This window comes from Eumetopias jubatus, unplaced genomic scaffold, assembly GCF_037043125.1.
Source record: "Eumetopias jubatus isolate StellerSeaLion01/CBP00866 unplaced genomic scaffold, mEumJub1_p1.0 scaffold_16, whole genome shotgun sequence".
In the NCBI taxonomy this organism is placed as follows: Eukaryota; Metazoa; Chordata; class Mammalia; order Carnivora; family Otariidae; genus Eumetopias; species Eumetopias jubatus.
Window position 1 is genome coordinate 76626493 of NW_028274822.1, and position 117319 is coordinate 76743811.

The following is a 117319-nucleotide window of genomic DNA, read 5'->3' on the forward strand; positions in this document are numbered from 1 at the left end:
TCATTTCCCTTTCCAGCCAGTACCATCTCTGCTCCCAGTCAATGCCTATCCTGACCTCCAGCGTCGTGGATTAGTTGTGTCTTCCCCAGAGTTTCCCATAGATGGAATCATCCAGTTGGTGTCTGGCTTCTTCCAGGAGCATTCTTCGTTTTTTGAGATTCATCTGCGTTGTCGCATGTATTAATCATTTGTTCATTTTTATGGTTGAGTAGTGTCCCGTTGAATATGAATATGCCACCATTTCTTTATCCATTCCCCTGCTGAAGGACATCTGGGATGTCTTCAGTCTCTGTCTGGTATAAACAGAGCCGCTACAAACGTTTGCGTACCAGTCTTCATGTGGACGTGTTTTTCTATTTCTTGAGTATATACCGAAGAGAGCGACGGCTGCACCTTAGAGGAAGTGCTTGATTAGTTTGATAAGAAACAGACCAATATTTTCGCAAAGTGGTTGTACCATTCTCACAACTCCCAGCAGGAGTGGATAAGAGTTCCAGTCATCGCACGTCCTCACTAACACTTGGCATTGTCAGCCTGCTCCGCTTTAGCCATTCTGGCGGGTAGGCCACGTTCTTTCATTGTGGTTTTATTGGTGTGCGGCTAATGCTGTTGAGCATCTTTCACGTGTTCGTTGGCCCTTTGTCCATTCTCTTTTGTGGTATCTTTTCCATTCCACCTGCAGCCCACGCAACTCTGCTCCCCTGAGGGAGATCTTCCTCCCAGACTTGGGAGCTGGCAGGTGCAGTCTGGAGGTGTGAGAGAGTTAATACCCCAGGGACACCCCTCAAACAAGGGAGATGGAATCAAGTAGATAAATGACATAGCTTCTTATTCGTTCCTCCAGTGCGTTCACTCTGAGGTAAGTTTCCCAAGGATTCTCAGAGAAGCTCCAGTGGTACTGAGCCCAGCTGCCCGTCAAGGTCATTCACACACCCTTTCTTAGCTTGTATCCCTTCCCCATCTCTCTTCCCCACTCCCTCCCCTACTTGTTTTCTGGGACCACCTCCCAAATAAACTGCGTACACCTCAGTCTTTGTTTCAGGATCTGCCTTGAGGGTAACCCAAACAAAGACAGGAGATACCCCAGAGATTAGCAAGAGCAGGAAGCTGCTATCTCCCCTGGAGCTGGAGAAACAAGGGAGGGTGTGGTGTTATGAGCACCCGAGGCCTGGGGGCATCTGGCAGGAGTTGGAATTAAGTGGGTTTATTCAGGAGAAACTGATGCCATCAAGGAGTCCAGCACTGTCAGACTCACACCCAAATCAGGGGACAGGGGAGAAATGCCCTGGCTCCTCCCTTTGCCCCACATCTGCAAATCTCCTGCCCAAGCTCTCATTGGTGGCATCCAGACAGAATCCAGCTGACCCAGAAGCCTGAGAAACATAACCCCTGAGACGCAGAGCTGAGGCAGGGAAGGAAGAGGCACCGTTAGGAGGACAGACAGGCCCAGTGGGAAGCAAGACAGCAGGAGGTTCTTCCCAGGTGCCTAGGGATGACCCACCCTCCTTCTCCAGTGGGCAAACAGACGGGATCCAGGAACTGTCCTCTCTGCTTCTGCTGCTCCCCACCCCCCAGAGGCTCTGTGCGGGATGCTGTGTCTCTCGGTCACTTGGATCCTGAGCATGACAGCCCCTTTGTGCCCAGGCACAGAGCATAGCCCTCAGCCCCTTCTTCCTGGGCCACTTTGAGCTTTTGTTTTCCCCAGGGTGGTGGGATGCTTAGATATCTGTTGTCTGCAAGATTAAAACCCACCCAGGTGGAAAATGGCAGGTGGAATGCCAAGCAAAAGGATTCCTTCCCACCATAGCGGGGAGGCAGCCCTTTGAGCTGGTGCCAGAGATGCCAGATGTCTCTGGCTGGCAAGCCTCCTCCCGGCAGATGGAATTTACAGACCTGTGTGCCCTGCAAGGGAATAGTTAACACAGGGTAAAGAGATCCAGACTGGGGCCTGCGTGCTCATTCCAGCGCATCCACTAACAGGTCAAGTGACCTTGGACAAATTGTCTCCACGTCCCCAGCCTCTGCTTGGCCATCTGTGAAATGGGATTCTGATACTGTTTTTAACTTTTTTTTATGGGGTGTTGAGTAGATTCATGTACAAAGAATCTGTTAACAGGACAAAGGTAAAAAACTTAAAGATTTGCCCCTTGTGTCTTCTCCTGCTCAGAAAAGGCGACACTGAGGAGGTGGACCAGAAAGTCCAGTTTGTCTTTAGGACAGTCCCATGGGTGGACCCCAGTGATTATTGACCAGTTAAGTAGGTACTTAATAAATGTTTGTTAAACGCATGACTGTATCAACATCAGCCTCTTACCACTTCTTAAATCAGATCTAATATGGTAGTCAAAACTCTTACATCCTGTCCCAGCCCTGCTCACCTAATCTCCTTTCCCACCGCTCTCCAAGATGCAGCTTACACCCTACTGATGTCTGTCTGCTTGTTGTTCTGCTGGGTGGTGGCTCGGCCAGCAGCAGGACTGTTCCACAGTCCACTCTGAGGTCTGTGACCAGTTCCCCCACACCCCTGGCTTCTTCAGGTCTTGCCCAGGCCAATTCATGCCTCTGATTCTCTATATCCCAACCTCGGTGCCTGATCACTGGGTGGGATTTGGCTAAGCGGAAAGATTGAAGGGAGCATTCTAGAAAGGGGGCTCAGCACGAGCGAGGGCCCACGGGTGGGGGTGAGTCGGGCCTAAACAGAGAGCAGGGAGAAAATAAACCTGATTTAGGGTAGGCTGGCGTAGGTTCCTAAGACCTGTTCTGTGCCTGGCAACGTGGTAAGCTCATTGCACACAGTCTCATTTAAGCTGCTTATGTGGTTATAACGGCTCCCGAGTTACAGTAGCTAAGATCCTCGGCTCTGGAGTCAGACAGCCTGGGCTCAGATCCTAGCTCTTCCAAGTCCTGGGAGAGTGACCTCTTGAGAACTTAATCTCGTTGTGCCTCGGTGTCTCCAGAGAGAAAAAAGTTGATATAATACCTCCTCGTGGAGTTCTTACACAAAACTAGGAGTTAACAATACATGGATGTGGTTAGGATAGGGCCTGCCACATAGTCATTGCTCCATGAATGTTAGTTATCAGGGTTTTTAGACTTGTGATCTCCAATATGGCAGCCAACTAGCCATGTGCCACTATGTGAATGTAAATGAACTCAAATCCAGCAAAACCCAGAATTTAGTTCTTCATCCCATTAACCACATTTCAAGTGCTCCGTAAGCCAGGGTTTTGGAGATCACAGGTGTGAAATGTCTCCATCATTGGAAAGTTCCATTTGGGCTGCTGGAGAGGGATGCATAAGGAACTGGTAAGAGTGGTTACATCTGGGGAGGAGAATGTGGAAGATGGTGAGGACAGGGCTTTGAGAAAGGCTTTCCTCTTCTGTGTGTTTGGAACTTTTTTTTTTTTTTAAATCATGAGCATTTATGACTTAGCAGAACATGAAAACAAGCACACCTTGCTTGACATTTTTATAGAGGAGAAACAGGCTTAGAGAAGGTCCAAGGTCATAGTGCTGGAAACTGGGGGGGCCTGAAGCTGAAACCTCCTGCCTGACCCGGAGTTTGAGCTCTCCACCACCGGGCAGCTGAGACAGGGGCTCGAATGGGAATGGGGAGCCCCAAAGGCAGCGAATGTTTCAAAGGGTTCAGGCCCTGGAGACTCCCAAGGCCTACTTTCCTCATTTAGAGTCGACCACGGACCATCTTGTACCTCCCCTAAGGAAGGGGCAGTCAGGTTCGTGGAGCACCTATTATGGGGACTGTGGTGAAGAGTTCAGGCTCTGGTGTCAGACAGTGCTGGTTCAAGTCCAGGCTTCTCCACTAAATTGCTATGGGATCTCGTGCCTCAGCTTTCTCATCTGCAAAATGGGGATAATAACCGTTCCATGCTCCTAGGGCTGATGCCAAGATGAAGTGAGATGAGTGAAGGGTTTGGCTCTTAGGGAGCCCCCAATATAGGTGACTTAAGGTATTATTATTATTATTAATTTATTAAATCTTTAAAGCTGGTCTCTGAAGAAATTGACCTGTGGCCCCCCTGAAGTATCTTCTCTTCCCACATCCCTGGGAAGGACAAATGGAGAGGGGGGAGGGAGGAGACTGAAATTCCTCTTAACTCTACAATCGGGCCTATCCACTGGCCTGTTCCCCTTGGCCTTGCAAAGCACGGGCAGGAAAATACTGCATTCTGATCACAAAAGGTGTAGCACAAGGCAGGAGTGACCTCGAGGAATATTTATAGGACTGTCACACAGGTGTCTCCAGATTTCCCTGACTGTCCCAAGGTGAAGAAGCAATTTTGTATTTGCCATTAATCTTACAAATAAATGCACAGAGTGGCCCCAGCTGGGAGTTTTCCTCTTAACTGATGGAGGCCTCAGAACTGAATTGAGAGCTCATTAGGCAGGGCTGGGAGCCGTGGACCCACTGTGCTGGTTTTGTGGTGGTGGTCATCTTGTGGCACGCGTAGCCTGCTGCGCCTGGCCTGATGATGGGGGATGCTCGGGGCTCCCCACTGGCACCTGGATGGGCATCCGGAACCCCAAGGGGAGAGAGAAGGAGCTGTGGGGCTGGAGAAGGGCAGGCTGCGGAGGACCCATTATGGTTCCAATACCTGAGCGATCTTGGAGCTGTAAAAGAGTGTGGTGCTTGTCCTTGGGGGGCAGGGTTCAAGTCTGGGCCCCCCACTCTCCACCTGTTGGAACTTAGGTCACTGCCCCTCTCTGAGTCTCAGGTTCTTCATCTTTGAAATGGAGATTATAGTGATGCTTAGGATGGAAGTTTACCATGAAGGTTACATGACCTATAGCATTATCTTTCGTTTGAGTAAGTGCTGTTCATGAGATGTGACCACCGAGTCCTAGAAGAATCTTTCCTTCCAATCCCAATGCCATCTGCTGTAGGATGGCTGAAATACTCTCATGAATGCTCCTTCTCTCAAAAATATATATATTCAAACACACTGAGCTGTTACCCATCACCGACACCGCAGGGTAGTAAAGGATTGAAGAGCAGGGTTGCTTGGGGGTAAAGCTGTGGAGGGGGTGGAGGAAACCAGGGGGCACTGGGAGCCCTGAGAGAGTGGAAGGGGCCCGCTGACCTGTGTACTGGGCTTTATAGTTTATATAGGACACTCATATTCATTGGCTCAGTCGCTCACCTCCCAGGTCAAGAAGTGGACGAACCAGCTCTGGAGACAGCAACTTTGCTACTTTTACAGAGGTCTGTGAGTGCATCTCGCTCTTCCCTCCATGTCTTGCCATCTGCTTGGTGCCTTTTCCATCAGATGTGTGCCTCATGTCTCAGAGCCTTCTCCAAAGCACTACTGTAGGCAATGACTAATGCAACCACTCACTCATTTGTTCAACCAGCGTGTTAAGAAACAATGAACCATGTAATTGACTAGCAAGCCAGTCAGTGAACCGGCCATCCAACTAGCCAACTAACCACTCAGTCAAGTAACTGAATACCAACTAACCATGAACCAACCGACTAACCAACTAATAATCCCAACTAGCCAGCTCATCTACTACCCAATCGACCAGCCAACTAACTACTCAACCATTCAGTGAGCAACTAATAAATCACCCAGCCAAAACACAGACCAACTAACCAATCAAATAACCGCTAATTAACAAAGCAACCGAAATACACTGGTTTGGAGCAAGTCCACAGAAGCAGATTCTGACTTGGCTGAGGGAAAGGGCTGTGTCTGCCTCCTGTTTGGGCTTTCAGCAGCCTTCCTGGAAGGGCCTCACCCTTGCACTATGTCCTTGTGTAACCCTGGCCATGCATTTTCCCTTCTGGGCCCATTTCCCCATCTGACTAAGCAGTGGTTTGCCAACTGGGTTCCTTGGGGCCCAGGGTTCTGTGGCAGGCCCTGGGGCTGCCTTGGGAGGCAGGAGGCAGACAGGTGGATATGGACTGGGATCGTCATCAACTGTGTTCTCCCTTTATCTATTCTGCATAATTGGGAATTTGAGTAAGATTTTGTTTGAAGAAAGGCTTTGATGTCTTAAAAACCATTTTTAAATACTGAAAATCCATCACACTGGGTCATCTTTTTAGCTCTAAGGACCAATGATTTTGCCCTTATGGGAGGCATGAAGGAGACCCTGGGCTCTGGGCAGAGTGTTGTGAAAGCTCAGAGGTGGCCATCTGTGTCTCCTAGGACATGGGACCCCTGACTTCTGAGGCAGAGCGGTCGGGAGCCTAATAGGCTTAGAAGCTCTCAGAGACCCCACGTCAGTGAAAGGCCCAGTATGAGTAGTCCCTAACTGCAGTTCCTCACCTCTGTCCAAGCAGAGCCTGCTTCCCATGACCCAGGGTGGGCTAGAATTTCCCAACAGCTCCTGGCAGGGTGTGGGTTGTCCTTGGACATGGTACCCACTAGAAACTGACTCCAAAGGATCTTCAGCCTGGCCTGGGGCTGACCACCTGCTTGTTTCTCAGAGTTGCCAAAGGGGATGGAATGCAGAGCCTGGGGGTGTGTAGGAAGACCACGGGCCTCACACCGTCCCACTGCCACTGGCTCTCAGAGGCACCCAGATGTGGGGTGCAGCGGGGCTCTCCTTGTGGGTTTCAGCTCCCCAAAGTGGAAAGGCAGCCAGATAGGACCCAGGGTTCCCACTACAGGGAAGAAGGCCCAGAGTTGGGGGATGAGGCCTTGGACTGAACCCCTATTCTCTACAAGACCTCTCAGGCAAGTCACTTCACTGTTTTGAGCCTATTTCCTTTTCTGTATGAAATGGGGCCAGAAAAGGAAGTAGGGTCCAAAAAGTGCAAGGTCAAGAGTCGGACATGTGGGGGCACCTGGCTGGCCCAGCTGGTTAAGCATCTGACTCTGACCTCGGCTCAGGTCTTGATCCCAGGGTCATGAGTTCAAGCCCTGCATTACTGAGCTCCATGCTGGACATAGAGCTTACTTTAAAAAAAAAGGGAGTAGGGCATGTCCCGATTTACTGGGATCCCCATTTTATAGATGGGAAAACTGGCCAAGCAGGGGATTTTCAAAAGAGCAGGGATTCTTTTTTAAAGATTTTTTTTCTACTTGACACAGAGAGAGAGAGGCAGCAAGAGAGAGAACACAAACAGAGGGAGAAGCAGGCTTCCTGCCAAGCAGAGAGCCCACAGAGAGCCCGATGTGGGGCTCGATCCCAGGACCCCGGGATCATGACATTAGCCAAAGGCAGACGCTTAACCACTGAGCCACCCAGGCACCCCTAAAAGAACAGGGATTCTAATTGAGGTTTGGCATCTCTTTCTTTAACCCTGGGACATCTTTTCTTCCCTCCCTCTGGAGAATGTTTTCCTTTCAGGCAAGTCAGAGCCAGCCCTAACTGGAAAGGCTAAGGTCTGGTTCTGCCCAAACACCCAGGGGTGACTCTGGGGGCTTCTTGATCTCACCACGCTCCCTGTCCTCTCTGCAATGTCTCCCCACCCAAGCACGATGCGGGTTTAAACCTCTCCCAAGACAACTTCAACATCCTCAGCCCGCCTGCCAACCGATCTGAGGGACCACCGTTTATTCAGAGGCATCACTGAGAGCTTCTGATTTATTGGTGATGGGTCAGCTATGTTCTCTAGGCAGCTTCTGGTCATGCCACTAAATTTGCAGAGATTAAGAGCATGATGGGGAGGGTAAATGGAGTGATTCTGGAAATCCTGGGGGAGCAGCTCCCGGGAGGTGCCCCATAGCCTTCCATGCTCACCTGGCAAGAAGCGAGCTCCTCTCTGCTGCTTTGTGCCATGGAAAGCATCCCAGAAGGAGGAGATTTGCCCCCAGAACGGGAGGATGTCCATTCCTGGAGTCACAGGCTATTCTCATGCTGGAATCATAGAATAGAATATGTGAACTGGAGAGTCACAGAGTTTAGACAGGTCTTGAAATCCTGCAGAGCAGCCCTCTCAACCTCCCGACCAAGAAATTAGGCCCAGAGAAATGACCTCATCAGGGGCACTCAGCCCAAGGCCACATCCTGACTCTCTTTCCAGTGCTCATTTTGTGGCTCCAGGATGCCTTTCTTTCTCTCTCTCATTTTTTTTAAAGATTTTATTTATGTATTTGAGAGAGAGAGTGGGGCTGGGGGAGAGAGCACAAAGTGGGGGAGGAGCAGAGGGAGAGGGAGAAGCAGACTCAACTGAGCAGGGAGCCCGACGCGGGGCTCTATCCCAGGACCCTGGGATCAAGACCTGAGCTGCAGGCAGACGCTTAACCGACTGAGCCACCCAGGAGCCCCATCCAGGATGCCTTTCAGCTAGAGGTGGGGATTAGGACTTCGCAGGGGATCTTGCATCTTCATACAAGAGAAAGAGGTTGAGGTTCAGAGAGGACACCTGACCTCCTGACGGTCCCACAGGGATTTCACAGGGACCCCTCAGCTTTGTGCTGATTCTCTGGCACCCATGTCAGTGTTGAGAACATAACACATGCAATACATATTTGTCGAATGAATGAATGAATGTTTATCAGCAGATCTGGAGCTCAAACCAGGTGACTTCAAGCCGGCATTTGGCTCAGCCGCCAGTTTCCGCTGTTAGCAAAACTGGCTGCTGAGCCTGTCCCGTTTCGTGAGCTTCCCACAGGGTAACAAGGAGCTGGTGGGAACTGGAATTCCCACAGGGTAATGAGTTCTGCCTTCCAGACAGTGGGAATTTTCTTCTAGGGGCTTTACAAGTCCCAGGACGGGGAAAGGTTAAACAGTCCCCCACAGGGCTTAGCTTTGGGGGGATAACCCCGTCCTCCCCTTCCAGGTGCACCGCATTGCAGGAGACGGTCCTCTGAGGGCTGTAACACTAAGACAGGTTCTGAAATAGGTCCCAGGAGGGACGCATGAGCCGGAGAGCTGGGCAAGGACAGAAGGCAACCAGACAGACAAAAGCCGGAAGCTGCAGAGTCCCGGGAGGAAGGGGAGCAGGGGCTGGGGGCTCCTTCTCTTTGCAGACAGTGCCTGGGTGATTTAGCATTGAACACGATGATGAGGACATTACCTGGGTGAGGATGCAGCCCCAGCAGAAACCATGAGCCAGTTCTTGAAAGAACACCCCAAATCGGTTGAAATCATAGCATCAGATTCTAGTGGATCTAATTCACAGAGGCTTTGTTTCAACATAGCAGACATTTCTGGAGCACCTGCTCTGTGCCGAGCTCTGTGAAAGGCATTGTGGGAATTAAGAGAGGCAGGTCTGTATGCAATGAAGAGAATGGGTTCTGGAGCCAGACTGCCCAGGTCAGTTTCCTCATCTGTAAAACGGGGGTCATAGGGTAATAGTAACACCCCACAGGGTTGTTGCAAGGATTAAATGAGTTAATACACATAAAGTACTTAGCACCGTACCAGCATATAGTACATGCTCAATAAGGGCTATTAAGATGTAATTGGAGTGAATGCCTCTGGCATTATATACATGGGGCTTCAGGGACACACACACTGTCAGCCTCTACTTGTAGAACCTACTCCCCTTTTAATATCTTCCCTTGGGATTTCCGGAGGGCTTCAGGGACACCTCCCTTGTGTTTAGGAAGTTGTCTACCCATGTTCTCCTCCTCTAGGCCCCTGAGGAAGTCCCTGCCCACAGGCCATTTAATTTTCCAGGTCATTCCTCCAGTCCAGTCTCTATTTCAGACCTCACAGATTGGCAGCCTGCACTGCATACGTGGTTCTCAGACAGATTTTAATGGATGGCATGGTGTTTCAAAACAATTTGAGCTGACTTCTGTAAGCCAGGAGATGTCATATTTAAAGAAATCATATCTTCAGGCATTTCCAAGCTTTGTTTGTTTGGAGCACGAGTTGGAGGGGCAGAGGGAGATGGGGAGAGAATCTCAAGCGGACTCTCTGCTGAGCATAGAGCTCAATCTCACCACCCTGAGGTCACTATCCCAAGATCACCACCTGAGCCGAAACCAAGATTTGGATGCCCAACCAACTGTGCCATCGAGGCACCCCCTTTTCAGGCAAAACAAAAGGGAAGATCTGGCAAATCTTCCAGAAATGCAGAAACAAGTCTGCATTTCTGCTGGACAGTGAGGGAGTAGGAGTGAGGAGTCGCCACCCTATGGGGTCAGAGCACACAGTCTCCATTTGGTCCCAGTCCCCCAGGCTTCCTCTGCTAACCCCCAGCCCGCTCATCAGTTCCTGTGAGCAGCCTGGCCTCTGCAAGCATTTGTGTCTCCTGATCTGTTCTCTTCCTGGCCCTGGTGAACAGGTCAGGGCTGGCCTTAGTGTCCCCTCCCCAAGAATTCACCGCCCTGAGCGTCAGCTCCAAAGACTTTCTTGCCTCCAACTGCCACCCTCTCCCTTGCCCTTGGAGCATAGATTTTAACACAGGTGTAATTGATTTGCCAAGGACGCGTGATTAATTAGAAGTGAAGACTCGCTGCAGGAGGGCCTCAGAGGCCTTTTTGATCTCTGATGCCTCTTGAATTTTGCTGCCTTTGTTCTGGCCCCAGATGGGGGACTCCTTAGGCAGCGGGGACGTGCAGATGGTTTGCTATTTATGACAACCACCTACCCAGCACCCCATCTTCCATCCCAGCCCCTTCGCTTTCTTCCTGAGATCTGCTCCATGCTCTATCGGTGTGTGTAGGGTGGGAACAGGGGGCCCTGCCCTGGGGCTTTGGAGCCTGGGGGAAACACAGGTGCACACCTGGCTGGCTGCCAGGGTGCATTTTGTTCTCTCCTTACACTTTGTTATCACCTGCAGGCGATGCTCGGGACTGTAAGAGGGGTGGGGAAACGGTGGGAAGGAGAAGCCCTGGTCTGAGAGGCTTCCTGCAGTACTTTGCCATCCACATGCAAATCTTGGCCCTGCACTGACACTGAGAGCTCATTAGAAATGCAGACTCTTGAGCATCCATCCAGACCTGCTGAGATCCCCCAGGCAATTCACGGGACCATAGCACTTTTCATCTTTACCTGGGCTCCAATACATTCATTGAGAGCGGGTGCAGCCTTCTGTAGTGATTCTTAAATGATGGTGGGGTCTTAGGCTCACCACACCTGCCCCCAGCCTGCTGCCTGGCGCAGAGTAGGTGCTCAGTAAGTTTTTGTAGACTTGAATATTCCACCAGGGTTAGACTCCTTATGTAGTTCCCAGCCTTGGCCATACATTGCACTCCTCTGAGGAGCTTTAAACATGACTAGTCACCAGCCCCACCTCCAGAGAGCCTAACTTGATGGTTGGTTGTGGTCTTGGTGCAGCCTGGACATTGAGGCTCGAAAGCTCCCCAGAGTCCTAAGTGTGGTCCCTGGCTGAGGACCTCTATGTTGGTGCCTATGACAAAAGCTAATGGTCAAAATCAGTCTTTCAAATCCCACGGGAGGCTGATGTTGGAGACTCACCCACCATCTGTTTTCCCTCAGTGTTGGGACTGGATAGCTGTATATCCATTGAAGAATGGATACCCGTGCTGGCTTGCATTTAGGGACCAAGACATATGAAATATGTAGTTTTGAACGCAAAGATCACACTTGGGTGGTGGCACCAGGGTGGCTCACTTTATGAGAGGTGCACGAGACGTGAGAGCCCATCTACCTAGGTGGATGTCCCTGCCTTTTTACCTCCTCTGCTTAATTCATTTTATTAATTTAGCTCTCAAACTTGATGGTCACTTCCTCCGGGAAGCTTTCTCTGACCACCCCCAGGTAGGCAGGTTGCTTTGTTAGGAGTTTTCAAAGAATGGTGCTTTTCCCAGAGCCCAGTTGGCAGGCAATTGGCCATGAGGTTGGGCATGATGTCTGGCGCCCCCTTCTGGACTGGTGGCCGCCGGAGTCCATTGTATTTCCAGTGCACGTGGGTGACCGTGTTCCATAAAATAAACATCGGAATGATTGAATGTGTGAACGGATGAATATATGCAATTCTGCATTCACATGTGGTTGAGGGTGCCACAGGTGGGGAAAGGTTCTTCCTGTCCACACCTCTTCTGTGTAGACGTGGTTTAAATCCCATTACCGTGAGGTGTTCTGTCAGCCCTGTAGTGTGCACTGAGGCATAGCTGTATTTCTTAGGTTTGTAATTTTCCAATAATTAGACCTTCAGGCACGTTTGTCTTGTGGTTCAAATATGATTCAGTTATATCTCTGTTGCTAAAGTAACTGCATACGTAAACCCTCAAAAATGCGCTTTAATAGTGATGGTCGACTGTGAATGTGTGCTATTTAGGTAACTTGCAATATACTTCCAGAACAATATAATTACATGGCTGGGTTATTTTTAATTTCATCGGGCAGCATTTCTCAAGGCTTGGTCATTCCAGCGCCACTTTTTTTTTTTTTTTTTTTTTGCCCTGCTTATATACCACCTCTATGGTGTCATGAATTTAACATTTTTCTTGAAATCTACTCATTAAAAATGTCAGTAAATGTACTCCTTAAATATCAGTAAATGTAGCTCAAAAGGAAAATTTACATGACCACAGTAAATAGGAAATCAGTTTTCACTTTCCTCAAATAGAATATACCCACCAAACGCCACTCCCAATAAGCAATGAAAATAAACAATTTATTAAATATTAGCCACATGCTGTTAGCTAAATACTGAGGCTCTGAGCCTGATGCTTGCTCTTTCTTTGTTATAAAGGAAGATCTGCAAATATTGGAGAACGTGGTAAAGATCTGTTAGCACCAAATCAAGACCTTTTCTTGGGTGAAATTAGAAGGATTGGGAAAAAAATTGAAAAGAGAATAATTTTCTCATGTTGTGACTCATTACATATACAGTGTCTTGTCCATATTAAAGGGTATTATTTTATATAAATTCATTTGTATGAGCTCATCAACTTCCTTGCAAAACAAGTTGGCTCGTCATGTACATTTCTTTTTTTTTTTTTAAGATTTTATTTTTTTATTTGAGAGAGAGAGGGAGCATAGAGGGAGAGTGAGAAGGAGAAGCAGACTGAGCACTGAGCCCGATATGGGGCTTGCTCTTATAAAGTCAACGTCAAGTCTGATGTTTCAGTATCAAGTTTACAACAACTGAATTTTGTTTTTCTACAGTTCTTTCTTACAGACAAATCAAAAAGGGTAGAAATTGGGTGGATCTTGAGGTCTTTTGTTGTGTCTAAACTGTAAAGTTAAGAACCACTGACAAATCACAGGTGACTTGGAAGAGTCACTGATGGGGGCTGGAATCCCGATTTTACCACTTGTTTGCTCTGTGACCTTGGGTAGCTACTTCTCTTAGTCTACAATTTCTCAGCTGTAAAAGGTGAATAATGGCATCAGCCTTAAAGTACTGATGTGTGGCTTATAAAAAAGTAATGTAGGGGCGCCTGGGTGGCTCAGTTGGTTAAGCATCTGCCTTCGGCTCAGGTCATGATCCCGCGGTCCTGGGATCAAGCCCCGTGTCAGGCGGGAAGACTGCTTCTCCCTCTCCCTCTGCCACATACCCCACTCGTGCGTGCTCTCTCGCTCTCTCTGAAATAAATAAACAAAATCTTTTTTAAAAAAAAGTAGTGTATGTGAATTCCCCTGTCAAACAGGACAGGTGGTCTGTATTAGTAGTTATTGTTGATCCCGTAAGCTCCGAGAAAGCAGGACAGTGTATTACTTGTACCACGATATGAGTGGCTGGTCCCTGGTCAGTGCTCAGTAAATATTCTCACGCTCGACCAGGTTCAGGAGTGCAGAGGTTGGGAATGCTGTTTGCTCACACTGCCTTCTTCAGAAAGTCTTCTCTGATTAGGTGGGTCGAAAAGTGTCGCATGTCAATTTCGACATTACTTTTGGGCAGAATGGCTGTGTTGGCGGTCAGTATGAAGAGCTACAAACTGTTACATGGATGGTGGAAACAAAGGCAGCAGATGTGAGATCACAGAATCAAAAACCATCAGAAATAGAAGGACTGGGTACCCTCATTTCGGAGGGGGAAGCTAAGGCCTGAGAAAGGGTGTGATTTGACTAAGGTCATCCTGCTGGCTTGGGAGCAAAGCAGAGGCTTGAGCCCACGTCTCCTGATGTCCACCCAGTCCAGAGCCCTATCCCCCATGTCATATCCAGTTCTTATTCGCTGTTGTCATATAGTGATGATCCGCTTGTCTTTCTTCCTGCAACTTTGCCAAGCCTCTGGCCTCATCACCCCTCTGGGGATAAATCTACATTCTCCACCAGCACCCACAGAAAGCAGGGGATGCTGGGAGCCTCCGTGTGTGCACATGGCCTTCCACTTAGGGCCCAGCTGTGATCCCAGGGACGTGAGCATGCTCACACCACAGGGAAGGCCGCGCTAAGTTATCTCCAGAAAAACACTGCCCAATATCTTCCCTCCTGGCTCTCCTCTGTTGGACCAAAAAATGTTTATTCTTTAATATTATGCAACATTCTTTAAAAATATGGAAAAGGAAAAAAAGCATCGAGAAGTTAAAAAATCACAATCCCACAACCTAAAGATAACCACTGATAATCTCTTGGCATATAACCCTTTAGTCTTTTTGCTCTGCGTATATATGTTATTTCCTTTCCTTGCCCCCACCCCCTGGTAGACTCACATCCTGCAAACAGAGCTTTATACCTGCTTATCATTATGTTATATCCACTTACTATTATGTTATGGCCATTTCCCCAAGTTAGTAAATATTTTTTTTCTTTTTTCTTCTTTTTTCTTAGAGCATCAATTTAATTCATGGATTTGGAGAAATAAACCTTTTTATATTAAAATTAACATGGCCCTATTTTGAAATGGAAGGCAAAATGTGCCCGAGTTTTGTAACTAAAGCATGAAGCTTCAGAGAAAAATGTCATTCATGGTTTAGTCTCCATCCCAGACCCTCAGAGTTACGCATTCATTCTTTACCATTTAGTGGGTAGGTATGAGAAGTATTAGTCTGTTCTGAGAGATTTTTAAAATATAATACTCATTGGGCATCATTTATTATATAGATCTATTATATATAACATATATGACAGTATATATGCACAATATATGTAACATGTTACACATATTTATACTTAATATATACATATATTATGTATTTATATATAATATACTTATATAACATTTGTTCTATAATAATATATATATAATAGCTTTTTGACATATAATTTACACCATACAATTCACCTATTTAAAGTGTACATTTCCCTGGCTTTTAATATGTCCTCAAAAGTGTGCAACTATCAGCACAACCAATTTTAGAGCATTTTCTTTGCCTCAAAAATAAATCCCGTACGCATCAGCAGCCACTCTTCGTTTCCTTCCAATCCCGGACAACCACGAATCTATTTTTCTGTCTCTGTAGATTTGCTGCTTCTTGATCTTCCATATAAATGGAATTATACAATATGTGGTCTTTTGTGTCTGGCTTCTCTCAGCATCGTGTTTTCAAGGTTCACCCTCGTTGGAGTTTGTGTCAGTACTTCTTTTCTTTTTTTTTTTTTTAAGATTTTATATATTTATTTGAGAAAGAGTGAGAGAGAGCGAGAGAGAGAGAGAGAGAGAGAGAGCGCACAAACTGGGGGAGGGGCAGAGGGAGAGGGAGAAGCAGGCTTCCCACTGAGCAGGGAGCCTGATGTGGAGCTCGATTCCACGACCCCGAGATCATGACCTGAGCCGAAGGCAAATGCTTAACTGACTGAGCCACCCAGGCGCCCTTCTTTTCTTTTCTATAGCCAGATAATCTGTTACATGACTGTACCAAATTTTGTTTATTCTACTTCTCGGCCACTCTGAGTAATGGTGCTGTGAACATTGGCGTATACGTTTTTGCGTGGACATGTATTTTCATTTCTCTCGGGTGTGTACTCAGAGTGGAATGCTGGGTCGTATGGTAACTCTGTTTGCTTCTTTTGAGGAACTGCCAGACTGTTTTTCCAGAGTGGCTGCGTCATTTTACATTCCTGCCAGCAGTGTGTAAGGGCTCTTATTGCTCCACATCCTCTCTGACACTTGCTATTACAGCCGTCCTAGTGGGTGTGAAGTGTATTTCACTGTGGTTTTGATTTGCATTTCCCTAATGACAAATGATGTTGAGCATCTTTTCATGTGCTTACTGGCCATGTGTATATCTTCTTTGGAGAAATGTCTGTTTAGATCATTTGCCTGCTTTAAATTTTTTTTTAAAGCTTTATTTATTTATTTGAGAGAGAGAGAAAGAGAGCATGAGCAGGGGGAGGGGCGGAGGGAGAGGGAGAGAGAATACTCAAGTAGACTCCCCATGGAGCACGGAGCCCAGCATGGGGCTCGATCCCAGGACCCTGAGATCATGACCTGAGCCAAAATCTAGAGTCAGATGCTTAACCAACTGAGCCACCGCGGTGCCCCTCATTTGCCCACCTTTTTTTTTTTTTGTCATTTGCCTACTTTTAAATGAGTTATTGAATTGCTTTTTTTATATTGAGTTACACAAGTTCTTTTTATATTCTAGATACAAGCCCCTCATCAGAGATGTGACTTGCAAATCTTTTCTCCCATTCTGTGGGTTGTCTTTTCACTTTCTTGACGATACCCTTTGAAGCACAAACTTTTTAAAATGTTTATGAAGTTTCAAGACTATCTGCAAGGAATGATTTTATGGTATGATTTAATGTTTCATATGGGTGTGCCATGAGTTTCTTACCTAATACCTGTTGTTGAACCCTCGAATTGTTTTCAGCTTCTTTGCTATTATCCATCATGTGAAGCTATATATCTGTAGGAATAAATCTTTGTGCACAATTCTTGTGGTCTCCTTAGGACAGACTTCTAGAAGTGTAACTACTCTGCACAAGTGAGTGCTTTTATGACTCTTGGGCAGTTTGCTTTCCAAAAACTCCTGCCCCCCTTGTGCCCTCCTCTCCCCACCACCCTCCCCAAAGTGCATTTAAGTGCCTGTTCACTGTGTCCTCTGGTGCTGTTATTTACGAAGGAAAACTCCTTTATTGAAGTCACCGAATGTCACTGAATTGTGAGATGTGTGTGTTTTCTAGCTGGTCTGGGCTCTGCTCTGCTTGTCTGGGGAGAGCATTTTAAGGTCTGTGAGCAGGAAGTCCAGGTAGAAGGAATCCCAGAATATCTTCCAGGAAAAGCAGTTTCAGTCCTTTTGGGTCCAGACAACAGCGGAATGGGAGAAGAAAACCTCTCCTCCGTGCGGTTCCTTGGGGAGGCTGCTTCAGTGCCCACAGCAGGAAAGGCCACTGCTGGCCACCGTGGATACCCTCCACGGCTGGTGGCCGCTCATTCTTGTTTGTACCATTCATGTACCACTCCCTTCCTGCTGACAGAAAAAAAAAAGAATCCATTCACATTATCCCCAAATTCCAGATGAGTGCGTTTCAGCCGTCCAGGAAAGCTGATCATCAGGCAGCTTGGCGGTTTGTAGCTTCAAATTCAGTGACCGATTCATCCAGCAAACCTTTCTTGAGAACCTCTCACGTACCCACCATTGTACTAGGCACTGGGGACACAGATAGGGATCAGATTTGGGGTCTCATGTTTAGAAACCATTTGAGGTTCTGGAGGTCGTTTGGAAATCTGATGAAAATGTTGGACCCCCTCCCCAGAAAACCTTGTGCGCTCACATGTATAATGTCCTGTGTTTATAGCTTGCTCACAGACCATCAGTGGATTTCCTGGGGGCGGGGGGCTCAGAATCATTGCATATGCTAACAAATGAAAGATGCCATCCTCATGTTCGCGTCATTACAATTTCATAACACCTTGGAGCTCGACTCCTAACAGGATTTCCTTCCTCCCACAGCTGCATTTGTAGACTTTGACGTTTGCGCATCACTTCCTATGTGTGGGCTGTTTGGAGATTTGCAGGTTCAGCAGAGAGCCTGACAGTCCTGGTCTCAGCCCTCATGGAGCTTGCAATCCAGGGAGGAACTCCTGTCCTCACCTGATCCGGCCTGGATCTCCCTGACGGCATGTCGGGAAGAAACAAGAGTGAACGAACTGAAGAGACAGGGCAGGCGATGGTGATATTAGGGTCCCTGGACGTCACCAGTCAAGACAGGGACTGTGGGTGGCTGAGTCCAGCCTGGTCTTTTAGGGGACGTCAAGGCCCAATTTGGGTTTTGGGAACCAATACTCCTGGAATAGTGGAAACCATGGGACAAAGCCAAGGAGCGTGGCCACCAGGATCCTTAGGATCTGGGAGGTCCACAAATACCTTTCTGTGTTGTGTTGTGTCCCCACAACCCAAATCCCATTAGGCCAATAAGCCAGCGCAGATTCTCCTGCCAAAGGAGGGAGAGGACCAGATGGGAAGACATCTTTCTGGGGTGAATAATTCACACGTTTCCCTTGCTGAATTCCCGATAAGCTCTTGGGCACACCCCTACCCCCATGGCCTTTCTCTCTCCCCAACATCACACAAAAAGAATGTGAAGCGTCCCGCACGGGGAGGCAGCCAGCTGCTAGGCCTGGGTGCTAAAGCAGCATGGAGAGAAAGCTCATCAATGACCCCTCGGTGTCTGGGGGCCCTGGAGTGGGACTGTCTGAGAGAACCAGCAAGCCCAGGAAAACGGCAGAGGGCACTGATTTGGGTGTAGGCCTGCTCCTCCAGGGTTTATGTTCCTGCGCTTGTGGACTTCTCATGGGTCCCGGGTGCCTCTGGGAAGCCAAGGAAGGCTACAGACCCCCTCTCTGCACACTATTATCATGAATCATTTGAGGAAGCTTTGGGACCATTGGAGCTCAACTGTGGGTTGCTAGGGCTTCCTGGAAAGCAAATCTTAACTTGTGTGGCCTCCTGAGGGAGATGAAATGTCTCTGTACTGCAATTATTGCCATTAAAAGGTCAAAATGATAAAAACCAGGCAAACTTTCTCTTAAACGGCCAGATAGTCAATATTTTAGGCTTTGTGAGCCGCACAGTGACTCATCAAAACTCCTCAGCCCTGCCGCTGTAGCAAGAAAGCAGTCACAGCCAATACGTAAATGAATGGGCATGGCTGTGTTCCAATAAAACTTTATATACAAAAACAAGCAGTGGGCCAGATTTGGCTCATGGGCTATCGTTTTCCTACCCCTGGTAATAATAACAGTCAGTGTTTAGGAACACTTACCACGAGCCCGGAGCTGAGCTATGTGTCTGTATTATTATCCTCATTTTACAGATGAGAAATCAGCATTAGGGACGTTTTGTGACTTGCCCAAGGTTACTCAGCTGGTAATTGATGGAACCTGGATTCCGATTTCATTGTTTTGATCACATAAGATGGTCACCAAAAGTGTTACGAAGGACTGGGGATAGGAGATGATGATAAACCTTTATTGAGATTCTGCTCTGGGCCAGGGACTATGAGAAGTGCCTCATATGGGTTAACACTAGTCATGCCCACCACAACTCATGGTTACTAATAATACTTATGATAGGGAGCTGAGGCACAGAAAGGTTAAGGCGCTTGCCTTAGGTCACACAGCTGGTAAGTGGTGGGGCAGGATTCGAACCCACACTGTGCTCTCAAAACCACCCCCACCACAGCCACCTCCAGTTGCTATGTTGAAGCCCATGGGCTGCGGTAATATCGCCTTTATCATCTGACAGGACGTCCCTGATTAGGAAACAGTCCTGAATCAGACTCCTGGGTCCCCTACTTGTCGGTTGTTACCCCGTTAGCCCCTGGATCATGGCATGGTCCTAGGAGAGAGTCTTGTTTAGTTGGGGTTTACCAGCTGGTTAGATATTTACTGGGCTGGTCTGAGTGCCCCAGCTAGGCCCCTGTAAGGTGGGGCTGTCCTGAAGAGGCATGTCGGGTGGGAATATGTGGGTGAACACAGAGTGGGTGGCCCGTGTGGTGACCAGAAACGCCAGGGGCACCAGGGTGCCTGGAGGACATTTCAGTTGAGGGGGATCAGAAGCTTGGGACCCTTGTGCGTCACCCGCCCTCGCCTGGGGTCATGACCCCCACGCCTCCCGTCTCTCTTCAGGGGCGGCTGACTGAGTTCTGGGCTCGCCTCTGAGTCAGAGGCCCCAGCAGGAAAATAAACTTTCTGTACTAAGAGAGAGCAGCTCACTTTTCAAAAATAGGAGAGGCAGCTCTGTTGCTATGACGAATTTCTTGTGTTGCTTCGTGTTTTTGAAATTTTTTACATTTTTTTTATGACCCACATAAAAAGGTACATACAGCCTCCTTATAAAAATACATGGAAAAATCTCCATCTTATGCCTGATCTGAGTGAGATTCAAGGGACTTTGGGGCCAAGAGAGCTCGTCGTAAAGCCTTTGAAGGCTCCGGGATCTCTGACATTTGGGGGACCCCACCCACATCGTTGCAAACCTCAAAATGTCCCAACAGATCCCATTACACATATGCATTTCTTATAAAAATATCTGAAAAGGTTTTAAAAGAATCCATACAACCAGGGTTTTTTTGTTTTTTTTTTTTTAAGAATAAATTATTCAGCGTGTTCTTGTGATTTGGGCTTTTCTATTTCTAAACACACGAGCACTGTGGACTAGCAGCTGACTCACCAGTGTACTGTAGACAGTTCATCAGACACTTATTTATTTTGAGTTTTCAGCTGCCTTTCCGTGTTCTGGGGTCGGTTTGCTTGCGATTTCAGGTTCCAAATATCTCCGGAGGCCTTTGACGAGCTTGTGGACTACAGGTTCTGGGCCTCAGTTTTCCTGTAGGCAAAATGGGAGCCGTTTAGGAAGAAGCATGCAGAAAGGGGAGGGGCGGAGAGGAAAGGATGATAGAGCAAATGGGACAAAATAGCAATAATCAGTGACTTTGGGTGACAGTTTAAGAAGTTCCTTGTCCTATGGTTGCTACCTTTCTGTGAGTTTAAAATGATATCAAAATGAAAAAAGAAAACGTTCTCCCTCCATCTAAGGTGGTGGTGGTGGTGGGTGAGGGGTCAGTGGATTAATGGGAAGTTTGCAGAGCCTGGGAGGGCAGCAGGTGCACCAGGGGCTTAAGGGGTGTGGCATCGTGTTCCCTCATCCTCTCTAGATGAGCAGGTGTTTTTTCATATGCCTTTATATTTTGGGGATCCCTACAGATCCTGCTGGAAGAAATGGGTCTTCTAAAAAGGAAGCTAAAGACACGTGGTCATGGAATCTAAAGACTCCCAAGTCCATTGATCTTGGAGGCCTTGGGTTTTTCTAACAGCGAAGGCAAAAGAGGCCAAGTCCCTGGTTGTAAATTGGTGGGTGGGGCAGGAGCGGGAGGTGGGCAGTGGGAGGAGAAAGAGGGTGGAGGAAGAAGTGTCCCAGATGGCGAATTGGAGTCTTCCGATGAGCGCCTTGCAAGCCAGCACTCAGCATTTGCCCCCTGCTGCCCTCGGAGCTTTACAAGCACAAACGCTAATTCTATGATACCCTGCTGGGCAGGTACTGTTGCTATCTGCTTGCTACAGAGGAAGAAACGGAAACTCAGAGAAGTGAAGTCGCTTTCTCAGAGGTCACACAGCCAGCACAGTGGCAGAGCTGGGATGCCCATCTGGGCACCTGGGGCTTAACTTACTTCATGTTAACAACGCAGCCAGAACAGGGACATCGGTGAATGATGCACGGCCAGAGCCAGGAGGCAGGGTGGGGAGCCATGGGCTTTCAGAAATGACCCACAGAGTTAGGGCAACACCGTATATTAAGCACTTACTCTGAGCCTTGTGTCATACACCCTACATGCATCATCTCAGAGAATCCTGCAAAGCAGCTCTGCAAGGTTGAAATTAGCATCTCCAGGGTGCCTGGGTGGCTCAGTTGGTTAAGCGACTGCCTCCGGCTCAGGTCATGATCCTGGAGTCCCAGGATCGCGTCCCACATCGGGCTCCCTGCTGAGCGGGGAGTCTGCTTCTCCCTCTGACCCTCCCCCCTCTCATGCTCTCTCTCTCCATCTCATTCTCTCTCTCAAATAAATAAATAAAATATTTTTAAAAAATGAAATTAGCATCTCCATTTTGCAGAAAGGGTAAGGGAAGCCCAGAGAGGGCAAGTATCTTACTCAAGGTCACACAGCAAGAAAGTGGCAGGGCTGGGATTCAAACCCAAGTTTTTCTGACCTTGAAAGTCTGTGTTGTTGTTGTTGTTTTAAGATTTTATTTATTTATTTGAGTGAGAGAGAGAGAGCACACGAGCCAGGAAAAATGGGCAGAGGGAGAGGGAGAAGCAGACTCCCCGCTGAGCAGGGAGCCCAACACAGGGCTCGATCCCAGGACCCAGGGATCATGACCTGAGCCAAAGGCGGATGCAAAAGTCTGTGTTCTTGACCATTAGACTACACTGCCCTAAAATGCAACGGCTTTGGTGCTTCTGATCTGTTTCCAGGAGTTCACAGTAACAGCTGGCCCTGGGAAGGGAGGTGCAGGCATGGAGGCTGGCTCAGTTCATCCAACTTTTCCAGTACGGGTCAGGTCCAGTGCTGGTAGCTGGTACAACAGCAGTCCAGGGGTGGAGACAGATGTGTATGTGACAAAATGAAGAGGCAGTGTGATTTGAGAAAGGATGAATGTGTTGGCCAAGTACAGACCCCCCCAGGCAGATCAACCTTCCCAGGTAGGTGGAAAGAGGACAGGCAGCCCTAGAAGGCTCACTGCACTGAATACATCTGTGTGTGTGTGTGTGTGTGTGTGTGTGTGTGTGTGTGTGTGTGTGTGTGTGTGTGTGTGTGTGTGTGTGTGTGTGTTGTGTGTGGTCTCCGGGAACCGGAAGGATTGACTGCTCAGGACTTGCTGTGTGGCTTTGAGCAGCTGCTAACCCTCTCTGGGCCTCTGTTCTGGACCATGGAAGCTTTCCCAGACCCAGGAACAGCCAGCTTGGGTTTGAGAAGGGGTCTCAAACATGCTCCAAGCTCCTCCCATCCCCATCCTGGAACAATAGGCCGGAGCAACCCTGCTGGTACCCCCACTCCTCTCAGGCATCCAGGGTGGTCTCCCCCTACCCCTGCAAATCTCTCTGTTCCAGTGGGAGGAGCTGGGCTGGATGGGCAGGGTTCTGCTCACGGGGGCCTGGGGGGGGGGTGGGGGAGCAATGCGCCTCATCCACCCCCACCAGGAAGTCCTGTCGGTCTCGCCCTCCCAACCCTCCCTCTCAGTGCTGTTAACCCTTCCCAGCCGGGACCAGAGCCCAGGGGCCTGGATTCTTGCCAAGCAGACAAAATCGACTGGGCTGTCAGCACCCTCCTACCTCCTACCTCCTCCTTCTCAGTCCTCAAAAGTCGACTTCTCACCTCTGTACTCCTTCCCTCCACCTCAGAATCCCCCTTCCCCTCCCTCCCTGAGCCTGGTCTACGGGACGGTGCTGGGAGGGTGGGGGGAATTAAGTCTCACCGCTACCTGAACACATACCTCACAGACACACATCATGTTTCCAATAACATTTTTGGCTGCAGGAGTTACAAGTGTCTGATGACGCTTGGCACAGTGTTCCATTCTCCCATCTTGGTAACCCTGCAGGCCTCTCCGTGGCGAAGAGTGAGAACTTGGCCATCAGGAAGAAGTCTTTGGGAACATGGCCCAGCTGGTCCAAGGAGGTTGGTCATCCATCTGTTCATCCATTTAACAAATATTTATGGAACAGGTACTATGGGCCTAGCAGCAATCCCGACCCCCGGGGAGCTTTATGTGTGGATACGGGGATGGATGGTATATTCACAATATGAATGATCATTGCATTACAAATGAGGTCAGTGCTATAGCGCAGGAAGGGGTGCCACGGGGATGAATGATAGGGGCACTGACCTAGCTTGGGAGTGCAAAGAAAGTGACATTTCAATCAACCTGGGAAGGTTTGGGTCCTCCAGCCCCTCTTTCAGCTTTGCCATCCCTTTAATTTTTTCCTTCCTGGCAGATGAGGTTATGTACTAGGGAGCCATGGAATGTTGTTGAGCAGTGGTGTCACCTTGAACACAATGGAACATCAGGAAGGTGCCTCTAGTAGTGCCCCAGGGATGGTTAGAGGGCCTGCATTGGGGAATGCCAAACTTTTAATGCCCCACAGGACAGGAAAGTGATCCAACGTTCATTGAGTGCAGTGTGCCAGACTCTGTTCCGAGCACGTTGTGGTTGTCAACTTCTTTCATCTTTCCAACAATGGTTTGAGGTAGGTCTTCTGTTACTGTTGTGCGCAGAGGAGAAAGAAAGTCTCCCTCTCTGAGACTCAGAGAGGTTAGGAAATTCTGCAAGGTTACACAGCTAGCAGGTGGAGCAGGGACTCAAACCCAGATCTGTCTGCCACCAAGGTCAGTGTTCTGGTCTCTAGAACAGCCCTTGTGTTAATTTCCTACTTCTGCTCTACAAATCACAAATATTGTGGCTTAAAACAATACATATTTACAGTCCTACAGTTCTGGAGCTGAGAAGTCCAAAATGAGTCTGAAGGGGCTAACATCAGGACGTCGTCGGCAAGGCTGGTTCCTGCTGGAGGCTTCAGGGAGAATCCATTCCTTGCACCTTCCAAGGGTGGAGGCTGTTTGTCTTCCTTCACTTATGGCCACATCACAAATGTCTGCTTCCTTCCTCATCCTACTGCCTTCTGCCCCCACCGCCCCCAAGTCCTTGCCTTCCCCTTCTGAGGACCCTTGGGTTATCCTGGGCTCACCTGGATAATCCGGGATAATTTCCCCATCTCAAGAGGCACAATTTCATCACATCCATAACTTAATCACATGAGCATCGAATGAACCAGAGATGAGAAATGACTTGCCCAAGGCCGCACAGCCGGTCAGCGGCTGAAATGAAGCTCTCATTCCAGTGCAGTCTGTCCACATCTTAAACCAAGTCCGAAGTGGGCACAGTTTGGATTTATAGGGAATCCTTCATGTCACAGAAAGTCTCTTCCCAGGCTTCCTGTGGTTTAAGAGCCTCTCTGGTGAACCTAGTTTCGCAACTGATAATCAGGGAGAATGAGGGAACCATTTGCTTTAACTAGAGTGTTGGGGATCCGTAAACACTGATGTACCATATATATACCATATATATCCAGACATATACCAAGGGGTGTGGGAGTTAAGATATAAATTTATGTACACTAGCGTTGGCCAATCCATGGTACAGGATGAAGCAGAGCTGGCACCGGCCCCCCAGCCTCCTAGGCCAATGGGTTGGACTTTTGTTGGAGGACAGAGTGGAATGAGAGAGGCAAGCCTCCTCCTTTAGGTCCAAGGCAGGCATTGCTCATGGGTCGCTGTGCTCTTTCCAGCCCGACCTGGATGCGGCCTCAGATTTCCTTCAACACAGAGCTCCAGGGTTCCAGAGCCAACCAGCTAGATTTGGGTATAAGAGAAAGCTTGATTCGCCATCTTGGAACTACATAGCATTCTCGAGGGAATAAACAGAGTCTTCTCTGCCACCACCTCTCTTGCAGGTCCCCGTACTCCAGTGTTTGGCCTCAGGTTTCAGAATCCTATTTGAAAACAACAACAAACAACTTCCCCACCCCACCTGCAAGCCTTTTATTCCAAGGAAGAAAAAGCCAAACTTCTCAGCCATGTTCAGAATGGTGACCAAAGACCTCTGGCTTTTGATTGGCCGGGGCAGCCGGATTCTTGCTCTTCCTCACTGGGGGCCCAGGTGGGGCTGTGTGCTCTGACCTCGACCTTGGGCAATCCAGGGGCCCTGCTGGCCTGGGGCCTGGAGTCCTCACTCTGTCAGATCTCCTAGCTGATAAAACCCAGACCTCATTACAGTCTTGGGTTGGCTTTGGAGGCTGGGAGTGGGGTGGGGGGCCTCCAGGAGACCTGCATTAATGGTATCCAACATCCAATGAAGGAGGAAGAGGAAATCTCCGTAAGTCCATCTAGACGCTGGATTTACCTCGCTAGTCTCCCCTTCCGGGATATCCCGAGTGTGCAAGACCTTCCTCAGAGCTTACCTCTCTGTCTCCCGTCCCTCCTCCCCTCCTCTTCCTTCCCCCTCCTCCCCTCCCCCCTCCTCCCTCCCTCTTCTCTCCCCCTCCCCCACTACAGTCCCCCTCAGTCCCTGGCAGACAAGGAAACTGGCTCAGTGAGGCGGGAGGACTTGCCTCAGTCACACAGCTCACAGTAGCGGAGACAGGGATTCGGTCAAATCGACTCTGTCTGATGTCAGAGCCCCCAGCTCTTGACCACTATTCCGTGGACTGACAAGGCAATTTGTTCCAGGATCCAGGATTTATTCCTAATGGAAATGTCTGTATCTGTGGCTTTCAAACTTGAGCGAGCATCAGAATGCCCTGGCGACTTTTGAACACACAGCTCACCGGGCCCCGCCTGCAGAGGTCTGGTTCCCAAGGTCTGTAGACGGACCTGGCTTAAGAGCTTGAATTTCTAAGAAGCTCCCCAGCAAGGTGTCAGCGGCTGGTCCAGAACCCGCACTTTGAGAACCACTGGTCTCAGTTAATGACAGACATTTAGATGGTGATGTTCATGATGCACAGGGTTTCTATCGCATTGTGGAAATATCCTCACCTTTGGACCAGGATGCTCTGGGGCTGCTGTCCGGCTGCTAACGGTGCCCTGGGATGTCCCTTGCCTTCTCTGGGTCCAGTGTTCCCATCTGTACAGTAAGGGCATGGATGAGATGCTCTTGGTCCCCTGGGCAAGCCTGGCAGAGTGGGGAGGAGAGGGCTTTAGAGTCAGGCTGGGTATGACTTCTGACTCTAGGGAGCCGTGTGACCTCGGACAGTGACTTAACCTCTCTGTGCTTCCAGTTAGTATCTAGGAAATGAAAGAGATGATAGTTTCTAAGTGTCCATCTCACTGGACTAACAGTTGAGGATGGTGGGGAAAAGAAGGAGAGGTTCTAAGGCTGGTCAGATGGTGAAGGACATGTTCCCACACCCACCCAAGCCCTTAGGTCTAAAGAAGAGCAAGTGACCCTCCCCCCATCCCCCCTCCATTTTCTCTTCTCCCTTCGCCCACCCTCCTCTCTCCCCTTCTCTCTCTCTCTCTCTCTCTCCTTCGCCCTCACCTTCTTCACCCCCCCCCTTCCTTTCTACACAAGCTAGTGTGGGCAGCCTTAGCTTTGGAATGAGCCAGACCTGGGTTCAGTCGGGCCTCTGTCGGCCCCATCTGGGTGCCCTTGGCAAAAGAACGTCTCCCCTCATCTGTAGAACAGATGAAGGACACCTCCTCTGATGTGGGGGAGGATCACGTGACTCATTCCGTGGGAAGCCCCCCACCCCTGGCACGGGGCGATGCACACAGTGGGCCCTTCAGTTAGTTCTTCAGTCTGGAGGCCGAGGGCCAGGCTCTGGAGCCCGATAGTCTGGGTGGAATCCCAGCCCTCCTGCCTATGGGCTGTGTGGCCCACGGCAAGTGACCTGACCTTTCTGGGTCCCAATTTCCTCATTGGTACAATGAGGGCAGAAATAGTACTGGCTTTGCAGAAATAGTACCTCCTGAGGATGAAGGAGCAAGTGGCCGGCCGGCACCCTGTCTGGGTGTCCGCTCTTGTGTTTATTCTGCCGGTGATGCAATCGCACGGACAGCGAGCCTGGCACCGTGCTTCGCCCCGGGGCCAGAGCAGGGGACAGAGTACAGTCCCTTCCCCAGCTGAGTTTCCAGGGTAAGGGAGTGAGAGAGACTCTAACAGGAAGGGGCACCCCTGCCGCTGTGATGGTAGGGGAACCCCGGTGGGGAACCGAGAGCAGGGCCCCCCCTCCAGTGGCAGGGGGTGGGGAAGGCTTCTGGGGAGGTGGTCCCCAAGCTGAGACTTGAAAAGGGAGCAGGCAATCCTCTGAATAATAAAACATATGTTCATAGGAATTTTGTATAAGAAAGTAATTGGATGAGCGTGAAATGGGGTGTTTATTATAGTCAAAAAGTTGAAAAGAACTTAACCAGTCACCCAGAAAGTGTCGATTCAATAAACCAGTCCTTGGTGCCTATGTAAGTAATAAACTGCATCCATTAGGGAAACAGAAGTTCAATAAATAATTAAATAAATAAATAAACAAACCAGTGCATCAATTCAATGAAATAATGAGCAGCTGTTAAAACAGGGTAAGGTGTGTGTACACACACACACGCACACACCCCCATCACTGAAGGAGAAAGCAGGTTACAGGATGGGATGCGGAGTATGACTGAGCCATTTTCCATTTAGCTATAGAATATATGTGTGTATGTTCATACCAAAGTGTTAATGATATTTCTCTCTGGGGAGCAGGGTTTGGGATGAAAGCAGGATTTATATTTAAGCAACACAGGGCCTGAATGTAGTTAAAGGTTTTGATGTATTTTGTCAGCTCTCCAGAAATGGTCTATCAATGTATATTCCAATTATGCAGAAGATTTTTGCTTCCCGGTGACATTTACTAAAACCAAACATTATGAAACATTTTCATCTTTGTTCATTTGATACTTTATTAAAAAAATCTCATTGCTGTTTTAATTTGCAAAAAAATAAAATCAGGAAAAGGGAGCACAACTAGGGGGCCAGGACGGGCACCCCGGTGGAGAGAGGTGGCCCAGGCTGGTGGGATACCCGGCAGCTCCTGAGGCCCTTGCAGGGAGCGGCCACCTTTGCCACGGCTGCCTGGGGCTCGCACGTGCTCCTGGTTTGCGCTCAGTGGGGGTGGGCACCACTCCCAGCTGGGCTCCGGCCGCCAGAGGGGCGGGTCGTCCCCAGCGGGCCTTGCCACCAGCCACCACCCACAAGCTGGGTCCCTGGCTGGCAGGCAGGGGTAGCCTCCTCTGGCGGCCCCCGCTCCACGCAGCTGGCCGCCCCCGCCCTTGGCCAGCCCAGTTTCCTGCCCCTCCCTTCCCCCCTTCCCCCCCCCCGCCCTCTCTCTCTCTCTCTCTCTCTCTCTCCTCCCTCATGCTCTCTCCTCCCTCCAGCTGTTTCTCTGGCAGAGTTCTGTCCCATTCAGGACAGCAGCCCCAGCGAGTGAGGAGCTCAGGACAGCCCGAGGTCTCCCGAAGAGCCTCCTGAGGGCTGAGGCTGTTCTTGGGGGGGAGGCTGCAATCCGACGGGTTCCGGAGCATCTTGAATGAATGGACGGACTGCCTTCTGGGCACACAGCCACAGCCAGAGCACAGTGTGGCCGAGAGAAAGAAGTGGGGCCACACGGGTCCCCTGCACAGCCTCCAGTGGCCTGAAGGACTGAAGGACTCCCCAGAAGTCCAGGGGAACCCTTGGGAAGACCCAGGCAGAGACCAGCCACAAGGTATTGCGCTTGGCTTTGACATCGTCTGGAGGGGCCAGGAAAGGGGGATACTCGTAGAGAGAGGAGGCCTGTGCTTCCGTGTAACATTTAATGTTGGTCAAAATGAAAACATGATTTTTCAGATTTCCGAAGTAATGCATGGTAATTGTAAAAAACAGCAGGGTCACCCTATTTTTAAAAGCAGCGAGCTCCGTGTTTTCCTTCATGACTCCACCCACGCTCACAGCTACGAGGCAGGTTGTTTCCCTCTCCCAGGTGTCCTCGTTTTACAGGGGAGTGAACCAGGGCTCAGAGAGGGCAAGGCAATAGCTCGGAGCTGCAGAGACAGTAAGCCGGGGGGTGTGGGGGGTGGCGGTGAGGGGAGGTTGAGATTGGAACGAAGCCCACAGCCCACTGCTTTGGCCCCTGGGCTGTATCTCTGTACAGAGACTCAGGGGGAGGTCCTCACCCAGAGGTGGCCTTTTGGGGGGCTCTCTCCGTCGCCCCCACACTTGCTCGCCCACCAGTTTATCTCTGATGTTTCTTGAGTGCCTACAGATGGAGAAGACACATCTAAGTATGTAGGTGTGGACTCACGCTTCCAACATCTTGTTTGGCAGCCTCCCTTGTCTTGCGCTGCAGACTGTGGACTCCCATCTCTGTTCCTCCTGGATACGTTTTAATAGCTGCATGGAAAGGCTATCTTGGGATTTATGTAACCATTCCTCATTGTGGTTGCCACCTTCTTCTTCTTCTTCTTCCTTTTTTTTCCCCCCATGATTACAAATGTGCTGTGACGAACCGCTCTTACACAGTATCTTTGCATGTCTGACCTATGGATACTTTTCCAAAGGCCAAATCGCGGAGTCAAAAGTGTGCCTGTTCTTAAGGTTTGTGAGGCGTCTGGCTGTTTCCCTCTACATTTCTTTATTAATGCTGATCATCCCTTGCAAACTCGTTGTTCATTTTTCTTTTATGATTCTACTGTTCAAATCCACTCCCACGTTTTTTTCTGTTGGTATGTTTATCTTTTGTTGATTTTTAAGAGTTCTTTATATAGGAAGGATGGGAGCCCTTTGGCAGTGCTAGCTGTTGAACATACCCCGCACTCCCTTCTGCTTCCGGCTAGCACCTGGGCACTGTCCTACCGTTTAAATGAGTACACCGTAAAGGCTAGCCTTGAGCGCAGTTATACACAGCACATCATAATCCAGTAACTGCTGCTTTAGATAAGTGTGATCACTCAGACCAGCTTGTGGTTCAGATAGGCCAGTGAGGAGGTGGCCAGGTTTGCGGTCTGTCTTCTTTTTCCAGTAAGAGGCCTGATCCCCAGCCTCCCTATTGGCAGCCCCTGCTTCCTTTCGAAGAGTGATCTTCCCTGTGGTTCTTGCTGTCTCTCTTCCTTCCTCCAAACTCCAGTGGCGGGAGGAGGGTTACTTGGCATTTTCTCAAGAAAGAAGGCTTAACTTAACCAGGGATGCTCAGGCGGTGGGGTGTCAGGCACTGAGAAGCCCACGGGAGGAGTTCTTTCTTGGTACCCAGGGACCTTCTCTGGACTCTGCCAAAACTTCAGGGAATAGGTAAAGTTGACTTCGGGCAAGTCACGCCCCTCTCTGGCTTGACCCCTTCTGAGAGGTCCCTGTCTCCGTTCCCAGTCACATCTGTCTCTCCTGCTGGCCTGGGAGCTCCTTGAGGCCGGACTTGGGGTACTTACTCTCCTCTCTGTATCCTCAGTGGGTGCTTGGTAAATGTTCACTGAATAAATAATCAGGCCTTGGTTTTGCCATCTGTAAAATGGGATGGGTGAGTCGGACAAAGTCTCATCCCTTAGATGTTTCCTTAATTAACTCCTCTCAGTTGGCAAACCACTTTACTGCCATGATTTTCTTGAATCCTCACCATGGCTGCATGATAGAGATATTATTAACATGCCCATTTTACAGATGAGGAGACTGAGGCCTGGGGAGGGGTTCCGAAGTTAGACGTCCACGAGAGGCACTAGACCATCGTGGCTGCAGAGTGAGTTCGTTTGGGTAAGTTTGAACCTGGTCTGCCCCCTGCCAGTTGAGTGACATGGAACAAGGTATCTGTATGCTCCAGTTTCCTCACCTGTAAAATGGGAATATCATAAAGACTAAATGAGATCACGCACGTGGAACACTTAGCAGAGGGCCTGTCATGTCGTAAGGAGCTCCAGAAACATTAGCTGTGATTCTCTGATCGTTTCTATACCACCTGCCATCTATACCTTTGGCACCCATCCGAGCCAAATAGAAATTATTATTGATTTCTTTACCAGTGGGTTATTAACGCTCAGGTTCCCAGCAGGGTACAAAAAAACCCCTCAACGCCTGTCTCACTCGCTTTGAGCTACACTGCATGAGCGTGGTTATTACTGCCAGTAATCCCTGCCAGTTTCAAGGCTGCAGAGTAGACTCGGGGCTTCTCAAAGTGCTATCGTGGGAATGCTGGCATCGGAACCATCATGAATAATATCATTCATGCCGAATAATCATGAGTATTTCCTAAGGCTTCAGTTTGTGCCATCAGAATCCCCGAGGGCGAGGCGTGCGAGTCTGCATGTGGCGCCAGCTCCCCAGATGGTTCGGATGCACCCCAAAACTTGAGGGCCGCTGAGCTAGAGGATGTGAACATCTTTTCTGTTTGCCTTTTGTCCAGGTTTCTGGGTTGCTTATTGCACACAGAGGTTGATTTTTTTCCTTTCTAAGCAAATATCTATGTACTTCTGTGAGTCTGCATGTCCTGTGTCAGCAGTTGAGGCCAGGAGGCCTGGTGCAGAAGTGAAACTTTATCTTGTAGCACCACAGAAATTCAGAGTGTGCTAGCCGTCACCCAGTGTGTGGGCTTTGGAATTATTTTAAGAAGCAGAACTCTTTTGTCCGATGAAAATATAGGGAGGATGGCGACTGGAAAATGGATACAAGGCATGTTGTTCTAGTTGAAACAGAGGTGGAGGACTCTGGGCCGCCGTTCACAGAACCTCACTCTTAGAGCTCGGTGGGGCAAGTTGAAAATGGCAGATCTACTCCAGACTGATAAGAGACCAAACTTTTGGAGCTTTGTGGAATTTGCTACGTGAGCTTAGGCAAGGTGTTCTCACTCTGTGGCCATAAACATCTCATTTGTGAACAAGGAGGTTGAAGGTTGTATTAGTCAGGGTAGTAGCTGCAGTAACAAATAGCCCCAAACGTGTATAATGGCTCAAACAAAACACTCGTTTAGGAGAAGGCAGGTGTTTCTGCATGGGGGGAGGTGCTCTTCCATGTGTGTCCCTACTGTCCCCTTGGACATCGCTCCTAATGAAAGAAAGCATGGAAGTGTGGCACGTTTGCTTCTTCACTGCCTTCTGCCACATGGGAGAACTAGTCCTGTGGCCAGTCTAGTCGCAAAGGAGGCTGAGAAATGGAGTTCTTGGCCGGCTGGCTCTCTCCCAATGTCTGCTATATGCTGCGGAAGGGGAGAATGGATTTTTGTGGACAGCTAGTTGTCTCTGCCACAAATTTGGTGTCCTCTTGGGTCTCCCTTTCTCATGATTTTAAGTCTAAATTCTCATTAACATGGTGTTAACAAGGTGATGTTGGATCCACAAATACTTTCCTCACCTCAAGATAATCCCCATCAGATATACTGAGTAAATGCCCATGCTCCAGACCCATCACCATGGGTTTCCCTGGAACTTAGGCAACTGCCATTCTCTTTCCCTCCTGGAACAAGCATAACAGTTTTATTGAGCACAGCACACTTCCTGAGCCCAAGGCTTTCATATCCAGTATCGCCCTACAGCCCTACCTAGAAAGGCTCCATGATTATCATCCCCATTTCATAGATGAAGAGAATGAGGATCAGAGAGGTAAAGGGACTTGCCCAAGGTCACATATCTCATAAGCAAAAGAGCTGGGATTTGAACTCAGAAAATCCTAGTCCTGTCTTAGGGTGGCATCGCACGTTGGATGTGTGTGTGTAAGCCCATATGCGTGCATGTGTGTGCATGCGTGCGTGCGTGCGCGCGCATGTGGGTGGTTAGGGTAGGGGGTTTCCTTGGGCGGTATTCCCCCAGGGCTGGGCATGAGGAAGGTAGAGGTGCAGGAATCAGTGTCCATACCCTTAGCGTGGGCCGAGCTTGCCGGTCATAAGGCAGTTGGGTGGTTGTCCTAGCCTGGGGGAGCTCGGTATATCCAAGTATGACAGCCACTGACCAGAAGAAAGGGGGGGGGTAAGGACCTGGGCTCCTAGGTCTCATTCCAGAACTCATCCTTGTTCCCCTGGACCAGGTCTGGGAGGCAGGGAGGGCGCCCGCTGAGTTGGCTGTCACTTTGTGCTGCCTGTGGACATTGGGACAGGCTGGTTTCCGGTAAAATTAGGAAACCCGTTAATTTGCTTCTCTTTTGGAACTTCTGGAGTTTTGCAGTGATGGGCACAACAGGATCGAGAAAGTAGAATTTCTTGCCCTGCTGGGTGGAATGGAGAGGTGGTAATTCTACCCAGTGCTATCCAAGAAGGAAAGATATACGTGGTCACAGACTCCACAGCCGCTTGCTCTAGCGTTTGGAGCCCATCTCTGCCCCCGAATCTCCTGTCACCTCATGTCCTCCTCTGTAAGGTGGGTGCGCTCTTAATGCCTCCTTCCTGGCATCATTAGGGAATAACGTGAGTTAATATACATAAAGCATGGCACGGCACATGGTCAGCCCAGTGAAGACATTTCTAATTTTATTCTTAGGAAAGCAGGCATGGAAGTCTGCCTTTGCGCATCTGGGTCCCTATGGCAGTCTGGCACCCCATGATTTTGGGTCCCCAGGCGGGAAAAAGTCATTTTGGCGCGTCTCTTGGCTTCATGCTTCGCCCCGTGGAGAGTCCTGGGCTGGGGGTGGTGGGGGAGGCTCAGGCCTTGTCCCATCCCTCGTGGCCACTCTGCAAGCATGGAAGTACCAGCAGCTGACTCAGCAGGGGGGTTAGTGGCTACGCAGGCAGCATGTCAGAATCAGTTCTGCTTTCTTAAGGTTCATGACTCGGGTCCTCTGATCCCAGCCCTGAGGACGGATCTTATGCAAGGAGATGGTTGGGTAGGGCAAATGGGGCAAGAGACCATGGCTAGCATGTTCAGGTTTTCCCTCTGGGAGCCTGGGGCCGGAAGACAAGAGAGCTGGGTTTGGCGCCAGCCACCTGGGTGAGCTCAGGTCAGCCCATACCTCTCGAGCCTCAGTTGCTCCCTGTCTCAGCGTTGTGGAGAGCCCATCTGCAGCACTCAGGAAATGATCAGGGGTGACGATGAAGGGCAGGGGAACGTTCAGCACACACCCATCCCTTGTTGTCCGGATTTGTTTGAACGGTTGTCAGAATCTACGAATTCTTGAGTATGAGCCTCCTTTCAGAGGCTCCAGGGGAGAACCCACCCCCTCGCCTTTTCCAGCTTCAAAAGGCTGTTCAGGGGCACCTGGGTGGCTTAGTCGTTAAGCGTCTGCCTTCAGCTCAGATCATAATCCCAGGGTCCTGGGATCGAGCCCCGCATCGGGCTCCCTGCTCAACGGGAAACCTACTTCTCCCTCTCCCACTCCCCCTGCTTGTGTTCTCTCTCTTGCTGTGTCTCTCTCTGTCAAATAAATAAATAAAATCTGGGAAAAAAAAAAAAAAAGACTGTTCACACTGCTGGATCCACGGTCCCTTTCTCCATCTCCAAAGCCAGCAGCAGTGGGATGAGTCCTCACATGGGATCGCTCTGACTTTCCTGGTTTCCTCTTTCATTGACAAGGACCCATGTGAGGATGCCGGGCCCACCTGGATAATCTCAAGACCCTTGACTCAATCCCAGCTGCAGAGTCCGTTTTGCCATGTCAGGTAACGTATTCTCAGGTTCTGGGGGTTAGGACATGGGCAGGCATTATTCTGCCTACCACAGTAGGAGACATCTCGAACACTGATCTGTGTCTGTTTCCTGAGTTTAGAAATTGAGAGTTCAGATGGCTGCCATCGTAGTGACAGCTGGCTCAGCAGGGCATTGACCAGTCAGAACCAATGTGAGTGTGAGCCGCCCACGAGGCTGTCCTGGGGTGTATGGGTGACCATCAAGCCTGACCGAGTCTCTGGGCTTTGGCGTCATTCAGGCTGCATTCAAATTCCTGCTCCACTACCCACAAACCCTGTGGCTCTGAGCAAGTGAGTCTTCTCATCTGTGAAATGGGATGGCAATCTGCCTTTGATAAGGGTGGTGGTTAGGAAGAAATGAAGGTGCCCAAGTTGAGTGTAGAGCATGGTGTCTAGAACCTGGTAAAGGACTCAACATGAACTAGTGATCCTCCTGGTGGTTGGGCCTCTACATCAGGCCCTGGTGATTTTTAGACAGGAGAACCCTTCTGTTTCTGCCCCGTGCTGGGGAGAAGTGCTAGCCCGGCTCATGGGCTGTGGGTACCCTCAAAGAAAGGGGGTTCATTGTTGGGAATGTGTGTGCCAACTCACACTTGAGTTGTGGGAGGGTGGTACCAGATGCCCAGCCAGGCTTGTGTTCAACTAGAAGGTTCTCAGGCTCTGAGATGGCTCCAGGGAGGGGCTATCTCATCCCCTTGCTGCAAGACCCTGCAGCTCCCTGTTCTGCTGTTCTACCCATGGGGCTGTTTCCTCCAATTCTGTCTCCTTCTGAGTTTCTGTTTCTAGCTCTGCTCCTGATTGCTCCACCCTCTCTGAGTTGTCTTTTGAAACAGCCCAAGTGGGCCCACTGGATTCATTTAGTCCCAGTGGGGTTCTGCTTTCTTCTGATAGATTAATCCCCTCTCAGTCTGGTACCTTCCTATCCAGTAGACCCAAGAAAAATCTTGAATTGACATTGAATCGAATTGACATTGAACTTGACATTGTCTAGTCCAGGGATGGAGCTCCAACACTCCTCACTCACAAGCCACGGCAGACAGGAATCTGTTTCAAATATTTATCTCTGTGGTTCAAACCACTCCAAAATGTGGTGGCTTGAAATGACTTCTTTGTTCACATTTCTGTAGCCGGGCAGAGTTCTGCAGAGATGGTCCATGTTTGTTCCACGTGGTATCCGTCAGATCACTCATGGGCTGCATTCAGCAAGGAGCTTGACCAGGGCGGGGCCAGTTAAGATGGCCTCATGTCTTGCTGGAACGCATGCTGCCTCTCCCCACGTGGCAGCACTCCCTGGACTTCTCTCCCTGGAGGCCCAGGGCTCTGGGAGAGTGACCAGGCCTCTTGAGATCTAGGCCTGGGGTTAGCAAGCATCACTTCTGCCACATTCCGTTGGTCACAGCATGTCACCAGCCCAGCCCAGACTCAAAGGAAAAAGCAAGAGAGTCCACCTCTTGATGGGGGGAGTGACGTGCATCTGTGGGAAGGAGGTGATATTAGGGCCCATCAGTGATGACAAGCTATCGACCACATTTGACCTTAAAATTCAATGGATGACAATGGTCATCTGAGATAATCATGTGTCATTCCCGAGTGTCTTAGTCTGTTGGGGCTGCTCTCACAAACTACCAGAGACTGGGTGGCTTGTAAATGGCAGAAACTCCTCATTCATAGTTCTGGAGGCTGGAAGTCCAGGGTCAGGGTGCAGACATGTTCAGGTTCTTCTGGGCTGCAGATGGCTGACCTCTCGCTGTGTCTTCACAACAGTGGAAGGGGTTAGGGAGCTCTCTTGGGTCTCTTCTATTATTTATTTATTTATTTATTTTTTAAAGGTGTTATTTATTTATTTGACAGAGAGAGACAGTGAGAGCAGGAACACAAGCAGGGGGAGTGAGAGAGGGAGAATCAGGCTTCCCGCGGAGCAGGGAGCCTGATGCGAGGCTCGATCCCAGGACCCTGGGATCATGACCTGAGCCGAAGGCAGACGCTTAACGACGAGCCACCCAGGCGCCCTTGGGTCTCTTTTATAAGAGCACTAATTCCACTCGTGAAGGCTCCACCCTCATGACCTCACCTCCCAAAGACCCCGCCTCCCAACACTGTCACATTGGGAATTAGGACATCAACATATGAATTGGGGTGCAGGGGGGGCACAAACATTCAGACCATAGCCCTGAGTATGGGTTAGTCCACCCTTTCACTTCTCAGATGGAGAAACAAGCTTGAGAAAGGGAGAGGGACTTGTCTAAAGGAGCCCATGAAGGTAGTGAGAGAGTCAAGACAGAGCCTCCGTGCCCCCCCACCAGGAATTACTGAGCACCTACTGTGTGCCAGGAGTGTGGGATCCAGGGAGAGACCAGCCCTGCCCTCAGGGGGCTCCCAGTCACGTGGGAAGACAAGTGTGTCAACAGAGTGGGGGTCCCTCTAGCTGGAAAGTTGGCTTTAATGGCCAGGCACACAGGCCCAATTGCTTCTGGGTCATGATCACTCAAGACATTTTCCTCCATCATCCGTTCGTTACAGTAGGTGAACCCTGGCCGTTTGATTGAAAGCATATTGTCGGGGCTTTTTTGTTTTTTTTGTGTTTTTACAAATTTTATTTATTTATCTTTTTGAGAGAGAGCACTAATGGGGAGAGGAACAGAGAGAGAGGGACAAGCAGACTCTGCGCTGAGCACGGAGCCTGACTTGGGGCTCAATCCCACAATCTGAACCGATACCAAGAGTTGAGCACTCAACCAACTGAGCCACCCAGGGGCCCTGAAAGTGTATCGTTAAATACATTCAGTGTGCAAAGTACTACAGGGGTAAAGAGCTTTGCTGGGGAAGTCCGGAAATAGCACCTCGAGAAGAAAGTGTGGATTTGAGCTGGCTCCAAGGATGAGTTGGCTTTGGACAAGGCCTCTAGTTGGCTGGAGCAGAAGTTGGCCAGAAATAAAAGATATTTCAGGTGGCGAGAGCAGCATGAGCAGAGATTTGGAGGCTTGATGAGCCAGGGGTGTCTGGTGTGGTGGGCGGAAGCGGGGAGTGGCCGGAGGGAGTCTGGACGCTCTGCAGGGTCTTGAAGATCCCACCCAATTTTCTGGGTGGTCCAAGGCTGCCCTGTTTCACCAGAGCAGCATCCTGTTGTCCTGAGGCTCACTCTCTCCAAACTCAGTTGCTTTAAGCTCGAACATTAGAACAATTGAAGATTCCAGACAATCCCAAGCTAATTGAGTTTGAGATTCCAGCTTGGCAGAGGGCCTGTCGGTTTGTGGCTCTAATCTCCTGGGTTGTCTGGTCCAGAAACCAGCTCGGAGAAGAGAGTATTTCTTTGCACTGGTGGCTTTTGGGACTGAATGACGGATACCCTCTCCTCCCGTGCCTAGGACTTGCTGACGATGTTAGGCGCAGAGCTTGGGGAGAACGAGGTGTTTCCTCCAGGGCTGAAGAAAGTTGATTTAGGCTGGCACCTGTGGTCAGCCTGGGACTTGTTTACTGCAGGGAGACTTTGCCAATGCCCCGTTGGAGCCAGACTGAGCCGGGCTGGGCACTGAGGAGTCCACAGGCCTCCCAGCAGTAGGGGAGGTTGAGCTGAGTGGCGTCAAGAGAGAGTCTTCGGGGAGTGCCGGCAATTTGCAGCCTCTTTTATGGCAGAATTGACTCACAGGGGGCTTCTCCAACTGTCAGGGATTTGGGTCACGAAGAAAAAGGGCGTCCCTTGAGTCAGAATGGGATGGCCACCTGATGGGTAGAAGCAGAAACTCTGCCCGCTCACAGACCTGTTTTGAAACCCATTTCTGCTGCTCACTGGCTGTGAAACCCAGAAAAGATCACGTAACTGCTCTGTGCCTCAGTTTCCCCCACTGTAAAGTGGGGCTCACCAGGGTGTTACACGGCTTACGTGAGATCATGTGTGGCCCAGAGGTGGGGCTGAAAAGCACTGTGGCCTCTGCATGAGGGGGCTTGGCTCCAGTGGCGCAGAATGGTGGGGGGTGGGGGGACCAGAAGTCCCGAGCCAGGAGGGGCTGGGAAGTGCCAAGTGTGGACCATGCCAGGGTCATGCTTTGCCCCACGCTTTCCCCTCCGCTTTCTGCCTTGGCCCAAAAACATGGCAGGACTGGATGGGGACCTTGAATTGTCAGCCTCTCTTCTCCTGGGGGATGCGGGGCCTGTCTGGCCTCAATGGGCCTTTCTTTTTCTGGTACCCCCGCACCACCACCACCCGTGAAAAACCTCAGCCATGAAGGAAATCAGGAACAGGGCTCTGGGGAAGGGCAGGGCGGCTGCCCGGAGCCTGGCTGGGCGATGCTTCTCACCTCGCCCTCACCGATTCCTGGCGGGCCTGACGGTGAGGCCGCTGCACCGGCTGGGGCCCCCGGCCTCCTCCCCATCCAGCCCGGCTGGCCCCAGCTCCATGCTCTCTGTTCGCTCCACGTTCTCAGCCCTCTCCCAGAGCTGGCATCTCGCGTTTGCCGGGAAGCCAACATCACGCAAAGTTCCTTCTAAGAGTTTCTTGGGCTGTGTCCCCTGCCCTGGGGGACAGGTGGCTTCCACTGGCTGAGTCCCTGCTCGGCTTCTGCCCTGTCCCACTTCCCGTCTTTCAGATTGTCTTCTGGGGCCAGTAGGCAAACCCCAGCCTGTTTGCAGCCATACTTTCCTGTCCAGGGTGAGGCTCAGAGAGGTTGGTCGGCTGCCCAAGGTCACACAGCTGCTAGCCAAGGGAGACGGGCCCCTGACACCAACTCCTCTACCTGCCTGCGCCCGTGACTGCACCCCGCATGGCTCTTCCTATTTTCCTGGCCCCTTTGTCCAGAGTCTACATACCCTCCTCCTTTGTGATTTCTAGGCCTTTCTGCCTTACCTCTGCCTCAGACCCTCCCTATTCCAATTAGGTCTATCTCTTATCTCTTCTTCCTTTTTTTTCTTTTTTAATCAAATGCCCCGTTCCATCAGAAGCCGGTTTTCGTCCAAATGTCCAGTTGAAAACCAAAGCAATCAACTCTTTCACACTGAGGTATTTGCAGCTGATGACAGCTCGCGGGAGCAGGGCTTTGTGAGCACAATGGCTTAAATCAGCAGAGAATGTCTGTGCTGGTGGACATCCAGGCGCTGTGGACACAAGGTGAGGGGAGCTTCTCGGCCAGGGATCTTCCCAGAGGCAAGCCAGCGGCAGGCCCGTCCTGCTCCAGAGACCCGAGGACAGGCGGTTAGAGTCAATTCCATAGAAGTGTGTATTTCTAACTTCCTCACACCTCCACCAGAGAGGGCTTCTCTGTTCTTTTTCTTGTAGATGGAGGGGTTGGAATTGAGTTGCTTTTTTTTTTTCTTTCTTAATGTGACGAAGCTACGCTTTAGCATAGCTTGGAGAAACAGGGCTGGCCTGGGACAAGCGTCGCAATCTTGGCACACCCCATATCTACCAGAGCCTGGGGGCAGAGGTGCTTGCCATGGCCGTGTCCTGGCTCCTGGATGAGGAGTCTGGTGTCCCTGTCACCCTTCACTGAACTAGGAAAACTGTCTTCCCCTGTGCGGGCATTGGCGGGGAGCAGGGAGCGGGGAGAGGCCGGGCGGTGCCGGCTGGGCCAGGGTGGGGCGAAGCCCGTGTGGTCCAGATGTGTCTGGAGAGGCAGAGGGGCCTGGCCGGTGGCATTTCTGGAATCCCACTGCCTGATTTCACATTCCTTGACTTCCTAGCTATGCGGCCTTGATTTCCTTATCTGTAAAATGGGGGCGAGGATGACACTGCCTCATAGGGTTTTTGGGGTGGGGAGATGGATGTAGGGGAGGACACTTTTGTGTTTTATCTTTTTTTTTTTTTTTTTTTTTTTGGTATTTGCCACAGGCAGCTGTTTAAAGGCAAGAATCCGGAATGGGGCGTCCACACACTGGGTGCACACAGATCTGGGGCCTGGTGCTCAATACATGCACAAGTGTTTGCAGTTTTGCCACTAGCGGGCTGGCCCGGTCCAGTCTGTGTCCCTAGTGATGGGGGGCTTTGGTAGGAAGCTCTGCCCCGTTCTGTTTTCTTGCGGAGGGGCTTTGGGCAAGTTGCTTCACCTCGTTGAAAGCCATGTTCTCAAAAACTCGGGGTGCATTGAAAGGGGCGTTGAGAGGGTGCAGGGGTGAAGTTGAAAGAGCTCCTGGCTCCAGGGCAGCGATATGCTTCTGGAACCATCTGAAACCATCTCTCTGGGGATCATCTGGCTCCTCCAGATGTGGTGGGGGCTGGCTAGTTTCTCTCCTCGGTGTCATATGGAAATGCTGCAGGCATCTCGGGACATTCCAGTTCCTGAGGGGGCTCTGAAACTCGTGGGGTTCTGGGCTCTGTCCCCAGACGTGGGGTGCAGAGCCAGGCCACTGTGAGGAGCTGGGGCAAGTCTGGCTGGCCCCTGTCTTCTCAGTGTATAGCCCTTCCCACTCTCCCTCCTCCCCTCTCTCTCCTTTCTTCTGTAGCCAGTGTTCTAAGTCTTCCAGAGGTTGAGTGGAGCCTCTTTGAGCAAAAGCAAGCACTTACCTCGAGGTGAGAGAGGGTCCCCCAGGCTCCAGGTGCTGTCTGGGCTCTCTCGGTGGCTTCTTCTCTCTGGGAGTTGGCTGAGATAGGATGCCATGATAAAAAGGTGTGGGCCTCAGTTGTCCAGGAAACCTGCCCCGGGCACCCCACAACCTTGCGCCCTGCACATCGTGGGCAACCCACAGCTCTTAGTGAGGGGATGCCCAGGTGAGCCCCAACAGCAGAGGGGCACGCCCACACACTCTGGAGACCAGGATCTGGAGCATCTCCTGAAGATCCCTTCCTTCCCTTCGGGAAAACCAAATCCTCACTGACGTTATTTTGAGGTTGTGTGCCTATTTTTAAAACGTAAAATTATTTTGAGGGCGTACGCTTTGTTTAAAAAAGAAAAAAAGCATGGGAATTTTGCATTCAGCGCCATAATATTCCCCTGCATTTAAAGACAGAAATTGCGGCCCTCAGAAATCTTTGGGTCAGCTCCGCGGAGGGGACCTTCATCTGTGTTCTGGCTTTCTGTCTCTGTGGCTCATTCAGAGAAATTTGGGATAGGAAATGCATGGATTGTCAGGTTTGAGGGGGACACTGACAATTGAGTCTTCTTCCCTAGCCCCCCATCTCTCCACTGTGTATTGAAGAAATAGGCACAGAGAGGTTAAGTGACCTGCTCAGAGTCACACAGCTGGTAAGCAGCAGAGCTGGAGTTTGAAGCCAGAAGCCAGACAGCTTTAACCGCAACACTTGCAAAGATGCCACTTGGGTGAGTCCTGTTCCCCTCTACCCTGCTGCCTAGCTGGGGCTGGGCAGCTGGAGCAGTTTCCTGGACAACTGAGACCCACTTCCTTCCAGGGCATCGCCTCTGGTCACAGTCAGCTCCCAGACGGAAGAACCACTAAGAACCCAGCTAGCACCTGGGCCGCGAGGACCCTCCCACCGGGCACAGGGAAGGTTTTGCACAAAGATGCAAACTTTAGGATTCCCCAGCTGGAGTCCTGGACCTCTGGTCTGGGCTGGGTCCCTCTAGAGGAAATAGCCTGTGTGCCTTTCGTCTGAGGCACTTGGCCAGCCTCTCTCTCCAGGTGGTTTGGCTTTTGCCAAGTGTCTAGCCCTTGGCTCCGGTGCCACTCTCTGTGAGCCAACTGTGAGTTGGCAAGGATCTGAGAACTCATTTCCAGAAGAGGAAACTGAGGCCCAAACATGGTGTCAGAGAAAGAAGCCTGGTGTCTGGTCCTGTTTCTCCAGCCGTGTTGGCTCATTTGCACAGGCAGGGCCTATGCCCTGAACCCAGCTTGGGCTGAGTCTTCCCTGCTGGACCAGAGGGTGCCTTCTAGCTCAGGGTCGCCTGGAAGATCCACACGCTCGTGGCTCAGAGAAGGAAAGAGATTTGTGTAGGTTCTAAGAAAATTAGGAGCAGAGTGGGTCTGGAAGCCATGTCGCCTACCTCCCACAGCACCTTGTTCATTCCTCAGTTTCCCCAAGGCAACATTCAAGGCTCAGGGTTTGGACGGGAAAGACAGAGCGGCTCTTTGAAAGGTCTCAGTTTCCCCTGATGTCAAACAGAGAGACTGACGACCCTAGCCCACTGGAACCTGTACGTGGTCAAAATTTTTGTTTTTGTTTTTAAAGATTTATTTGAGAGAGAGAGGTAGGCACAGGTGTGGCTGAGGAGGCCACACGATTGGAAAAGACTGGGCCCTGGGCATGGAGGGGAAGGTTGCAGCAGCTAGAGCCAGAGCGGGACTGCAGAGCAGCGAATGCACCTGGCACATTGTAGTTGCCCATGATCGTTCAGCACACAACAACTCAGAGTCAGGGCAGTGGGCGGGGAGAGAGAAGACTGGGTTCTGAGTTGGATATCTGTTTCCCCAAAGCAGAGCCTGAGGCAAGGATTTAGGTAAATGTGAGGTACTGAGTAAGTTCTCTCAGGCAGGGTTGAGCTTAGGGGGAGGTGAGTGAGACAGAGTCATGCAAGTTCAAAGTTGGGGTCCATCTTTGTTTAAAACTGTGATATTTTGTTCATCGTGCATTTTATGCATTAGTTTCGATTTTTAAAAAAATACGGAACTAGGCACACCTGGGTGGCTCAGTCGGTTAAGCGTCTGACGTTTGGTTTTGGCTCAGGTCACGATCACGGGATTTTGAGATGGAGCCCTGCTTCCAGCTCTGAGCTGAGCTGGGTGTGGAGCCTGCTTGGGATTTTCTCTCTCCTCTCCCTCTGCCCGCCCCCACCCCACCCCCCGACCCCGCCACTCGCATGCCTTCTCTCTCTCCCTCTAAAATAAACAAATTTTAAGAATATGGAACTAAAATATTATTTATTTTGATTAGTGAATTTGGGAGCACAATCTGAAATTTGCGTTCAAGGACAGAGCAGGGGAGGAACTCAGCAAGGAGGTGGTCTCAGGTGGAGACTAGTTTCAGCCTGGTCCCATGGGGGGCTCTGGAGCCTGAATTGTACTCCATGTCAGCTGGGGAGAGGCAGCCCCTGCTTAGCTCTGGGCAGTTCTCAGAAAGGACCAGCTGTGAGCATCTGGTATTGTTTGTAGCTGTGGGACGGGTGCCCTCAGCCAGGAAAGGGGATCTGAGCCGGGCACCAACATCTACCACAATAGTCTGTTTTTCTTTGAGGGATGGCAGTAAAAAAAAAAAAAATTGAATCATTTATAAGTGCTTTTGGCTGTTGGACTGTGTTTCTTTGGCTATGAGTATGCTGAAGCTTCCAGGACCCAGTTCTATTCCTGTTACAGACTGGATGAATGTGTGAATGCTCTGGAGCGGGAAGGGCATCCTGGGTTGGGGACGGGAAGGTGGGTGGAGCTGGTGTGGATGTGGGCATGGCCCATCTCAGATGCTGGCTCCTTTCCTGGGAGGGGGGGAGCAGGGAACGGGAAAGCCCAAGCGGGTTAAGTGTCTGTGATTCTGGCTAAGGAAGGAAAAGCAGAGGGAGGAGGAAGAAGAAAGGAGGAAGGAGAGGGCTTTGCCCCCGGGTAGGCAGGCATGTAGTGAGGGTCCTGGGAGGTGGCCTGGCTCTTCCTAAACTGGAAAGCTGAAGGAATGGTAGGCTCTCCAGGCCTGGGATATTTAGTCCTGAGTCCCAGGGCCCTGGAGACAGCTGGGCTTCTTGGTGGAACTCAGGAGAAAGTGCCACCAACCAAGTGTGACATGCATCCCAGGCCTCGGGGGGAGAGGCACGGGGTTGGCTCCCTGACCACACCTTCCCTTTGGGATTTTTAAGGTGACACCAGGGTCCATATGTTCTTGCTCAAATTCGGCTTCTGCTGCACACAGTGCCTGCGTGTACACCGTCAAAGTTTTAAATCTGAACTCAATCTGTACCCGCCTACTCCAGCTGTGTTCCTTGGACGTGCAGAACTCTTGTCCCGCTGAGCCTTGACATCTGCTCTGCTTCGGCCAACCTCACTCGTCCTTCCAGTTTCTCTTCTCCCAGGTAGCCTTGCCTGACTTGGCAGCTGCAGTGGGAGACATGCCCGCGTGTTCTGCCAGCACGCGGGGCTCTCTGCCTCGTGCTTCCCTCACTGTGTGCCTCCCCTGCCTGGCTTCTCGGGTTTCTGAGGAGTGGAAACTGTATCTTTGTATCCCTAGCTCTTTGCCTGGTGCCTGGCGGATCAAACGTGCTCAGTAAGGTTTGTTGAATGTATAAAAGAGAAATGTGTCGTCTGTCCTCAGATATTTATACCTTAGCGTGAAAGAAGCTCTGGGAGGAGTTTTGTTTTGTTTTGTTTTGTTATCATCAGACTCCCTTATGACTATACCACGTTCAGATCTGGGGCAGTATAATCATATGTCATGTAATCATAAGATCATAATCCTATTCAATAACATACTCCTCTTATTTAATCCTCATACCACCACTATGAGGTATGCACTGTTACTGCTCCATTTTACAGATAGGAAAAGTGAGGCACGGGCCATTTAAGCCACGAAGAGTTCTCATGTGGTGAGTGGCAGAGCTGGAATTTGAACTCAGGTGTTCTGGCTGCAGAGCCCGCTCCCTTCCCCGTGGTGTGTGGAGCATGGGTTTGGGTTCAAGTCCTGGCTCCTCCATATTGTAGCTGCGTGACCTTAGGCGAGTTGCTTGGCCCCTCTGAGCTTCTGTTCCCTCAACTGTGAGATGGGGGTGGGAATCAGGGCCGTTGGAAGGCTGGAACAAAGTAAAGGATGGGAAGGATCCTGAGGGCTGACTGGTGGTTCCCACGGCTTGCTTGTAGCTACGCCCTGCGGGGGCCCTTGGAAACCGGCACCGGTGGAGACATTGCCAGGGTTCTTGGTCGACGGGTGAGGAAGCAAGGAGCAGGGAGACCAAGACCCCTCTGTCAGCCACTTGGGGCCCTCCCTCTGGGAGGTGAGTTGGGAAGAAGTGAGAGCTCCACAGAGGGAGATAAGGACTCCAGCCTGGAAGTGGGACGGGTACCATGTTGCCTGCCAGGATTTGTTTGTTGTTCATGAGCAATGGGTGGAAAATCACCCTGGATTCTCTCCTGAGGGGACAGGAAGGCTAGGGCCAGTCCACGGAGGGGAGAGGTTTCTCTGCACCCCGGGAAGGTGATCACTGATTTATTTCAAAATGGAATAAAAACAGAAAACAACTTTCAGTAGATCGTGGCTTGGGGCTGCTCATGGCTGCCCAGCCAGGTCCAGAACATGACTCCTCAGGAGCTCAGGCGCCAGCCTCTGAGATGGAGACAGCTCTGGAAAAAGTGCCAGTTGGGCCCGTCACTGCCCGGTTCTCTGGGGAACCTGCCTCCTCCAGCCTGACTGGCTCCTTCTCTGGGAACCCACAGGGTCCAGATCGACCCTCTGGAGCTGGCAAGGGGGCTTTGGGCACATATCTGTCTCTTTCATACCGTAGAGGGTTTCATACAGCTGCCGACCCGTTCCCCATCCCTGACCCCCATGATGGCCCTGTGCATGACTGCTCTCTCCCTCTGATAAATCTGGAAACTGAGGACCAGAAGCTTGAACAGCTGGGACGGTTGGGATAAAAACGGAGACTCTCCGACGTCCTGTGACACCTCCTACCCCAGACATGGCTTGGGCTCTCTGCGGACTGACAGTCTGAGTGGCTCTGAAGCATCTTCTGGACGGATTAAAACACAGCCCAGCCAGTGCAAAGGGAGGGCTGAAGTCTTGTTTGCTCATCATAAAAGAGCCCCAGACAGTATTAGGAACAAGTAGGAAACGATACACACACAACATGATTGATTACAATATTGCAACACACATACAATAATGAACTATAGTAGTAGGAGACTAGAAACAAGTCAAATGCTCAAGCCTGGGAGACTGAATCAGTAAATAACGGTAAATCCCCAAATGGAATACTATGCAGCCATCAAAAAAGGATAGGTACTTTTTCTACGTACTGATGTGAAATTATCTCCAAGGTGTATTGTCGGGTAAGAAAGACAAATTGCAAAGTAGCGTGTGTAGTATACTACCTTTCACGCGAAACGGGAGAGAAATTAGAATATACCTTCGTATTGACCCAAAGAAACCGTGGAAGGGGATAGGAGAAACAAAAGTAAAGCTGATAGGTACAGAGGGGACCGGGCAGGGTGGGAGCAAGGATGTGCATCCCAACTTTTTAATAATTTCAGAGGGTTTTGAACGGCACCAATTAGATGGGAGTTGTGTTGCCAAGTCAAAAATTCGAGTTACAGAAGCCAAGTGAGAATCGTGCACAAATGCCCGTTAGACTAATAATAAGAGTTATTATGAAGTATTATTGAAACTGTAATGCTGGTGACTTTTTACCACCATTACCCCCTTGACCATCATATGAACACATTTGGGGTCTTAAACCTAGCTTTACCTGACTCCAGCTTCCTCAGTGTCCCAAGGAGAGGGTTCTTCTGGCTCACTTTGAACCTAGCCTGAGAGGGTCCTATTTGGGTTTTATGCAGGGCCCACCCTTCCCTCTAACGTCCACGTCATCTTGGTGGCCCCCTGTGGCCGTGGGTGGTCGAGTCAGGAGACTTGCTTGTCTCATTCCAAGAGAACCCTTGAACTCTTAAACCCTTGGTGAAATGTTTATAGGAAAAAAAATGTGTCCTTGTGGGCCCTCCCTGATGCTAATATCCAATGGACAGAGAGACTCTCTAGAGAAGATAATGACTGAAAACCCCTATACTCAGTTGAGAAAACAACCTGATAGGGCTTTTAGCCAGTCTCTGCCAGGACCTCCCCAAACACTGCTCCCACCCCACCACCAAACAGCCTGTGTGTTAAATGGTACTTGCTGTTTCCTGGTAAAATTAGCCGAAGACACGGACGAGCTCCCATTGCATATTCTGATCAGCATGTGGTCCCCGGTTCCAAGTGGCTCCAGCTTTCCGTCCCACAGCAGAGGCCCCTCACGTTTCTATGGGGCTCACACCTTGCTCCTAGCTCTCTGATCTTTGGGAATTTTGGAAATAGCCCAAGGCTGCCTTATTATACTCCTAAGCATGTGCCTAAATACAACAGAATACGCCCGCGTGCCCTCTACTCTCCGAGCTGCTTTGGACCACCCCCCAGAAGGATGGCTGTTCGTGGGGCCCCTCCTCAGCCCACTCTGGGCGGGGGGGCGGGGGGGCGGGGGGGGGTCTGTAGGGCCTTCCTGGACCTTCTCAGGAGTTGGGCAGAGAGGTGGCTTTCAGCCTTTTCCCCTTTTGTCTGACTCTGAATCTCTGTATTTGCCCTTAGTCTTTCTCCCTGCTCTCACCTTTTAGCGGCTTCCATTGCCCTCTCTGCCGACTCTGTCTCCCCATTCCTGTCTCTCCCTGTCCCTCTCCCCCCTGTTCACCTGTGTCTTCTTCCCTCTGGGTTTACTTGGCTGCCCTGCCCTCCTCCCATCTCCTGTGTCCACCACGGTATCATCCCCTGCTCCCTCCTCCCCGCTGGGATTGCCGGGGGGGGGGGGGGGGGGGGTGGCCACAAAAGCCCCGCCCTGCTGGGCCTGCAGTGGAGAGGACTCTTCTCGCACTCCTGCCCCCCAGAGCAGCAGGGCAGGGCCAGCTTCATGGGTGGGCCACCAGGGCAGCCACACGGGCCTCGGAAGGGCCTGAGCTTGGTTTAACACCCCGAAGTTGCCATCTTAAAATCCTTAGTCCTTTCTGAATAAGGGGCCTGCGTGCTCACTTTGCACAGGGCCCCGCAAGGTACGTGGCCTGGGCTGAGGGGCGTGGCCTTCCTGGGAGGGTCCAGTTTCTGGGCGAGCCACTGCTCCTCATCCGCCCACCAGTAACCACACCCGGCCGTGCCCCCAGCTTCCAGGGCGCTCCCTCCAAGCGGTTGTCCTGCAACAACAGAAGGTAGTTGCCAGATTCCTTCCCATTTTGCAGAGGAGATAAGCCAGGGCTCAGAGAGGCCAAGTCCCTTGCCCCAGGGCCCACAGCTTGCGAGCCTGGACTAAAGAGAGCGGCCTCTCAAATCCAGGCTTTCAGGCTGAGACTGCAGGGCCCCCAGCAGGCCCCCTTCTGTCTCTGAGCCAAGCCTCAGTCTCTACGTCTGTGGAGGTGATGGGAGTAGCCATTCCTGTGCAGAGCCAATGGGTACCTTAAACCCCGGAATATTCTGGGTACAGGCGCCTGGCACGTACCTTTTTACATGGTAGCCCCAGCCTCTCCGAACCTCTGTTTTCTTGTCTGCCAAGTGGGGGTCATGGGACTGTGAGGACCCAGGTAAGTGCACAGGGCCCAGCACAGGTGGGCAGGCAAGGTCAGCCCTCAGAAGCTTCTGGTCCTCCTCCCTCTGGGGCAGGGGTGGGGGGGGGGTGATTTGTGAGTAGGAAATCCACATTGTCCAAACTGGGGCACCTTGAGAGTAAAAGCAGCACTCTTCATAAGCCTGTTGAGGTAAGAGGCACAAGCCAGGATGTAGGGACACTACGTAGGCTTCGCGAGTGTCCTTGTCAGCATCCTGGGCATGGTCACAGGCAAGCAAGCAGCGGAGAGTGAGCAGAGTCATACCCCGGGCCTGCCTCCAGCTGGTAGGGAGCATGGTTGGGGTCTAGCATTTTCTCCCTGGGAGAAACAGGATCAGAGAGGATGCTCTGAAGGCCACCCAGTTCAGGCCCGCTCCCAAATATTCTAGAAATGTCTTCAGAGGAAGCCAGCAATGCATAAACCTGGATGTCTAGACGCTCCTTCCCAGGCCCGGCTGGGGAAAGGGGCTCTTACCGAACTGCACTTTGGGGCAAGGCCACCAGCTTAGAGGGAAGGGTGCCGTATTCAGGCCGTAAGCATTTGGATGCCTGTCCTAAAATGCACAGAACCTCGAGGCTGTGTCCACAGTCAGGGCGTCCATGAGGACAGTGATCACCACATCACACCTTGTCCTCTCTGCAGGTACCTCTGGAGAAAGTCCTTCTGCCCCCTGGCCACAGGAAGGCTTGCCATCCCCTGGAGGGGGTTTGTTAGCCAGGGGCACGTGACCGCTGGGACCAGTTTTCCTTTCCGAGACTGTAAGTCTGGGAGTCCGTGGTACGGCCCACCCAAGCTCAGCATGTAGGACATTACTTATCGTCTGCATTTTTCCCCTCAGCCCTGGCTCTGCTTTCTGTCTCCACCCACGTTCCCTTCCTCCTTACACTCTCACTTTTTAATTTATGTTCCCCTGTATACGTGAGTCTTTTGAGATTTTTTTTTTTTTCCCTCCCTTCTGGACCAAGTCAAAATATAAGCAAATGAACAGACAAACCTGCGAGCAAAAACATCCTGTAGCACTCTTCCTTCTGCCTGGAGAGAGAACAGTCCCAGCTGGTGGGGGCCAGAAGGCAAGGGGTTAAGAACGATGCAGAGGAAGTACTGGCCCACATTAGAAGTGAGGAAGTGGCCCTTGTTGGGGGGGGGTGGGAAGGAGGTGGCCGCTTATCCTGTGTGACCCTGGAGGGCTGAACCAGGCTTGAGGTGAATATGGCAGATTGTTCAGAGTTCAGTTTAGTCAAAAAAGGCAATTTTCTAATGACTCCATGGGTTTTTCTAGAAGGTCTGCCAGGGGGTGGGGGTGGGGAGGAGAGAGAGGAGTGACCCGCTCTGGAACATGGCAGAACCCAGGGCGGGTTTATTTCTGATTCTCTTATTCCTGAGCGTGGACCTGAGGGCCCAGGGAACGTCCGAGGGAAGGTCAACGCTAAGACTCAGGCAACGTGACCAGCCGCAGGGCACTCCTGCACGACATTGCCTGTGCGCTGGTTCCTTCTGCCCCTCTCGTAGCCCCGCAAGGTGAGCTCTGCCAGACACGAGTCTTTGCGCCCCATGCTCTCTGCGGCATTCCCACACCTAGCCCGGCGCCCGGCACACCGCAGAGATTTGTCACAGTAATCGAATGAAGAAAATGGCTTCTGGTGGTGGGGCTAGAATTCCAACTCAGTATTATCTGCCTCCAGAAGTAGCTCTCTGTAAACAGAACAGCCCAGGGGCACGTGTGTTGGAGCCAGGATCTTTACCTACGGAGGCAGACCGACCCATCCCGATTTGCCTGGAATGTTTTGGAAGTCCCGCCTCACAGGACACCCCCAAACTGGATGACTGGGCCCCTCTACACCCTGCACTGGGGATCCCACGTAGTTTTTGCATCGACAGACCTTGCAGAGGAGGAGATGGCTCCGTGGCCGGAGGTTGCAGGGCGGGCGCGGGGCCAGGCTGGCCTGGGCATCTGGCTTTGCTGCCCCCTTCCCCCCCAACCCCCCCCCCCGTGGGGCTTAAGCTGTAACCTGAGGGTGGCAGACCCCTCCATCTTAAAGCCTCTCCAGCAACGGCTTTGGAGAGCCTGGAATTTCCTCTGGGCTTCAACCAGCTGTTTTTTCCGTTGAGGGTGGAGGGGCAGTTTTTCCAGCAAGACCCTTCCTTAGGGCAAGGCTTGAGCTTTGCCTTGGGAAAGGTGACAGCGCAGTGACGGGGTCGAGGGGGAGGGCAGCCCATTCCTCCTCCCCCCACGCCTGGGAACAGGGTGGGATCTCATACTCCACCGTCCTGGCTGCCGGCAGCGGCGCCCGGCTCTTTGGTCAGCCGCCTGGGCTGGAGCCAGGGAATTCCAAGGGGCCAGAACCTGCCTAGATGCCCCAGGGCCCCTGTGTCTGGGGCTGGCAGCCTGGGCAGAGTGCCGCTGGGTGGCTCAGGGCTCCGGGATCTCAGAGGGCGCCAGTCAGCTGGATGGGCCTCTCCAGCCCCTGCCTGCCCAGGAACCTGGTGAGTGGCGACTGTTGTCCAGAGGTGGGTGAGTACTGTCACCGAGGGCTCTTGGAGGTGGGGTTGGGGACGTGTGAGATGCGGTGACCCTGCCAGCCCCGGGCCCGGATGCAGGTCAGCAGGCATAAGAACACAGGGCTCTGTGCTCAGAGGAGTCTCCAACAGGCAAGTCACAGAACAGCAGGGACAGTCACAGGGACCCGAAATGTGAGCCTCGTGTCAGGGCAGCCCAAGTTCAAACCCCATCTCTGTCCCTTCCTCGCTACGGGATCTTGGGTGAGTGGTCTTGCTTCTTTGTGCCTCAGTTTTTCATATCTGCAAGATGGGAATGAAAAAGCCCACCCGGACGGGTTGTTCTGAGTGGAGGCACTGGGTACCCAGTTGGCACCTGAGACGTGGGAGTTAATGGTGTCACGCCAGCCTCTCGGTTTCTGTTACTCTTGGCCCAGGGCTGTGCCCCGAGCACGGGAGACAGGAGAGGGCTTCTGAGTCCCCGCGGAGAAGCTTGCTAGTGAGACACGAGGCAAGTCGGACGGACAGGAAGGGCTCGTCACAGCCCTGCAGTGGAAGGGCCGTCTGCCCCTCCGCATGCTTGGACGTGCTGTGACAGGACAGAGGGACATGTTAGCCAGCCTTGTGGATTGCCGCTGGGGTCCGCTAGAACAGACCTGAGTTTCAGGCGCAGCTGGTGATCCCGATCCGGTTCCTTCCAGAGTCCCCGTTTCAACACCTGTTAAGTGGGGATAGTAGTCCCCCCGCCCCTCTGGGGGCCTTGTCTGGAGACGGGGAGATAAGGAAGGCCAGGCCCAGCCAGACGCCTGGCCGTCCCAGCATGAGTGTTCTCTTTCTTCTCCTTATCACTGCTGGCTGTTCTTCCCGGATTCCTACACAGTGCCCAGTGGGGCTGGGAGGAGCAGGAGGAACGAGACAGGGCCACCCCAGGCAGAGGGATCCACCTGGGTAAGGGCCCCAGAGGCCTTGGACACCATGCCAGGGGGCACTGGGCTCCCAGTGCACAAGGGAGCAGGTGGGTTTGGAAGGACCTGGGCTCCGCCCGCGATCCCTCCCCACTCTCCCGGTGGCCCTCCTTGACCCTGGGCCCTGCAGCCCTGTCCTGGGTCAGTGGCCCTCGGTTGCTGACATTGCCCAGGCTGGCCAAGGGGAACAGATACCGGTCGCACATTCAGGGACCCCCTCTTCCTCTCTTTGTGGCTTTTCTGCACCTGGTCTCCTGTTCTGTGCTGCCTGGCCCCGCTCGGCGCCCCCTCCCCGGAGCTTTGTCAGGTCAGCACTCCCTGCCTGCGGAGCTCCCACATCTCCCTGGGTCCCACCTCCCTGCCTTCCCTCCTGCTGTCCCCTGGAATGCCCTCTGCGATTTCCCCCTCAGCTGGAAGTGCTCCATACAGATGTCTGCCGCAAGCCCTGTAAGGTCCAAACTGCCCTCATTCTAATCCCCTTTCTGCAGCTTCCTGGCTGGGCAGCCTCGGGCAAGTCACTTAACCTCACTGAGCTTCTCCTTCTTCATCTGTAAATGGGGCTAATAATAGTTCTAACCTCCCGAGACTGACGTGGAGACTGAGCTAATAACAGGTAAAGGCCACACACATAAGAAGCTTTCACATTTATTGAACAAATTTTTTATGGAGCGCCCACCGTTTGTCGCACACAATTCAAGGGGTTGGGGTGCAGCAGTGACCAGAACAGGCCACAGCCTCCGCCCTCAGTAAATGTCAGCTCTGATTTAGGGATCTATTGGCATGACTGCTTTTCCCGCCTCCCCGCAAGGATGGGGATGGTGTCTAATTCATCTACGCGTCAGACAGCCAACTCAGGTTCAACTCAGCCAACTCTTGCTGGTGAAGGGAAGGGCAGCTCTCCGATTTGGGGATTCCCTTGGCGGTCCTGATTTCCCTGCAGAGTTTATTGCACCTGAGGGAGCCCCTTCCTTCAGCAGTGGACCTTGTAAGGTCAGGCAAGCAAGTCTGGGGGCCTCAGCCTCCCTCTCTCTCTCCCAAGCTGCTGCCATTTTGGACGGCCCCGAGCACTGTTGCAGTGAGGTCCCTCCTCAACGTGGGGATATCAGAGCTGGAACAGCTCCGTGTGAGGCAGGGTTCCCTCAGTTGCAGGGGACATGATCCCTACTCAAACTGGCTAAAGCAGGAAAGGAAATTCATTGGCTGGGGGGAACTCATCTGTCCAGCAAGGGCTTCAGGCATGGCTGGTCTCGCTCCATCTCTGAGGTCTGCTTCCTTCCTGTTGGTCTCATTCTCTGTTAGAATCTGCCCAAGTGGTGGCAGGAGTCTCAGGGAAGGCTCTCATTGGCCCACTTCAGGCCCCTGTGCCCAATTCCTGAAGCGGTCATCGGTGGCCAGGGGGATGGGGTATTTTCATTGGCCAGGCTCAGAGCAGGGGCGAGGTCATCTCCTTCTAAGCCCCGCAGCCTGACGAGGGTGGGGAGGGTTGGCTTTCCACAAAGAAGAGATGTTCAGGCCACTCCCCGGAGGGACACATGAATGCACCCCACCTGGGAGCAAGTGGAAGTCCAGAAGGTGTCTCTGGATTCCAGGGGCTGCTCATGGAAAGCTTGGGGTTTGCGGAAGGCTACCAGGAAGGGGTGCTTCTGGAGAGAAGGCCAGCATTTCTGTTGTTAAGGGAGTGATTTATATTTGGATTCCTTTCTGGGATCATACACCAGGAAGGAAGAAGGGAACAGACGTTGCTGGGCCCCTATTCTGTGCCACACGCTGGGCTAAGCTCTGTGTGCTTCATGACGCCGGAAGCAAGCATGGGTTTTGGAAGGAAACTCCGAGAGGTAAGCAAGGAGGAAGAGAGTGGATGCCCACATCCCAATCCCGTTCCGCCCCTTCCTAACTACGTGGCCTCAGGCAGCTTGCTTGACCTCTCTGTGCCTCAGCTTCTTCATCTTAAAATGGGAGCAGTAATACCCACTGCGCTGTTACGGTCTAGATTATATGAGCTAACGGGTTGAAGTATTTAGAACAACATCTGGTGCATTGTAAACTTCCAGTGAATGGTAGTCATTGTTTCAGTCTGTCTTGGTGGCTATAACAAAAATATAAACTGGTGGCTTATAAACAACAGAAGTTGACTTCTCGCAGTTCTGGAGGCTGGGAAGTCCAAGATCAGGGTGCTGGCAGATGTGGTGGCTGGTGAGGGCCTGCTGCCTGGTTCATCGATGGCTGTCTTCTCGTCATGTGTCTGCAGACGGTGGAGCTGGGGATCTCTCTGTGGGTTCTCTTATGAAAGCACTCATCCCATTCCTGGGGCTCCACCCTCAAGACCTACTAATCACTTCCCGAAGGCCCCGCTTTCTCATACATTCACATTAGGAATGAGGCTCCAACATAGGAATTTGAGGGGGGGACACAGTTCACGCCACTCGTTATCATTACTACTTTTACTGCAATTAATTGGGGGAAGGGGATAGAAAGTAGAACTCTTACGGTGGAATTCAAGGCATAGCAGCAGGGTTTACCAGGCATCAGTTTGGGGAGGTTAGAGGATGCCTTTCTGGAATCCAAAAATCAGACCCAGAGGCGGCTCCTTTAGCTGCATCCCTGCTCATCTCCTGGGGGTCTTCAGACTTACCTGCCTTGCACACCTGTCCTAGGATGTGCATATTCTATAAGTTGCTGGTTCTGGTTGCCCCTTGGCCTTGCCTCTCTCTCTCTCTCTCTCTCTCTCTCTCTCTCTCTCTCTCTCTCTCCCCCCTGCCCCCCATGCTGAAAGGCCCCAGGTCAGTGAGACCCAGAGATGAGGAATCAGCATCGTCATGGCAACCAGACTTCATCTGTGGCTTCAGGGGCTCTGGGAGCAGTAGATGAGTCTCAGTCCCTGGCACTGGCCAGTATGGCCCCTCTCCGTGACCTGGCTTCTCCCATGAAGCCTCATCTGGGTATCTCTGGTCCCCACTTGTCTGCCCATCTGAGACCTCTCTTAGAGCATTGGCAGTTGCCATAGAAACAGCTCTTGAGGCAAAATGGCCCACTTGGGCTGCGGAAAAATTCCTCAAGAAAATGGGGAGATTGCCAGATTCCCCAGCTTGCTGAGGGGGCCCCAATTCCTGGAGCCTCCAAAGACTGCTGCTTCTGAATGGACCTGGAACCGGCAGATGGATCCTCACCCAGCTCACATGGCCCCTTGCCCGTCTCCTGCCTTCAGTCTCTCCTCCAACACAGCCCCCATATCAGCCGTATGAGTTAGAACTGGGGTCATTTCAGAAAGATGGACACCCCTCTGCTCAAAACCCACCCGTGGCTCCCTATTGCCCCCAGAGGAAAGTCGGTGCCTTGCGGGAGTCTTCTTCTTACAGCCCTGTCTCCTGCCATCCCATTCCACACACACTTTCACCACACTTGATCAAGCCTCTGTGCCTTGGCACACAGTTCTCTCTGCATGGATGCCTCCTCCTTCCATGGCTCCACTTAGCAAAGGCTTTGCACCCTCCAAGGCTCAGCCCAAATGTCACCTCCACCAAGAAGATGCCCCTGATTTCTCCAACCAGCTTCTCTTTGCTTTGTACAGAGCCAGGGTCACAAACTCGGCTGCCAGTGGCCAGGAAGGGGACACAGTGAGTAATGTAGGGACTGTGTCGTCACTTCTGCAAAGAGATCTGCACTCTCTCGTTACAGCTAAAAGTGAGAATGACTTGGCCCATCTTTCTCACCAGATCGCTCTGATTTCTACACCAGCAGGACCTAGGGCACGCTCTGTGGTGAACTGCCCCTGACTCATGGCCGCACAGTCCGGGGACTATTAGGGAGAGGTGGAGACGGCAGATAACCCCATCCTGTTTGTAATGCAGGCCCGTATGGCTGGTTCGCTGGAAGTCTGGACTTCAGGTGCTCTGAGGAGCATCGACCATGCCCCGGCACCCGCCTCCCCTACATAAGGGCAGAGCCTGGGCCATCTCACACCCACAGCTTCTAGCAGGGAGTGTGGCACTTAGAAGGTGTTTGCTAGTGGCGTTCTGAATAGATGTTTGAAGGCACAGGTCTGTGCTGTTCCCTGAACCTGTCAAACGTGCTCCTGCCACAGGGCCTTTGCACTTGCTCTCCGTACTGCCTTCAGTCAGATAGTCACGTGTCTCCCTCTTGCCTGCTGAAAGGTCACCTTCTCAGAGAGGCCTTCTCTGGGCACTCAACCTAAAATAAGACCCCCTCCCCCATCTCTATGCCCCGTTCCTCTTTATATTTTACCTGTGGCACATCCCACCACCTGCCACTGTAATCATTTTATTTTCCCAGCATTTACATAGTGCTTCCAATGAACCAGGCATGCTTCTAAAACATCAGCAATGTGAACTCATTTGATCCTTCAAACCGCCCTGTGAGGGAGGAGCTACTGTCCCTGCTATTTTTCAGATGAGGAAGCTGAAGCACAAAGAGGTGTGGTGACTTGCCTGAGGTCACACGTCTGGTGAGTGGCAGCGCAGGGACTCAAACCCAGGCTGTCTGGCTCCAGGGGTGATGGCCTTATTCCTCTCGCCTTTCTTTACGCCTTTCTTTATCTGTTTGTTCCTATCTTCCCCCACCCCTGGAGAATGCCAGCCCCCTCAGTTCCCAGATCCAGACCTGGGGCCTAATAGATGTTTAATAAATATTTCTTGGAAGGGTAGAGCAAAGGAGATGGGAGGATCAGAGAACTGGAGGGAATCCCTGGCCTTCAGAGCTTTCCGTTAGCCCAATGTCAAGGCCATCTTGCCGGAAGTTTCTCAGCCTCCCTGAGGGTTTGAGTCAGCCTGTCTGGGAGAGGCCCCGGCCCAGCCTCTCTCACCCTCCCTCGCCCTCCCTCACCCTCCAATAGGGCCTCTGTTTTCTGACCTCTCCCAGGCAAAGGTGCCAAACCGTACTCCTGGAACCCCAGGCCCATGCTGAGCACACTTCCTCCTGTGACGAGACCACGGGGGAGAACGTTCCAGGCCGGAGGCAGGAAGTCTCGGAAACAAGGTGGCCTGGAGAGAACGGGGCTGTTGGGCGGCCAGGGAGGGGCCGGGCAGGGTTGTCCTCAGCCAGATGTGCTGAGAGCCTCAGCGTGGCTCAGGGGGACAAGCAGACAGGACATGAGGAGAAGGCCGGAGAGGGGCCCGGCTTCTGACGCTGTGGCCTGCCGGTGTCTCCAATGTGGCCACACTCCCCGTCATCTGACCCTGTACTGAGGGGTTCCAGAGAAGGCCCGCGCCCTGCCAACTCCGTGGACCCTCAAATAGTAGCTCTGCCGAAGGAGCAGTGGGAATGCATTTCCCAGGTTCTCCCCCTTGACGGTAATATCCGTAAGTCCTCGTGGTTGTGACAGGCACTCTGCCCAGGGCTGCGTCAACCGTGTTGCACTGAACGCTCACAGCCCCGGGAGGCAGATGCTAGGGATGAGGAGCCTGAGGCTCAGAGAGGTGAAGTAACCCGTACCAGGTCCCGCAGCCTGCAAGTGCCGGAGCTGGGATTCAATCCTAGCTCTAAGTGGTAGGGAACCGCGTTCTGGGAAAAATCAGAAGAGAAGGCGAATTCTACCCTTGGCTCACTGGTGGGGGTAACCTGGGGAAAGATCATGAAACTGGTTTGAATTTCAGTTTCCCCATCTGTCAAGTGGGAATAAGGGGGAATTGGCATCGCGTGAGACCCTTTGAGAGGCTGGCCGTTTTGCTAGGCACATCCAGTCGGTCCTTCTTGATCTTCATAGCCCGCTGGGCGATCCCCACATCCCAGAAGCAAAAATGGAGGGCCAGAGATGTGGGGAGTGGGTCCAAGCCCTGACAGCCGGGGCCACCTCCTGGTGACACCGTGCGGCTCTGTGTGGATGGAGGCGGGGCCACAGCCTGAGTTCAGCTGAGGGATTTCACTAAGTGGAAAACTGCTTTGCAAAGGCTCCTGCAGAGGACGTGGGGATGCGGGAAGGGAGGTGGGGCCAAGCTGAGGGCGGGGATGGCCGTGGCCAGGGCAGCGTCTGGTCTGGGGGGAGGAGGCTCAGAGGAACCCCTGGCTGCGGCCTGGCTTCCATCCCTCCTCTGCCCCCAGACACATTCCAGGCTCGTCTTCGAGTTCCGTTGGTTTCTTTGCTTTGGTTCAGAATCTGCTAGCTGGATGCCCCCCAGCTTTCTCCTCACCCGGGGACAGGGATGCTGCTGGTTCTCCCAGATAAGTCACCATCAACGTTTGCTGAGCACCTACTGTGCGGGGGGCACTGTGCCCGCCCACGTCATTGCTTCGTGACTCGCTCATGAGAACCGTAGGAGGGAGGTCGTAATATCAGCCCCATTTTACAGATGGGAACACTGAGCCTTGGAAAAGAGAGAATTTGTTCCTGGTTGCTTAACTAGGAAGGGCCTTTGAACCTGGTGGCTTAGCCACTGGGTAGCTCGGGAGACCACCTTGTCACAGTGAAGAAGGACCCCAGACTTGCTCACGGGTTGTGGGGTGAGAGGCCTTCAATCCCTGGGCCAGAAATCTGAGAACTGCAAGGGGTCCCAAGAGATCACTTTATCCAGACGCCCTGATTTTCTGAAGGGTAGGTTTTATTTTATTTTTGTTTTTAAGATTTATTTATTTGAGCGAGACAATGTGGTGGGGAGGGGCAGAGGGAGAGAGAGAGAGAGTCTTAAGCAGACTCCATGCTGAGCGCAGAGCCAGACACGGGGCTCAGTCCCACAACCCTGAGATCAGGACCTGAACCGAAGCGAAGTCAGACACTTAACCGACTGCACCACCCAGGCACCCCTGAAGGGAAGGTTTTAGTATTGCCATTTCATAGGCACCTCAAGCACGGCTCCTCAGAGAGGTAAAGCGATTTGCTCAGGGTCACACAGCATGGAGCTGAGCCACACTGTCTTTTTGCCGGTACAGGATTGGCAATAGACAGACACATGGCCCATTCAACTATGGCATTTTTTTTTTTAAAGTTGGAAGGGAGGCTTTGACCCCATCAACTCCAGCCTCCTTGTTTTACAGATGGGGAAACTAAGGCCCCCAAAGTGTCCGGGATTTATCCAAGGACATGTGCCACGCAGAGCCTGTGAAAGTATAAAGACCTCTGCCTCTCAGTAGCCCTGTGACCTTGGGTAAGACTCAACCTCGCTGGGCCTCTGCTTCTTCAACTTTAAAATGGCCATAATAATGCCTGCCATCCCATGGGGTTTGTGTGAGGGGATGTACGTAAGTGCCTCTCAGCATCCTGGCACACATAGTAGGTGCTCAATAAAATATTGTTATTTTGATGATTATTAATACTATTTAATAATAGCCCTGATGTTCTGGGCTCCAGAGCTCCTTACCGGGATGGTCTGCTTGGTCTCAGATACCCAGCCTGGGGCCCTGGTGTGAGTTTCAGGGGCCTGGTAAGGTCCAGTTCTCATGCATCCAATGGAGCTCTAAAGAAGGAAGGAGGGACCAGAGCCTGGGGGTTGAAAACAAGGGCTCCAGAGGCAGGAGCCTGGGGCTCATCTTGCTTGTTCTTCTCTCCCACAGCAGGTTGGGGCCCTGCTGATGGAGAAAGTTCCTTTGGCTGCCAGCTCCCAGGGGTCTCAAGGAGGCGGGGGAGAAGCTACGCTTGGGGCTGATGCAGTCTGGCTCTCGGGGCTGAAGCTGAGCTGTGCTGGCCTGGACGAGGGGCAGGGGGTGAGGGGCAGGGGCTGAGATGATGACTTCTTGAGGAGCACCCAAGAGCCCCTGGGAGTCTAGGCTCCAAGCCCACGCTGTGAGCAGGACGACCCTGAGCACATGTCACCGGCCGGCGCCTGGCCTGGGGAGATGGCTACCACCATTGGCAGCCCTCTCAGACCACATCCTGAGCAGCTCCTGTCAACGCCCCCAGAGCCTGAGGCCTTCCGGATAAGCTATGTACATAGCTCGGGGATTGCTTGCATGAGCGGACTCAAGCCTGACTCTAAAGTCAGGGATTAGGTGGGTCGGGTGCTGGGCCTCGTAATCTCGGGGGACCTAGGCAGGGGGGAATTTGTTTACAGGCCACCTCCAGGGGCTGGAGCAGTATTTATGGGAAGAGGCGCAGGCTATCTGCCTGGGGGCTTTGGACACGAGCTGAGTGCTTGGGAGGACATGCAGTGTTTGTGCATCGAACCCACTAATGGGGCCAGAGTGGCTTCTGAGCTTGGAAGGAGGGACGTCCATCCAAACACTGTCACTAGGGGCCTTCTGCGGCCAGGCACCGCTGCTGGGTCTGCCATCCAAGAGTGGAGACCGGGTTTGCAAGGAAGTGTCCGTGCTCTCCCTGGGCCCCAGAACCTGATAACCAAGTCAGGCTCTCATCTGGGGCTGGGGATCCAGCCCAGGCTCAGTCCTAGGGTAGGCAGGGGCCTGGGGGACTTCCGGGAAGTACTTGGTGCTGCTTTTAAGGCGGGCTTTTAAGCAGAGTGTTGCGACATGGTTTGAGTTTTGAAGAGCTCTCCCTGGCCACCAGGTAGAAAACGAAATCACAGTTGAAACAAGAGGCTGGTTAGGCAGTGGCCACGCTTCATCATCCGGCCAGGGCAGCGTCTGGTGGGCAGAAGTCATGGGCAGATTCGGGAGCTGTTCGGGAGCAAAATGGGTAGGATCTGACAGACGTGGGAGGCAGGCCGGGAGAGTCTGGTTAGGGTCGTAGCAGGAAACGGATGACCAGCTCAAACAGGGAAGACTGAGGACAGCCTGGGCAGGGAGGGCGCGGGGGGTGCGTCGGGGGACAGTATAAGGGACATGCAGCAGACCAAGGTGCAGCCCTGCCAGGGGACCTCGTTGCCCCAGGCCGGGGGTCAGAGGAGGGATCTGTACTTCCATCCAGGTTGTATAACTGTGGCTGACTCAGGAGACACTGCAGGGAGGGAGGCTGACCCCCTCTTCCCTCTTCCCTCAGCTGGGTCTCTTGTGGCTCAAACTCAACTAGAGGTCCGAGGGCAAAGAGCCTTGTGATGTCATGGGGGACCCTAGGACACAGAGCGGGGGGTTGGGGGGAGTGGATCTGGGGACAGACAGAGCACACTGGGGAAGAAAGGGGGCACTCCAGTGGGGGGGATACCAGGCAGTGGGGTGGATATTTTGGGGGTCTCCTGCTTCTGGGCCCTCATCACTGTTGGAGGTTTCCTGGGGCCTCTGGTCTCTGAGCAAGGGGCTCATCCAGGTCCAGGGCTGTAAGCTCCACGCTGTGGCCCGCCCCTACAGGGTCCTAAGCTCAAACAGGGCGCCATCCAAACCAAAAGAAAATGGGACAGGCTGTTAGGCAGCCAGCACTTTCTAGCTTCACTGCAGTGACTCAGCGTGAGCTCCTAAGTGTGGGCGTGGGACCAGGGAGGAAATTCTCTCCCGACACAGAGCTAATTCTGTCCCGGGGCTGGCGGGCCAGCCTGCGGTGGGAATATCTGCAGTGCGGTGTGGTTTCGAGGTTCCTGAGTCCCTCTGAGCTGTAACCCCTAAGGTGTCTCTTGGAGACCGATCTGTTGGGAGGTGGGCAACTGGCGGCGGGCGGGGCGGGTGCAGCCAGGGAACTCTGCAGCAGACAGACGTCAGAACCTACAGAGGCTGTCGGAGCCGATGGGAGGCGAGGGTGCAGCTGAGGAGGGCCTTTTGTGAAGGAGTGGTGCGTGGAAGGCCTCATTACACTTCAGCTGCGGGCCAAGGCTGTGATCTTGGGCAAGGAGAAATAGCAAAGATTTGGGGGTCAGAGCATCCTCGGTTCAAATCCTAGGCTGAGGCTTAAAGGCCACGGGAGCCCCGCTCGGCCACTTCACCTCTCTGAGTGAGCCTCCGTTTGCAGATCTCTGCAGGGAGGCTCCAGAGGGGTGAGGCGTGAGGGGCTTGTGATGGGCCAGGCAGAGTTCTGGGCTCCGGGGACACGCTACACACAGGACAGACTGAGCCCCTCTTCTTCCCTGTGGCTTAGGGAGGGTCACTTGCTCGGTCTGGACCCCAGTTTCTCCAGCCACGAAACGGGGTGCCCGCTGAGGGAGAGGCATCCCCCTTCCCAAGGTTGCAGGGAGCTGGAGGAGAGGCCTCCAGGGCTGCCCGTCTGGCCCGTCAGGGTGGGCCGTGGGGGAGGTGGCAGAGGAGGACGTCAGCCAGGCCAGACCTTCCCCTCCAAGGGAAGCGCTTCCTGCCTTGGGCCCGTGGCCAGGAGGTTAGTGGCAGGCCGGCTGTGGCTGGAGAGGCAGTGGGGTGGGAGAGCGAGGGGCCGCTGGTTAGTGGGGGGCCGGGTCGGGGCAGAGGTGAGTGGGGGCCGGCTGAGCCTCTCACGGGGGAGGGACGGGGGCCGGCGGGGGTAGACAGAAGACAGGGAGACTACACGGAGGAGAGAGAGACCAGGAGAGAGAGACACGGAGACGCACACGCACAGCTGAGGAGAAAGAGAGAGGGGCTGAAGGACGAGCAAGCAGGGGGAGACCCCGACCGACGGACACAGACGGAAAGGGAGCTGAGTCCTTTGCAGGCTTAGGGCGCCCGTTTAGCCGAGGGGCATGAACAAAGACACAGAGGGGAAGCTGAAGGCACACGGCTGCTGCCCAGATGCCTCCCGGCTCTGCTGTCCCCTGAGCCCGTGGTGACACAGGCCAGCAGGCAGTAGCTGGAGAAGGTGGGGCCTTGGACTCAGACGGACCAGATTCAAATCCCTGCGCTGCCGCTCGCCAGATGTGTGACTTCAGGCAGGCAACCCCACCCCCACCCCCTCTGGCCTCAGCCGTCCCCTTGAGAAAGCAGGATTGGTGACAGCCACCCTTGCAGTGTTAGGGGGAGGTCCAGGTGGGGAAAGGCCTCAGTGGGGCATCCCAGCCTCCAAGCCCGGGCCGGGGGCAGCAGCCTCCACACATACCTGCAGGATGGATGCACGAATGCACCCACATCTCCAAAAGACTTTTCCTGCAGCACCTGGGATCATGACACATTCCCGTTCAGACCATTCACTAGAGGCAGAGGGGCCCAGCAGAAAACTCGCGGGGAACCTGGAACCTCGTTTTGCGCCATCTATAAAATGCACACCATGAACCCTGCCAAACTGACCCTTGTGGGGGCTCTTAGGCGGTTCCACTGGAGCAAAGACCAGAGAATTCCAGAATGTTCTGGACAGGCGAGGTGGTAGACAAGGAAAGAGAGTGGGTTTGGCAGTTCGGCAGGCTGAGTTTGAAGCCCAACACGACACCTACCTGCCTGAAGCTTCCTCCTCCATCCACAATGCCTCATTTGACCTACCTTGCTTACCTGAGCGATCTGTGTGACCTTGGACACATTACTCACCCTCTCTGGACCTCAGTTTCCTCTTCGTCATAGTGCCTAGGACAGTGCCTAGAATGTAGTGAGGGCTAAATACATGTTTGCTTAATAAAAACGAAGCCAGTAACATCCACCTGAGGTTTTTGCTCTCTGTGGCAGAAGGAATCAGATGTGAACTCGAGCCCGCATCCGTCCTGGGCAGGAGCTGGGCTTGCCAAGGAGGTACGAGGCCTTGGGTGCCACAGAGCCGGCTTACACTGGGCCAGGGCATCCCGTGGCGCATCCGAGTTCATTCCCAGTCTGAGAGGAGGCTTCAGGGTAGGGCACCGAAGGGCCCTGGGCAGGGCCAAGGCTGCTCACTTAGTCCTCAGCCGGCCAAGCGTGGCTTCATCGGGGATTCAGGGATGCAGGCGTGGGCTGGGCACTGCCCGAACATGAACGCCAGCCAAGGATTTAGGGTGTCTGTTTGTTTGCTCTGGGTTTTCCTGGACCTCAGGAGACGAGAGAGGGCTGACACAATGACACCCCTGCATCCATCCTCATTCACATCGCCGGCCTCCGGAAGCCCCCGCACTTGACCTCTCTTTCTTCACGGCGTTCATTTCCTCCTAGCCCCATTTTCTATCCGTCTCCCTCCCACCGCTGCTCCCACGGGGCCATCATAATCTGTTCAGTGTGCCTCTTGTTATTTGGCGGTGTTCTTGCAAAATGTTTGTTACTGTTTTGTGTGCATCGCTGCTTTTGCGTGTGTGTTTTCAGTGCACTTAAGTGCTGTTACGGTTAGGTGGTTTTAAGATGCCCCGAATACCGCTGCTGTGTATACACTGGATGATCTGTTGCTTTTACCAGCTGCACAGCATTCACTGGTCCCCTCTCCCACAATGGACATGCAGGGGCCTCCAGCTTCCAGCCATCAGTGGACGCCTCTGTGTGCTTGCCCCCTCCCAGCCCCCCCCCCCCCGGAATCTTGATTGTTTTTGTGCACATGGTCTCCCCGTGGTCTCTTGCCCCTGACAGCCAGACCTTCGCTCTTTGTTGGAGGATTGACCTCAGGGGCTGGGAGTGCCTGGGAATGCACATGGGCAGGGCAGAGGGACACAAATACTCAGCCTCCTGGACCATGACCCCCATTGTTCCCTGAGCACAAGCAAAAGCCAAGGGCACCTTCTGCACCCTTGCCCAGCCTCCTCCCCTTCCGGATCTTATTTCTCCACTCCCTTACTGATTTTTCCTGGAACATTTCCTTGATAAATCACTTTTGCAGGGATCCTCACTTGAGGTTTGCTTCTGGAGAGCCGAAGCTAAGTCATGTGCCGCACCCCCCCCCCCCCGACCCCCGCAACACTGCACATGAGGGTCCTGGTGGTGGGTGCCTCCCGGGGCTGGAAGGTGCACAGGGGTTCACGGGTACCCACCGGGTGGCATGAGAGCCCGTGCGCCCCCACCCTGCCAGCCTGAGGGGTAGACATGCCAGCTTTGTATTCGTGCCATAGTCCAGTGGGCACAAAGTGTTATCTGGCTGTGGTTCTCATTTGCATGTCTTCGGGCATGAATTTGTCATATGCTGACATTTGGAAGTTTCCCTCTGGTAAATTACCTGTTCATATCATTTGACCTTTGTTCTGTTGGGATTGCTCTCTTTTTGGATTTGAAGGAAGGAGTTTCTTATACATTGTAGATGACAATCCCTTGATGGGTTTGGAAATTATAAATACCAGGGAGGCAGGCAGCCCTGGAGGCAGGGCCTGTGTGTGTGTGTGTGTGTGTGTGTGTGTGTGTGTATAACCCATTGTAAGGATGGGACTTGGGCCCCAGCATGGGTGAGGCCATGAGGCAGAGAGCTGGGGATAAGATCCCCCACACTCAGTGTGAGCCATCTGGAGGAACCACAAATAGCAATGCTAGGTTATAACGATAATGCCAACATGTAGGTGTTATAGATTGAATTGTATCCCCCCCCACCAAATTCCTATCTTGACGTCCTAACCTCCAATATCTCAGCATGTGACTGTATTTGGAGACAGGGCCTCTAAAGAGGTGGTTGTAGGGTAAAATGAGGTCATTAGGGTGGACCCCAATCCCTCCTGACTGGGCTCCTTATAAGAAGAGATCGGGATGCAGACCCATACAGAGCAAAGACCATATAGGACGCAGGGAGGAGGTAGCTGTGTATGAGCCAGGGAGAGGGACCCTTGGGGAAACCAATCCTGCCAACACCTCGATCCTGGACTGAGAGCCCCCAGAACTGTAAGGAGATGAACGGCTGTTGTTTGAACCGTCCAGCCTGGGGTCCTTCGTTACAGCAGCCCGAGCCGACTGCTACAGTAGGCATGACGCGCCACGTTCCCAAAGCCTCGGGGGGAAGGGCACCTGCCTCCTTGCGGGACTGTTGCCCGGGACAGCAATTCTAATGGGCTTGGCCCCTGCCACACAGAAGTGTCCGGTAAATGACGAAGCCGGTAATGAATACCACACGTACCTCTTAAGCACTTGCGCTGTGCCAGGCACGGAGCTGGGGACTGGTGGAGAATGAGCGTCTGCCGTCCGGCAGGCCTTTTCGGGGTGCTGGGGGGCAGTGGGTAGGATGTGGGCAGCATCGCAAGGAGAGGACTGGGCGCTGGCCAGAGTGGAGATGAAGGGACCGGTGGGGTCAGAAATGGGTACCAGTAGAAAACTCTAGAGGATGCTGATTCTGGCCGCCCCCACCCCCACCCCACAAACACCAGCAACAGTGACAAAGACAACAGTGGCCTTAGGCTCTACAGGGTGTGTGTACAGTGCTTCACAGACCTTACTTTGCCTCCCTGTGCCTCCGTATCCCCATCTGTAAATGGGTACGCTCATGTCCCGGCCCCGGAGGGCTGTCGTAAGGGGGGGTGTGAAGCGTGTGGCCCGCTGTCCAGCACGCGGGAGGTGCTCTGTTAGTTACAGTGCTGAGCTTTCGTGCCCCAGGCAGCGCCCAAGTGCCCCAAAACACACCCCACCTACTCAAGCCTCGCAGCAGCCTGGGGGTTAGTCCTCGGGATCCGCCCCGCTGCACTGGGATCGCAGTGGAGCCCCCGAGAGGGCTCAGCCCCCGTCCAGGCTGCTGTAGCAGGATGCCCGAGACTGTGGGGCTGAAGCAACAAACCTTCATTCTCACAGTTCTGGAGGCTGCGAGGTCCAAGACCCCACCTGAACAAGTTGCTTCTCCTCTCTGGGCCTCCGTTTCGGGACCTGCCAAATGGGGATGATAAGAACACTTGTCCTGCCTGCTTCTCAGGGCAGCTGGGAGGGTGAGCTGAGGGCCATAAAGGAATAGAAAGCCATCCTTTCCTTCATGCGCTTCCTGTAGGTCTCCGGGAGGGGATGCCAGGGAGGAGGGGGCGCCGAGGCAGGGTGCTGTCTCCGTGGCCTGGGCAGTCTGTCCTAGCGGCCTCAGAGCAGCCCAGCTCAAGGCCCCGTTCCAAATGGGTGTAAGTTCAGGGTTCACTGGTCCTGAGAACCGGGGAAGGTGGACTCCTTGAGGGGCTAGGAAAAGGAGAGCAATGAGTAGGTGCCCGGGAAGATGGAGCTGGACGCCCTAGTGCATGAGGAGGCCTGAGAACAGATGTAGCAAGAGGTGCTCTGCCTTCTGGAAAGCACAGTGGTTAAGAGCAGGGCTCAAGGTCTGATCATCCTGGGTGTGAATTGGTCACCAGCCTCGACAACAGCCTCACTCCCTCGCCTTCACATGGGGGGGAGGGGTCACAGCAGCACCACTCCCGGGGCTTCCTGGGAACGTGTGAGCTAATGCAGTGAAAGTATTTATATAGCGTTTGGGCTCTTGTGTGCACCCAATCAATTATTATTTATCACCCGGAATTAAAACCATTGGAAAGTATAACTCGCTGCAGACCTAAGAAGCAGCCGGAACCAGTGCAGAAGGCTGGCGGGGTGGGGGGTGGGGGCAGCAGGGTGGACTCCATTGCTGCCTTTGACCTGCAAATGTGACTCTGAGCTTCCTTGTGGCCACGTCAAAAAGGGAAATGTGATCAGTTGTTGAACTTGAATTATTAAGAATGAGGAAACAGCCCAGTGCCTCAGGGGAAGCAATGTTGTTCTTTACCCTGAATTCTCCTGGGCGTTTCTCACTGAGCAGGGGGCTTCACAAAGGGCACCGGAGAGAGGCAGTGGGTGGGCCGTGGCTCATGGGCCGGGATACACATGGCATCGCAGGTATGATTTTCACGTGGAGCCGAGTCTAGGCATCTTGAAGGAAAGATGAAGGGGAACCTGGCAGGGTGGCTCAGGGAAGGCAGCTCTGTAGGAGGATCAAGAATGTGACGAAGGTCTGAGCTCTCCGGCTTCAAAGCTAAGGCTTAAAGAGCTCCAAGGGGTGAGTGGCGGGACTGGGGACCGCTTAATCCCTCAGGGAAGCAGGGGGACCCCAAGACACTGCTCACGTGGGGTCCTTGGAGGTCCAAACTTCCCACCTGTTTGGCCTTGGGCAAGTTGCTTCACCTCTCTGAACCTCCATTTTTTGCACCTGCAAGTTAAAGTTACCCCTTCAGGGCTGTCGGGAGCATTGCATGGAGCCTGGCGGAGCAGTGCTGGGCATATACTGAGCACTCAAATAAATGTTGGCTATGTGTATATACACATAGAATGGATCTACCGTTATACTTTCTTCAGGAGCTTCCTGTTTCCTTGTTTAAGGAACACAAATAACTAGAACTTTATACTTCTTTTTAATTTACAGTCGGCCAAGGGTTCGTTGTCGCTTTACCTGACCCTTCCCAACAACACGAGGGAGGCATTCTTACCCCTATTTGAGAGGCGAAGAGATTAGAGCAGCTTAGAGAAGCAAAATCCTCGCCTGCGTCACCCTTGATCCGCCCTTGAACCCAGAAGTGGGAGATAAGTGGGCAGGACTCAGCTGGTCCTGTGGCCTTCCCGGCCCCTCCTCCCTTCCCAGGCCAAGTTCATTTTAGGAAGGCCTTAAGAGTAGAATCCTGGGGCATAGCAACGACGGGAACAGCGCGGTGCTTGCCCTGTTCTAAGAACTTTACGCGTGACTTTCAAGCCTCACAGCCATCCATGAGTTAAGAGACTGTGAGGATCACACCCGTTTTACAGATAAGATAACTGAGGTGCAGAGAAGCTAACTGACTTGCCCGTGCTCACAGGAGGTTCGTGCAGACCCAGGATTTGGGAGCTGGCAGCCTGGCCAGGCCCCAGCGTCTGTGTCCTTGACCCCTCCGCTGTACCGCCAGGGCTAGCGCAGAAATGGGCTCAGGCAGGAGGGATGTGGGTCGGGACAGGCCGAGGGCGGGCATGTGATGAAACACTCTCCCGGGAGGGCCAAGGGGCTCGGGGGGAGGGCACAAGCCAACTGGGGACACTGACTCACTCGATTCCTAGTTGGCCGAGGGGGTAGACGGATGGACATGCCCAGAGGATGTCAGCGCCACCTTGTGCCGCCTCAGCCTGCCCGCCCCCCGCCCTGCTCACAGATGAGAAGACATGGCCTCTGACCCCGAGCTGCTCCCGGCCCAGCCAGAGAGCCAGACGTGACGTTATCTGTGTCCAGGGCATCTCTACAGATGCTGTGCAAAGTGCTGGATCCCCACTCCTCTTCACTCTCCTCTTGGGGCTCAGACGCGCCGCCCCCCCCCCCCCCCCGCCCATCACCACTGCCGACAGCCAATGAAGGAGGCATGCTGGGCCCAGGGAGACGATCCTGCCTGCCCCAAGAAGCGTAGGACTGATGCCCAGGACGGGGGACATCCCCTCCAGCCCGCTTCGGGCTTCCTGGCCTTGCTCCGGCCCCAGGGCACCTCTGTCCTGTGCCTTGTGACTGGCTGTGAGCTCCTGTGGGAAGGGACCCTAGGGAAGCCATTTCCTCATCCCTGCAGCCTGCACGGCCCGGCGTAGGGAATGAGGACATAGTCATCTTGTTCTCAAGGAGACGCTTGGTGACTGTCATTGAACCATGATTTCAGGGGCAGCATGTAGGGTTGGTGAGAGCCCTTGTTCCGCAGACCTGGTCATGACCCCCAATCATATTTCCCCCCAGTTATGGGGGTGGGGCACACTGTTCCCATCTGCTCTCTGCATTCCAGGGGTCACAGGAAGCCCCGGGGGACCCTTCACTGGGCACATCTGGACTATCTTCCCAGCCTGCAGAAGTAGGATGATACCCAAGTGGGGTGACACTTGAATTCTGAGTCCCTTGAGCCCAGAATGATGCTCAAGGGGCTTGTCCAAGTGGCTTTTATTTAATAAAAGCAAAAGATGACTTTTCTGCCATAAAATACAACCTCAAGGCCATTAAGGACCAGCAGGGCATTTCCACAGTGGAAGTTGAGTTATTTATAATGAAGCATCGATCAGCAGTCTCGGGAGCTGAACATCTGGTTTGGAGGCCATGTGTCAGGATGGGAAGAGCTTGGGTGGTGGGAGGTGCCTGGGCGTGGGGCTGTCAGAGCCCCGTGTTCAAATCCCATCTTGGAATTCAGTGGTTTCCGCCCCCCTCCCCAACCCGGGCCCTAATGGAATCACTAATATTTTTTGAGGGTTTATTGTGCGCCAGCACCGAACTGATGCGCCATATTCCCGGGGCCTGCGATTTTTACATCCATTCTGCAAAGGAGTGAGTATCCCCATTTTACTGATGAGGAAGCAAAGGCTCAGAGAGGAGTCATGGATCCAAAGCCACATAGCTGGCAGGTGGTTGAGGCTGGGTTTGAACCATGCCTGCAGGCGCGCCTCCAAGACCTCCCAAGCTTGCCAACTCCCCGGAATCTCAGTGCATCCCTCCTTAGATTGGGAAAATCCCCAACAAGGTTGCTCTGGGAATTGGCCCAAGTACCACTTAAGTTGCCTGGCACATGGTAGGTGCTCGGTGAATGTATTCGTGTCCGTCTCCTCCCCAGGCTGTCGCGTCGGCGGGTCGGCATGTGATCCACAGCCCCCACAGGGCCCGGGCAACACCCAGGGGGAAGGAGGCTTCTCTCTCTGGGCCTCGGTTCCCCAGATCCGAAACGGGAGTCACCACACCTGCCTCAAAGAGGCCCTGGGAAGACAAGACGAGGGGAGTAGTGGGTGTTCAGGGCCATTCCTCTTCTGTCTTCCCAGTGACTGGAATGGTGCTTTCTGGGGCTGTCCTGGCAGCAGACTTGCATGGAGCTCTCCGCACACTCCCGCCCCACCCCACACCCCCTTCCCCGCGTGCCTTCCCCTACCCCTGCCCCTGGTGCAGGCCCTCCTCTGTGGATGTGCTTGGGTGGGGCAGCGGTTGGGGTGAAGGCGCCGGCAGTTCATCTGGGTTTGAGGGGCTCCACCACTCCCCAGCCTCTGCCCTTGGGCATCACTTAGCCTTTCTTTTTTTTTTTAATTTTTTTATTGTTATGTTAATCACCATACATTACATCATTAGTTTTTGATGCAGTGTTCCATGATTCATTGTTTGTGCATAACACCCAGTGCTCCACGCAGAACGTGCCCTCTTTAATACCCATCACCAGGCTAACCCATCCCCCCACCCCCTCCCCTCTAGAACCCTCAGTTTGTTTCTCAGAGTCCATCGTCTCTCATGGTTCGTCTCCCCCTCTGACTTACTCCCCTTCATTCTTCCTCTCCTGCTATCTTCTTCTTTTTCTTTTTTCTTAAAATATATTGCATTATTTGTTTCAGAAGTACAGACCTGTGATTCAACAGTCTTGCACAATTCACAGCGCTCACCGTAGCACACACCCTCCCCAATGTCTATCACCCGGCCACCCCATCCCTCCCACCCCCGACCACTCCAGCAACCCTCAGTTTGTTTCCTGAGATTTAAGAATTCCTCATATCAGTGAGGTCATATGATACATCTCTTTCTCTGATTGACTTATTTCACTCAGCATAACACCCTCCAGTTCCATCCACGTCGTTGCAAATGGCAAGATCTCATTCCTTTTGATGGCTGCATAATATTCCATTGTGTATATATACCACATCTTCTTTATCCATTCATCTGTCGATGGACATCTTGGCTCTTTCCACAGTTTGGCTATGGTGGACATTGCTGCTATAAACATTGGGGTGCACGTACCCCTTCGGGTCCCTACATTTGTATCTTTGGGGTAAATACCCAGTATCACTTAGCCTTTCTGAGCCTCTGCTTCCTCCTCTGTAAACTGGGAGCGGTGACAACAGATCCGATCTCTGGCTCTATCCCTGGATCGAACCGCTACCTCTCTGTCCTTTCCTGCAGGTGTTTCTGGCTGTGCCCAGGGACTGACTGGCCAAGGACCCCCGTCGGAGAGCCTTGGACACCCCAACAGTGAACGGTGAGGGTCTTCTGTGGTCTGAACAAATGTCTCCAAAGGGCACTGGTGGGGGACCCGTGACGAGGCGGAAGCACTTGGAGAATGCCAGCACGGGGTTTGGGAAACGTGGCTGGAGCCAAGGTCCCAGCACTACCGCACCCCTCCTTCATTGCACCATCATTGCGATTTTACCATGAATTGAGGAATCTGATGAATGTTCGTTTCCCTCACTAGACTGTAAGGGGAAGGGGAGGGTCCCAGAGAGGCAGCAAAACAGGGTTGTCGCGAGAACAGACTCTGAAGGAGGGCTGTGGCTCCCGGCTCCGCCTCTTCTCCGTTGTATAACCTCGGGCAAGTGACTCAGGCTGTCTCCACCTCAGCTTCCCTGTCTGTAAAATGGGGGTTGTAGTTAAGTAAGTACTTGAGCCGTCAAGATACCAAACTGGCCTGGCTCAGAGTCAGGCAGAACCCTGTCGGCCTTGCTGGAGTTGGCCAAGCTCTTAGAGCCAGTCCCCTCACGCGTCCCCTACTGACCCCTGTCTCCCTTCGCAGAGAATGGGCGACGAGGATTACAACACCTCCCTCGCCTATGATGACTACTCGGATGATTTTGACCCCATTATGGTCTTGGAGGAGTCTTCTCCCCTGGAAGGCAAGGTGGCCAGGATCTTCCTGGTGGTGGTCTACAGCATCGTCTGCTTCCTCGGGATCCTGGGCAACGGGCTGGTGATCATCATCGCCACCTTCAAGATGAAGAAGACGGTGAACACCGTCTGGTTCCTCAACCTGGCCGTGGCGGACTTCCTGTTCAACATCTTCCTCCCGATCCACATCGCCTACGCCGCCATGGACTACCACTGGGTCTTCGGGACGGCCATGTGCAAGATCAGCAACTTCCTGCTCATCCACAACATGTACACCAGCGTCTTCCTGCTGACCGTCATCAGCTTCGACCGCTGCATCTCTGTGCTCTTCCCCGTCTGGTCGCAGAACCACCGCAGCGTGCGGCTGGCCTACGTGGCCTGCATGGTCATCTGGGTGCTGGCTTTCTTCCTGAGCTCTCCGTCCCTGGTCTTCCGGGACACAGCCCACGTGCATGGGAAAATATCCTGCTTTAACAACTTCAGCCTGTCCGCGGCCGGCTCTGCCCCGTGGCCCACTCACACCCGCCTGGACCCCGTGGGCTTCGGCCGGCACATGGTGGTGACCGTCACCCGCTTCCTCTGTGGATTCCTGGTCCCCGTGCTCATCATCACGGCCTGCTACTTCACCATCGTCTGCAAGCTGCGGCGCAACCGCCTGGCCAAGACCAAGAAGCCCTTCAAGATCATCATGACCATCATCATCACTTTCTTCCTCTGTTGGTGTCCCTACCACACGCTCTACCTGCTGGAGCTCCACCACACCGCCGTGCCCGGCTCCGTCTTCAGCCTGGGTCTGCCCCTGGCCACGGCCATTGCCATCGCCAACAGCTGCATGAACCCCATTCTGTACGTCTTCATGGGCCAGGACTTCAGAAAGTTCAAGGTGGCCCTCTTTTCCCGCCTGGTCAACGCTCTGAGTGAGGACACGGGCCACTCCTCCTACCCCAGCCACAGGAGCTTTACCAAGATGTCGTCGATGAACGAGAGGGAGACCAGCATGCTTTGAGGCTCATCTGGGAAGGCCCGATGGACAGACACTCTGGCCTTGGAGGCCCCGAGCTCTGCCTTCTCAAGACCATGGCAGAAACCTCTTCAGGACTCACTGATGCCCGCTGTAGTCTGCACGGTGCTGACCTGTGTTTTGAGCTGGGAGTCCAGGGCCTGGAACTCCTTTCTTTGAGTGGCCCGGTGGACAGGGCATGCCGTGTCCTCTCAACCTTGGACTCTCTCTGTGAGGACCTGGGGCCTGGGGGAAGCGGGGGAGGGAGAAGAGCTAAGGCCCTCAAAGGAGGCAGCCTGAAGGTGCTCACCCTCGAACTTCCCAGGGTGATGGTGCTTTGGGGGCCAGAGCTATTTGGGGGATGAGGGTGGTGCCAGCCCCTCGCCTTTGTTGCCGGAGGTCCGGGCCATGGCGGGCAGCGCCACCCACAGCTTCCACCCCGTCCCCGGGGACTGTCCCTTCCTTCCCTGGTCCACTGGCTCTGACTGCCGGTGCTCAGAATTAAGCACACTAGGTCAGGGGGCCAGGGAAGGAGGGCCTGTCCTCCTCAGCTTCCTCAAAGCCTTGCCAAAATCAGCTTCAGGAAGCAACCTGGGAGCATCCTGCAGGTTGAAGAGAAGGTCCAAGGGCTCAGTCACTGAACTCAGCAGAGCCTGCAGCCTGGGCCCTTGTCGTGTGCCTCTGAGATGCAGGCCGTGGGGACGCCACAGGCGTGGAACCCCTCCACGTGCAGCCCTGTTGCCTTTTCTCAACGAGGACTGACACCTTCCTGTGCTACAGTGTCATCGTCCCACTTAGAGATGACAAAGCCGAGGCTCCGTGGGGGTGGGGCGGGGAGTAACTCACCCAGCGACGCGCAGCTAGCCAGAAGCAGAGTTAAGATGTGAACCCAGCTCTGTCTGGCTCCAGATCCTCTGGTTTTTTTTTAATGACCATTGTATCCATTGAGAATATTCTAGACTCTCATGATAGCCTGCATTTATTAGCACCCTTTACCCTAAACACTGTCCGTGTATTATCTCGTGTATTCCCCCTGGCAGGCCTGAGTTCGGTACACGTTAGTACTGCCCTTCTACATATGAGGGATAGCTGAAGCTCAGAGAGGTTAAGTAACTTCCCTGAGGGCATCCAGCAGGTCTCTGCCAGAACCTGGATTTGAAACTAGGTCGGCCTGGCTCAAAGAAAGCTGCAGAATCAGGGTTTGGAGAGAGACTTGGGGTTTTGACCATAAATATTGATTCCTCGGCAGATTAATATAAACCTCTTAATAACCCCTAAGCCAGCCTTGCAAATAGTTTTCCACAGTGACCCAACATGGCAAAGAAAGTATGCTCGGCCTCCAGTCCCCGATGCCCGTCCGCTCGTGCCCACCATGTTTCCCATCTGCTGCACCCCCGAGACCTGCAGGGAAGGCGGTGGGGGTACAAAAGCTGGGCCCGAGGCAGTCTCTGGCCTGCCAGTGTCCACATTCTCTTGTCTTCCACGTGTTGTCGTTGTGAAGCCAGTTCCCTGACAAGATGCAATGAACAGATGTAATGTCTGCACAGCGCTGGGCAGGTTCCCGAGGCCATGGGCTGTTTGGAAATCACACCTCATTAAGAGACAGACTGTTCCTTCCCTCCGTGGGTCATTGTGCTTATGATGAGGCAGCTCGGAGTTGACCCCAAGTCTGGGCGTCCAGTGGCTTCAAGAAATCTAAACTTGGGCCATCGGAGAGCAAAAAACGGAGCTTGAAAGATTGCCCAGTGCTTCTGGTCACCTCCCACCGCAGCGGCACAGGTGAAGTGGCTAAGGCACGAGACTGCATGGGACGTCAGGCCCCAGAGACGGTCCTCAACCACCCAGGCTCTGAACCCCAGGTGCTGCTTGCTCGGGCTGGGGCCCTCGCTCCTCCTGGGCTGCATGCTGGCCGGGCCGGGCCAGGGAGCCAGGAAATCATTTTGTCCTTGGAAAAGCTGATGAACAGGAGTAAAATTCAAACCAGCTGTTTCCTCCTTAGGGTCAGGCCTCTGCCTGGCTGCCCCACCAGGAGTTTCTCATTAAATCCTGAAATGCAACCATGACATCCTCCTGCATCTTGTCCTTGTTAAGGACAAAGTTGCTTTTGAATAAAGAGACTGAGGTGAGAGTGGGGCGCTGAGCTGGACGTTCCTGCCCCCCAAGCCCCTTTGCCTTCCTCCTTCACGTCAGAACAGCAGGCCAGGCTCAGAGAAGTGCAGCGTGCTGTCCAAAGTCACATAGCAGTGCTGGGAGGCAGCAGCAGGAGGAAGCCTGAACCTCCCTACCAGTCCCCAAATTTAGGACTTCAAAGAATCTGCATTTTGAAAAGCATTCCCTCCACTTATTTCAATTTCTTAGCAGCCAAGGACAGTAGGTTGTTAGTAACTGACTCCAGATAGCCCCCACCCATCCACCGCAACATCCATCTACCCACCCACCCAGCCAGCCATTTACATAACCACACCCACCCAGCCAGTCATTTACATAACCATTTCTATACCCACCCATTCATCCATGCCCTAAAAATCTATTTACTACCTTCTCTTTGCCACTGCTGTGGTAGGCACCGGGAATGCAAGGGTGAGCAGGGCATACACAGCCTCTGTCCTCAGGAGCTCCTCCATTGGTTAGTGGGAGAGACAGCCAATAGTTTTTTAAAAACCGCACCCTTAATAGAAAACTGCCACGCTAAGCGCTACACACCTATTAGAGAGAGATCTGAGCCTGTCCAAAGACCAGGGAAACCTCCTCGGGGAAGAGACGCTTGAGTTGAGACGTGTAGGATGGGTAGGTGCTGATTCGGTGGCAGGAGGGCGGGGGGGAAGTGGGAGAGGGTGCTCCAGGTGGCCGGAACAGCACGGGAGGAGAGAGTGATGGCGAGGGACTGAAGGGGATGGGGGCTGCCGCCGAGGGAGTAGAATGAGCCCAGAGCAGATAGGATGGAGACAGAGAGCAGGGGAGCCCATGGGCAGGGCGGGCCACGCTCCGATCTGCATCTTGCCATGATGCCCAATGCCCGGGGCTGCTCTGGGCAGGGCAGGATGGGAAGGGCCGAAGGGGAAGCCGGGAGGATGGGAGCAGAGGTAGAGCTCCAGAGAAGTGGACTATTCAAGAGATACCTAAAATCTACCCAAGCTTTCTCAGGGGAGCCGTTAGCGGGAAGCCAACCCAGGGCCCATTTCAGCTGCACAGAGACCTCGGAGCATTGCTTTATTGATGGAAATTAATTGTAAATATTATTCAAATTTACCTCCCAGTGCACAATTACATTTCTCAGGGGAGCCCTCTGAGCACATAATAAAGCCCTATAAATAATACATATATTAACCTAAGAGGAACAGAGGCATATTAATGTGCACTTGCGGGTGGCGGCTGGGGTGAATTTAGGCAGACAAGACGCTAAGTGCTTGCACTAGGGTTTGACTTTGGAGGTCACCCGAGCTCTGTCCCGGGGAGCTTCCGGAAGTCTCTCCCCCCGGGGGGGCAGCCAGTTAACTGCCCAAAGGCCTGGTCAATGGGCAGGTGCAGGCAAGGAGACAGGTAGTCAAGGGTGCAGGAAGCACAGGTGCATTGGACGCTGATCTTGTGCCCAAAGCTTCAAGAAAGCACGACCCCTAATAATAATAGTAGGTCATATTAATTGAGCATGCCCGGGGTTTGGGTATCCTCCAAGTGCTTTGGTCTCATTATCTCATTGAATCCTTACGACAAACTTTGTGGTAGCAGCCATTCCTAGCCCCATTCGCCGTGAGGAAATGAAGGTTCAGAGAGGTGCAGCGTCTTGCCCAGCGTCACACAGCTAATAAGTGACAGAGCTAGGATTCCAACCCAAGTGTGTTTGACTCGAAAGCAACTTGGAAACACAGACTGTCCTCTAACAAGACTCCTCCCTGGAGAGAGGTAGGCAAGCATACGCTCTCTGTCCAGTGTCAGATTTTAAGGAGGTGGAAACCAGGGGTGGGGGGGATCTGACGGATTGCTTTTTCCTCTCGGAGGAAGGAAATGGTGTCTGGATGGGCTTGTCATTTCCTCACAGCCCTAGGAATCTTAAAAACCACATCCCTTCCCATCCCCCCCTCCTTTTACAGACAGTGAAACTGAGGTTCTTTGCAGATCAGAATGGGACCTCCCACCTCCCTGACTGTTGGGACATGAGCTGCGTGGGAAAATGCCCACGTGAGCCACTTTTCTGAGCACCGCTGTTCTAGAACAGACCTGGGCGTTCACCGAGCTGCCAGTTTGTCAGTCAGGGCTTTTGGTGCTGAGCTGCCCCGAAGGACCCCTGCTCGGGATCTGGGCGGGGGGGGGCGTCATTGGGGCATTTCCAGCGGAATCCTATAAAGGGAAAGCAGGGGACCTTGGGAAACCCTGGTACAGGGCAGAGACAGGCCATGTTTGTTATCCCTCACAGGTGTCCTGCATAGGGGTGACGATGCGCTCTATCTGGATCTAGGTGGTAGGTACGTGGCTATCTTCATCAAACCATCCGTCATTTGTCTATACATATATGATTATTGCACTTTACTGTAGTAAGTTAGGCCTCAATAAAAGTATTTTGAAAAATAAATTTTAAAATGTAAAATTTATGAACTAATTCATGGTGCCTTCAGGAGGGACTCCCCACTCCCTTTGGCACTCTGAACAGAATCAGATTCAAGAGAGCAAGTCAGGCGGAGACTATGTAGTCTCAGCAGGGTCCATCCAGGGAGGCAGCATCTCAGGAAGGACTGAGCCTTCCCAGGGGTCACCCCAGCCCTGTCCCCATAGCCTTTGAGGGCTACAACAGGGTCATGTGGGCTCAGGTGTCAGAATGCTCAGGCTTGAATCCCAGTTCCACCATTGACATCGGCTAGGGTTAGGGCTTCGGTTAAGGCTCTATGACTTGGACAAGCAGCTCAACATCTCCAAAGCTTCAGTTTTCTCATCTGTAAAATGGGTACAAGAATCTGCAGCTCACGGGGTTGCCGTGAGGATTCAAGATGTCACACAGAAGCACTTAGCAGGTGCCGGGCTTGCATACGCCACCCACTTTCATCTGGAAGCACGTCAGCCTCCTCCCTGGTCTCCGTGCTCCCGGCCTTGCCCCCCACAATCCACCCTCCATGAAGCAGCGGGGGTGAGCTTCCATCATGGAGCCCAGCAATCCAAACCCCTTACAGGGGCTTGCGAAGTCCTAGAGGATTGACACTACCTCCTCCATCTTCAGCTCGTGCTGCTCCCCATCCAGGCGTCCCTCCCTGCCTTTGTATTTGCTGTTCCCAGACCACTGATGGCATGACTGGGCCCCCCTCCTCCTTCCTGCCCCAGCCTCTCCTGAGCGAGGCCCTTCCTGACCCCTCTGACCCCTCCCCGCGGGTAAAGCAGCCCCATCCCTATTCACTATCAGATCCTCTGTTTTCCATCCCTGACGCTACTTCCTGCCATCTGGAAGTTTATATATTTGTGTTTAGCTGCCTTCAGTCTGTCCCTCTGCTGGGCGGAGGAGCCCTTGTCTGTCTGATGCGCCTCTGTAGCCTCGGCACCCAGAGCGGAGCTCAGCCCAGGAAACGTGCTCACGATCCTTTGCTGTACAAGTGGGGAAATAACTATAAGCGGACGTTCCTTTGATCAAATCATCACTATCGAATTTCAAGATGATCACAATTACAATACGCTGTTTCCAAAGTGTTTTCACTTTTTTCTTTTCCTATTCCAAGGAAAGTTGTGGGAGGGGACTATCGCCCATTTCACAGACATGGATACTGAGCCCTCCCTGCCCCAACCCGGGGTCGCTTGGTTCAGAAGTGGAGAAGCCAGCATGGAGGTCTTGCCCCGGTACCATCAGGAGTGCTCCCAAACCAAGGAGGTTTCCATTCAGTGCTTTTATCTCCCCTGGCCTTTTCCTTTCCCCTTTGTCTGATTAATTGCAGCCTGAAAATAAAGGAACCAGATGCCTCCCCTCCCACCCACCACACCCCCCACCCCTTGCATTGTTTTGTAGTTCTTTTCCGGACCAGGACTCTGTTAAGGATTTGGCTGGTACAACCGTGACCACAAACTTCCTGTGTTTATCCTTCCCTTTAGAAATCATGGATGAAGCAATCAGCTGGGTGCCAGGTCTGTGGTGGGCACTGGGCGAAGCTACGGCAGAAAGTCCAGCTAGACACCTGATGCTCAAGGACCCTTGGAGCCCAGAGGTGGACCCCAGGATCTTCTTTTCCCTGGTTTCCACCATGCAGCTGTTTGGCGCCCGTGCAGCAAATATCGGGATGATTGAATGAGTTTCTGGTTGGCGCCCAGACGTTGGAGCTGTGGAGGAAGGACAGACGGACAGACACACACACACACACACACACACACACACACACACACGGGGAGGTGGAAAAGGGGGCTCTCCACTGTGGCTGGTGGGTGGTAATAGCTGGTGAGCCCCTGGTTGATGGAAGGCAGCTAATATGATGCCCAGGCCACGGCTGAGACCCTAGTGCTTGACTGGGAAGAGCTGACTCTTGATGGCATTTCAGGCACCATGACAAGCAACCAGAGGCAATGCCACATCCATCATCTCATCTCATCCTCATTAAAAACCTGCTGGCAAAAAACCACCTTCCCTTCAGAGGTGAAGACGCTGAAGTTCAAAGGGGTCAAGGACGTTTCCCAGAACCACACCGATAGCCACCCATTGATTTTTTGTTGAGCACCTATTATGTGCCCCAGACTGTGCTGGGCTCTGGGGACACCTGAGCAGGCACTGCCCTAACGTTCATGAATCTCACGACATGTTAGTATGTACAAAAGCTGGGATTTGAACCCACGTCTGGGTAGCTTTGTGGCTTCTTCTACTCCTCCACTAGGCATGCTGTTTCTTGAGTTGCAGAACCTAGGTACAGAGGAATCGGTACGGAGTGGAGAGAAAAGCTTTCTGTTGCAACGCCTGAAACCTCTCGGGAGTTAGAGAGAGAAAACTCACATCTTGGCTGGGAACTGAGATCGATTCTGGGAACCAGGAAGCCACTGTCAGCAACTGCTCTTCCCTCCCTGACTCCTCAAAATAGGACAGTGATTGATCCCCCAGCTCTTTCCCTCCTTTGAAAGACCAGCAGGGAGATAGCACCACTTAACCCAAGAGAATGGCATGCTCCAGCTGGACTTGCAGGAACTGGGGCAGACTGACAGAACATGAAATTGGGAATGGAATGGCTTCCACGGTCCCCTCCCAGGCTCACTATAGGATCAATAGGGTTTTCATCTGAAATGTCACCTTTTCTAGATCCCGGATTGTAAGCCTCGTCCTGATCTCCTGGCCGCAGCATCGTCAAGGATGCGGATAGATCGATGGAAATGGCTTGTTCAATCTTAATGTCAGCTGACCAGGTCCTTATGGTCAGTCCAGTCAAAGCCCTGTCCAGGGTAGGAAGGTTAGTCCCACAATCCCTCAGAGGTGAGCCAGGACAGGAATCCAGAGGTCCCCATGCCCAGTGATCTTGTTCCCAGCTCTTGCATGTGATCATTGGCGCCCTTCAACGACTCGGTCTTTTGTCACATTCTGGTTCGGACACATCAATCCGTGTAAACTTGAGAAGCAGAGAAACAGACAATCAGTGTATCTTCCAAGGCCGGCAATATAAATAACACAAGTAAGAGTCCTAATAATCCGTGCCGGTTGGCATTCATCTTTGGACTCACCATGTGAAATAAACCAAGTGAAGCCTGAAAGACATAAGATTACAGCAATCAGGATGCATTTGGCTGCAAGTAACAGAAACCGCAACTCAAAGCGTCTGACGCAACAAGGAAAGCACATTCCGTCACCCGATAAGAATGCCTGTAGGTTGGGAATTCAGCAGCTGGGTGATGATGTCAAGGGCCCAGAGTGTTCTCTTCTCTCTGCTCTGTGATCTTCAGAGGTTAGGGTTTGTCCCCGGGATGGCATGCCCCCGGGGTCATAAGACAGTTTCCACGTATGTGACATCAAGCAGAAGGGAGAGATGGTTTCAGAATGTTGCAAGAGCCCCCAGCAAGCTCCCCCTTCATCTCATTGGCCAGAATTGGGTCACATGCTACTCCTGAACCAATCACTGGCAGGCAAAGGAGATGGCTTAGACCAATCAGGATCCACCCAGGAACCACAGGCGAGGGGAGTGGACATTGGAACACAATCAGGGCTCTACCCCGAAGAAGGGGAGGGGTTTAGGGACAGGCGTCCAGCGGTGTCTGCTACAGAGGAGGCAGGAGTTCTAAATTGCTCAGCCTGCAGATTTGCCTTCTTGTCCTGGGGAAACAGAAATTCTCAGATGGGAGCGTTTTAAAACTACAGAGGGGCGTGGGGGTCGGGGGGGCCAGCCCTTAGAAATTAAGAACTTATTTCTTAGGAAACAGCATGCTTTATCCCTTGAGACTAATGATTCCTTCCTGTTCTTTATATTAAGTAAAGCATAATCTTTGGCAAAAAAACTTAAAATATATGAACGAGCAAAAAGAAAAGAAAAATCAAAGGAAAATCACTTACGATCCCAGAGATCACCCAGTTATCATCATTACTAGCATCTACAGTCTAGTCTGTTTTTCTTTATCGCTGAGCTTTCTGCCCACCAGCCCAGCCTCTGGGGTCCCTGCACTCTCATCTCCCCTCAGAGTGGAGGGAAGAGTTCTTGAGGCTTTAAGATGTCAGCCGGCTCAGGAAAGAGGGGTCGGCGGGGTGGGCCGTGACCTCACATACAGGCTCTGGACTCGGGCCAGGTTGATCGGGGCAAATAACTGTCGCTCTCTGAGTCCCAGTTTACCCATCTGTGAGATCGGGAGTGTAATAGAAAAAGCCTTGTAGGGCTGCAGGAGGATTCAATAAAATAATCCATGTAAAGAGCTTATCACGGCACCTGAAAAACATTAGGTGCTTAAAAAGTTGCTAGAGCTTGCTTTTGTAATGTTCGATTCCAGTTTTCCCTCTTACCAGGGCTACAAGACTGCATTTGTTTTGTTATCTCTGGGGGCCAGGCCTAATCCAGGCCAGTGATTCAGGAGACTGTGCAAATCTGCCTAAATTATATATTGGGGTTGCACATTGAATGCTTGCTACTATTTGGCTGTGTGAAAAAAAATGTAATTTCTTTGTAGCCCTCGTGGTCTGACTTATGACGTCTCTCCCAACCCCTCCCACCCCCGACCCCACATTGGCAGAAAACAAAACAAAAACCAGAAAACAAAAAATTAGGCTTCACCCATGTTATGGGTCAAATTGGGCCCCCCTGAAATTCATGTGTTGACGTCCTCACTCCCAGCACCTCAGAATGTGACCTGCTTTGGAGAGACCCTTTACGGACGTCATCGAGTTAAAATCGGATCATTAGAGTGGGTCCTGTATGACGGGTGTCCTTAGAAAAGGGGGATATTTGAGTGCAGACACGTACAGGGAGGTGATATGAAGAGATACTGGCAGAAGAAGGCCATCGACAAGCCAAGGAGAGGAGCCTCAGAAGGAGCCAACACTGCCGGCACCTTGACCTTGGACTCCCAGCCTCCAGAACTGTGAGACCTTACGTTCCTGTTGTTTAAGCCCTCCGCTCTGTGGTGCTTTGTGATAGCAGCCCTAGCAAACTGAAATAGCCAGTTCTAGCATTTTCGTTCAAATGTTAATTTTACAGGTTCCTGAGCTTCTTGAGGTTCTTTACAGGTTCCTGAGGTTCCTGAGCTAAGTCTCCCTTGGATAAACATACTCATTCTCTCCCAGGCGCTGCCCTCCCCTGCCTTTCTCCTGGGCTTGTTGCAGCACGTGGCGGGCAGGGTTTGCTCTGATGTCTCTGGAGCCTGGCAGAGCATGGAGGTCCCCAGGGTCCTCTGCCTCCTGGTGCAGAGAGGTGTCCTGCACGTGCAGGTGGAAACTCATGGAAAGAGGATCTGGCCCTGGGCGTGGTTGACTAGTTTCCCCTTTGCTCCCCTCCACCCCCCCACCCCATGCAAACGCCCCAGCCCTGATGCCCCAGGGCTCTGCCGTCCTCCCAGCTGGGATGGGGATGAGCATCCTTCGTGTACCAGGTACATCCTTCGTGTACCAAGCAAATGCTTGGCCAATCCTCTCTCCAGAATCCCTCTCCCCTTCTACAAATCCTGGTTCTGGGAAAGAAGCAGCTTTTCTTCTCCTCTGCCTGCGCTCTGTGTTCCCATCATCCGGTGGTCAGCCTCAGAGTTGTACAGGGAAGGGGGTCTGCTGCTTGCCCGGGCAGAATCCGGGAGCTGGGCTTCCAGGCACGGCTTTTGTGTGTCGGAGAAGGAGAATAAAGGAAATTGGAAAATCCTCCCTCAAGACAGTGCCTGACTTGAGTCCATAGCCTTGCGGCCCAACCCCTCATAGCCCCCCAGCGCAGAGCATCCTCCTTCCCCCCACCCTCCCTCTTCTGTAACAGAGTCTGACCTCCTTCCCTGCACACAGGCTCATCAGAACACTAACAAGAACAGCTTCTTCGTAATTTCCAGAAAAGCCACCCATTACCATTACTCCTCGACACCTTCTGCTGTTCCCAACAGGCTTTGGGGCTTAGAAATTGGAATGAGAAAGTCAGAATGATACTATTACGATGAGGATTAACAACCCTTCAGTGGTTACTGATGAGGATTCCATGCTTTGCAGATGGGGAGGAGGTGAGTCACCCACCTAAGGTGACCCGGCTGGGACCTGCGGTGGAGACGGGCGTGGAAGCCACCTTTGACTTCAGAGGGCTTCTCTTTGCACCTCGAAGGCTGTGCCGTGGCAGCCCGGCGGGGCGTCGGCACGGCTGTGAGCAGCTCCTGTGCCCAGTTGCACGCCCTGTTTCTCCTTGCTGATGTCGAGTTGTTCACCAGACTTCTGGGAAGCTGGGGATGGGCCAGCAACGGGGTTGGAAAAGCTCCGTGGGGAGGGTGGTGCTTCGTGCGATCCCCTAAGGTTCATAATGTATCTGTAATAGGATTAGGGTTGCCTGGAATCCTGGGCGTCTGCCCTCCCTTCCTGAGCGGCCTGTGGCCCTTGGGTCTGAGGGTTACCAGGAATGAGGAACCCACCCTGGGCCTTTGCAGCTACAGGAACAGACGCTCAAGCCGTCCTCTAAACATTCCGCGTGCAGTGCTGCCGGTGGGCAGTTGTGTTGTCTACCACGGGGCTTTCACACCACCTGTTGACCTCACACCACGCTGGAGGTCCACTGGGATGGCCTGATGGGCCCCACTTTTAAAGAGGACGAACCAGAGGCTCAGGGAGGTCAAGGTATGTGCCCAAGCAATGCTGAAGAACAGTGGGTGCCAAGACCTGAGTCCGGTCCGGGGCACGGTGGCTGTGGAGCTTCTGTGCTCAGCACCCTACTGGGTGACCTTGGCCGCTGAGTGCCTGCTGCTCTGTGTGCCTCAGTTGTCTCATCTGCAAAATGGAGAGGCAGTTTGGGATCTGAAATGAGATGCCAAATCAGGGGGCAAGAGACTCGTGTTTGAGTCCCAGCTCTGTTACGGGGTCTCTGTGTAACCTTGAGGTCTCGTTCCCTTTCTGGGTATCCGCCTTCCCTTCTGAGGAGTGGGAGATGATGGGTTTTGACAAGAGTGCGGTTATCAGAAGTTAGCATATAACAAGTACCTACTATGTGCCTAAGGTGCTTAAGACACACAGCATTTCACAGACCCCCTCCCCAAGCCCTGGTCAGCCGCCCGGCATGGTTCTGCACATTTTACAGGTGCAGAGACTCAGGTCTGTGTGTTTGCAGAGCCTTGCTCTTGGACAGGACAGCCTCTGAGGACCCCATACGATCTGGGTTTCCAAGATTCCAGGCAGAGGGTTTAGACAGATCAGGGTTCAAATCCTGCCTCTGCCACTTCCCAGCTGTGACGTTCTGGACAAACTGCCTCACCTCTCTGAGCCTCAGTTCGTTCATCTGCAAAAGGGGTCCATAGGGTCCACCTTGAGGAGTTACTGGAATAATTATATGATCTGCTACAAGTCCACTCTCAGGCTCACAGTTAGGTAGTGGCTCTCTCTGCCCTTTCCCTGCCCACATTCGAGGGGATGCTTGAGAGGAGCCACATAAGCCAGGAGGCCCACCCCTCCCTCGTTTCTGTTCTGCTCTGCCACACTCCAGCTCCAGCAGCTGCATTTAATTGGATTTAACTTAATAGTTTTATTGATGCCTTTTGGTTCAGGGGACAAAGAGGCTTCTGGGTGATTTGCACGTTTCTAACAAACCAAATAAAGAGCTGATAAGCATAAATAAGTCCGTTTTAATTGGATTAAGGGAAGCCTTGGCTTGGGGACTGCTAAACCGTGGAAGAGCTAGAGAAAAAAGGACTCAGCTAGAGAAAAAAGATTTTCTGCTTCCTTGGACCTCCCGAGCACTCTGCACAAGGCGCTGATTTCCTTCTCAGGAACTGTGTGCTGGCATGTTTGCGTCCGTCCGTGCCTTGTTCCATAACGTGGCACAGGTCCTCCCCTCCCACGCGTCCTTCCCCACCTGCTGTGTGCCCTGTGCCAGGTGCTGCCACCCTCCGGCTTGGTCTCAGACGCCCTGAAGTTCAAGTCCTACCCTGCCTGTTCTATGTTCATCTTGAGCAATGCGTTGAATCCTGTCAGCCCAATCTCCTCAGTTGTAAGAGGGGATCGTGCTGGTTTATATCCTGCAGGGTTAGTGTGAGAATTACACGCTGGTAAATGACCTGCTACTGAAAAGGTTCACGAAAATGGTAGCCTCTGCTCACCAGAGTCAGGATGAGGGAGGGATCACAGTCCCTGCTGTCACCAGCCAAGGAAAGAAGCAGCTGCCTGAGGGTATGACTCTTGCTAAATAGAGGGCCACCTAACCCAGCCTAGGGGGTCCAGGGGACAGCTTTGTGGACCGAGAGAAGAGAGCTAAAGCAAAAAAAGCATTTCTTTGGGGTCTCACAATTGGGATTCGGGGAGCGCAGTTTGGGCAGCAACCCAAATAGTGTTTCTCTCCACCCACCTCCAGAACAAAAGTCAAGGCTTTTTAAAGATGAAAGGGAACACTGGTTTTTGTGTATGTTGTTCACAAAGAATTCTGATTGGTGTCGGTGGCCGAAAACTCATCTTGGCTGAATATAATCGGTTTTAAAGCAAAGTCTCTTTAGCTGTAGCAAGTTGCAGGTGTTGTGGTTTGGCCTGGTTCATGGATTCACCGGGGGAGGACGTGCATGAGGCCCACCTCCTTATGGCCTCCCGGCTCTGTTTTAAAAATCCCTTGACATAAGTGACCCCACTTTATTTCACTTTTCACAGCTTCCAGGTGGGTCTTGGGGAATGAATAGGAGTTGCCTGCAATCATGCATCCCAGACTTGACTGCATGTGCAAATCCGGGCGATTTTCTTGTTAGAATGTAGATTCTGATTCCATGGGTCCGAGGTGGAGCCTGAGATTGAGTTCACGTTTCTGATCGGCTCCCAGGTGACGCTAGGACACTGTTCGGAGGACCACGCCTTGAACAGCAAGAGGCCAGAGGGTTGATGGGGCCCAGCTCCGGAGCCAGTCTGACCTCAAAACCTGCCTTCTCGTGAGCCCACTGGGAGGAGGGGGTGCAGGTATGTGGGGGCATCTGGCAGGGGAGGTGGGCCAGGGATGCTTGTAGTTTGACATTGCTTTATTTTATCTTGAACCTCTACGGCTGATTTGCATTTGACTATGCGCTGCGTTCGAGCCTTTTATGATATAAAAAAGAACCGTGTCCTGTGTTTTCACTGCAAGCATATATATATATATTTTTTTGCCATATAACTAATTGGCCGTAGCTCAATTTTGCAGTAAAAGATAAAATCACGAGAAATAAAAGAGGGCATTCTTAAGAAGGACATCGTGAAACATAAAAAATGAATAACAAAATTAAAACGGATCTATTGCAAAATAACAAAATATGTGAGTGCATCTTAAGTGTGTGTAGATTCACGGCAATGCTGTGGAAACAATGGATTTTATTTGGGGGGCTGTACCTAAGCACTTGACTTCAAAGTCTTTCATTCATAGCATTATAGTTTTTTTTCTTGGTTCGTCTCGTTCCACATCACACTTTAACTTTTTTCACTAAAATTTCTTCCTTTGTTAAGAGAGGTATCTACCCCCTTCCAAATACCAGGATGCGTATTTGTAACTGAGCTTCATTTGCGTCGTGAAAGCCATCTAGACCGTTGTTTGTTCTTGGCACGTTTTCCCATGTTCCCTGATAGACCTTTTCAAGTTCCGTGGGAAATGTGGGTTCCAAACTCTGCGCCAGCGTGTAGACCATTAGGAGGGCTAAGATTTATAGAATATACAAATGGGAGCACTGTGTTGGTGGAGAAATGAAGTCAACAGTCAACCAGATTTTTTTTTTTTAACTTTTTACAGCCAAATTGCCTTACTGCTAAGGAGTTACGTAGTGAAAACGCTTATGGCAAAGATGCATTTGGCAAAACTATCTAGAACCAAAAATCACAGTCCCCTCCCTGAAGAGTCTTCTTATATTCTAGTAAAATGGATGCTCCAGGAAGCAGCAACTCCCCCATTCGTTTCCTCCGATAAGTGGTGGTCATGAGTGATTGCTGGGCTGGGCACCCGTTTACTGGCTTTTCCTGGCACGGTACAGTCTGTACCTGGGTCTCAGCCTGACTATATTAACTCCTGGAGATGTGTGTCCTGAGACACATGTGGTGGGTTTTGTTAATGCAGGAATCCGGCATGGATGATGTTCTATAGGAAAATCCCAGCACCATATCTCTGTTTGTTTTTTAGAGAAGGGGGGAGAGAGCAATGAGAGGTGGAGGGAATCCTAAGCAGGTTGCATGCCCGGTGCGGAGCCCAGTGCGGGGACTGGACCTCACGACCCTGACACCATGACCTGAGCCGAAACCAAAAGTCGAGCCTTTAACCAACTGAGCCACCCAGGTGCCCCACTGTGCTTCTGACCTTCTCTGTAAATTGGGGCTCTGCTATGAGGCCTAAGTGAAAAGGGGGGATACAGGACTGAGCACACACCTGCTCATTTTAAGTGCCCATTAAACATATTACCACAATTTGAACATACCTGTGTCCAGGGTATCTAAGTGCCTTAAATGTGATTTTCATTGACATGCTTAGCCCGATATGCAGATATGAAGTTAATTTATACCAAAAAGCCCACTGTCTAGCAGCTGGTTGCCACTCAGCAAATGTTAGTTCTTTCCTCTCTGCGGGCTCAGTTTGCTCAACTATAAAATGGGATCATTGATCTAGTCCAGGGGTTGGCACACAGCCTATTTTTGCAAATATAAAACATCAGGGGTTTGGGGTGCAGGGTCGAAACTCCGCATGTAACTTTTGGCTCCCCAGAAAGTAACTTCTAATAGGATTGGAAGGCTTAGTGGTAATACAAACAGTGATTCACACATATTTGTGTGTTCTATGCATTATACCCTGTATTCTCACAATAAAGGAAGCTAGAGAAAAGAAAATGTTACTAGGGAAATCATCAGAGAAATTAAATCTACAGTACTGTGCTGTTAAAAAAAAAAAAAATCTACGTCTAAGTGGACCCGTGCAGTTTTGTTGACCCACGACCACGCCCCTTCTTTACATACTGTCTGGCAGCTTCCCTGCCACAAAGATTGAGGCGAGCAGTCTCAACAGAGACCTTATGGCCACAAAGCCTTAAAATATTTGCTATCTGACCATTGACATAAAATGTTTACTGATCTCCAGTGCGTTGCAGACTTTTATTAGCTGATGGAGGGGACATTTTTAGTTGCCTCTCGTTGCACATCAGGTTTTCAGAGAAGCAGGCTCTGAGATGGAGCTGAATGTGCAGGACATGCTTTAGGGCGCGCCCTTGGGGAGGGTGGGGAAGGAAGTAGAAGTCGATCTGCAATGCCAGGCTTGATGACAGCCAGCTGACCCCATAGAGAAATAAGATGGCCTTTGGGGGTTGTCCCAAGTTGGCCTGAGGTGTTCAAGCCTTTAAACCCTATGGCAGTCAGTTGTTGGGTGTGGGCTGCCCCGGGAAGGGGATGCGTGGCCTTGGGCGAGGAGGCTCTCTGCTGCTGAATCAGTCCTTAAAGAGGTTGACCACTGGGGCGCCTGGGTGGCTCAGTTGGTTAAGCGACTGCCTTCGGCTCAGGTCATGATCCTGGAGTCCCGGGATCGAGTCCCGCATCGGGCTCCCTGCTCGGCAGGGAGTCTGCTTCTCCCTCTGACCCTCTTCCCTCTCGTGCTCTCTCTCTCTCACTCTCTCTCTGTCAAATAAATAAATAAAATCTTAAAAAGATTTAAAAAAAAAAAAAGAGGTTGACCACTGAGGTCAAGGCCTTTATTGAAGGAGTATATTGAAGGGGAGGCAGCAGATTCCAGTGTCCTCACTACCCCATGGCCGTTCTTGACCTCTTCCTTGCTGACAAAACTCTGGTTTTGTTTGGGACAGCAACATGACCAGCCCCTGGGATGCTTCCTGACTCTGTTAAGCCTCTCATGCCTCTCCCCTTTTCCTGTACCACATATTTACTTTTTTCAGCCTCCTTCACAGCCAGCAGTCGTTTACCTGAGTCTAGTTCTGGCCAATAGAGGATAAGGGGAAGTTTGCAGGGACAGGGCAGTGTGGTTCTGAGAAAGATCGTTTGTTTTCTAATTAAAAGGGACAGGCATGAGAGTAGGAAGAGTTGGCTGGCAGCCCCTCTCCACTTTCTTCCTGCCCCAAATGCAGGCATTTATGCTTTGGGCTGTGGCAGCCATCTTGAGGCCATGAGGCAACATGCATGAGTTCATCAAAAGATGAACACAATAAGAATGGCAAAAAAAAAAAAAAAAAAAGGATCCTTGGTGTCATTATTGAGACATTGAATTGGGCCTGGAACACTCTACCTCCAACCCTCTTGTTAAATGGGATACTAGTTACTGTATAAAGTACTGCAAATCTAGGCTTTGGAGTCAGGCAGACCAAGGCTGAATTCCTTGTACCTCTAAGCTGTGTGACTTTGGGCAAGTCTCCCTCCTCCACCTGGGCGTTAGGTTTTTCATTTCCAGTCTGTAAGATGGGATAAGAATAACACTTCCCTTGTAGAGCTGCTGTGAATCATCAAATATCTCGGCATATTTGAAGTGAACTATATGGGAAGTAGGAAAGCTCAGAAGGATTCTATGATAACTGAGCTAAAGAGAGCAATGACAAATATAGTAAAAGGCATCATTACCAGTGAAGATCACCAAATTCCTAGAAATAAGTTAGGTAGCAGCTTGAGGCAGTTAGCTCTATAAGATTTTTCTTGCCTTTTAAATATATCATATAGGATACAGATAGGCATATAAAGCTATATATTACTATAATACACACACTATGAGATATAGCCTAGTACTTACTGTCCAAAGCATTCCAAACTGATAGAGCAAGGAATTGTTTTGTCATATGAAACCCTACACAAAACTTCAATATGTAAAACAGAAAACTAATAGTATTCTAGTTAAAACTAAATTGGGGGTTTGTACTACCTCCTGATACTCACCTCCCTCTGGACACTTCTATAGACCTTTAGAACTCTAAGGAACCCTATTTTCAAACCCTTAGAATGGTACTACCATTCTGTTACCTACTACCATAATGCTGTCTAACAACCTCAAATTTCAGTGCGTATAACAATCAGGGTTTGTTGCTCACTCCTCTGAGCTGGTTGGCTGGGCGGTTCTGCTGATCTTGGTTGGGTTCACTCACATACGTGGGGATGGCTGATGGCTGGTTGATCTGGGATGGCCTATGCTTGAGCATTTGGGGTCACTAAGCTTTGCTCGCATCCTTCAGCAGGGGTGGCAGACATGCAAGAGGGAGGTCAAGTCTATGCAAGTACATTTCCCACCTCTGGTTACATCATATTTACTAACATCTCTTTGACCAAAGCAAATTACGTGGCTAAGCCCAGAGTCAGAGTGGGAGGGTGCTTCAAAGTCATGTGCTGACATGTATAAGGAGAGGTGAAAAACTATGGCGTTAAAAAAAATAACACAGGAGCCTAGGTAGCTTAGTCAGTTAAGCGTCCTAACTCTTGAATTTTGGCTCAGGTCGTGATCTCAGGGTCCTGGGATCAAGCCCTGCATCAGGCTCTGTGCCCAGTGTGGAGTCTGCTTGAGATTCTCCCTCTCCTTTGCCCCTCCCCCTGCTTGCAAGCTTGCTTGCTCGCTTGCTCTTTCTCTCTAATAAATGAAATCTTAAATAATGTAACACATGTGGTCTCTGAGAATCCTCCTGATTTTATTTTTTTATTTTTTTGCAATTTTTTTCTTTAAAATTTTTTATTGATATGTTAATCACCATACATTACATCATTAGTTTGTGATGTAGTGTTCCATGATTCATTGTGCATAACACCCAGTGCTCCACGCAGAACGTGCCCTCTTTAATACCCATCATCAGGCTAACCCATCCCCCTACCTCCTCCCCTCTAGAACCCTCAGTATGTTTTTCAGAGTCCATCGTCTCTCATGGTTCGTCTCCCCCTCCGATTTCCCCCCTTCATTCTTCCCCTCCTGCTATCTTCTTTTTTTTCGTAACATATATTGCATTATTTGTATCAGAGGTACAGATCTGTGATTCAACAGTCTTGCACAATTCACAGCGCTCACCATAGCACATACCCTCCCCAATGTCCATCCCCCAGCCACCCCATCCCTCCCACCCCACCCCACTCCAGCAACCCTCAGTTTGTTTCCTGAGATTAAGAATTCCTCATATCAGTGAGGTCATATGATACATGTCTTTCTCTGATTGACTTATTTCACTCAGCATAACACCCTCCAGCTCCACCCACATTGTTGCAAATGGCAAGATCTCATTCCTTTTGATGGCTGCATAATATTCCAGTGTGTGTGTGTGTGTGTGTGTGTGTGTGTGTGTACCACATCTTCTTTATCCATTCATCTGTCGATGGACATCTTGGCTCTTTCCACAGTTTGGCTATTGTGGACATTGCTGCTATAAACATCGGGGTGCACGTACCCCTTCAGATCCCTACATTTGTATCTTTGGGGTAAATACCCAGTAGTGCGACTGCTGGATCGTATGTTGACTCTATTTTCAACTTTTTGAGGAACCTCCACACTGTTTTCCAGAGGGGTTGCACCAGCTTGCATTCCCACCAACAGTGTAGGAGGGTTCCCTTTTCTCCACATCCCCGCCAACATCTGTCGTTCCCTGACTTGTTAATTTTAGCCATTCTGACGGGTGTGAGGTGGTATCTCATTGAGGTTTTGATTTGGATTTCCCTGATGCCGAGCGATGTTGAGCACTTTTTCATGTGTCTGTTGGGCATTTGGATGTCTTCTTGGAAAAATGTCTCTTCATGTCTTCTGCCCATTTCTTGATTGGATCATTTGTTCTTTGGGTGTTGAGTTTGATAAGTTCTTTATAGATTTTGGATACTAGCCCTTTATCTGATATGTCATTTGCAAATATCTTCTCCCATTCTGTCAGTTGTCTTTTGGTTTTGTGGACTGTTTCTTTTGCTGTGCAAAAGCTTTTTATCTTGATGAAATCCCGATAGTTCATTTTTGCCCTTGCTTCCCTTGCCTTTGGTGATGTTTCTAGGAAAACCTTGCTGCGGCTGAGGTCGAAGGGGTTGCTGCCTGTGATCTCCTTCAGGATTTTGATGGACTCCTGTCTCGCATTTAAGTCTTTCAACCATTTGGAGTCTATTTTTGTGTGTGGGGTAAGGAAGTGGTCCAGTTTCATTCTTCTGCATGTGGCTGTCCAATTTTCCCAGCACCATTTGTTGAAGAGACTGTCTTTTTTTCCATTGGACATTCCTTCCTGCTTTGTCAAAGATGAGTTGACCATAGAGTTGAGGGTCCATTTCTGGGCTCTCTATTCTGTTCCATTGATCTGTGTGTCTGTTTTTGTGCCAGTACCATACTGTCTTGATGATGACAGCTTTGTAATAGAGCTGGAAGTCCGAAATTGTGATGCCGCCAGCTTTGCTTTTCTTTTTCAACATTCCTCTGGCTATCTGGGGTCTCTTCTGGTTCCATACAAATTTTAGGATTATTTGTTCCATTTCTTTGAAAAAAGCGGATGGTATTTTGATGGGGATTGCATTGAATGTGTAGATTGCTCTAGGTAGCATTGACATCTTCACAATGTTTGTTCTTCCAATCCATGAACATGGAACGTTTTTCCATTTCTTTGTGTCTTCCTCAATTTCTTTCATGAGTATTTTATGGTTTTCTGAGTACAGATCCTTTGCCTCTTTGGTTAGATTTATTCCTAGGTATCTTATGGTTTTGGGTGCAATTGTAAATGGGATCGACTCCTTCATATCTCTTTCTTCTGTCTTGGTGGTGTATAGGAATGCCACTGATTTCTGTGCATTGATTTTATATCCTGCCACTTGACTGAATTCCTGTATGAGTTCTAGCCGTTTTGGGGTGGAGTCTTTTGGGTTTTCCACATAAAGTATCATATCATCTGCAAACAGAGTTTGACTTCTTCTTTGCTGATTTGGATGCCTTTGATATCTTTCTGTTGTCTGATCGCTGTGGCTAGGACTTCTAATACTATGTTGAATAGCAGTGGTGATAGTGGACATCCCTGCCGCATTCCTGACCTTAGGGGGAAAGCGCTCAGCTTTTCCCCATTGAGAATGATATTCGCTGTAGGTTTTTCATAGATGGCTTTTATGATAGTGAGGTATGTACCCTCTATCCCTATACTCTGAAGAGTTTTGATCAAGAAAGGATGCTGTACCTTGTCAAATGCTTTTTCTGCATCTATTGAGAGGATCATATGATTCTTGTTCTTTCTTTTGTTAATGTATTGTATCACGTTGATTTTTGTGGATGTTGAACCAACCTTGCAGCCCAGGGATAAATCCCACTTGGTCGTGGTGAATAATCCTTTTAATGTACTGTTGGATCCCATTGGCTAGTATTTTGGTGAGAATTTTTGCATCCATGTTCATCAAGGATATTGGTCTGTAATTCTCCTTTTTGATGGGGTCTTTGTCTGGTTTTGGGATCAAGGTAATGGTGGCCTCATAAAATGAGTTTGGAAGTTTTCCTTCCATTTCTATTTTTTGGAACAGTTTCAGGAGAACAGGTATTAATTCTTCTTTAAATGTTTGGTAGAATTCCCCTGGGAAGCCATCTGGCCCCGGGCTTTTGTTTGTTGGGAGATTTTTGAGGACTGCTTCAATTTCCTTAGTGGTTATAGGTCTGTTCAGGTCTTCTATTTCTTCCTGGTTCAGTTTTGGTAGTTGATACATCTCTAGGAATGCACCCATTTCTTCCAGGCTATCTAATTTGCTGGCATAGAGTTGCTCATAATATGTTCTTATAATTGTTTGTATTTCTTTGGTTGTGATCTCTCCTCTTTCATTCATGATTTTGTTGATTTGGGTCATGTTTCTTTTTGATCAGTCTGGCCAGGGGTTTATCAGTCTTCTTAATTCTCTCAAACAACCAGCTCCTAGTTTCGTTGTCCTACTGTTCTTTTGGTTTCTATTTCATTGATTTCTGCTCTGATCTTTATTATTTCTCTTCTCCTGCTGGGTTTAGGCTTTATTTGCTGTTTTTTTCTCTAGCTCCTTTAGGTGTAGGATTAGGTTGTGTATTTGAGACCTTTGTTTCTTTTTTTTTTTTTAAAGATTTTATTTATTTGACAGAGAAAGACACAGCGAGAGAGGGAACACAAGCAGGGGGAGTGGGAGAGGGAGAAGCAGGCTTCCTGCTTAGCAGGGAGAGCCCGATGCGGGGCTCGATCCCAGGACCCCGGGATCATGACCTGAGCCGAAGGCAGACGCCCAACGACTGAGCCACCCAGGCGCCCCTGAGACCTTTCTTGTTTCTTGAGAAAGGATTGTATTGCTATATACTTTCCTCTTAGGACTGCCTTTGCTGCATCCCAAAGATTTTGAACAGTTGTGTTTTCATTTTCATTGGTTTCCATGAATTTTTTTGATTCTTCTCTAATTTCCTGGTTGACCCATTCATTCTTTAGTAGGATGCTCTTTAGCCTCCACGTATTTGAGTTCTTTCTGACTTTCCTCTTGTGATTGAGTTCTAGTTTCAAAGCACTGTGGTCTGAAAATATGCAGGGAATGATCCCAATCTTTTGGTACCGGTTGAGACCTGATTTGTGACCGAGGATGTGATCTATTCTGGAGAATGTTCCATGGGCACTAGAGAAGAATGTGTATTCCGTTGCTTTGGGATGGAGTGTTCTGAATATGTCTGTGATGTCCATTTGGTCCAGTGTGTCATTTAAAGTCTTTATTTCCTTGTTGATCTTTTGCTTAGATGATCTGTCCATTTCAGTCAGGGGGGTGTTAAAGTCCCCCACTATTATTGTATTGTTGTCAATGTGTTTCTTTGCTTTTGCTATTAATTGCCTTATATAACTGGCTGCTCCCATGTTAGGGGCGTAGATATTTACAATTGTTAGATCTTGTTGGATAGACCCTTTAAGTAGGATATAGTGTCCTTCCTCATCTCTTATTACAGTCTTTGGTTTAAAATCTAATTTGTCTGATATAAGGATTGCCACCCCAGCTTTCTTTTGGTGTCCATTAGCATGGTATATGGTTTTCCACCCCCTCACTTTCAATCTGGGGGTGTCTTTGGGTCTAAAATGAGTCTCTTGCAGACAGCATATTGATGGGTCTTGTTTTTTAATCCAATCTGATAGCCTGTGTCTTTTGATTGGGGCATTTAGCCCATTTACATTCAGGGTAACTATTGAAAGATATGAATTTAGTGCCATTGTATTGCCTGTAAGGTGACTGTTACTGTATATTGTCCGTGTTCCTTTCTGGTCTATGTTGCTTTTAGGCTCTCTCTTTGCTTAGAGGACCCCTTTCAATATTTCTTGTAGGGCTGGCTTCGTGTTTGCAAATTCCTTTAGTTTTTGTTTGTCCTGGAAGCTTTTTATCTCTCCTTCTATTTTCAATGAGAGCCTAGCTGGATATAGTATTCTTGGCTGCATATTTTTCTCGTTTAGTGCTCTGAATATATCATGCCAGTCCTTTCTGGCCTGCCAGGTCTCTGTGGATAGGTCTGTTGCCAATCTAATGTTTCTACCATTATAGGTTACATATCTCTTCTCCCGAGCTGCTTTCAGGATTTTCTCTTTGTCTCTGAGACTCGTAAGTTCTACTATTAGATGTTGAGGTGTTGACCTATTTTTATTGATTTTGAGAGGGGTTCTCTGTGCCTCCTGGATTTTGATGCCTGTTTCCTCACATTAGGGAAGTTCTCTGCTATTATTTGCTCCAATATACCTTCTGCCCCTCTCTCTCTTTCTTCTTCTTCTGGGATCCCAATTATTCTAATGTTGTTTCATCTTATGGTATCACTTATCTCTCGAATTCTGCCCTCGTGATCCTGTAGTTGTTTCTCTCTCTTTTCCTCAGCTTCTTTATTTTCCACCATTTGGTCTTCTATATCGCTGATTCTCTTTTCTGCCTCATTTATCCTAGCAGTTAGGGCCCCCATTTTTTATTGTACCTCATTAATAGCCTTTTTGATTTCGACTTGGTTAGATTTTAGTTCTTTTATTTCTCCAGAAAGGGTTTCTCTAATAACTTCCACGCTTTTTTCAAGTCCAGCTAGTATCTTTAAAATCATGATTCTGAACTCTAGGTCCGACATCGTACTAATGTCCGTATTGAGTAGGTCCCTGGCAGTCAGTACTACCTCTTGTTCTTTTTGTTGAGGTGATTTTTTCCGTCTTGTCATTTTGTCCAGAGGAGAATAGATGAATGAAAGAACAAAATGCTAACAGGGTAACAATGTCCCCAGAAAATATAATCTAAACAAATCAGAAAAGACCCGAAACTGGGGGGAAAGAAAGGGAAAGAAAGACGGAAAAAAAAAAAAAAAGATAAAGATAAAAACAAACAAAAACAGAACAAAACAAAAAAAACAATATGATCAAATATGATCAGGCTGGTGCATAGATCAGTGCCACACACTAGATTTTGGGTGTATTTTGGTCTGTTAGAAGAAAGTGCCTCCCAAAATTTTAAAGGAAGAAAAACTTATATATGTACAAAATAAGGGTTGATACAATGAAGGGATGGAATATGACTGTAAAGATGAAAATTATAAAAAATTTTATAAAAGGAATTGATAAGTTGTTTGAAAAAAGAAAGAAGAGGATTTGAAAAAAAAAGAAAGGGAGAGAATATGATCAGGCGGGAGACTAGAACAAAGCCATACACTAGAGATTTAGGGTATATTTTGATCTGTTAGAAGAAACTGTATCTCAAAATTTTAAAGAGAGAACAACTTACACGTATATGCCAAAAATAAGGGTAACTACTATGAAGGGATAGAATATGACTCTAAAAATGAAAAAAATGTTTTTTAAAAAGGGGATTGATAAGATGTTGGTTGAAAAAGGGGAAAAAATTCAAAAAATATATATATATATATTTTTTTTTAACTTTGAAAGACTAAAGAATCGTGGTAAGAAAGCCATGAATTCTATGTGCAGTATTCCCCTAGCGCTGGAGTTCTGCCGTTCTCATTGATCGGTAAACTTGGTCTTGGCTGGCTGTTCTTGGTGATCTTCTGGGGGAGGGGCCTGTTGCCGTGGTTTCCAAATATCTTTGCTGGAGGCGGAATTGCCCCGCCCTTGTCGGTCAGGGCTAAGTAATCTGCTAGGGTTTGCTCTTGGGAGCTTTTGTTCTCTGCAAGTTTTCAGTAGAGCTTTGGAGGACAAGAGTGAAAATGGCGGCCTCCCAGTCTCCGCCCTGGAGGAGCCGAGAACTCGGGGCCCCACTCCTCAGGGCGCCCCCAGAGAAAAGCAGTCAATCACTCCTGTCTCCCCGGTCTCCGGCGGCACTCTGTGCTCACCCGGCCTGTGACCCAGCGTTTCTATCTCTGGCACCCAACTCGGTGTGGAGTCTCCAAACCCAGCAGATCCCTGCGGTTTGCTCCCGAGCCACTCCTCCTGGGGGAGGAAGGGGTGTCTCCCTGTCTCTGCGGCTTGTTGGGTCCCTGCTGGAGGAGCAGTGGCCCAACTGGGCCGCGGATCACAGTTTATGGTGACCCAGATCTGAGAGCCCACGTCTCGGCTCCGTCTCTGCAGCCAGCTTCCCCGCTCTGATACCTGGGAGCTCTGCCGCACTCAGGCGCCCCCGGTCTTTCTGTGACCCCGAGGGTCCTGAGGCCACACTGTCCCGCGAGGGTTCCACCCCCCGCTTAGCCACTGGAGCGACATCCCTCAGCGGAGCTGACTTCTAAAAGTTCCGATTTTGTGCTCCGCGGCTCTATCACTTGCCAGTAGCGGCCGACGGAGGCCCCCTCCCCCGCCGTCTATCTTCCCGAATATCGCCTCCGATTCACTTCTCCACAAGTCCTACCTTCCAGAAAGTGGTCGCTTTTCTGTTCAGAGAGTTGTTGCTATTCTTCTCTTTGACCTCCTGTTGAGTTCGTAGGTGTTCAGAATGGTTTGATCCCTATCCAGCTGAAGTCCTGAGACCAGACGAAATCCAGGTCTCCTACTCCTCCACCACCTTGCTCCTGATCTCCACCTCATCAGTCTCTTAAGGGAACTGTCTGCCTCTATGCATTTATGCATCTCATTTTTTAAAAAGATTTTATTTCTCTATTTGAGAGGGAGAGAATGAGAGATAGAGAGCACGAGAGGGAAGAGGGTCAGAGGGAGAAGCAGACTCCCTGCCGAGCAGGGAGCCTGATGCGGGACTCGATCCCGGGACTCCAGGATTATGACCGGAGCCGAAGGCAGTCGCTTAACCAACTGAGCCACCCAGGCGCCCCTATGCAATTTATTTTTATTCCTGCCTTTCATTCTCTCTTCTTTCACCTGGATTAAAATTCCCGGGGGGGGGGTGGCTTGACGTTAGGGGAGTTTTGAGAGAAACCATGGTTCCTTAGCATAAATGATGTTTCAGAACCATGGACAGAGCACCTCCCACTCTGTAGATATGGTATGCCTACAATGCAGCCTGTAGAGAACATTTAATTTTCCTCTGTGTAGGGCACCATTTCATCAAAAGATAGTTCAGTGGTTAACAGCTTGAGTCTGGGGTTAGAATGTCTGAGTGTAATTCTGCCATCCCTCCCATTACTAACTGCTTGACTCAGCTGCAGTTTCTCATCAGTAAAATAGAAATCATTAATAGTGTCTAACACCTAGAGTTGTCAGGATTACATGGCATGGTATTTTGAATCATTGGCCCTGATTCTTCATCCCTACTGGTTTGCATGCTATGTAACTTGGCAGTTAACTCTGCAAGAGTCAAGAGTCAAAGCCTACCTCTTGACCTCGGGCTTGGCCATATCACTTGTTCAGCCTATAGGATGTTTGCAGATGTGATGTAAACAGTGACCAGAAATATGCTTGGAAATGCTCTCTTGTGCTTCTGTCATTACTATGAACAAATTTCCCACAGGGAACAGTGGCTGCCTCTCTAGCTTGGGCCCTGGAATAAGCATATGGGAACACATTTGAACTCAACTTTCAGGACGAAGCCTGGAGTCCCATCTGCCCCTGCCAAGTTTCAGCCCACACCCAAAGCCATGAGAATAAATGGTTGCTGTATTGAATCACTGAGTTTTGGGGCTATTTGCTATGCAGTATTGTTGAGGCAGTAGCCGACCAGTACAAGTAGAACAATGCATGTAAAACACTTAAAACAGTGCCTGTGCAAAGTAAGTGCACCATTCCTTTTGGCTGTCAAGGTCATTGTCAGGAGGAGATGTGAAGATCAGTGGTACATTACTAAGATCTGGCTGGCTGACCCTAGGCAAGTCATTTAACCACACTGGTCCTCACTTTGCTTGTGTACAAAGTGAAGCTAGGAGTACCCTTCTGAGTATGTGTGAAATCATCAAAAGAGACGTGAACCTAAAATGGTATTGGAAACTATGGATTGGTCAACAATGAAGGCAATGTGATCAGGTGCTTCTAATATCTCCCACGTGTTAGCAACCACATTCGGATTCCGTCTGAAGACACACTAGTACCAATGGGGGCAACAGCCATGAAATCAACAAGCTACCAGCTTTAAACTAATTTGTCAACACTACGCTTTCTACAGATTTGATGCTAATTCCCATGTACAGAGTCAGGCCTCATCAGAGACCTCACACATGTATAATTATGCATCAGGAGAAGATCGAAGTAGCTCCCACCAATTTCTTGTGATAGCTGGGGAAAAACTGCTTCCAGGGGCACCATTCTCTTGGAGTAAGGAGCTTGCTTTTGCAGGTCCCCTTGAAAAGGTGTCTAAGTTACTAAGAACAGAGACGCAATGATAATTACACGTCTACAAAAGATTAGCAAGCTATCCGCCAACTGGGAAAGGGAATGAGATAAGTGCAGATGTGTTTTGATGGTGGGCATGAGGTAGGCTGGAGGAACAAAACACAAAGCATGAAATCAGGTCAAGGAGGAGGATAGAGGAAACAGACAGTGGTGTTCGTGGAAGGTGGTAGGGATTGGGCCTCAATATGCCTGGGTGTAAGCGTATGTGGAATTTACACAAAGATTTTTTCAATAGGATGCAAGAAGTACAAACTGAAACAGAAGAACTGAGAAGTTGGGCTTTGTTAAAATGAACAGTTCTTCCCCTTCAAAGATAATGTTAGGAAAATGAAAAGGAAAGCCACAGACTTGCAGTAAAGCCCTTATACCTCGAATATATAAAGAATGCTTCTAATTCATTGATAAGAAGGCAGCACATTTTTAAAGGGCAGAATATTTTTATTTTAAATTCCAGTATAATTAACAGATAGTGTTACATTAGTTACAGATATACAATATAGTGATTCAGCAAGTTCATACAGTACTCCGTGCTCATTACGACAAATGTACTCTTAATTCACTTCACCTATATCAACCATCTCTCTCCTCCTCCCCTCTGGCAAAAACCAGTTTGTTCTCTATAGTTAGGGGTCTGTTTTTTGTTTTTGTTTTTGTTTTTGTTTTTTGTCTGTTTTTGTTCCACATGAGTGAAACCCTATTATATTTGTCTTTCTCTGATTTATTTTACTTAGCATTGTATCTTCTAGATCCATCCATGTTGTTGCAAATGGCAAGATCGTACTCTTTTTTATGGGTAATATTCTAGTGTGTACGTATGTGTATATACACCACATCTTCTTTATCCATTCTTTTGTGAATGGTCATTTGGGTTGCTTTCCTATCTTGGCTATTGTAAATAATGCTGCAATAAACACAGGGGTGCGTATATCTTTTTGAATTAGTGTTTTCATTTTCTTTGGGTAAATACCCAGTAGTGGAATTACTAGATTATATGGTAATTTTATTTTTAATTTTTTGAGGAGCCTCCATACTCTTTTCCACAGTGCCTGCACCAGTTTGCATTCCCACCAACAGTGTTCAAGCGTTCGTTTTTCTCCACGTCCTCATCAAAACTTGTTGTTTCTTGTGTTTTTGATTTTTAGCCATTCTGACACATGTGAGAATGTTTCATTGTGGTTTTGACTTCCATTTCCCTGATGATTAGTGGTGTTGAACATCTTTTTTTGTGTGTCTGTTGGCCATCGGTAGGTCTTCCTTGGAGAAGTATCTGTTCATGTCTTCTGTCCATTTTTAATTGGATTGTTTTTTGGTGTTGAGTTGTAGAAGTTCTTTATATATCATTTGCAAATATCTTCGATTTAGTAGGTTGTAATTTTATTTTGTTGATGATTTCCCTTGTTGTGCAGAAGCTTTTTATTTTGATGTAGTCCCAATAGTTTATTTTATTTCCCGTTGCCTTAGGAGACCTATCTAGAAAAATGTTTCTGTGGCCTATGTCAGAGAAATTATTGCCTGTGCTCTCTTCTAGGATTTTTATGGGTTCAGATCACACATTTAGGTCTTTAATCTGTTTTGAGTTTATTCTTGTGTATTGTGTAAGAAAGTGGTCCGGTTTCATTCTTCTCATGTAACTGACCAGTTTTCCCATATTTCCCTATTCTGTTTCATTGATCTATGTGACTATTTTTGTGCCAGTGCCATACCGTTTTGATTACTACAGCTTTGTAGTATATCTTGAAATCTGGGATTGTGATACGTCCAGTTTTGTTCTTCTTTTTCAAGATTGCTTTGGCTATTGGACATCTTTGTGGTTCCATATAAATTTTAGGATTATTCTAGTTCTGTGAAAAATGCTGTCAGTATTTTGATAGGGATTGCATTAAATCTGTAGATTGCTTTGGGTGGTATGGACATTTTACCAATATTCTCCCAGTTCATGAACATGGAATATCTTTCCATTTGTTTGTGTCATCTTCGGTTTCTTTCATCAGTGTGTTATAGTTTTCAGAGTACAGGTCTTTCACCTCCTTGGTTAAGTTTATTCCTAGGTATTTTATTATTTTTGGTGCAATTGTAAATGGGATTGTTTTCTTAATTTCCTTTTCTGCTACTTCATTATTAGTATATAGAAACGCAACAGATTTCTGTGTATTGACTTTGTATCCTGCAACTTTACTGAATTCATTTCAGTTCTAGTAGTTTTTTTGGTGGAATTATGTGTATATAGTAACATATTGTCTGCAAATAGTGAAAGTTTTACTTCTTCCTTACCAATTTGGATGCCTTTTATTTCTTGTATGATTTCTGTGGTGAAAAGTTCCAGTACTATGTTGAATAAAAGTGGTGAGAGTGAACCTCCTTGTCTTGTTCCTCATCTTAGGGGAAAGGTTCTCAGTTTTTCACCATTGAGTATCTGGATTTTTCATATATGGCTTTTATTATGTTGAGCTATGTTTTCTCTAAACCTGCTTTGTTGAAGGTTTTTATCATGAAAGATGTACCTCATCAAATGCTTTTTTCTGCATCTGTTAAAACGACCCTATGGTCTTTATCCTTCCTCTTGTTGATATGATGTATCATGTTGATTGATTTGTGAATATTGAACCACATTTGCATCCCAAGAATAAATCCCACTTGATTGTGGTGAATGGTTTTTTTTTTTTAATGTATTGTTGTATTTGGTTTGCTAATATTTTTTGAGGATTCTTGTATCTATGTTCATCAGAGATATTGACCTGTAGTGTTTTTGTTTGTTTTTGTAGTATATCTGGTTTTTGGTATCAGGGTAATGCTGGCCTCCTAGAATGAATTTGGAAGCTTTCCTTCCTCTTCTATTTTTGGGACTAGTTTGAGAAGAATAGGTATTAAGACTTTAAATGTTTGGTGGAATTCACCTGTGAAGCCATTTGGTCTTGGACTTTTGTTTGAGAGGGTTTTTTTTTTTTTCTCATCCAGTTTCATTGCTAGTAATCATCTGTTCAAACTGTCTATTGATTCATTTTGAGGCCATATGTTTCTAGAACTTTCTTCTAGGTTGTACAACTTGTTGGCATATAATTTTTCATAATACTATATAATCCTTTGTATTTCTCTGGTGTTGGTTATTTCTCTGCTTTAATTTCTGATTTTTGAGTCCTTTTTTTGGAGTCTGGATAGAGGTTTATCAATTTTGTTGATTTTTTTCAAAGAATAAGCTCCTGGTTTCATAGATCTGTTCTATTGGTCTTTTAGTTTCTATTTCATTTATTTCTAATTTACTCTTTATTATTTCCTTCTACTGGTTTTGGGTTTTGTTCTTTTTTTTTTTTTTTCTCGTTCCTTTAGGTGTAAGATTAGATGTTTACTTGAGATGTTTCTTGATTCTTGAGTTAGGCCTGTATGCTCTCATCTTCCCTCTGAGAACAGCTTTTGCTGCATCCCAAAGATTTTGGACCATGGTGTTTTCATTTTCTTTGGTCTCCATGTATTTTTTTTTTTTTAATTTCCTCCTTGATTTCTTGGTTGACCCATTCATTGTTTAGTAGCATGTTATTTAGCCTTCATGTATTTGTGTTCTTTCCTGATTTTTTCTTGTGGTTGATTTCTACTTTTATAGTGTTGTGGTCAAAAAAGATGCATGGTATAATTTTCACCATTTTGAATTTGCTGAAACTTGTTTTGTGGCCTAACATGTGATCTATTCTGGAGAATGTTCCATGTGCATTTGAAAAGAATGTGTATTCCACTGTTTGGGGATGGGATGTTCTGAATATACCTATTAGATTCATCAGGTCCAATGTGTCTTTCAAAGCCACTGTTTGCTTGTTAATTTTCTGTTTGGATTATCTCTCCATTTATGTGAGTGGGGTGTCAAAGTCCCCTGCTATTATCGTATTTCTATCAATTTCTTCCTTTATGTTTGTTAACAGCCACCTTATGTATTTGGGTGCTCCCATGTTGGGTGCATAAATATTTACAATTGTTATATCTTCTTGTTGGATTGTTCCCTTTATGAGTATGTAGTGTCCTTCTTTGTCTCTTGTTACAGTCTTTGCTTTAAAGTCTGTTTTTTTCTGGGGTGCCTAGGTGGAACGGTTGGTTGAACATCCAACTCTTGGCTTCAGCTCGGGTCGTGATCTTAGGGTCATGAGATTGAGCTCCAAGTCAGGCTCTACGTTTAACACAGAGTTTGCTTAGGACTCCCTTTCCCTCACCCTCTGCCCCTACCCCCCTCAAATAAACAAATAAATCTTTTTTAAAAAGTTCTATTTTGTCTGTTAAAAGCATTGCTACCCCAACTTTCTTTTCACTTACATTTGCATAATCAGTATTTCTCATCCCCTCACTTCCAATCTGCATGTGTCTTCAGGTCAAATGAGTTTCTCGTAGGTAGCATATAGATGGGTCTTTTTTATCCATTCCATCACCCCCTGAGTCTTTTGATTGGAGTGTCCATTTATATTCAAAGTAATATTCATGTACTTATTGCCATCTTATTTATTTTATGGCTGTCTTTATAGTTCTTGGTTTCTTCTCTTGCTCTCTTGTGGCTTAATGGCTTTTTTTAGTAATATGCTTAGATTCCTTTCTCTTTATTTTTTGTATATCTATACAGGTTTTTAATTGGTTGCCATTAGGTTTATATATAATATCCTATGTATAGGAGTCTATATTAAGTTGATGGTTACTTAAGTTTGAACCCATTCTAAAAGCACTAAATTTTTACTCCTCCCCCTCCTGCCCCCACCACACACATGTTTTTAGGTATATGGTGTCCTCTTTTACATCCTTTTTTTGGTGAATCTCTTGACTGATTTTTATAGATATATTTAATTTTCATGCTTTTTGTGCTTCTTACTTTTCTTACTCCTGCTTTTGGTCTTTCCACTCAGAGTCCCCTTTAACATTTCTTGTAAGGCTGGTTTAGTGCTGATGAATTCCTTTCACTTTGGTTTGGGAAAACGCTCTCCTTCTATTCTGAATGATAGCGTAGCTGGATAGAGTATTCTTGGTTGCAGGTTTTTTTTCCTTTTAGCACTTTGAATATATCCTGCCACTCTCTTCTGGCCTGCAAAATTTCTGCTGAAATATCGGCTGATAGCCTTATGGGGTTTCCCTTTATATGTAACTGTTTTCTTTTCTCTTACTGCTTTTAAAATTCTTTATCACTACTTTTTGCCATTTTAATAATTATGTCTTGGAGTGGACATCCTTGGGTTGATTTTGTTGGGGGATTTTTGTGCCTCCTTGATCTAGATGTCTGTTTCCTTCCCCAGATTTGGGAAGTTTTCAGCTATTTTTTATTCAAATAAATTTTCTGCCCCCTTTTCTCTTTCTTCTCCTTCTGGGATCTCTATACTGAGAATGTTATTAGATTTAATGGTGTCACTGAGTTCCCTTAACCTATTTTCATTTTTTATCCTTATTTCGTTTTCCTTTTCAGCTTGCTTGCTTTCCATTACTGTTTTCCAGCTCACCAATCTGTTCTTCTGCTTCTTCTACTCTACTATTTATTCTCTCTAGTGTATTTTTAATTTCAGCTACTGAGTTTATCTCTGATTCTTTTGTATACTTTCTGCCATTTTTGTTGAGGGTCTCCCTGAGATCCTCCACTCTTAAGTCCAGTGAATATCTTTAGGACCATTACTTTATATTCTCTATCAGGCATATTGATTATCTCAGTTTGATTTAGCTCTATTGCTGTGATTTTTGTCCTGTTCTTTCATTTGGGACTTATACCTCTGTCTCCTCATTTGGTCCAACTGTGTCTGTTTCTATGTGTTAGGCAAGTCAGCTCTGTCTCCTGCTCTTGAAAATAATGGCCTTATGAGAAAGAGGTCCTGTAGCAAAAAAAGGGCACAGGATTTGAATAAACACTTCAAAGAAAATATAGAGCCAGTAAGTACATGAAAAGATGTGCAACACCATTCACCATTGGAGATGAAAATTCAAATTACAGTGAGATGCCACTCACATGTACTCGAATATCTAAAAACAAAAAGACAGGCAATACCAAGGGTTGGTGAGAATGTGAGCAACTGAACTCTCATACACTGCTGGTAGAAATACAAAATGGGCCGGCCTTTTTGGAGAACAGTTTGGCAGGTTTTCTGTTTTTGTTTTTGTTTTTATAAAGCTAAACACACCTGTGACCCAGCAGCAGTCCCACTCTTAGGTATTTACTCAAGAAAATGAAAACTTATGTCAGCACAAAGACCTGTATGCCAACTTTACTGATAATAACCCCAAACTGGAAAGAAGCCAAACTGCTATCAGTTGGTGAATTGGTAAAAAAAAAAAAAAAAAAAAAAAAAAAAAAAAAAAATGTGGTATGTCCATACAATGGAATACTACGCAGCAATGGAAAGGAACAAACTAGTGATACTCATCATGCAACAATTTGGATAAATCACAAAAGCATTGTTAGCTGAAAGAAGAGAGACTTGTACAATTCCATTTATATGAAATTCTGGAAAATTTTAAGGATAGAAAGCAAACCAGTGGTTGCCAGGGGCCAAGGGGGAGAGCACAGTGGAAGGAGGGAATTAACTGCGAAGGGCATGAAAGAACTTTTTGAAGAAATGGTTATGTTCTGTAGCATTATAGTGATGGTAGTCATATGATTATATCATGAGTATTAAAATTTGTCAACTCATATACCTGAAATTGGCAAATTTTGTCACATATAAAATATATTTCAATAAAGCTGACCAAAAAGCAAAAGAAAATACTGAGCTCATGGTAAAAGAAATACTAATATTGACAACAATAATTAAATCACTTCAATGGGTCAGATACTCAGCATATATTTGTCTCCTTTTCTAGACTAGATAGCAGATGCTCCAAGACATGAAGCAACAATCCTAATGCCACACATCAGGGAAGTAAGTGGCAGGGCTGGGACTTGAACCTGCAAAGGTAAAGGCACAGCCTATGCACTTTCAGCAGGAGTCCTCATCTGAGTTCTGAGACCAACCAGCCTGCCATCCTATGGCTGGAAACTGGATGAATTGCTGGAGAAAGATGCAGCCTTAACACCTGAGGGGCTTCTGGTTTCTCCTCGGGAATTAGCTAACAATTACCAAATCCATGCATTTAATGAGGTGGAAAGTGGCCTATGATAATAATAATTAGCACTTGAACATTGCTCTTTAACATTAGCTTGTTTTAAAGTCATGTTTATTAATTAAACACTTTGCACAGCCCTAGGAGGCAAGAGAAGGATGGGGTGGCTGGCTTTCCAGAAAAGCCAACTGAGGTGAGGAAGTGGGTATGGTATCTCCCAGGTCAGGCTCCTGTCAGCCTCCCATCAGGAAACAATGACCTCAGTTCATTCAACCCGTCAACATGCAGAGAAAGGGCACATGGTGGGTGAAACCTCTCTGATTCATAGCTTTGACATCAGGGAAAGTAGGTGTGAAATACATTTGCCTTTGGGCAAGGCCCTTCTCCTCTTTGGGCCCTGTCCCCCCAGTGGGTTGGTGTGTGTGATTCCAAGTCCGGCATATGCCCTTAGTCTTCTCAATCCAGGGATTGCCCATTTCAGCACACTGGTTTTGCAGTGGTCTTTCTGAAGCAAAGTTTAGTTTCATGATGAGGGAGGGCGGAACGAATGGATTTGAAATGAAGGAGGAGTCACTGAAAACGCCACTCTGTGGTTTAGTCCTTGTAGGATAGCCTGGATCTGAGGGAGGGCTGGATCCATTTGTTGAGTGTGTTGGATAAATAGAACTCACTGGTGAGTGAGTAAGGGTGTGGTGATGAGTAGATTGTGAGCCAATAATTTCGTGAATAAGCAAATGAATGAATTGATGAGTGATGGGCCATACTTCCCCGTTTCTTTGCATGCCTTGTAATTTTTTGTGGACAGCATTTTGAGTATTATCATGTGGTAACTCTGGAAATCAGACTTTTCCCCCATCCCCTTCCCTAAGGTTTGCACTTGTTGATGGTTGGGGGCTGCAACTGTCTGTTCAGTGACTTTTCCAACCATCCAGGTCTACCACGACCCTGAAAGATGGTATTCCTTGTCATGTGCGGTCACCGAAGTGTCTGCTCTGTTATCTCCATGGTCAGTCAGAGATCTGAGTCCCGTCACTTCCTTAAAATGCAGAAATCCAGTCCTTAAATTGTTTTCTTCATTAAGCATGCCCTGGTTGTTGGAAGTCTTGGATTAGGTTTCAAACTTTGACTTCGTCCAGAGTTGATTTTTCTCAGTCTTTGCAAGTTAATGGTTGTTTCAGTGAAGAGTCTGATTCTTTGAGTGGCCTACTCCATGATTTTCTGTGATGCCCGTGGGATATAGAATTCCCACTTCATCACAGTTCCCACAGTTCCCTCCCTATTGCCTCCCCCTACCTCCCACCAATGCGAAGTTGGCTGCTATGTAATACCACACTGGTGTATTTTTCTTAGAGTAGAGAATGAGTTCTCTGGACATGTCTCTAGTAAAAGTGTGAAAATTAGGGATATGAGAGCCCTATGTTTCAAGAAAATAAAAGGGGGAGAGTATATTTCTTTATGGAAAAGAGGAATATTCCTTTGTGTTCAGTATGTGGACTTACTGTACACTTAACTCATTTATGGCACTCGACTGGCTCCCCCAGGCATTCGAATTTGAGACCTTCTACCAAAGCTGGTCTCATGATTTTTTACTTGGAAGATTGGAAAAAGGAAGATTTTCGTGTGTTCCGAGCCGATGTCAGCTGGAACCTGCTCTGGAAGTGAGCTGCAGATAGGGACTGGGGATGTATCAAACGAGCTCCTCCGTGAAGACCATTATTGTGGCATTAATTCCCAAAGAGCCTCCTAGTGACTCCCTCCCTCTCTCCCTCCCCTGCCAACCTGCCCTCTATTTCACCCTTTGTCACAGAGTCCCTCAGAGGCACCCAATTTTGCTTCCTAGGAATTCATCCTGTGGCATATATCTCGTCAGACAGGCTCCTGAAAGCGAGGCAGATTGCAGAGCTGAGAAAAACCGCTTTCGGATCAGGGCTCCTGCTCTGGCAGTAAGGGGACTGCTCCTGTTTCCTGAGCACCTACTGTGTGCTTTAAAAAAACGCAAGCTCAGCCCCTCCTCCCAGCAGCTCTGTGAGAGAGGTACCATTATTCCTGCCTTACAGAAGGGAACACGGAGACTCCGAGAGTTTCATCCTCGGCGGGGGTGAGACTTGAGCCCAGAAAGGGAATCATATGTCCACGGTGCCACACCCTTGTTTGCTCACTTCGGCTTCCAGTTGTGGCTGGTGTGGACAGTTCTGTGCGGGGGGGGGGGGGGCCTCCCTTCATGTCCTCATTCCTGTCTTGCCTCAAGCATGCGCCACACACCTGACTTTTGGTCCTGGGCCTCTCCAGTGCCATGAACTCCTGCTGCATCTCCTGTGGGCCCATACCAGGGAGTCTGAGTCCCCACTGACGACCCCTGACCAGTGAAGGTGGAGAGCTGATGGGCAGATGCTCCCAGCTTCATTCAGTGCATGGTCTGGGAGGCATTCTGTAAACTCTTCTGGAGGTCCTGGTGGGATGGCCGCTTCCCTTCCCCGCCATGGCCTCCCGCTGAGACCTTCATAAGATACCAAACGTCGGCCTTTTCTTCGTCTCATCTTTCCGGCTCCCAGGAGTTGCCTCTTGATTAAATGACCTGCACACAAATCCTTGCCCCCAGGCTCTGCTTTCAGGAGACACCCCCCACCCCCCAAGCAAAGGCAAGCAACAAAGATTTCTTAAATCAAGAATCATCCCAAAGATGGCTCTTGGGGTTCTGATTGGTGAATGTAGGAAGTATAGGTATACAATTATAAGGCAGAATTTTCTATAAACTGCCAGACCAGACATGCCCACAAGGGGCTTGTCTGTCGTCTTCAAGGCAGTCCTTGTGACAAGTGTCCCATTTGACATTGATGAGAGACATTCATCTACTTCGGGGCTAGTTTATCAGCTACACAGGGGGAAGCAGTCCCGTGACCACGCTGTTATGGGAGGTTTTCGGTCTGACAAGACACCTCTCGGCTTCACGTCCGTGAAGGCTGCTATAACGGAACATCACAGACTGAGGGGCTTAAACAAGACCTTTATTTCTCATGGTTCTGGAGGCTGGGAAGGACCCTCTTCCTGCCTTCTGGCTGGGTCCTCATAGAGTGGAGGGAGGGAGGGAGAGGGGTAGAGCGACCTCAGTCTCATGTCTTTTCCTCCTTTTATAAGGGCACAAATACCATCGTGACTTAATCTAATCCTGATTCCATGCAAAGGCCCCACATCCTGATACCATCACACTGGGGATGAGGCTGATGCATTTTGGGAGGAGGACCCATTCGGTCCCTAGCAGTCCTTGGTCCCTCAGGCTAGCCAGGGAGAGATGCTTCTCTGAGTTATTACAAATTGAATTCCTCACTTGTGAAATCTTCCACACCACCATTAATAATGTCCTGACAATAAAGAGTACAATACCCTTGTTCTTCGCTTCCCCTGTACGTATGGTCCTGTGCCCAGTACAGCCAGCCCCGTGGTTATAGTTCACAATAACCTCCGTTTTAGAGATGAAGATATTAAAGCTCAGAGATGTTGAGCAGCTAGCCCCAGGTCACACAGCTGAGTCCAAGTGTGAGTCAGGTTTGTCTAATGCCAGAGGAGCTCTGTACCCCCACTCCTCACCCGCTTTACTGAATGAACGAACGACCGAACAAATGAATGGCTCCCTTTTTTTGATATTGCACCAGGATTTGTCAACCGTGGCGCGACCAACCTTTTTGGGCAGATCCTTGTGTCATGGCAGGAGCTGCTCATGCTTTCTGGGATATTGAGCAGCATCCCCGGACTTTACCCAGTACATGCCAGTAGCACCTCTCCCTCCACCAGTTGCGACAACCCAAAATATCTCCAGACATTGTTAAATATCCCCTGGGGTGCAAGATCGCCCCTGATGAGAACCCCACTATTAGAGGTCTCACTTTTGGTTTTGATTAAAGATAGGATTCCTTTGGAAACCACTAGATTAGATGATTTAATTTCCTACTTTAGGTCCCAAGGGATCTACACAGTCCCTGAAACTACACAAAACTCTGAGTGCGTGGGTATAGGTGCGTGCTCACAATCTTCTAGGGAGGTAATGCATGGTTTGCATGAGATTTTTATGGTGGTCTGAAAACCGCCTTCTGCAGTCCCTTCCCAGTCTGATGATTGGACCTTTGGGGTTTTAAGCCCCTCTTTCTCTTTTCTTCTGCCCCCCACTCCAGTGTCCCTTCTCCATTGTCATAATAAAAGGGTCTTGGCTCATCTTCTCCAGCACAGTTTCTCCTAGGGAAGAAGCTGTCACCTTTGCCTCCGTGGGCTGGGGGGAGTGGCAGTGAAGGGAGGAGGAAAGAATTTCTAGAGAATCACTGAGCTGTGGAGTAAGAGATTATTGCTTAGCAGTTGCCATGGGGATCTATAAATCAGCCTCGCTGCTTAGAACCCAGCAACGTCTGGCACACCACCTCCCTGCCTGCTTCCCTGCCCCACCCCGAGGGTCCTCCGCCCCAGAAAGGCCAACCCTTTCCTCTCTCACCTCTTCTGCTAAACCTGTCTTCTCTCCATTGCCTTGCCTTCCTTTTCGGCTTGGGGCTCATTTCTCCCCCTAGAATGCAGAGTAACGGTTAAATATATGGACTCTGAAGCTAGACTGCCCGAGTTCAAAGTCCAGTTCCATCATTTCCCAGCTGTGGGACCTTGGGCAAATTATTTACCTTCCCTGAGCCTCCATTCCCTGATGGTAAAATGGGGATACTGAGTCTCTGCCTCCCAGAGAGCATTTGTGATTCAGTATATTATGCATGCATTATGTGAAGCTCCTACCTTAGTAGACATATAATTAGCACTCCAGCATATAATTTGTCCTCAATAAATATTAGTTACTTTCATGGGGAGTTTCTCATTTCCCTTATTGGCCATTGTCTGGGCAGGTGGATCCTTCTACCCATTCCTTGCAAAGTTTGTGAGCACTGAGGTTGGGGGATAGTGTTAAATGGGATCTTTCATTCTTTCATTGGCTAAATATTTGCTTATTACTTAGTTTGTGTTGGGGGCCATGGAAATTCAGAGGTAAAGACATGGTTTCTGCCCTAATAGAGCTCATGCCCTGGTGAAAAGAGGGGGAGGGGAGAGAGAGAGAGAGAGAGAGAGAGAGAGAGAGATCCCAAATTACTCAAGTGATCACAACAATGGCCATGTCCAAAGCTATGATCAAGGTCAGAGGAAGAGCTGAATTTGGTCTGCGTAGTCCGGGGAGGCTGCCTGGAAGAGGAAGAGCCTAAGCCAAGTCCTAAGGAGGCAAAGATATTAACCAGATAAAGGCTTTCCCCGAAGAGGGGACAGTATGAATAGTGTGTGTCTGTGTGCTGTGGGCAGTGGTGTGCTGGTAAATACTTAACTGGCTATCCCTACCCCCCAAAAAGACAACTCTGCCTGATTTGTAGCAGTCGCCAATTTCCATGGTATAAATACTCTCACCACAGCCAATTTCAAGCTACCAGCGTGATATCACTGAACATGAATTTGAGAAGAGATGTGCACACTTGTTTCTCAAGAGCCAGTAGGAGTGGGCCGGGCTGAGCCGTTGGCTTTGGGGATTCAAGCAGGGGGTCAGTAATTAATTATTACTGCAGATAAGATTCAGGGCAGCTAAGGGGATAACAGCTCAGGTCAGCTTTGGCTGATGACTTGTGGCTTTTCTCTGAATATCCTTTAGTATTCCTTAATTCACGTAGAAAGCCCCACACACATTTCTTTAGCACTTACTATGCGCTGGGTACTGAGCTAGTTTGAGGTGTACAGAGATCCCAGTGCATGAAAAGCCGGGATGCGTGGATGATAGCAGCAATCCTTTGTAGGCTTCGGCTGTGGTGATGCCCAGAGTGGGGCCAGTGGTCATCAGTAAGACCACCGGAAGCACACCTTTCCCTGCCCCACCCCGCGCGCCCCCCCCCGCCCCGCCCCGAGCTCCCATCTTTGGGAAAATCTGACTCAGAAATTCTGACCTAAGGCCTGGTGGACATTCTGAGCTTTGAAAGCCCAGGTAACTCTGATTACACGTTGGGTGCTAAGTCAGGTCACAGAAGAGAACTTGTCCCCGAGGTTGCCCCCCCCCCCCCCCCCCCCGTTTAGAACACACAGGAATCTGGTCCCCACCGAGATGCCGAGATGGACCTTCTCACTTCTGGTTGACTGTTTGTTCCCCGTAATTGTTGAGCAAATGGCTCCAGAATGCACAAAACTCCTCTCGTTACCCCGCGTTCCATTCGATAAGGACTGTTCATTTCAATTAGCCGTCAGAGGCCCGAAGCAGAGATGCAAGGCCCTGCTCCGATCAACCCCACCTTTGCTGGAAATTGGACTTAAGGCAGCCGGGGCAGGGGGAGGTGGTGGAGCGGGGAGATAAATATTTTATCATTTCTTCCTCCTCGATGTTCTGCCAGTTCTCATTTCCATGTTTCTCCCCCTGCACGCCGGCAGATTGCAGACTGTAAATTTGAGGGGAAATGGTAAACGTACAAATATGATAAATAAACATGTTGCTTTTGCGAGGACGGATATTATCATCTGGATTTATAGCTCTCCTCGCCTGCACGTTTTATTGCATTTTGGGAAAAGCTGAGCGAGGTTTCCGTGTTACATTGATCAACTTTCTGCCCTTCGCCCCTGTCACCCCCCTCCCACTCCCCACTGAGTCACTGAAATATCAACCTGGACCGGGGACACAATTTCTCTCCCAGGAAGGGAATGCATCTTGACAGGTGTTTTCTTTGGGGACTGTTATTTATAGCTGCAACAGAGATCCTAGTGCTGGGCACTGTGGTCTACTCCCTCCCCTTCCTCAATTCTCAAACACGGAACATATGTTTGTTTTCCTGGTGGGGGAAAAAGTGGCAAATCAGTGATTTAAATCTCTTCTCTGTTCCTGTCTCTCTGCCTGTGTCTCTCTCTCTGCCTCTCTTTCCATAGTCTACCCTCTCCGTCTTCCACCTTCTGGTGGACGGGCTCTGGAGCGTGCCCAGGTTCGAATCCAAGTATTGCCACCAATTTCTGTGTCATGCGAGCAAATCACTGACCTTCTCTTACAGGGAGAATTGCAGGAGGTGTTTCTGTGCCTGTCTCCACCTTCCCTCTCCCGGTCACAGCCCCACTAGATGGTGAAGGCTTGGGGCCAGGGAGCTGTATCAGCTTGCCATCTTTTTCTCCCACCCTCACCTGCTCCTCGGGCCCCACGTTCTCCGTCTGTCACGGGACCTCCGCCCGGGAGCTGCCAGGGCACAGCCTTGGTGGCCCCGCTCACCACATCCAGCCTGTCCCCCGGTCCTGTGGATTCCTCCGCATGCCTGTGCTTCCCCCACCCCTCCTATGTTGGAGTGTCCCCAGAGTGCCAGGCACTGACCACTGTCCCCTCCCGGGGTCCCGCCAGCGGTGTCTTTCCAGGGACTCCTGTCTCCTGGCGCCCCCTTCCCCCTCTCAGTACTTACTCTAACAGCTAAGGGACGGGGCAGTGGAGCCCGTCCTGCAGTTCTGTTGCTAAGGAAACCACTTCCTTGGTTACCGGCCTGGGTAGCATTTGTCTCACTGCGTCTGCCTCCCGCAGAGTCGCCCCCAGTCTCTGAGAAGAGGAGGAGGAGACAGGAGAGGACTACCGGGCTGGGGGGGGTGGCGAGCAAAAGACTGGCAGGGAGACAGAGATCAAGAGATGGAGATGCTGGCACAGAGCAGAAATCAAGGAAGAGATAAGGATGGGGGGGCGGTGAGGACAAGACAGAAGAGGTTTAATGAGCAACTGAGAGAAATAAAAGCAGAAAGAGGGAAATGGAGCCCAGGAGGCATGTGGAGAAAAATGGAGAGAAGCCAATGAGAGAGAGAAGGGGTCTGGGCCCCTGGGGGGAGCTGGGTCCTTGTGGGACATGCTCCCCACATCCCCTCTGTACCCCGCACCCCCACATCCACTCTGCGCACCCACCCCTGCACCGGGCAACCCCTGGAGTCCCCAGCTCTCTCCCTTCGGCAGATGCAAGGGCGCTGTCCCTCTGTGTGTATGGAAGGACTTTCTGGAGAAGGCCCGGTTCTGCTGTGACTTCTGTGGGGCTTGGGCCAGTTCCGGCCGGTCTCGGGCATTGGTGTGCATTGCTGCCACGCGTTAGGGTCGTCAGTAACCCCTGGGGTTCGGCTGGGACCCACCTAGGGCCCACCTTTGCCTTCTTTGCCCCGCCATCCCATCTTCAAAAGCTTTCTGCCACTTACAAGTACCCGGTCGGTACTTGGTAAAACGTAAGCTGTGCGGGAACGGGGATTTTTGTCTCTTCTGTTCCTCTTTAAGTCTCTAGAAGCTAGAGCAGGACCAGGCACACGGTAGCTGCCCAGTAAATATTTGTGGAAGGAATGAGCCCTTGGGCCCTTCTGGGTCTGAAGTACAGATTTGTATCGAGAGGGCTGCTGAAGTTGCGGTGAAGGCGGGCAGAGGCTGGCTGGAGAAGAGAAGAGGGTGCTAAACTGTCCACCTCGCCACCCCCCTGCCCTGTAGTGCTCTGGGGGCGGGGGGAGGAGGACACGGTACAGGATCTGTGAGATCTGGGGAGGAGCATCCGGCAAAGCGTGGGGCTGGATGATCCCTGGCTTCCCTTCCTTCTGGTCAGGGAGGGAGAGATCATAGAAAAGGTCAAAGAAATTGGCACAGGGCTTCAGGGCTCAATTTGGGACCAGAGTCAAGGCTCGATCTGAGGCTGGATGAGGGCCCAGAGGGACCAAGGGAAAGACTCCTCCAGGGCCAGGACTGAGGCTCAGTCTCCAACCAGAATCAGAGTTGTGGCAGATTCAGGCTCGGTCCAGACACACCATCAGCACTGGTTTGGGGGCAAGTCAGGATTTAGCCTATGACCCAGGCTGGAGTGTCGCCAGTGACCTGGGTCGGGACTCAGTATGGGTAGGGCCAAGGTTCGTTGTGGGGCTGGAATCAGGCATCAGTATGAGACAGGATCATGGATCAGTAGGTGTTCAGAATTAGGGCTCAGCTGTCCAACAAGATCAAGACTCTAGGATTGGGGCTCAGTCTGTGACCAGGTCAGACTGGGTTGGAGCATTCAGCCTGGGGCTGGATGAGTCCTCAGAGAAGAATTTCTGAAGCCAACACCAAGCGTCAGAAGAGAAAGACCCTGCCCTTGGCCCTGGAACAACCTCACACTCTTCCCCCCGGCCCTTTCTGAGCTCTTTCCTCCCCCTCCCTACTTCAGAGAACCCCAGGCTGGGGGGCGGGGGAGTAGGCTGCCTCCCCTACTCCTCCAGAGCTCTTCCCCATGATGGGGAGAAGTCTCTGCCTCCCTAGCTCTGCTTACCACCTCCCTCCCTGTTTCTGTCCACAAGGCAGTATATAAACCCTCGTTCCTCCCAGAAGCCTTTGCTCCTTCTCCCTTGTGCCTTCACTGGTTTTTCTCTGCACACA

The 117319-nt window shown here is 50.3% G+C and overlaps 1 protein-coding gene and 1 pseudogene across 2 annotated transcripts; both read left to right on the forward strand.

Annotated features, from left to right (window-relative positions):
- Positions 1-28674: 28674 nt before the first annotated feature.
- CMKLR1 (chemerin chemokine-like receptor 1) lies at positions 28675-78256 on the forward strand. 2 transcript variants are annotated; one of them, XM_028116571.2, is made up of 2 exons: positions 28675-29015; positions 72583-78256. In XM_028116571.2, exon 2 carries the CDS (start codon positions 72586-72588, stop codon positions 73678-73680), a length of 1095 nt encoding a protein of 364 aa, XP_027972372.1. In that variant the 5' UTR covers positions 28675-29015; positions 72583-72585; the 3' UTR covers positions 73681-78256. The 2 variants fall into 2 exon arrangements, with proteins under 2 accessions (XP_027972372.1, XP_087875840.1); XM_088019714.1 differs by lacking the exon at positions 28675-29015 and adding an exon at positions 71971-72051.
- Positions 51265-78256, forward strand: LOC148162321 (uncharacterized; annotated as a pseudogene).
- Positions 78257-117319: the final 39063 nt, after the last annotated feature.

What these genes read in the sequence shown, in the direction of transcription:
- CMKLR1 (XM_028116571.2), top strand. Translation starts at nt 72,586, where the DNA reads ATGGGCGACGAGGATTACAACACCTCCCTCGCCTATGATGACTACTCG.